Source organism: Saccostrea cucullata, unplaced genomic scaffold (genome assembly GCF_032062105.1).
Source record: "Saccostrea cucullata isolate Sc308-1 unplaced genomic scaffold, CSIRO_AGI_Scuc_v1 ctg1172, whole genome shotgun sequence".
Taxonomy (NCBI): domain Eukaryota; kingdom Metazoa; phylum Mollusca; class Bivalvia; order Ostreida; family Ostreidae; genus Saccostrea; species Saccostrea cuccullata.
This window is the reverse complement of record NW_026920210.1, coordinates 237-113,151: the sequence shown is the minus strand read 5'-3', so window position 1 is coordinate 113,151 and position 112,915 is coordinate 237. Positions and strand designations below refer to the sequence as shown.

The following is a 112,915-nucleotide window of genomic DNA, read 5'->3' as shown; positions in this document are numbered from 1 at the left end:
TTTTTAAAAATAAAATACTGTATACTAGAAAGTACTACTTAATATTTATTTTGACATATACTTATCTGAAATCATGTCTAACGTCTTAAAAAATATGCAACCAATACATGGTTTACAATTATAATCTAATCTTAACTAAATTATTAAAGTAAAGCTATTATAAGTTGTTCCACTTTGAACCAATAATATTGTCAGGGAGAAATAATTTAAACGCAACCAGGTTTTCAATATATGTACCGCTTTAATATATAAGTAGAAATAATTATGTCAGGATATCATAAACTAGTAATGAAAAATCCTCTATGGCAATATATGTGTTGTTGCAGTGTGTTTAAATGTATGCACACAAAGACCTTTAAAAGTATAAATCAATCATTCAATGTAAACACAGTCTGATTTGTTAAATGCAAATTTAAAGTGCGCACTGAATAATCTGGATTTCGATACGCTGTTTTTAAAAATAGTTTTTTTTAAGGATAAGGATAATGTAATTGAGGATTATCATTACAATATTTGTTTATCCCTTTTCATCCCAAATTTTATACATAAAAGTCGAAGACTCTTTTTTTCATTACAAAAAATGACGTATTAAGGTCTTCTTTACAAGTGTGAACAATCAGTTCCTCCTTCAAAATATGTCGATGAATTCTCTAGCATAAAATTGTATATAATAGCGAAGAAGAAAGTTGACTAAAACTTATCTCTGTTATTATAGTATACCGATTAACCTGCTTTTAATGAGTAATGAGATAAAAATTCTTACCCTGTAAAATAAAGTGACATGGAAGTAAAGTAACAGCAAAGATTGGCATGTTCCCAATTTTCAATACAGTGGAGGTTAAATTGATCAAAAACAAAACTAGTCAAAACATGCCTGCATTTATTATTATACTTTAAAAATCTATCACAAATATATTGAAATTAATTGCATTGAGTCTAGCAGAGTTTCACAAGGTTTTCTTAAAGTAAATGGATTGTTTTACACATTATCTGATTGATTCATTCATTGTATGTTGTTTCTACGTGCTATTTGAGAATCTAATCATTGAAATAGAGACGTAATCACGGTTTGCGAATAAGACCAATAAGTAATCGACGAAACGTCAGTCAGCATTAACTTTAGAAGAACTTTTTTCTGCGCAGTATGAATGTACGCTATGTACGTGGTTTCCGCAGAATTTTATACAATGGAACACTTTGCATACATGGAGGATATGGAGATAACGAAAAGTATTCAAAGTAAAAGTCCATAAAAGAATACAAAATAGGAGCAGAGCAAACACGGACCTCCGAAGCATCAGAGGTGGGATCAGGTGGCATGAAAGAGTGAGCATCCCCTGCTGACCAGTCACACCCGCCGCTGTTCCTTGTCATGATCAGGAAAAAACCGCTGTCAATTCAGTGTATAAATAATGGACTTACAAGGGTATGAAAAACGTAAGTCAGCATTTGACTCAATGATAAGTTGTATTTGCTGACAAGGTCATTGTATCGACCATAGAACTTACGAAATTATGACTTTAAACGAGACTGCTGATATTCTTGTTTCATCAACTTGCTTGTTAATAATTTACCTCGTTTTAGAAATTGTTCACACGTAGAGAATGCTTTTTCGTATCGAATCAACTGAGATACATATACTCCGTATGCAGATGATGAAGATACATTGCTGCATTAGTAAGGGAAGTTGACGATTGAAAAGTGAAAGTCATCACGTTTATCATATAGCTTGGTTGTTAGATTACTATTAGTGTCTTTTTAAAGTAATATATCCAAGTATGAAACATAAGTGTCGGACTCTGTGGTATCTTTTATCTCAAGCTCACCAGGATATATCGCATCGACGTAGGAATGGAAATTACTATTATTACATTGTAATTGACAATACGTCGTCGATATATCTAAATGTTGAGTTGAAGGCCACAGTGTTTTCTTCTTTTCACGCATAAGATTTTGCATAAATTCTGCTTCATATGAATATAAAGTCTGCTAATAACGGCGCAATTTGTACCCATGGGAATTCCAATAGATTGTTGGAACACCTGGTCTCCAAAAACCACAAACTGACTGACGTTTTTCATACCAATTGATAGTTTATTATTTATACACTGAATTGACGACGGATTTTTTCTGTTATGTCCTGATCATGACAAGTGACCGGTCGGCAGGGGATGCTCACTCCTCCATGGCACCTGATCCCACCTCTGATGTTTCGAGGGTCCGTGTTTGCTCTACTCTTATTTTGTATTGTTTTATGGACTTTGAGACTGGATACTGTTCGTTTTCTCCATATCCATCTCATACCACTTCTTGAATATATTGTTGCACAGTACTCTTGAAGTTTTTCCTTCACTACTGTCAATATCTTAGTGAGTAGTAACGAAAGAGGGTTGGTTGAACATTTACTGGAACCCGCAATATACCCGCGTAATTTTCTAGCAGTGCATTAAAAACAATGATAGATTCCACGGAACTGTGAACCTGTGGAAAATACACGTAGTATGTGTACAGTAAATTGTATTTCCTTACAATATCATTGTATCGACCATAGAACGTACGAAATGATGACTTTAAAGGAGATATTCTTGCTGATATTCTTGTCCATCAACTTGTTTGTCAATAAATCATCTGGTTTTGAAAATTGTCGTACATGTACATAGAGCATGCTATTACGTATCGAATCCATGAGAGATATAAACCCCATATGTATATCATTAAGGTTCATTCTTTCATACGTAGGGGGAGTTGACAATTGAAAGTCGAGTTATTTTGTTCGCCTTATACCTTGGTTGTAAGATTACCATTAATGTACAGTAAAGTATAACCATAAAGTAAAATATCTTAATATAAATAGATGTGTTAGACACTGTGGTATATTGTAGTTCAATCTCACCGGGATATATCATATCGACATATAAATCGGAATAAACATTGTGAATTGACAATACGTTGTCGATATATCTAAATGTTGAAGGCCACAGCAAATGTTTTCTTCTTTTCACGTATACGATTTTGGACAAATTCTGTTTAATATGAATACAAAAATGGGTCAGCTAAAACGGGTGCAATTGATACCCATGGAAATTCCAAAAGAAAGCCTGGTCTCCAAAAATCACAAAGACATTGTCGATCAGAAACTCGAGCATCTTTTTCATATGAACTTCAGAGTACTCGTGTGAGCACAATCAGAATTTTTTCTTCATGCTATTCTTCAAAGGTAAATTAGCAATTTCATTGAGGAATGAAGTTTATTTTAACCTATGCTGTACGATGCAACATAACTAGGGGCAGTTTACGCTTAATTGTTTATATTATGTTATGTTCTTTTGTATGACATAAGTTCAAATAAATCTCATTCCTTTAAAATTTAATTTCAGTGTAAACAATAAAAGAATATTTCCTTCATAAATTGCTTCAGGTTGAGCATAGTTTGATAATAACGTCAAGCGGATTAATACGTTTTTCTACGTAATTAATTCTGACGTAGGCAACTTATATTACACGATATTAAATAATTTTGTACCCGATCAAATGGCGTGTTTCCACTAAAATTTATTATCGAATGTTTAAAAATGTGCAGAATGAAACATAAAAATGTTTTAAAATACAAACCATATATATTGACCATTATCAAGTGCAATGAAACACCTACCATTGCATCACGTGCTCGGTCCTCAGGCCCTTAAATCCAAGCGTTATCAATGCATGTATGTATCTTCAATATATTTCACATAGATATAATATTGTAGATAACGAAAAGTATTCAGGTTCAAAAGTCCATTAGAAAAACAAAACAAGAGAAGGGCAAACACTATCCTCTTAAACATCAGAGGTTAATGCCATGGGGAATGAGCATCCCCTGCCAAACGGTCACACCCGCCGTGTCCTCCACGTCATAGAAACTAACGGAAAAATCTGTTTCAATCGTTCAATACAATTCACTGCCTATAAATGATAGTCCAAAAATTAATATGTAAAACATTAGTCAGCATTTGACTTAATGATACATTTTATCTGTTGTCAAAGTAAGTGTATCGACCGTAAATAGGTTTCTTAACAATTTCTATATACAAAACAGAACTTTCCTTTTCATGTTAGTGCAAATTAAGGGAGCTAACTGGGGTTTATTTGGTGAAAACAACCAAAAAATGTTTTCCTACCCTATGTGACTTACATTGACTTTGGTTTAAATGCCAAATTTAAGAAATGTCCTCTATATTAGAATTTTTAGAAAAATAAGTGGAGAAAATGAAGAGTATTTGAGCTCAAGGGTCATTATTAAAATTTAAAAATAGGAACAGAGCAAACACGCACCTCTAAAACGTCAGAGGTGAAATCAGGTGCAACGGAGGAGTGAGCATCCCCTGCCGACCTGTCACACCCGCCGTGTGCTCCATGTAATGATGGGAAATAACAGAAAAATCCGTCGTCAATTTAGTGTATAAATAATGAACTAACAACATGAACAATAAGTATGAAAACTTCATCCAGCATTTGATTCAATGATAAATTGTATTAACTGACGGTCATTGTATCGACCATAAAACGTACGAAATGATGGCTTTAAACGAGACCGCTTAAATTCGTATTTCATCAACCTGTTTGTCAATAATTTAGCACATTTTAGAAATTATCCATTCGTAGAGCATGATCTTGCGTATCGAATGAACTAAGAGATATAAACCCGTTATGCTTGTGATGAAGGTGGGTATATTACTGCATAAGTAAGGGAAGCTGACGATAGAAAAGTTGAAGTCATCACGTTTATCATAGAACGTGGATTATCATTAACGTCTTTTCAAGTAAAATATCAAAATATGAAAGAGATGTTTCAGACACTCTGGTATCAATTTTTTTTCAGACAGCGAATTGAAAGTGATAATTTTGAAAGTTATATAATGTCATGTGTTCGTATCAGATTTGAAACTTTCCAGACACTACAGTACTTTATCAAACAAAAAACCTTCGCTTTCAGTCGTTGTTGATAAAAAAAAATATTTCCCCGACTGAAATAAGATATTTGATCACAGATTGTTTAAATATTTCCTGTTAAATTAAATTGATAGTGTATCTTTATTCTAGTTAAAAAATCTAATAATGCGTTTTGCAATAGGCCTAAATCCGTGTAAAAAAAAATCTTAACTTAAGTCAAAATTGTGCATGTCCATATTAATAATCTACAAATAAAGAAAACAAGCAAATTCAAAGAATTGTGGTCCCCCACTTTCGGTGTCTTTGTGAGTGAGATGTTATTTTTTATGACATATTGTGTGCAATATGAACATCTTATCATATGTCATTTATTTAGAAAGTAATATTGAAGTTGATTTTTTTTGAAGGATGAAAACCCTAATCCAGACCGATAAAAAGTTATGGAAATTTTTTAAGTAAATTTTTTTTTAAAGTAGGTCAAATCCAAGGTCAAGATTAAAGGGTCAAAGTTGTTGATATCCAATCAAAGGTCTTCTCACAAGGATTACATATGTGAAGTATGAAAGCCCTAGCCTTTACTGTTCAAAAGTTACGGTCAAGGTTAAAGTTTTTTCATAAGTACGTAAATCTTTAAGGTCAAGGTCAAAAGGTCAAAGTTGTTGATATCCAATGAAAGGACTTGCCAAAAAGAATACATATGTGAAATATAAAAGTCCTAGTTTCTACCGTTGAAAAGTTGTGACCAAAGTTAAAGTTTTTTTTAAAAAGTAGTTAAAACTCCAATGTCAAGGTCAAAGGGTAAAAGTTGTTGGTATCCAATCAAAGGTCTTCTCAAAATGATTACATATGTGAAGTACAGAAGCCCTAGCCCTCACCGTTCAAATATTATGGTCAAGGTTAAAGTTTTTTCATAAGTACGTAAATCTCCAAGGTCAAGGTCAAAAGGTCAAGGTTTTTGGTATCCAATGAAATGTCTTGAAACAAGGAATACATATGTGGAATATAAAAGTCCTAGTATCCACTGTTTAAAAGTTGTGACCAAAGTTAAAGTTTTTAAAATGTAGTTAAAACTCCAAGGTCAAGGTCAAAGGGTAAAAATTGTTGGTATCCTATCAAAGGTCTTCTCACAAGGATTATATATGTGAAGTATGAAATCCTTAGTCCTCACCGTTCAAAAGTTATGGTCAAGGTTAAAGTTTTTTCATAAGTACGTAAATCTCCTAGGTCAAGGTCAAAAGGTAAAGGTTGTTGTTATCCAATGAAAGGTCTTGCCAAAAACAATATATATGTGAAATATAAAAGTCCTAGTACCTACTATTCAAAAGTTATGGCTAAAGTAAAAGTTTTGAATTTTTGTTTAAAAGTGGGTCAAATTCCAAGGTCAAGGTCAAAAGGTCAAATTTGCAGGTACCCAAAGAAAGGTCTTGTCACAAGGAATACACATGTAAAATATGAAAGTCATAGCTCCACTAAATCAAAAGTTATGGGCAAGGTTAAAGTTTTTGTGACGGACAGACTGACAGACTGACAGACTGACCGACTGACGGACAGACGGACAGACAGACAGACGAATGAGATTTAATGTCCCCTCGCTTTCGCGAAAGCGGGGGACAATAAAAGGTTTTCAACGTGGTTTTCAATTTTTGTAAAATGTTTTATTAATATTCATTCTCAATTTCATACTTCAAAAGAACAAAGCAAGTAATGTCTACATCAGTTGTTTAATTTCACTATTCTTCTTAAAGATTTATTTAAGGAAACACTGTCTAGTTAGGAGACAATGCCAGGGCATCAACAACAAGCATTCTGAGAGTATTGCATAAGCAATACATGTCCCCTACCGGGTTCCCCTTTTCTCTTTCGGGTGTCATTTTATTAGAGCCTGTGTATGAAACATTTCAGTTATTACTTGAATATGAATGAAAATACTAGTTCTGCCTTACAAAGAAAGACCCGTGACGTATTTTAATGCCATTTGACACACACACAAATGCTTTGATCAGAACAGCTTATTTTACATGGTTGAACAACAATTTTATACCAGAAAAAATCAAACTTGATCTATATTTGTCACTATAAATGTATCCAGCAAGTTTCAAATCATGATACATTAATCCAGTAGCACTCGGAGTTCCTCGGATGACTCGTACCTCGCACATAATAAATTGAATGGAGCGTAGCGGAGTCAGCCTACGATTGCCGATTGATCCAGTAGTGCATCACGACATTAATTTAGTGCATCACGATCCCTATTGGAGTTTTATGAAGAGACTTACTTTTACAATCGACGATTGACTTCTACAATTTAAACAGAGCCATACTCAAATTACTAAAATGTAAAAGTCAGCTGTCGAATGTAAAAGTAAACCTTTTCATAAAAACTCCACAGTGAACCCAATTATTAAAAAAAATAATAAAAAAATACCACAATTCCTTCAGAATTCAATGAAGTAGAACGAAATGCAAACTTGATCTATAATTAATCAATTTAAAAAAGCTATCCAGCAAGTTTCAATTCATGACAATCTCGTTTAGAACATAAATTAAGTGCATCACGATATTAATGTAATGCATCACGAACCCTATATTTAACCCAATTATAAAACAAGTTTAGCTTTTAAAAAAAGCTTAGAGAGTCAGCCAGTGGATTTTTCTTATCTGTGATAATGTTTTGAAGAATACATGTACTACGGTACTGAAAAAAATGCATTATACCGGTATTGCATGTTTTGTCTCTTAATCAAAAGACAGATATAATGTAATAAAAATTTAAGTTCAATTTCACAAAACATAATTCCATGAAATTATAAACCAATCTCATCGGATCTAAAGGAGTTTAATTTATGAGGATAGGGGACATAGCAGTTTTAACAATCCCGCGGCCACCAAACCTCGTAAGCTTTACTATTACCCTGTTAGAGTTGTCATGTTGCAGGTTGAATCACTCAGTGCAACTGTGTTTAGACAACAAAGACACCTTTGCCCCTGCGATAAAGTAACAGCCATACTGAACCCTTTAATTGAGAATATCAATAAAGGGCTACTTAAATATAATGTAAGCAGTACGTACATTTTCTAGTACTTTTAGGTTAGAAAAATTTCATTCAAACAGGTAACATATGAGCTTTGTTTAGCCTAATCTTTGCATAATTTAAGACACGGGTATTTTTAATTTAAGTTTGTTAACTATCACCACTTTAATTTGACCTAGCTAGCTGAATTTAAACTTGAAACTTAAAAAAGTAGAATTGAAACAAAATAAACACCACGATGACTGGTAAACAAATTCATTTATCAAACCTCGATAACGTAAGAAAACTATAAATCCATTAATCTGATTGCCACAACATAAATAGTTTCATTCACCATGTTCACTAAACAAACTAATTCAGAGAATCTGCGTCTCCCACTTAGGAAAACATAGGTAATCAGAGATTACAGAGCTCACCTCAACGTGTGTTGTCTTTAAGTAAGGCAAATTAAGTCACAAAATTAACCAACAAAAAGTATACATCCAAAAATGCAAAATTTATGCAATTTTAATACTTTGAAATAGACCTATATAAAAACTAAAAACCAGTTCTTCATCATGAAAATGTAACTAAAATCCAGCATCTGAAGAAAGATTGAGAGTTTTCATCCCTTGATGCATCATTTGTGCAACTGGTTTATATAAGCCTTAGTTTCTTGGTGATAGACTTGCACCCATAACTTTTACGAGGTCTTTTATCTGGAAAATGTATGTCGAATTCAGCATCTGAAGCAAGTCCATTAGTGTGCATCCTAAGATGTATCATCCATGCAAGTTTGGTCAACATAGGGCTTAAAGTTACTTGCAAATGAAACCTGTATAAAAAAATTAACCTTTCCACTAATCCAGAAAATGTAGGTCAGATTCAGCATCCGAAGCCAGCCTAGTAGAATGCATCCTTAGATGTACCATCCATGCAAGTTTGGTCATTATAGGGCTCAAAGTTACTTGGAAATGAATCCTGCACCATAAACTTTAACCTGTTTACTCGTCCAGAAAATGTAGGTCAGATTCTGCATCCGAAGCAAGTCTGGTAGTTTGCATCCTAAGATGTACCATCCATGCAATTTAGTCATTATAGGGTTCATAGTACACTGTACCTTGAAAATGAAACTTGCACCAAAAACTTTAACCTGTTCACTCAACCGGAAAATGTAGGTCAGATTCAGCATCCAAAGCAAGTCTAGTAGAATACATCCTAAGATGTACCATCCATGCAAGTTTGGTCATTATAGGGCTCAAAATATCTGCGAAATGAAACCTTCACCAAAAAACTTTAACCTGTTCACTCAACCGGAAAATGTAGGTCAGATTCAGCATCCGAAGCAAGGCTGGTAGTATGCATCCTAAGATGTATCATCCGTGTAAGTTTGGTCATTATATGTCTCATAGTAACTTGAAAATGAAACCTGCATCAAAAACTTTAACCTGTTCACTCAACCGGAAAATGTAGATCAGATTCAGCATCCGAAGCAAGTCTAGTAGAATACATCCTTAGATGTACCATCCATGCAAGTTTGGTCATTATAGGGCTCAAAGTATCTTCGAAATGAAACCTTCACCAAAAACTTTAACCTGTTCACTCAACCGGAAAATGTAGGTCAGATTCAGCATCCGAAGCAAGGCTGGTAGTATGCATACTAAGATGTATCATCCATGTAAGTTTGGTAAACATAGGGCTTATAGTTACTCGGAAATGAGACCTACACCAAAAACTGCACCAAAAATGTTAACCTGCACCAAAAACATTAACCTGGTCATTCCTTTGCTGAAATTGCAGCATCTGAAACTTTGACTGGTACAATGAAACACACTAGCAACATCTTCCATGCATGTCTAATCAATATAGGACACAGAAGTACTTAAAAAGAAAACTGCTCCAAAAAACTTAACCTTAACCCGGGACGCCGACGCCGACACCGACGCCGACGCCGACGCCGACGCCGAGGGTATCACATAAGCTCCCCCCAACTTCGTTGAGGTGAGCTAAAAAAGCATGGATTGCGCAGATCTAAAAAAAAAAAAGAGGGGGGTGGGTGGGTTGGTCACGGGGGCCATATGGTGGATCGAGTTATGGTATAAAATTTGATTGTAAAACGCAAAAATATTTCTTTTGATATTGACTGGAAATGAAAGTTTTACACACACTCACACAGAGATGTGAATTTATTACCTTGACCTTTGAACGTCAAAATAATCTATAGGTGTCTTCCTTTCAGCATAGGTTGTTGTGCTAGAAAATTTCATTTCTAAAGCTCAAGGGCTTATCGAGATATTGCACGGACACAAAAGTGTTCAAACAGACATAATTTTGACATTTTTACCTCAAAATCAAGAGGGGTTTTCCATAGTAAGTTGTGTAAAATTTCACAACAAAAGCTCAAGGGCTTCTCGAAATATTTCAAGGAATTGAAAGTGTTACAGACAGAACTACAGACAGGGGCACGGAAGGACAGGCAGACCGAAATAAAATAATATCCTCCACTTCCAGCGGGGGACATTACAAACGAGCAAGCTCAGCCAGTTGTGTCTCTTCTCGAAGTATCCGTTGTATGCGCTAACAAGTCAGTTCACTAAATTGCATCGGGATCGAAATGATGTTATTAATGAAAACGAAAGTAAAATTAATAAAAACTGAAAAACTTCAAAATCTCTATTAAACCAATGTTTATGTCGTAAATTTAAATACATAAATAAAATAACTTCAACATACTTTACAAAAGACCTTCAATTAACGCGTCAAACACAGTGCGATATGAATTCATACAACTGTATGCTTAACTGCGTAGAACACATTTCACGATCAGATGCGAACCAGTTTAATTACTGCGAACGAGGTTTTAAAAACAGTGAAGTAGGATTGTACAGAAAGGTTCTAGAAATAAATAAGCATAAATGACTTTCTTATATTTAAGTTGAATTTAAATCTACAGATTACCGTGGTGTTGTGGTGTTAAATAGGGATTTCTTTGTTTAATCTGTATATACTGATTTTACTGAAATGAAATTAGCTAGAGTTATTTGCTGCAGAACTACCTCCCAGAATTCCAAAACGCACAAGCGCATTTGAAGTTCTTCGTACCATAACTAGTCAGCCCGCGGGCTGACTAATTAAAAAAGATAAAAATACCGTAATTCTTTCAAAATTCAATTAAGCAGAACGAAATGCAAACTTGTTCTATAACTAATTAAGGTAAAGTCTTATACTTAAAACCAGCTCAATATCTGCAAGCGTTTAGGAGAAAAGTGCGGAAAACCCTGAAAAATTGAAAAGGCCGTAATTCCGTAAAAAATCATTGAATCGGGACGATATTCAAACTTGATCTGTAACTCATCAAGATACACCCACGTACCAAAAATCAGCTCAATATCTGCCAGCGTTTAGAAAAAAAAGTGTGGAAAACCGGTGTGGTTTCACCGGTAGGGGACTAATAATATGCTAAAATTATCCCAGGTTCCCCACTATTGTTGATGTCTCTGACATGGTCTCCTAACTAGATAGTGATTCTAAAAACAATCTTAAAATAATTCAAAATACCGTCTAAATTAGTATATTTAAAATGCACGTGGCGTTCTATGTTATTTTCTATTGCCCCGCCCCATGACGTCAAATTTTACTACTAAAAAAATAGTCGCATAAAACACGAAACAAATTAAATGATTGTTCAATTCCTATAGTCACATATCAACATTTATGAAAAAAGCAAGAAACGAATTTTAAATTATGATCATGGGAATCTTGTTAACGTAAATTAAAATACGTAACCTAGATTTAGGTTGTCGGAAGCACAAACACGTGTAAAGGTCCTATGCCAATTCTCCGCCGCCATATTGAATGCAATGTTGCAGCTGATGAAACGGGAGTTAATCAGGAAACCGATCTGTGTGGATGTTAAAATAGCATAGGAAGTTGATTTGCTTACGAATGTTAAAGTCCTACACGCTATATGAACGCCGAAATTTGTGTGAAACAAGATGATTAATGATTTGAAACACATGAAGTGCACTGAAAAAATAATATTTTCCACAAAATTTTACTATAGACGTCATTGTAATAACATGACAGTTAAAGTCAGACGAGACGTTTCTCAAAATCTGTTTTGTATATCTTTGTTATGTATGGGAAATATTCAAAATGTTGATTACATTCTGATTTCTAAACCAGTTTCTAAACGTATTTAAAAAATCAAAACACTTAAACGTTTGAAATTGAAAAATTATTTTACTTCCCAAAAGGATAATATAAGAAAAACTACCCCTGGTATCTTTCAGAAATGCCTGGTAAGGTACCTCAAATTTTTGTGAGTAAACATGTTTAAGTAGCAATATTTTAATTACAAAATCTTGGAAAATTTTATCTATTATTAAGGAACGTCTCGTCTGTCCTTAAGCAATATCTGGCAATTGAATATTGTTGAAGGACGTGTGTAAACAGTAGGCCTCTATATAGACATGCATGTCCATGGGAAATCACAGACAACGAGGTGTGTTGCATTTTGACAACAATTAAAATAAAAGGTTAGTATGCGTCATAAAAGAGTAGATGGTTGATACTGATTACATTAAAAGATAAGTATCATTAAGAGTAAGTCGCTTGCCATCCACGTCAAAATTGAGTACTATTTCAAACGGTCTACCTTGTTTCTTCACGACATGTTTCTTTATCAATCTAAAAGTTGCGACGGCGTCACGTGATGGATTTATTTAAAAATAGCCATTTCTCTCCTAGCAGGGTTAATTATAATTATAATAATTATAATTTGATAACTTTATAACGCGTTTAATTGTAATGGTGAAATTTATATTATTTTCGTCACTTTTTTTGATAAACAAAATGTATAAATTTCCAATCTTATTTTAACTGGCGCAAGTTTTAGCGTGTATACTTTTCAAATAGCAGAGGAGTTCCCTGCGAACTCGGATTGTAATGATGGAATGTGGCTGTGCCGATTTCTCCACGTGCTCCAGATAGGCTATAAACTGAAGTGGAAATATCGGCTCTCATATACATGCAGGTTGACATTTGACCTTTCAGTAGTATTTCAGGTTTATCAACATTTATTCAAATGGTATGTATAGATAAAAGATAAACACGAGAAACAATGCAAAAAGAATACCTAATTTTTAAGGATTTTTTAAGGACAATACATATATAAAACCTTACCTTTAAGAAGTAGGATAAACGGGATGACCAACTTTCCTGATAAGAAATACTTCACTATTATCTGCATATGAAAGTACCCCTTCCAATTTATTTGATACTAGATATAAAACTTGAGAAATTATAATATTAAACGAGACTGTTGACGACATTCTTATTTCATTAACATATTTCACAAATTACTTACTTCGTTTTAGAGATTGTACATATGAAGAGCATGCTTCTGCATATCGAATCAAGTGAGTGATATAAACCCACTATACAGGTGGAATTTATATACATGTATTACTAAGTAAGGGAAATTAACGATTGAAAAGTAAAAGTTATCACGTTTATCATAAAGCTTTGCCATTAGATAACCATTAACGTCTTTTTCTGGTAAAAGATCCAAATATTGAAACAGATTTATCAGACTTTAAAGTGTCTTTTATCTGAAGTTCACATGTGTATGTCGTTCAGCATATGAATGAAAAAAATATTATTTATTGATAATTCCCTGTTGTCGATATATCTTAATGTCGAGTTGATTGCCACAGCAAGTATTTTGTTTTCTCATTTAGAGATTTCTGAATGTACTCTGATTGATTGGGATGTAAAAACAGGTTGTTAATATTGAAGCACAATTATTGTCCATCAGATTTTCATCAGTTTTTTGAAAGTCGGTATCTCAGACTGTAAGTTTGTCAATCAGATATTTCATCATTTTTAAATTTTAACTTCAGATAATTTGTATGAAGCATGAGCAATATTTCTTTTTTTTTGTTTATGTAAAATCACAAGATATGAAAGAACTACCCACGCTGAATCTCAATTCAAGACTACATTTTACACTCACTTGATTCAATACTAAGGCAATTTGTTGAATGCAAATAAAAAGTTCAATGCTTATTAATTAACAATTCACAATTCAACAAGTATCACTAATCCATCCCTTTAAATAATAAGGGGAGAGGGGGGGGGGGCGATATTTTCCCCTGAAACTGGGTTTCAAATATTGTTGGATATAAATCAAATTCGTTAAATCTTTTACATAAAACAATACAAAAATATAGGAGCAGGCAAACACGGACCTCCGAAACATCAAAGGTGGGATCAGGTGCCATGGAGAAGTGAGCATCCCCTGCCGACCGGTCATATCCGCCGTGTGCTCCTTGTAATGATCAGGAAATAACGGAAAAAATCCGTCGTCAATTCAGAGTATAAATAATGGACTTACAATTCGTATGGAAAACGACAGTCAGCATTTGACTTAATGATAAATTGTATTAAGTTTGCTGACAAGGTCATTGTATCGACCATAGAACTTACGAAATTATGACTTTAAACGAGACTGCTGATATTCTTGTTTCATCATCTTGCTTGTCAATATATTACCTCGTTTTAGAAATTGTTCATACGTAGAGCATGTCTTGCGTATCGTATATACTCCGTATGCAGATGATGAAGGTATATTGCTGCATACGAGGGATTATCAAGAAATTCTTGGACTGAGGCTATAAAATTACATGTAGTACTAAGTGGTCTGTGCTTTCAAAATTTATATAGAACATAAAACAACAAAAAATAAAGAAATGTTGAAAAATTTAGCCTGATACGTTCAGTATTTGCCAAATTATTTTAAAATGAAAACATTATATGATCAGCCGGTGCTGTCGTCGTTTATTTTCATGACGTCCGATAACGTCATTGTTTTTTCAATGTCCGCTTCTTCTACCTCATACACTTTTTGATGAGATTCCCTGGAGCTGAGTAAGAATTTGAACCCGCCTTGTTTATATCACTTAACAATGTCATGAACAGCGGCCTTCAATGAATATAATATTCCAAATGGATTAATATATTGGGAGAGATCAGCGCTTGATTGTGCCGGCATATTTTGCTTTTGGGAGTAAAATATCTACAACACATGATCAACGTCATTTTTTGACGTGATTGATTTTTCACACCTTGACTGCAAATCCGCTTTAATTGTGTATCCCTTTTCTCTTTGAATCCATTTTGACATTAAAAGACAAGTACTCTGGATGCATATTATTTCTCTCTAGCCAGTTTCAACATATTTTAGGTCTATACAAGTTTTTTCAGGGGCAAAACTTTAAAGAATGTTGGAAACGGAAACCCCTCCCCCCTTTTGACGCCATTTTCAAGGCCTCATTTGTTTGGACATTCCGTCTAAAATTTACGAAAATTTTTTATAAAACTTCCAGAATGAAGTGAAAATTTCATATTTTATGGAACAATTCTGTCCCAACACATACCTGAATTAACGGGAATTTCGGGTGTCAAATGATCATATCAAGAGAGTTTTCCTCAGTTACTCATAGGTAGCAAAAACGTCGTTTTCGAGGTTGCGCCGCCTGGACATACCATTGCTTACAAAAACATAACTAATTTATTATAAAATAAAATTCATGATTTATGATTTATTCTTTAGATATAAAAGATGATGCTAATTAGATATTTTAAAATTCATTGATGTACCTAAAGCAGTTTTAATTTTATGACGCTAGTCCACGAACTTTTTGATAACCCCTCGTAAGTAAGGGAAGTTGACGATAGAAAAGTTAAAGTCATCACGTTTATCATATAGCTTTATATATAAATGTCTTTTTTAAGTCAAATATCAAAGTATGACACAGAAGTGTCGCACTCTGTGGTATCTTTTATCTCAAGCTCACCAGGATATATCGTATCGACGTAGGAATGGAAAATTACCATTATTAATTGACAATACGTCGTCGATATATCTAAATGTCGAGTTGAAGATCACAGCAAGTGTTTTCTTCTTTTCACGCAAAAGATTTTGCATAAATTTTGCTTCATATGAATATAAAAATAAGTCTACTAATAACAGAACGCAATTTGTACCCATGGGAATTCCAATAGATTGTTGGAACACCTGGTCTCCAAAAACCACATAGATATTTTCAATCAAAAAACTCTAGCATCTTCTTGATGTCAACTTCAAAGTACTTATGTGTGCAATCAGAATCTGTTTTAACAAAATAATTTTGCAAATGACCAATGACGAGGTAATCTTTTTATGTCTTTTTAAAAAGTAGAAATAATGTCTAAACAATCTTTGTCACAACATTTTCAAACTTCAAATTGATGAACTAGCACTCACTTTTCAATTAGTTAAAGCTCATGACATGTTTCCTGATTATTAAATGTAGTGCAGCTTGTGAAACTTGGAATGGATATGAAACACTGCGACTACACTCTTTCAAACAATTTTAGGGGTATTTATAATGAAGATAATATGATAAATCACAACAATACTTCTTAAAATATCGTCGTTTACAGACCTCATTAACTGAACAGTGTTAAGCAATATTACATATCGGGTAATTTTCAAACATGAATGAATAAATACGACGCCTTTTGAATAGTTTCAATAGTTCAGACACATTTCGACTCTAAGGAATACTGTATTATCTTTGATTTTTTAGACCCAATCACAGCTAAATTTGGCCGGGTTTGTGAGAATTTGTTCTTTTATGGCAAGAGAATGGGCGGGTCTTAGTACAATAGAAGGATATGCGTGTCCTAGAAGAGCTTATATGGCTATTGTTATTATTTCGCACATAGTCATTGTCCAGTCCGATGAAGAACAACAAAACATGCTGGTTTTCTACGTTTACATTTTATAACAGACACGTGGTTTAGGTCAATTTACCTGTTATCCTTTTCTACATTTCAAACTTTTATAATGATCAGCCAGGGCTGTTTGTATACTTATAAAGCGCATGAATTTTCAACATTTCCGGTTTTTAGGACAAGAAATGCACATGAAACTTGTATTCACTGATACTCGGGAATACGTGTAGACCTATAGTGAATTGCTCACCAAACACGATACAAAACTTTAAAATAATATTTATTTATATAGAGGAAAATAAAACAAACATGATTTTATACACGTTTAATTTGTTATTGGCGTTTGTTGATCGTGGCATATTTAAAAGCAGCAGGGGGTCACCAAGCGTAAAAGGGCGACCCCAAATAACAACAAGCAGCAGCAGCAAGCAACATGAAAGCATAATATCACATGTACATATAATAAGCATAATAATGGCCGTTCCGGGTATACCGCGAACAGTAATTAACCTTACAATTTAATTTTATGTACATTTACTTTAAATTAACTTTACAAGTTTATATGTATGTTGTAGTTATCGTTCCGGGTTATCAAACCGCGAACGTTACAAAAGACATTTTAGCAAGCAAAACACTGTGCATGAAATTTGTTGAAAGCAGTACACATTTTGCACAGCAACTGAGTTTGTTTCAAGTAAGCAAAGCAGACCAATTCATGAATTTGTTAAAAGCAGCACACATTTTCACAGTAAATGAGACTGTTTTCAGCAGCAGCAGCACAATGAAATATAGCATCAGTTGAATGGCTCGGCGCAAACTGAATCTTGGGACGACAAGGGGAAAAACCAATCGTAATTCTATGGAATGTCATCAAGGACTCTTCAAGCGAGGCTAAATACGCAATCGAAATTACAGCATACAAGGTCAGGCCAATGGGATGCCACGACGAAAATCTTCCAAGTGAAGTCAATTCTCAAGTCAAACCTGAAATGAAATGATAGAGAGAACCCCAACAGCAGACAAAAACTTCTTAAAATTGTTTAGTGTTAAGACACTGACTTTTACAGTTGACGGCTTACTTGGACATTTTAACTTGAGTTATGTACGGAGGTACGGAATTGAAAATAGATAAGAAAACATTCATAGAGGTGAAAGTTATTGTATTCGGGGCTTTGAAATAATTTATCAAACAAAACTCTGATTGGGGGTAGAATAAAATTTATTTAGATACTCTTTTCGCGAAAATTAATATATCCTTTTAATTTCAATAACTTAAGAAACGAATAAAAAGAGGAAGACACAATTCGGAAGGAAAACTCGACAGGAGTTAGTCAAGACTGGAATGGGGGGTGTTGAGGGAAGGAATGATGCCGTTTCCTTCCTAGAAAACATAAAATGATTTTTGAAATAGCCCGTTATTACCGGTTTGTTAAAAGTTAAGATCAATATTTTTTTCACAAAAGAGCTCCCGTATATTTTCCATGTGTAAAAGTAAGCCGTCAACAGTAAAAGTCAGTGTCTTCGCAAAAGTCCAGCTAGATTTTAATTTTTTTTCAAAAATAGCATGTGAGCGCAGTTAGGTACAATTTTCTCCTTTCACCTATAGGTAAGTTTCAATAAAATACAGTGACCAGCCAAAGGAGAAAATTGTACCTCTCTGCGCTCGTATATTTTAAGGGCTTCAAAGAGTGGGGCGGGGTTAAAATGCAATTGGAATTGGATGTAAATATGATACCCCTACCCCAATAAAAGATCTATATCTTTAAAATCACGTTTATATTTTTGTTAAAAATAGTGTTACATAAAGGTACATATATCAGTGATTAGTTACATACAAAAATTAGAGTGAAGTTACAAGTCACCTCATCCTTTATATGTACTCACTGGCTGTAAATGACATGAAATATAATGCTATTTTTACAATCTAACCAAAAAAAGCAAAAATATGCCTTTTCTTAATGTTTTTTCTTATTGGAAACATAGATCGTAGTGTAGAACATACATATCTTTTTCTTTCACTAATGAGTATTGGATAGATACATCTTTGGTAAAAATAAAAAGGTTGTTCAAGTCTGCTCTCAATAATTTCTTGAAAATAAGCAGTTTTATACAAAATATGTTAAAATGGCGGGAAAACGTGAATTTTATGATGTTTAATTTCTAGCGTAACAGCATTTTGATCAAATTGAAAATGACCAATAATAGTCGCATGAATATTGGTGTACAAATTAAAGCTATAAATAAAGTAAAATTAAGATGTTCATTTTAAAGGGCCATTTGAGACACTTATTATATATTGCTCCAAAAGAAAGATGACAAGCACAAGACTACACCTGTGAAAAATGAAAGTCATAGTCCCATCCAGTCAAAAGTTATAGGCAAGGTCCTGTAACAAGACCTCACATTGAATACAAAAAACTTTTACCCTTTGACCTTGAACTTTGCGTTTGACCTATTTAAAAAAATTGACCTTGTCAATAACTTTTGAACGGATGGTGCTAGGACTTCCATACTTTACAGATGTAATCCTAGTGACGAGACCTTTTATTGGATACCAACAGCTTTGACCCTTAAAGTTTCAATTTTGACATACTTTTAATAAACATTACCCTTGGCAATAACTTTTGAACAAATAGGGCTATAGCTTTTATACTTCCAATATGTAATTTTTGTGACATGGCCTTTCTTTAGAAACCAACAACATTGACTTTTTGACCTTGACCCCGGGTTTTGAAATACCTTTAAAAAACTTTAACCTTGGCCATAACCTTTGAACAGGTGGTCCTAATATTTTTTATTTTACCTTTGTATTTTAAACGTATACATACTTTTAAAAATGACATGTATCATACCTTTCCTTTGTAATGCATTTGTTTTTATCAATCTACCGTGAACGGTTGGCTAGATATTGTAAGATTTGTTTAAAAAAGCGATAATTCAATCTTTTACCATGTATATGTATATACAATATCAAAATTAGAAACACATTTAATCGAATGATGCATGTAAGAAGACTATCAATTCTCTGATTTAACTTTTTTTTTAAATACCGTAGCACCAAAAAGGCATAGTAAGCCACAAAAGCAAGGAGCTTATTCAGATTACTTGCGTTTATTTGTTTTTTAATTTAAAGAATTAAATACATTTTACCTTGAAAATTTAAACGTTGAATTTTCTTTCAGAATCAAATTGAAACTAATATCATCAGATTTTATGGCAAAATTATAACATTATAGAAATGTCGATGTACAAGCAGGCTGTGCGCAAGTTTAATCATGCGGATTTCTTCTCTTCATATTCTCTATTTCCTTCACTAACTCCTCAACAAAAGCTGTGTTTTCATAACCAGTCTTTAAATTGTTGACACATTTTATCCTGCCATGGCATTGTTCCTTTAATGCTAGCATAGAATCAGGGAACGTATTGATAAAATCATGTAGAGAAATGCAGTTTCGTTGTAGTTCATCCTCCCTTGTGAAAACTATAAACATATTATCGAAAATATTATCACCAAAAATATAAGGAACATTTTGCAAGTCCTTCTCCAGGTCAACCGAAAATCTGGATAGGTCCAAAACTAGAAGGACGGCGTCGGATCTAAAATCAGGAATCAAACTAGTTCTTCGGACTCCTTTTGTCAAATTAGAAAATCCAGGAGTGTCCAAGACAACGATGTTTCTTCCAAATCTGTTCGAAGCTCCTTCCTTACAATGAAATGTTATTCCACTGCTTGATATTCCTGTTTTAAAGCATAGTTTATTCAAAATAGTATTTCCTGTGCTGCTTTTACCACTGCTTGTTGGTCCAATAATTAAAAGTTTTATTTTGTTGAGCTCTACAAACAACAAATTGGCTATACCATTGTGATTCAATACATTAGAAAATTAGTGATGTTTCGATGCTGAGAAAACAAATACAAATTAAAATTAACTAAAGAAGTTGCATATTTACCTTTTTGATTTGAGCATATCATTTATAAATTATTATTTGACCAGTTCCGAATAAGAAAAAGATTCGGCGGTGCTAAAGATAGGCATTATTTCAAAATATATTTTTTGTAAAGGTAGATCATTGACTTGTGGAATTAAATATTCTTTCATGAAATTTCAGCCTTTCCTCCCAAAAATTATACCGCAATTTAACATATGTGTCCATTTAACCAGTTACAAATAAACCGACGAGTTCCGAATACCCTAGCGGTACCCATTCAATTCAACCCTAAATTAAAAAAAAAATTATACGCCCCACACATAATCTTTTGGCATGTCTAAGTTAAATTAATTGCTTACCAATAAGTTATGGATGGTTAATATTTTTTACCTAATCTCATTACAAATGTTATAAATGATGTAATAAGAAATATCTGGAATATAAAGAAATTGCAAACCTTCTGTGATGTTCAAAATTCTACTCTTCTGAAACCATCCTTATTATTCGTTAAAAATATTTTCACATCAAACAATCCTTTAAAAAGCATTTATCTGCATTTAACAAGAGGCCCATGGGCCACATCGCTCACCTGAGTAACTTGGGTGATGAAGTTCTTTACCAGATTTCCCCTCTTGCTATACTTATCGTGCCCCCATACCCCCTCCCCTTTCATGATTTTAGTACTTTAGTATCTACACTACCCCAGGATGCTTCCACATAAGTTTCAGCTTTCCTGGCCCAGTGGTTTTTGAGAAAAAGATTCTTAAAAGACTTCCTAAATATATCTATGTAAAACCTGGATTCCCTATTGTGGCCATGTCCTACCCCCGGGGGTCATGATTTTAACAATTTAATAACTACTCAACCCCAGGATGCTTCAACATAAGTTTAAGCTTACCTGGCCCAGTGGTTCTTGAGAAGAAGATTTTTAAAGATTTGTTCTATATATTTCTATGTAAAACTTATATTCCCTATTGTGGCCCCGCCCTTCCCCCAGGGGTCATGATTTTAACAATTTAATATGTACTCTACCCCAGGATGCTTTCACATAAGCTTAAGCTTTCCTGGCCCAGTGGTTTTTGAGAAAAAGATTCTTAAAAGACTTCCTAAATATATTTATGTAAAACCTGGATTCCCTATTGTGGCCCTGCCCTACCCCCGGGCGTCATGATTTTAACAATTTAATAACTACTCAACCCCAGGATGCTTCAACATAAGTTTAAGCTTTCCTGGCCCAGTGGTTCTTGAGAAGAAGATTTTTAAAGATTTGTTCTATATATTTCTATGTAAAACTTATATTCCCTATTGTGGCCCCGCCCTACCCCCAGGGGTCATGATTTTAACAATTTAATATGTACTCTACCCCAGGATGCTTTCACATAAGCTTAAGCTTTCCTGGCCCAGTGGTTTTTGAGAAAAAGATTCTTAAAAGACTTCCTAAATATATTTATGTAAAACCTGGATTCCCTATTGTGGCCCTGCCCTACCCCCGGGCGTCATGATTTTAACAATTTAATAACTACTCAACCCCAGGATGCTTCAACATAAGTTTAAGCTTACCTGGCCCAGTGGTTCTTGAGAAGAAGATTTTTAAAGATTTGTTCTATATATTTCTATGTAAAACTTATATTCCCTATTGTGGCCCCGCCCTACCCCCAGGGGTCATGATTTTAACAATTTAATATGTACTCTACCCCAGGATGCTTTCACATAAGCTTAAGCTTTCCTGGCCCAGTGGTTTTTGAGAAAAAGATTCTTAAAAGACTTCCTAAATATATTTATGTAAAACCTGGATTCCCTATTGTGGCCCTGCCCTACCCCCGGGCGTCATGATTTTAACAATTTAATAACTACTCAACCCCAGGATGCTTCAACATAAGTTTAAGCTTTCCTGGCCCAGTGGTTCTTGAGAAGAAGATTTTTAAAGATTTGTTCTATATATTTCTATGTAAAACTTATATTCCCTATTGTGGCCCCGCCCTACCCCCAGGGGTCATGATTTTAACAATTTAATAACTACACTACCCCAGGATGCTTTCACATAAGTTTAAGCTTTCCTGGCCCAGTGGTTTTTGAGAAAAAGATTCTTAAAAGATTTTTCCTAAATATATCTATGTAAAACTTGTATTCCCTATTGTGGCCCTGCCCTACCCCCGGGGGTCATGATTTTTACAATTTAATATGTACTCTACCCCAGGATGCTTCCACATAAGTTTCAGCATTCCTGGCCCAGTGGTTCTTAAGAAGAAGATTTTCTAAAGATTTGTTCTATACATTTCTATGTAAAACTTGGATTCCCTATAGTGGCCCCGCCCTACCCCTGTGGGTCATGATTTTAACAATTTAATAACTACACTACCCCAGGATGCTTCCACATAAGTTTCAGCTTTCCAGGCCAATTGGTTCTTGAGAAGAAGATTTTTTAATGACCCCACCCTATTTTTGTCTTTTCTTGATTATCTCCCCTTGTAAGGGGACTTGGCCCTTCATTTTAACAATTTAAACTCCCCTTCACCTAAGAATGCTTTGTACCAAGTTTGGTTAAAATTGGCCCATTGGTTCTTGAGAAGAAGTCGAAAATGTGAAAAGTTTACGGACGGACAGACGTACGGACGGACGGACGACGGACAAAATGTGATCAGAAAAGCTCACTTGAGCCTTCGGCTCAGCTGAGCTAAAAAGATTGTTTTATGTGAAAAATTGGTGTCTCTGCAGAGATTTTTCTGCACACTTACGCGTCGGGGTGATTAAGATGTGATGCATTGTTAAAGTATGTTGACTCTTTCAAGTACGCTAACGAAACCGAATCGAACTAACGGCAAAGAATCAAAACTTCGCATAATTCAAACACAAACAAATAAGCCTTCTTACCATAGGTATCAATTTATTTTTACACCTTTGAATTTATTAATCATCAGCTCTTAAATTAATAATTATTCGGAACTGGTCAAAATTCGGAACTGGCCAAACCACTGTATATGTATTTCGCAAATTATCAGAACATTTTTTTTTTTAAAAATCCTATATTGAAGGTAAGCTGTTTACTTAACAGACATTTTCCTTATCCAAACATGCATTGCACTCATAATAGTCCAGTCAATATAAAAAGGTAAATATGCAATATCTGGCCATGAGTTTAAAAAAATTTAACACTCTGATTACCAACTTAAGTTTTTTAAGTATAGGAAAGAACTGTAGTTGATAGTACTGATAGGTGCATAAACTGGAAATTCAGTTCATTGAAACTTGAAGCAAAGAAACATCGGGTGTGTTATGGAATAGAATATTTCCTCTGTCACACATGCTATATGCTGATTATTCAGCAAACGGAAAATCTGAAGGCAATTCAGTGTGAAAAATGACCAAAAATTTGTAGGTCAACAATTCTCATCAACAACCGACTTGACAATGGATTGTATTTTTTATATAATTTATGTGTCATAGAATTTGCAAAATGGTGACTTTAAGCGATTTCCTTGTTTCATCAAATATTTGTAAATATGTTATGGTTGCAGCAGATATACCAAGCTTACAACAATATCGCCGTTTTTTAGAGCTCATAACGACAACAGTATCTACTACAATATTCAATTATAATACCTGAAGGTAGCGTAGCATTCATCTCTTGTCTATAGATACATCGGCGTAATCTGTTTATTCTTTTTCTTCTTTTTTTGATGAACCACATCAACAAAGCTGAATTAAACAAGAATAAACATAAAAAAGAACTACTTAAAAAGTTAAGAGTTTAAATGTATCGACCTCATAAGTCACATGGGTAATCACACCAGACCTAGGGGCCTTGAAAACAATTTTGGAAGAGGCACCCCTCCTTTTTCATAACTATGTACTTTGTTAATTAATTTAATGCCCAAAAGCACAAGAAAAGACTATAATATATTATAATCATTGAAGCCTCAAAATCCCTCATCCAGTGGTTATGAAATTCATAATTTTGGAAGAGGCATCCTTCCTCATTATAAGTTCTAGTATGCACATTGTTTAAGTACCCTAGAGCAGAGATTTTAAAAGAATGCATCTTCACTATATTATCATATTAGAGTCCCACTCTAACATCAGAACTCCTACACATGTAATCCAGGGGCCCTGATATTCATAGTTTTGGGTGGGGCACCTTTCTTTACAAAACTATGTATATAGTGCATTGGCTATATCCAGGAGCAGAGGAGAAGCTCTTCAAAGAAGTAATGCACTTTCACTATATGATCTATTTAGTTCCACCCAAACCTCACAGCCGCTGACCCAGGGAGAAGACTCAATGCCTATTACAATCATGCCAACATTTTGACTGCTTGATATCCAGGAGAAACGATTTTTAAAGATTGCATTAATTAGTGGTTTTGGCCCCACCCCTCAGGCCCAAAGGGGGCAGGGACCATGAAAATCACAAATTTTGTGTCCCTTCACTTCACTCTTAGATGTCATATGCTGAAATGGCTCAGCAGTTTTAGAGAAGAAGTATTCAAATGTTAACACACGACGGACGTCAGACGACAAACGAAAACAGATGGCAATAGATCACCTGAATGACTCAGGTGACCTAATGATCGAGTATGTTTTAGTATATTTTCCTTCTTACAAGCACAATTGTGTGTGTAGATCACTGAAGACCTTCTAGATCTTCTGTAATTATAACAACGGGATATTTGCTTGAAAATTTGTTGATTCAAAAGTATGACGGCTTTATCAAGTTTGAAAATTTTTACTTTAAACCGTTTACTGAGTGCTTATTATATCATACTCTTTAAGCAAAAGGTTTATCCATTTTTCATAGCTTCATAATGCTGAACCATTTCATAAAGATGTTTGCGTATTTATTAAGAAAATGAATATGTACTTCTGTTGTTCTAAAAAAATATTTCACGTATTGTTTGAATTTGGGTACTATCTTTATTAAATTTGGAAATGCTACATCAACTGTATTGTCATTGTAAATTATTTTGTATTGTATGGTATATATCCGTAAATTATTTATCTTATCAATTGGTACAACGTGTATATATTACTTTATATTTAGATTTGAATTCCATTTGTATTTTCTTATAAAAGTTTTGAAAAGCTACTGCATCAAAAACATCAAAACAGCAATTGGAGGTAATAATTATTTAAAAGTGTTATCCCATTAATTAGAGATATCACTTTCTGAGGAATTTGTTCCAGGCAGTTTAATGATATGGTCAATAAACTTTTGTCAGATTTTATTAACAAGGGCTATTTTTTAGTGTACGTATTAAAATCTTATCTATTGTACAGATGTCAATCTCCTGTATTTTCATTAATTACTTATAGTAGTTAACCTGACATATTTATACCCAGGTCTTTAAAACTATGAAAATTGTTATATTTTTATTACATAACATACGTCTTTTAAATGTTTTAGATATGTAAAATGCAGAATTTTTATAATCAATTAATAGATATTTTGTTTCATTACAAATATTGTCAAGAACAACAATAGAAAGACAACTCTAGAAGACGGATGACTTTTATTTTTTAAGCACAGAGAGCAATTCAATATTCCGATTTTAAGTGGACTTAATGTTTCTAATTAAAATTAGATAGGTATGATAGTAACTATGATTTTCTAGATATCTCACATTTTCAATTTTATTGTAAGATAAAAAAATCACTGATCTTTCTACTTATTACCTATATCAAATTTTCTTCACAACTTGATTAAAGATAATATAAATATCTAAAAGAAGTAATGAGCGCTTCTACTTCAAACTATTGAATCCAACACTATTGTAAATTTGGAGCAGAGAGATATTTCACCTTAAAGCAATAGTTTGTATTTGTTTGAATTTTTTTTATAACTACTAATTAATTTATTAACGCAGCTGTTAGTGTTCTAGCAGAGTGTACGTCCTTAATTTGCATTCAATACTTTTAAAATACTGATACATACAGATTAAAGCTTACATTACATCATAACCTAACAAAGTTTGATTTATACTCCAATTAGTCAATGTATCTGGGATCATATTAGACCCTTAATGAATCCATGACAAAACCCAATGGAGTCCAAAAGTTGAGTCATTAAGGAAAACTTTCTGGGTTCTGGAAATTTGAAAAAACAGAATTTCAACTCCAAAACGTTTGAGAATATAGATTGCATTACAGATTAATAAGATAAATACATTGCAATTTATGTGACCACCCTCTTCTTTCGAAGATGGTTAGAATTTAGAAGAACAATTAAGTTCCTTCCAAAGTCATACTAGTCAGTATAATTTGGATAGCCTTTAAATATAGTATTTATAATATAATTCTCAATCATTTTGAAATGAAATTAAACACTTTCTCCTTTAAAAAAACCTTCAAATTGAGCATTTTTGAAAGTATTATCGAGTGGATTATTACTATTCTGACGTAAGAACTACAACGATATGAACTGTATCATCTATAACCAAATGACAAGTTTCGACCAAAATCAATGATTAGTATTAATAAGGAGTATTAATTACTCACCAACTAGAAGTACTATGCAAATCAGAGGTGTTATAATCAGATAAATTGGAAAATATTCATCTTTTGTTGCTCGCACTTCGGGATAAATTTTCCTGGTAAAGAAAAAGAATAGAAAATAAAACAAGGACACCGCAAAGCGGAGCATCCCCTTGCAAAGAGTATATCCTTTAATCAAAACAGATTTAACGTCGATTTAGAATGCAAATAACGCCACATTCCCTTTGCACAGCCTCCTTTCTAATAGCATTAGCTAACTGAGCCACACACATGAATAATTTACAATATCCACCCCAACTCCTTTGCAAGGGGATAAAAAGCAACCAATCAAAACAGGCAAATGCCATTCAATGTAATCCAAAATTTTCACCAAATATTATAGCGAAAGGTGAAATATCAGGAATATTTATGCACTACCAAAGTGTATCTTTCGATTTAGCAAAATATATATATAATGTGAATGTGTGCAGAACAGAAAGAAGTAACATGCTCCGTGAAGCTTGAATTATCTGAAATGCATTATTCTCTCTTTCTCAAAAGGAATACATGTGTAAAGATTCAAAGCCCTAGTGTCTACCATTCAAAAGTTATGGCCAAAGTTAAAGCTCGCAATTTTTGTGTAAAAAGTCCAAGGTAAAGGTCAAAAGGTCAAATTTTGTTGGTACAAAGAGAAAGGTCTTGTCACAAAAAATACACATATGAAATATGAAAGTCTAGCTCCACTTAATCAAATAAATGGGCAAAGTTAAAGTTTTTTTCGCACTAACAGACATAAAGATACAGACAGGTAGCCAGACAGATGCACGACAAAAAATACCCCTGAATCTGCGATGTCGGGGTATTTAAACAATCTATCAATATGTTTGTATTTTTGCTGTCGTCCTTCGTACCATCAGTACGCCGTTGATAGTGTACATGATTTGACTACGGAATGCTCTATCTAACTGATCAGTACAGAGGGTTGACGGCGGGTGTGAACGACAATAGGGGGATACTTATCCCTCTTATATACCTGATTCCAGGTTTGGAATTTCCGGAGGTCCTTCTTTTAGGCCTTACTTATAATTTGCTTGATTGTGAATTTTGAAATCGATCAATCTTTGATATATAAAAATGTTTATGCCTCCGGCTCAAACGATCTCAGGCGTATATTGTTTTTGTATTGTCTGTCTGTTTGTCTGTCTGTTGTTAACTTTAACCTAGCCCATAACGTTTGAGTAGGAAAGGCTCTGGCCTTCACTTTTACAAGTGTATTCCTTGTGACACGACCATTTTTGAGTTCTACAAAATTTTACCTGGTGAACTTGACCTTGGAGTTTGACCCACTTTTACCAAATGTTTTTAACATGAACAATGGCAATAACTTCTGAATAGGTGGTGCTAGGTCTCTCCTACTTTAAATGTATAATCAGCGTGACGAAAATAGCGGAAAATCCGTCGTCAATTCAGAGTATAAATAATGGACTAACAATTTGTATGAAAAACGTCAGTCATCATTTTACTCAATGATAAGTTGTATATGCTGACATTGTCATTGTATCGACTATAGCACTTACAAAATGATGACATTTAACGAGACTGCTGATAATCTTGCTTCATCAACTTGCTTGACAATAATTTAACTCGTTTTAGAAATTGTTTATACTTAGAGCATGCTCTAGCGTATCGAATCAACTGAGATATATACATTCCGTATGCAAGTGATGAAGGTATATTGCTGCATAAATAAGGGAAGTTGACGACCAACTCTTAAACCATAAATATGGTGTGCAAAGTTACATGTATAATGAAAGTGCACTTTTAAAACTTTGTGAAAAAGAATTTAAAAAAAGACAAAATTACACCCCCTGAAAATGTCCAAATAACGATTTCAATTGAAATTCTGGTTGGATAATTTAAATGTAGTTTTTTCCCCATTGATAATAAATTCTCAAAGTAAAAATGGAACTCGAGTCTTTAAGACAAGGACTGTAGAAGTAGCACAGTCTATATTAAATATGTTTTCGCAGGAGGTTCATACATTTTTTATTTTTACATCTCATATTTCGTGACAGTGACAAAGTACAGCAAAATAAACACTTACCTTTTTTCATTTAAGCACTCTGGATCTGTTGAACATGAAACAAAGCAAGTGGAATTAGTGAAAAATTAAATCATGATATTTGGATTAAAGACATTTTTCTAAAACAAAACACACTTACATAAGTAAACATCATTAGATTGGTATGATGAGTTAGGACAGAGGGAATTCGAGAGGCACGATTTGAAGCTGATTTCCTTTTCCTTTCCAAACACAGGACAATTCCCTATAAAACAAAATTGATACTAAAAGGAAAAAAAAAACAAAAGGTTACACTATTTATGAACTATTACATTTTGTGCAAAATGCAACAACGCAGAATGTTATAACACACTTTTTGATCAGTCAGGTTGAAAATAATTTTCAACTGAGTAGTGGATGAAGAAAATAAAATGAAAAAGAACTTCCCAAAGCGTTTAGCACTTTGAAATGAAAGTTTTTGAATTTAACATATTTTATTTTGTAAACAAATACATAAATGGATTGAGCAGCAGGCATAGCCTATAAGTTCTCTCCAGAAAAAATGAAATTTGGGGGTCTTAAAAGGGAGGTCACGTCTCACGGCAGGTGTTGGTACGATAAACATTTCACTGCCAAATGAACCTGCATGCATGCTGAGTAAAGGTCTAAATTTGAAGCCCTTCACCGGTATATGGTGACGTCTCTGTGAGAGTGTAAATTCCCGAACATGACGAAATACACATGCTGTTAACTTTCAACAGCGGTTTCTTATTGAAAGGGTTGAATAATATTCCTGTTTTATGAATAAACACTATGACAAACCCTTCATGTAGGAAAAGGAAGATAAAGGCTGTGACTGATGCGCTATGGAGACATTGAAGATCATGAGATTTTTTTAAAATTAACTTTTTTTTGGGGGGGGGATTGTACTGTCATATGAGTTTCAATAAGGCATGAATTACAGGGCAAAAATCAAATGGAATTATTTCGATTACATTTCTTTGTTCTTTGATTTAAAATTTCAAAATTAAGTGAATGGTAATACAAGAAGACAGCAAATAAAAGGTGTACTGTAGAGTGTTTACCAATACCCCACACAGAGGTCAACTTAAATAAAGTAGGCTTAGTGGAAGAGAGTCCTAAAACAGTGGAAAGACACGATAACATTTTGTAGATAAGGTGCCTACAGGCATTCAAAAGCTAGCTGAAGAAGTTAGGGGTTTAATTAAAAAATAAAAAGAAGTATGTTGACGTTATATTGCTGCATAAGTAAGAGAGGTCGACAATAGAAAAGTTAAAGTCATACATTTATCATAGAGTTTGGTCGTTAGATTACCATTAACTTCTTTTTCAAGTAAAATATCCAAGTATGAAACAGATGTGTCACACTCTGTGGTATATTTTATCTCAAGCTCATCTGGATATATCGTATCGACATTAGAATGGAAATAACCAGTGTTAATTGACAGCACGTCGTCGTTGATGTATCTAAATGTCGAGTTGAAGGACGAAGCAAGTATTTTCTTCTTTTCACGCATAAAAGTTTGCACCAATTCTGATTCATATGATTATTAAATTATGTACGCTAATGACGTGACGCAATTGGTACCCATGGGAATTCAAATAGATTGTTGGAAGACCTGATCTCCAAAAACGGCATAAATATTGAAAATCAGAAACTCAATCATCTTATTGAGTATTTGTGTGCACAATTATAATAATTTTGCAAATGACCAATGACAAGGTAAGTACATTTACGAATTTCATTTTAATTTAAATAAAGCAGGTATCACTGATATAAAAAATTTATTGTAGGGAACGTATGTGTAAAAAATTTAAAAGTCGTAAGTTTTTAAGCTGTTAATTATGGTAAAATCTTGCAATTTCAAATTGCCCAAAAATTCTTTGGAATTTTTAAATATCCACATCTGATTTACACCACTTCTTGAATATATTGTTGCATAGTAGTCTTGATGTTTCATACGTAGCTAAGAATGCGATTTATAAAATAAAATACTTAATAACATTCACAGAATCAATGGTTTTTCATCGGCATCATATGAGTGAAAAATTCTCGAGAGGGACATCAAACAACATAAACAAGCAAACATAAATCTAATGAAAAATATCTGAATAAATGAAAGAATTACGCATGAATTATAATCAAAGTAATTTACTTATACCCTGCATAATAAGTGTCGATTTCGAGCAGCCTTCCGTGAGATTTTTCCCATCCTCTGTTGCAAGGCAGTGATACGTCAACATGTTCCCGCTGCAGTTGCACGAAAATTGGCCTACTGATATTTCCCAGCTTGTACGATTTAATGGGCATTTACTCACATGATTAAATGAACAGTTCAAGTCTCGATTCCAACCGACGACTTGCATTCTTAGAGGAAAATCTGAAAGCGATAAATACATTTAAAAACTCTCTAGAATACATTAAACATATTTAAGGAAAAAAGCTATAAACAAGGAGAAGAGCGAAAGTATTGGAATAAAGTTACTTTGATTTAAAAATGTATTAAGAAAAGAAAAGTCATCTGAAAAACTTTGGACACATTAGATATACGTAGGTCCTTTTAGAATTAAAGAGAATTAGCTGTCCAAATGATAAACCTCTTCCTTTTATGATTCTTGTTCAGTGATATCTTTCTTTATGTTTGTGTCCATACATTGTATATCGTTTTAACGAAAGAATAAACTATTGAATAGCTTTGTTGATGTTTCTTTACCTTAGTTATCGTTCTTGTGCTAAGTCATCTGAGTAAAAAAGTTCCTTATATTGAACTTAGATTTGTTTCCAAGAGATACCGGTATTTTAGAAATGCCAAATCAGAAAAAAGACACACAATTTTCTGTGTTTATAGAATACATATTTTTGTAGATCTTTTCAGTGTCTTAAGATAAGTCGTAGGACTCCAATTGTCATAATAAAATGTCACAATAATGATATTGTATCTACAATTCCGAAATGCCTCTGTCTATATATATATATATTTTTTTTTTATAAAAAAATAAACAAAAATACAACATTAAAAATTAAAAATGAAATACTATGTACTCACCAATATTCAAAACGAAAGGATATTTCAGTGGAAAACCCGAATCCAGTATGATCCCACATTTAAAGTGCGTATTTGCTTTAGCTTTGTTCAACCCAGCGCCTCAATTGATTGATAAATTTGTATAAGGGAAAAGGGTTTTGGAAAATCAAACTCATCCTGGTAAAAATAAAACGTGCTTACATGTATTCCATTACATTGTTAATGCAAGGATTAATAAGAAAAGGTTTGTTGTTTAGGCAATGGTACTTTTTTTAAAATTAATATTTTGAATTCTCTTAAAATAATGGTCTAAATAAAAGCTTTCGCTATAATGTATTTGTGATTTATTCACATTTGCGTTCGGGATAACAGGGGTGCAAATAGTTGGAAATATCTGGCGTTCTTTCTGTATTTTTTTTACAAGTTTGATATTAATATCTTAAGTGGCAAGAACACATCAAAACCGGTGTAACGACGAAAAGTTGCCCCCATAGAATATTGACCCAGGGGCATTTTCTACGTAAAAAAATGACACTGGGACAATATTCTAAGACAAATGGGGTCATTTATCAACCGTAATAAATTCTTTCAGACATGTTGAGAAATGACATCAATAGAAAATTGACCCTCTACTTTTTAAAACCTTATGAAAAGAGATGTGCTAATCATTAACTCCGGGTTTTGATCGGCGAAAGCATGGGGAGCGATAATGTTCTATTATACTCCTTCCAAAAATATATTTAATTCAATCAATCAATTAAATGAAATTTGAGAAAAAAAGTAAAGCACTAGTACATTCCCCTTAGGCCTCCCTAAATATCACTCCTTAATAATAGCATCATGATCAATTTTTTTTGTATTTTCTATCATTTATTTATTTATCATTTTTTGCTTGCAGCATCTCAATGAATAGATATTATTCAGGAGTATATGTCTATATAATATATGTTTTTACGTTGTTTCCACAAAGTAGCAATTGATTTCAATATGTCTTATTTGCTGGTTTTGCAAGGTCCTAAGGATGCATATTTGCCGGTCTTGAATGTTCATGCTTTTCCTCAAGAAAGGAACATTAATTAACCCTTATTTACCAATTGAGTTGTACTACTATAGTAACCATAAAAGTAATTTATAGAACAAAATTGAAATTACACCTATGCACTTAAGGTCAAACATATTCTTTGTTTTTCTTAAATTGTTGAATGAGTTTGATCATGTAACACCTACAATAAGGGAATAAGCGTTATTCAACATATTTCAGCATTCTAATTGTATTCCAAATATACCCTTGGTTGCCATTTAAAGACATATTCCAAACAATTTCTTTACAGCATAAGTGGCAACAAAGTATCATGTTTTTGTCAAAATGGATTGTTTGCTTTTTCCATTTTTTTTTAAAATTAAGTTTCAAGGAAGATTTAAAGTAGCTGAAAATCTCAATTTTCAAACTTTCTCGGTTGTTACCATTGCAACCAAGACACATTGCAAAACATTTTTTGAAATATATTTCTGATGTCAAGTGCTAAGAATGGGTATAGATTAATCCAAAATCGGTGACCATGCATGGCAGAATTTTAAGTGCTTACAGATGATGGCTATGAAATAATTTGCTTACTTGACAAAACGACTTTGGGGGAAGCTAAATTAAATATTTCATAATGTTAATCATTGTTTTCAGAAAACGAGTATGGCTTCTGAATGTCCTGAATCTGCGAAAACTTGGGAATACGTAAACGAGTGTCCATTGGATATATCTGGGTGGAATAAGAGAGCCCATATAAAACAGTGCTCTAAAATAACAAACGGGACTTGTAATTATGGAAGACAACTTGTGTACCATTGCTTGCCAAACGGGTTCAGAAACAAACTTATAGAAGTTTGTGCTCCTGCAACGTTCATACCAAGAGGTAAAAATTGTACATATTTACACTTGATTATACTTTTTTAGATCAAAATCTATCTAAGGTTTCAAAAATGTTCCTCTTTTTTATAATTATCTTTATATAGTAATTTTGATGCCATTTTGATACAAAAATCACCTTTTTCAGTGTAATTAAAAAAAATAACTGATACTTTTGACCTAAGTCAACTCTGCAGATTTATATGCAACTTTTTCACAATAACTCAATTTCCACTTGTTTTAGTTTTTTTATTATTAAATCGTAGAAATGAATTAAATATAAAAAGAGAAGGGATAAAGAAAACCATGACACAATGACAAATTAGAAAGCTCACTCCTCTCGGAAGGTAATGCAATAAAGCATTATTAACACAGTTCCAACTTGACCCAATCCTATTCAGGAAGTCAAAATTGCTTTTGAAAAGGAATTGTATAATATCCTTTGAAATAAAGAGAATAATTTAAAAAATTGAAATATTTCAAGAATTCCAATATAGAGGTCTTAATATGATAGATTATAATAAAGATTTTGCTAATATAATTGAAGGCATGTTGGATAAGACGACTTTAATACCTTCAAAAGTTAAATGGGTCGGTTTATTTGAAGCAGATTGAATTGAAAACAAGTATAAATCATCTTTGGGTGTTTGGAATAGATTATATTAAGAATTTAGGCAATACCTTAATTGTGAAATTTTTTTCTAGCTAGTAAAAAGAGTATCAGAATGAAGCAATGAATGGTTCAAAACTTCAGCGAGAGCATGCTTGGTACAAACCAAAGGTCACCACTGGTTACCGGTCAATTCTTATTTAAAGTTATTTTAGTTCTGGTTTTGTCTTTATTAATGATTTACTTAATCCAAATGGTAATATCTATCATTTTAGTCTGACACATCTGTTTCATATCTGCATATTTTACTTAAAAAGACATTATAGGTAATCTATCAACCAAGCTCTATGATAAACATGATAACTTTAACTTTAATTTTCTATTTTCAAATTCCCTTACTTAATATACCTTCATCTCCTGCCTACAGATTTTATGCATCTCAATTGATTTGATACGCAAGAGCGTGTTCCATTTATAAACAATATATAAAATGATGTAAATTATTGACAATTCTACCACGGTTATTGCCGAGATCAAAGAAATGACGACGACATTATTCTCCGATAAATCAGAACGTTAATAAAAAAATCAGCAGATCAGATACACATATCAAATTGAACAATTCAAATACATGTTTGGCTGTAGAATGAAAAACGTGATTAGACCACATCGATATATCGTCTTTTGCAGTAAAACACTGTAAATTGCATAAACGGGGCTATTCCACGGACCTTCCTTCACACTCAAACAACATGATTTTATTTACAATAAAGCAGTAAAATAGGAACATGATTTTGTTATTGTATATTCATTCGAATTAATCAATGCATATTACGAACAAATTTGTAATTTCAAAAGGCCATTTTTAATGCAACGAAAGATCAAATCACCTGCGTTCCATACACAGGTAAGCAAACAAGTTTTCCATCTGGTGTTAAATAGAACAGCGTAATCGAGACATGGTGACCTAATTCGTTTCTCTATAGTAGAAACGATCAGCCGTATTTTATCGATCTTTGTAGAATAGAAATAAAGTCCTTATTCAGGTCTGGACGATTTCTAAATAAGGAAGTCAAGAACGATAACCGGGAATTGCTATTAATACACAGAATAAACAAGGCACCAATCCTTCTGACCAATCAGATAACAGCATTTAGACAAACCCATGAGAGAATAAATAAAACACGTGGTTTCTAAGTTTTTTGCCCAAAAGATTTTTTTAAAACAAACTTTTTGTAAACTTTATGTGCATTTGGGAATAATATAATATTTATGAGAATTCTACCGTGAACAAACACGACTTGAAAGCTTGGAATACGTTTTAAGTGGGATAAAAAAATCTGTCTCTAGGAGTTAACAATCCCAAAAGTTTACTTACGTTAAAAAATTGATATAAATACGGTAAATTTTCAGTTTTTAGAGCCTGACATAAAAATCTTCTCGAAAAGATAACATTCTTTATTATTTTGAGTGTTTGTTACAGAATACTAGTAGTCTGATATGCGAGGTAAGATAATGGGATAAAACCCATTCATGTATAATTACAGAATTCCCTTTTCTCCACGTTATACGCCTTTCCTTATGCCCATTTAAAGTCTGCATAGCTAAGTATTCGGCGCTCATGAAACCCGTGATAATGCAAAACTATATGTGTATACTCCATACGATAAACACTTACAGTGTGAGTTGATCTATACGCATGGAATTTAAGCATCATCGATGAAAATCGGACGGCTAAGCAAAATTATATTTACAATCATATAATATATTCTGGTAAATGTTATATCTGAACTCGATAAAAACTTGCTGGTGCGATCTTTTCCTCTGTAAACGATTACATTCTATTGTGCATTATTTTTTTTTCTTTACCGAGATAAAAATGTCAAGGTTGTTCACGGTAAAAATGTGGGGAATACCTTATTCTTCAAAAGTTTTCATCTTACTTCTACAGATTTTTTGTTAAAAAAATCTTTTTGAGGAAAAAAACAAAAGCACGTGTTATCTTTTTGTTCTTTTAAAATATGTTTTGGGGTGTGTAAAAATGCTGTTGTCTGATTGGACAGAAAAATAATTACGTGTACTTGATGTACATTTATAGCAACTTTCGGTTATCGTTCTTGACTTCCATATTTAGAAATCGTCCAGACCTGTTATTGTCGTGAATGGTGCAGGATAATCCTCTCGGTCTCGAAAAGTTGTTTGAAATATAAAAACATCGGCTAACGTGTCGGCTTTTATCTTTCAAACAATATTTCTCGACCTCGGAGGTTATCCTGCAACATTCACGAAAACGCGGACTTTATTTCTTAAGCATGTTAATGAAACAAGAATATCAGCCGTCTTGTTTAAAGTCATCATTTTGTAAGTTCTATGGTCAATACAATGATATTGTCATAAAATACAATTTATCATTGAGTCTAAGGCTGAATGACGTTTTTCATACTAATTGTTGGTCCATTATTTATACACTGAATTGATGACAGATTGTCCCGTCATTTCCCAATTTTGACAAGGAGCACACGACTGGTGTAACCAATCGGCAGGGGATGCTCACGCCTCCATGGCACCTAATACCATCTCAGAGGTTCTAAATTCCTCATTTGCTATGCTCCTTTTTGAATTGTTTTATGGACTTTTGATATTGGATTCTGATCTTTATCTCCAATTGTTTCATTCAAAATTCCATCAAAATAAAAACAAACTATATTAAATACACAGGACTATGAACTACTATTAAAAAAAGACTAACAACTGGTATAATAGATCACAGAACAACTCCAATTTTCCGACCATTTATTCCTGCTAGTATTTTGATTTTTCTTAATAGTACAAAAGGGTTTAAATATATGTATAATCTTTCTTTTAAAAATAAAAATTCGTGAAATAACTTATAAAAAGGAAAAAATAAAGAGAGAAATTTTGTTACAATTTCAATTGTTACATAGAATAATTTCTACTAAATGTTATCTAAATAAATCAAAATTAATTGATTCGCCGGTATGTTCCTTCTGATACTGATATTAAAACTGAAATAATCTTGTTGTTAAATCTTTCTATGATCAAAAAGCTTTGGTTAGTATTTGAAAATGATTTCTGAATAAACAAAACCAGTTAGTTTCATTGTTAATAAATCAATCTTATTTGATAAATAAATAATAATTAACAAATATGTATAAAAAAATATTTAATAAACAGGGACCAAAAAATTATGAAAATCTTATAATTATAATTATCAATGTGTTGTTTCAAGTAAGTTAAAACATCCAATAAAAATGATCATCGAGGAATTAAAACATGTAATTATCGACAGAATGATAATTAAAAAAGTTTTTACGAATAACAACTGTAAATTTTTCAGAATTTAAAAGATACTGGAAGGAAATCGCTGAAAAATTGAAATAATTGTTTTTAAAAGTAAAAGTATTTTTTATTTTAAGTACCCTTTTCTCATCCCTCTTTCTCTCTCCCCCTTTCTTCTCTAAATTTCTTTTAAACAAATTCACACATTTTCTTCCTTGTCTTGTATGTAACTGTAATCTGTGATTGTTTGTATTTGGAATTTGTGTGATTGAAGATTAAAAAACAATTGTTCGTGTCGACCATCATTTTAAGGCTTTATATATAACATTTAATCCTCTACGTGATAAAGCAATATAATATTGAAATATATATACGGCGGTGATCAAAAAATTCGCGAACTATATCTATCACAATTTAGATTGAGATTTGGCCCACAAATATCCGTACACAAGTTCTATAAATAGCATATGTTGATTTTGTTTTATTCCTTGTTTGTGACGTCACTACATGAAGATGACATCAATATGTAGATCACTTGTGACAAAAAATGGTTGACTAATTTGCACTCGAGTAACGAACGGATGTAAAGTTGAAGGTATTGCTTGGAAGTTTCTTTCGCAGTTACTTATAATAATTTGAATACACAATTGACTTTTGAAACATAATCCGGTTGAGAAAGCTTTACACTGTGTTTTTTATATAGATACTTGCCCAGAATATAGTATCAAGGGGAAAAGGATCAATGGGATATTCAACTGCTCAATAAATAAGCGACATTCATGTCCCATACAGCAGTATTCTTCCATCAATTTAACAAATTGTAAGTACATGTTTTATGACATGAAGAAATAAAAAAATTCTCCGGTTATTATTTATGACAGATTTATATAGTCCAATATTTTATCTATTTCAGATCCAGATTGTTTAAAAATCAATGTGTAAGTCAATGTGATATTTAAACATCAATTTTAAATGCTTCTTTAATTGACCATTTTCATATATGTATATCAATTTTATAAATTTAGAGAAACTGAATTAATTATTTCCAAATCAACTGAAATTATCTGTGAAAAAGTTATAGCTGAACAACATTCCAACGTTATGTTTTTTTTTTTTTTTTAAAAATTGCATTTTGAATTTCAAAGAAATTAACGCGTATAGTTATTCTTTAAGACTAAAAGTTTAGAGCTTTTCAATCCAATTGCGATCATACCAATTGCGAGTAATCGGTTAAGCCTTTACAAATTGGCATCCCTGATATATTTAATCTTAATGTATTGTATTTATTTCAAAGAAATGAAGAACAATCTGCTTCCACTACTGACATAGGGATAATATTCGGACTTGTATTATTAGTTATCCTCCCTCTGATTATTGTCGGTATATTTTTGTACTGCTGTAAATACAGAAGGTCAAGGGTGCACACCATCCGAAACTGTAAGTAACATTTTCTCTATCTTGATAGAAGAAATAGTGTGATATATTTTAAATATATACACGTTTAATCATTGACAATGGAAGAATGTATAAATAAATACATCTTTTATTTCAGTTTGCATCAAAATTTTATCAGCTTTAAATTTAACATCTGCCCATTGTTTTAATCTAATGAAAGGAAATTTTTCAATTTAAAAAACTTCGAATGGACAGACAAATTTTGAGATGATTGCTTCTTTCTTTCACTTATAGAACACATGGGTTTATTTTAATTATACAAAGTTGTTACCATCTGAAGGAGAAAAACATATTTAATAGAGTTTATTTATGAGGGACCTTCGTAATTGGGAAAGTGCTTAATTTCAATGAAAAGACAATGTAATTAGATTGTTTATAGCTTTTTCAATAATGATAAATATCTTTCATGGAATGATTTGAAGAGGAGATATCATTGTCAATAAAAGTTCTATGATGGTGCACTTACATTGTTTCGAAGATTAAATAAATACAAAAATTATGGAAAAATTCAAATACTAAGTATTAAATTATTGTCAATAGTTCGTGTAGTACACTCGACTGTGACTATGGAATGATACGTTTTATACTGATGACTTATGACGTTTATGACGAGTGGTTGTTACATGACCTAGGCACTTTCCAGATGTCCATGTATTACTCTAGTATACCTGTTCATAATTTGATTTTTTGAAGGATTTGTAGATCGAGCATGTTTATTTTAATCTTTTTTATTTTCTTTTTAAACACACATGTGCAATGAATCAACTGACTTTAAGATTTTTCTTTAGTTAATTTTATTATTGTATTTTGACATTACTCTTACACGTTTTATATTTGTTTTAAATTTCAGTTTTAAGCCAATGTATTCCATGTGGAAATTGCTGTAATCCAGATATCGGTGGTGATTATAATCTTTGTCAGTTACGTAATGGATAGATAACACTATCGAGCTATTTATCTTACTTAAAAAACTTACCACTCTGGACCTCAAAGAAGCATTCATATAAGCAACTTTGCTGTAACTTTGCTGAAAGACAATATGGGATCCTGCCAATTTAGATATCCAATCAATACAATAGACTAATTATATAAAAGTTTTCTTGAAATGATAGATAGAGTCTGACATGTCTGTATCATACTTTGATATTTTACAAGATAAAAGAGATTCATGGAAATCTAACAATAAAGCTTTATGATTAACCTGATAACGTTATCTTTTCCTTCGTCGAATTTCCTTCTTTATACAGAAATATACCCCTATTTCCTTCATATTGATTATATATCTCTAAATTGATTCAATGCGATGTCAGTTATTGAGAAACAGGTTGATGAAACAAGAATACCAACAGCCGTGTTTAAATTCACAATTTCGTAACGTTTATGGTCAATGCATTGACCTTTTCAGCAAGGACAATCTATTATTAAATCAAATATTGTTTAACGTTTTTTAAACTAAGTGTAAGACCATTGTTTGCACACAGAATTGTCCATGGAATTTTTTCGTTTTGTTTTAAACCGATCATGACGTGGAACACCGGTCGGACGGGAATACTCACTCCTTTATGGCACCAGATGGTTAAGAGGTTCGTGCTTGCTGTGCTCCGGCATTGTATCTTTTGAATGGACGTTTGAGCTTAAGCATGCTGTTTCTGTTTCTTGTAGCACATCATCCTGCTGAAGGAAATTGTATTGTACGAAGTAGAAAAGACTTAATCATAGCCCACGAAGATGTGGTGTCTGAAAATGAAATACAAAAGAGTATGCCATTTATACAAAGAGAGCATGAAAAACAGGAGGATAGAGGTTCAGAATCGGGAAAAATATTCGAAGATTTACCTGGTAAGATTCTAAAGGTTTCTACACTTGATAAATGAATATTAATAAAAAGTTCAGTAACAATACCTATTATAATTGATATATTTAAGATTAAATGTTATTCTCATCACAGTGTCTCTACAAGCTTAAAAACAAAAAAACTTCAATGCAAACATTTCAATCAAATCATGTAATCCTTTTGCAAAGTGTTATTTGTAATACGTACATTACTGTTTTATTTTTCCAAAAATAACAATTTGTACACTGTATTCAATTTAGATCCTGTCTTGCTATCATTATTTTATTGGTTTCTTGATAGAGTATTGATATTGTTCATTACTACTTTGGTTAGGAAATATGACTCGTCCTCCTATCAACACAATTTTTTTATAAACAATAAATTAATCAAGTGATTTTTGTTTAATGATGAAACATAAAAAAGAATTAAAACTTTTTTTCAGACTTTGTCGGTGAATCGCTAGATTTTGAATCATTGCAGAATTGCAATGGTATGGACGGGACAGGCGAATCAGTTGGTACAACGACAATTAAATCCGATATTCCAGAAGGTATTGAATAAGAAGACACAATTTTATGTACTGAGTTTTGCATGTCTATGTTTCTTTTTTATCAAAATTATTTAAGTATTTGTTGATATGTAAAAAAAGGAAATATCCACATTTTCATGTTTTATGGAGAGTCTCTCTTGCAACTGGTGCAAGTTGTATGGGAAACAAATTTGTGTGAAAAATGTTATTTGAAATGCTGCTTTTTCATGGCATTATAAGCACTGCATTACGGTTTTTGAAGAAATGTCTTTACTCCATTTAATCATGTTTTTTTTTAAAGTAGAAAGTAAGATAGGAAACAACTCATTGAAATGATAGTTTTATCTTTAACAATTTAGGTTTTTACTACTTAAACATGAATTCTAAAATGTTTTAGTCTGTAAAATCCCCGAGAATGAAGATCTAGAGAAAAACCAAATGACACCTGAAAACACCGAACTGCGCATTTTACTGGTGGGTAAAACTGGAACCGGAAAAAGTTCTACAGGAAATTCTATTTTAGGAAGATATGCATTTGTATCTGAACTATCTTCATCCTCTGTGACGAATGTATGCAAGAAAGAAGAATGCTTCTTAAAAAACAATATACTACAAATCATAGACACCCCCGGTCTCTTTGATACGAAGAAGAAGGATATTACCGACGATCTCGCTGAAATGAAAATATTGTGTAGTCCCGGTCCGCATGCGATAGTCATAGTTTTGAAAGCAACAGCAATTGAAAAATCTGATATCAGGACTCTGAAGTTGATACAGAAACATTTCGGAGACATGCTCTTGAAGTTTGCAATAGTTCTTTTTACATACAAAGATGAACTAGACAGAAATAATAAGTCGTTAGATTCCTTTCTCTCCGGTCCAGGAGATTATACCAAAGAAGTTAAAAGATTCATTTCAAGATGCAGTAATAGATATCTTGCATTCGATAATACAGTCGGTGGAATTCAGAAGAAATTCGATGAATTGAGTACTGATTTCTCAAGAAATGAAGAACAAGTGATGAAACTTTTAAATTTAATTCCAAATTATAAAACTACAAACACTCCTGACTTTCTCAAACTGAGATAAGTTGCTAGAATCTCAATCTGATATCAGAATATGATATCAGAAATCATTTTCAAGTCAGAATTTTTTCTACATGAGGCTGTAAAATAGTGATGCTTATATGTTTTTAAACACGTGCATTAAATACATTTTTCTTCATTCGGCTACTATTTTGCTTAAACAATGTTTCCAATTCATTTGTAAATAATGAATATTTCATTCAATTTCATTTGCAAAATTTGAATTAACTCACAGAATATAATTTCTTAACAAAACGTCACTTAGTAACATCGTAATTTCATGTTCGGAGATTGACGCCCCCTTATTAGCAGACCTATTTTTATATTCATATGAAGCAGAATTTTTCAAAATGTTTTATGTGAAAAGAAAAAAAACTCGTGCTGCGGCCTTCAACTCCACATTTAGATATATCTACGTCGTATTGTCAATTAATAATAATACCTTCCATACTTATGTTGACACGATATATCCCATGGGCTTGAAATAAAAGACCTTGTCAGCAAATACTTTACAATATATCGTTGTGTCAAATGCTGACTAATGTTTTACTTACTAATTGTTAGTCCATTGTTATCACACTGAATTAATGATGGATTTCTACGTTATTTTCCGAACATGAAAAGGAGCACACGGCGTGTATGACCGGTCGACATAGGATGCACACTCCTCCATTGCACTTGATCCCACCTCTGATGTTTTAGAGGTCCGTCTTTGCTCTGTTTAATTTTTTATTGGTTAATGGACTTTTGAGCCTGATACTATTCGTTATCTCCATACATTTACCATAGAGTCCGTCACATCTGTTTCATATTTGGATATTGTACTAGAAAAGGTAATGGTTATTTAACAGCAAAGCTTTATGATAAACGTGACAACTTTAACTTTTCTATCGTCAACTTCCCCGCAAAATATACCCTTGTCACTTGCATACAGAGTTTTTTTTTTATCTAGATCTCTCAGTTGATTTGGTACGAAAGAGCATATTATGTTCAATGTATGAACAATGTTTAAAACGAAGCAAGTTTCTGAAAACCAGGTTGATGAGAAAAGAATATCAGCAGTCTCATTTAAAGTCATCATATCGTAAGTTCTATGCTCGATTTGTGTATTTGTGCAAGATAGCAGAGGGTAATATCTTAAAAATAATTGTTTCTGGAAAAACTTAATTTCCAAAATCAAATGTTTAGGGTTTTATTTTTTAAGGACGATTAGAAACTAGTTAAGAAATCAGAATGTAATTAAATTCTAAATATTTTTTATACATTAAAAAAATATACAAATATGTATTTGAGGAATGTATCGTCTGACTTTAAGTCAAATGCTGACTGCCTTTTTGATATTTATTGTTAGGCCATTATCTACACATTGATTTGTCGACGGAGTTTTCATTTTTCCCGACCATGACAAGAGGTACATGGCGGGTTTGACCGGTCGACAGAGGTGTTTAATCCTCCGGGGCACCTGATCCCAGTGTTTGCTCCGCACTTTTTTGTAAGGTTTAACCCCTTCCCCGCAGTTATGCTTTTCACGCATTTACCATTTCCTATTTCCAATACAAAATCACGCATTTACCGTTTCTCCGCAACCACGCATTTTTACTCACTTTCAAAAGTAAATATAATCTTCAACATACTGCCAATTCCCTTCTATTTTATACATGCTAAAATTTCAGGAAAAAAGATAATTAATGATCTCATAAAAAAAAAACTACCGTCATAGTTATTTGCGCATAATTTTTGAGAAAATTTGTATCGCTCTAAAAAGTGCATGCGGGGAAAAGGTAACGTCACATTTCTATGACGTATATATTTAATGTATGTTGCGTTACAGATCAGTAAGTTGAAAAAAGTTAATAGAATTTTGAGCTCTTAACCCTTAGCATAACTCTGTTCGTTATCTCCACATATTTCATCAAAAGTTACGTATTAAATCAAATCTTATCAACAAATTAGTAATTTCATGATCATTTGAGGAGCATTATCCAGTGTTTCTCTCTGGAAAACGAACAGAAAAAGACAAAGCTGCATTTTTCAATTAGAAATGTAATCCACTATAGTGTTCATGTTCTTCATCATAAAAAACTATAGTCCTGCTGGACACGTTATTACAGGTGACATAAATATATTTAATAATGAGGACTTCAAATCACTAATTTTAAAAGATCCTTAATAAAGGGAACCCCGATCCTTTAACTGGCGTTGGATTTCATAAATATTTTGGATTCTGTTGAGGATTACGCCAGACGATGGGCCACATATGAAAAAGGAGATGTTGACACTTTGTCATAATGGATTAAATGTATCATGCAGATCAATGTTAAAATCACATATTAAAAGATTGAGTGAAAAAATGAAAACTATCAATCATTCTGTATTCAATAATCCAGAATTGAAAAAGAAATTGAAATAGATTACATGATCAGTACATACTGATCCCTGATGACAAAGCAGGTAACAACATTGTCTTCGTTTGCTAGGCTTATTATATAAATTGTATTTTAGATGTACTTGGATTTAATTCTGTAAGTGATTATCCAACTAATACTCATAGTTCCCTTTCTAAGGAGGAAATTCTTCAAAAACCACATGTCAGTTTTGATTGTTTTTAATATCCCAAAGAATTAAAATAAATTTGAACTACCATATATATTTTGTGTTTCAAAACTTCATAGGACTTCAAAGATACATAGTAGGTTCCAGTAAATATTCAACGAAGCCTCTTTCTTTACTCCCTACTAAGATATTAAGAGAAGTGAAGGAGAAACTTCAAAAGTAGTGTGCAACAATATATTCAAGAAGTGTTTTAAATCAAATGTGGATACGTAAAAATTCCAGGGAACCTTTTTTTTAGACATTTTGAAATCACACGATTTTACCAAAATCAACAGTTTAACAAATAACGACTTTTCAATTTTATACACAACCATTCCCCACGATAGAATCAAGTCCAGTTTTTTTTTATATCATTGACAGTTGCTTTTCAGTAAAAATGGAACTCATAAATTTACTAACTTTGTCATTGGTCATTTGCAAAATTATTTCGTTAAAAATATTCTGATCGTACACTCAAGTACTCTGAGGTCAAAATCAAAAAGATGCTCGAGTTTCTGATTGACATTATCTTTGTGGTTTTTGAAGAGAAGGTCTTCCAACAATCTATTTGAATTCCCATGTGTACCAATTACACCCCGTTATTAGCAGACCTAGTTTTGTATTCACATGAAGCAGAATTTATACAAAAGAAGAAAACACTTGCTGTGGCTTCAACTCAACATTTAGATATATCGACTATATATTGTGAATTAACAATTGTAATTTGCATTTCTCACATCGTAACGATATATCCTGGTAAGCCTGAGATGAAAGATACCACAGAATCTGACATAGTTGGTTCACATTTGGATATTTTACTTGAAAAAGACGTTAATGGTAATCTAACAACCAAGCTCTATGATAAACGTAATGACTTTAACTTTTCTATCGTCAACTTCCCTTACTTATACAGCAATATACCTTCATCACCTGCATACGGAGTATATATATCTCAGTTGATTCGATACGCAAGAGCATGCTCTATGATAAACATGATTACTTTTACTTTGCTTCCCTTACTTAAGCAGCAATATACCTTCATCACGGAGTTAATATATCTCAGTTGATTCCATACGCAGGAGCATGCTCTACGTATGAACATTTTCTAAAACGAGGTAAATTTTTTTTTTAAAACAAGTTGATGAAACAAGAATATCAGCTGTTTCGTTTAAAGTCATAATTTCGTAAGTTCTATGGTCGATATAATGTCGATATAATGACAAATGCTAACGGACGTTTTTCATACTCATTATTAGTCCATTATTTATACACTGAATTGGCGACGGATTTTCCCTTTTTTTCGCTATCACGACAAGGAGCACACGGTAGGTGTGACCGGTCAGCAGGGGATGCTCACTCCTACTCCTCTATGGCACCTGATCCCACCTCTGATGTTTTAGAGGCCCGTGTTTGCTCTGCTCCTATTTTGCATTGTTTTATGTACTTTGATATTGAATACTGTTTGTTATCTCCATACCCTTCATATCTGGTATACTAGTACCTACCACAGACACAAATGATAGCCAAAAAACGGCATCTAATGGAAGCAAATGTGTGTGAAAAAAACTGTATAGGAATATTCTCCAACTTTAAAATGGAGAGCTTTGGTCAGCAGTTGCAGAGTCTGGGTATGCAATTGTCTTTGGCAAATAATGTTAATCCATTTTGTCCAATGCTGCTCAACTGAGTTTAAATCTGGCGATTTAGATGTCTATGGAAGAAACAAGTTGCTGTTATTTAGTAAGAGTAAGATTGTCAAACTAGCCGTATGTGACTGTATATTGTCAGATTGAAACACGGCTCCAGGATACTGCAAACTTATAAAGGCATGACTGTATAGGTTGAACATTGTAAGAGTGCCCTTTTCCGTCAAAGTCGTCCTTTTAATATGAACAAATACAGTCTCACTTTTACGTAAAACCGATTTCCGTATTATTACACTACCAAACCATATCTGACAACGTCCTGAATGCAGTTTTCTTTCTAACGGTTCTTACTAGGCCTTAGCACTTTTAAGCTTTTAAACTTAACATAAGCTTACAGATAAACATTCTGGACTAGTAGCAAAACCAAAATATTCAACGGTGCTGCTGTGGCCATACTCTGTTTATCTGATATCCTTGAAGTCGATATTTGCGGTGTTTTGGTATCAGAACAATGGGATAAATAATCCCCATGCAATAATTCGAGCACTTCATCGTAAGCTGCAAACAGTCTTGTTGGATGTTTTGTGCAGTTCAGGAAATGCTAATGCTGTAGACGACGTCATAGTGACACATTCATGAAATTTACGTAATCCTCTGAAGCTGTCTTGTGCTTCTGATGCCACATGTGGTCTGCCATATTTTTTGTGACGACTATGTCTACCTTATAAATAGTATATGTTTTATAGGTTATATATGGTGCTGTGCTTGATATTAAAACCTCTTGCAATAGAACTGTGGTACACCTGCTTCCAGTCGCCCATTTTCCTTTTTGTGATATGCAACATTTAGATGCACAGCATTTTTAGATAGCGTCAATTTTCAAATAAAACCAGAATAAAATTTTCGAGAACCCCTGCTTTTGATAGCCCCTTTGTGTCTAAAGAATTGCATCAGAAACCAACAACTGAAAATTGAGATCTAAATTTTCTTGAGCATTTTACTAAATCAGATCTTTTTGTATTTGAGATTTGTAGAATAACTGTGCAGTTAACAACTGCATTTAAAAATTCTCATATTACTATAATGAATCAAATCCATCTAAAATAAGGAATGACAAAGCAATCTTACATTTGTCTTTGGGGCGAACTCTCTATCATTCTCGCGCATGTGTAGTATGATGTTTTTCCAAGGAATCCGGTTAACCTCGCTTACAATTATATATCTTCTGCGCTTTCTTTCTTCAAACGATTTTTAGAAACAAATTTAAACTTTTGAGGTTATAATAAAACAATACAATGACGTAACAATACCGATAGAGCATTGTAGTTGCTTATAAATGTCTGCGTTATACAAAAAATATAGAAGTGTCAAAGTCGAACTATTTAAGGACATTCGATCCTGAGCTTTTGAGTGGATTTTGGTCCTGTCCTTCATCTATAAAATTGTGCATCATTTATAAGTTCTAACATTAAATTTAAATTCTGCAATGCAAATTGAGATATATTCAATGAAAAACCACGAGTAAATTCCATTCAAGTAGAATTAAGCTAGGAACGATATTTTGTGGCGGAAGAATCTTCTATAAGAAAATGATCGTTTTTTTTTTAACTACAGTCCCTGAAACGATCTACTTTCCCACCTGAACGGTGAGCGAACGCTGAACGAACGGTGAACGCGAACGCAGAGCGAACGGTGAGTGAACGATGTGTGAACGCTGAACGCAACTTGGTGAACGATGTGTAAACGTAGAACGGTGAGTGAACGCAGAACGCGAACGGAACGCAAACGGTGAACGGTGAACGAACGGTGAACGCAAGATGAACGATTTATTCGGAATGCCTCTGATTTTTTCCCTGCATTTGTAGACAAGTGCAAATTATATATTTTCCAATTTTATCGGAACGTCAGTTTTAGTTTTTGTTGGAGCCGAGGCTGACGTCATTACTCGTCACGCTGCGGCCAGAACCACATGTCTGTGTGAACGTCGCAGGCCTTAGAATTTTATATTTCAACAATATTTCAGTATCCAGGTGTGTATTATGTATTTTTGCTACTTTTTACCTAGTGTGCATTTATGTAAATCATTATAGTATGCATTCCTTAGAATTCCATGATTTGTACATGAGTTGTGTATTCGGTGAACTTATTTCCCGCCAGACGCTACATGTGCGCTAGTTTAGGAGATCATACAGATCAATAGAATTTATAGAATTATTAAGTAGGTAATAATGTCATATGTTTCTTGATCATAGTTATGCATAATAACGAGGTTGTTGCAACTTTATTTCTCATTTAAGTGTAATAAACATGACCTTGTGAAATTTGTATGTAGTATTCCGGAATTACGGATTCCTCAGTTCGGAACTAGGTCTAGGTTTTACTTTTAGTAAGCGATAAATGTTTCCTGTTTGTTTGTTTACCGATAAGTTGTTTTCATTTGTATACATTGAATAGTGATTCAAGGTAAACTAAACATGTAGAATAGATTGTATGAATAAGATTTCATGATGTAGCAAATGTTCAATGATTTCTATACATTTTAATGTCATTTTTGTTCATATTGATAAGGGAATAACTTGTCTCTGTAAACTTTGACTTGTGACCCTGATGTATGAAATATCAGTTTCATGGAATAGATGTTGATGGTTAAGTCTATTACTTTTCTTGACTGTATACATGTAGAAGTCTGTTATTGGGTAACGGCTATGTATATTATTCTTTAATAAGAGTCAAGCTAGGTATTAGGACAGTTGTTTATTATAGAAGTCAGTATCTGTGTCATATTAAGTTGACCAGTTTAATCATATTAGTGTTAACTTACACTTTATCGTGAGTACATAATAGTACCATGTGTTATAGTTAGTGTAGTTCTCACTATATATGCTTGTATATGACTTTAGTGTTCAGTAGTTTGATAGTTATAGATGAACTACTAAGTTTATTAAAGATAACATGAACCATCATTCAGTATATACACTTTGTAAATACTTTATTATTGTACTTTGTTCTTTGCAGATATCATTGCTGCCTTATGGTTTTACTAAATAAATTGGTGAACCTAAACAAAAGTCTTATCGCTTGGCTACACATTTAAACTATTCCGTTGTATTTTAATATTAGATGCTAAAATATAAATAAACAGTGAATAAATAATTCAAACAATTTTTTCTGCACATACATGTGTACGTATGAAATTTTAAATCAATATTTTAATAACACTATTTTTATTGCCGTAAAACACGAGTAATTGTTAACGAACACGTGTAGTATAAAAGATAAAATTAATATACTAGTTCTGCTTAGTCTTTTAACTAATAAAAAATGTGGACTTCAGAAGAGAAAACTACTACTTATAGAATGAATTTATTACATTGTACCACAGTTGTAAAAACTATATACATGTACTATATAGTTCGATGTCACGGCGATTCAGTGTAAAATAATGATTTTTTATTAATTTACAAAGGTCTGATGACGTATTACATAAAAACACTCGTATTTTTAAAATTTAAATGCAATAATATTAGATATTTATTTGCTATTTTTATTTTGTATAATTATTTTTTTAGCAGAGTTTTACATGTAAATGTATATCTGAAGACATTTCCCGACTGTGATTATACTCGGAGAAGATAATGAAAAGAGGCATTATAATCATTTGTAGTAGATTAGATTTTCAGAACTAAATAAATAATATATTGTTGTCATAGTTTTATTTAACAGGACAAATGTAAGAACAAGACAGACTTTAGAGAGAGAGAAAGAGAGAGAGAGAGAGAGTTAAGCCCCCTTGATTCTCAGATATCTGTTGCATCGAATAAAAATTCATATCATTTTTTTCTTCTAATATTCCAGGCAATCAGAGTAATCATTTTTTGGGAAGAATAACAAATCCATTTGACAGTAGCCTAAGCATCGGCTTTTATTTTCCGTCATTAATTGACACGGTTCACCCGAAGTGCACGTGCTTGTCCTGGCTGTCAATCAAAATAATTTGACACAATGGAGGTGTGGAAATCTCGCTTCACCGAACATGCCGAAGTCAAAGAGTCGATTATTATTTCCAAGAAGTTTTAACATTTTTTACATAATTTCTACATTTGATTTTCGCTTTTCTACGAAAAAAAAAATAAATAATGAAAATACATGTATATACCTGGAAGGAAGATTGGAATTGAATTTGAAACATAATTCCTGCCAAATTAAAATACCAATGTCGGCACATGTATGTATATAATGACTGTGTTGAAGTTTGTTTTCAGAATGATTTTTTTGTGTTACAATACACATTCGATATTAATTGATATATACTGAAAATACTAACTAAGGATTTGATTTTGGGAAAAAAGGGCGCCGGGAGGGGGGGGGTGTCTTTATCATACTGAATGGCAAACATATATTTTGTTACGGTGAAGGAAGGGTTTTTCCTTTCTAATAATACACTTTATATATGTGAAGTAGAAAAAATTCTAATGTTTTACATTTTAAACAGTTGTTTTTTTCTAAAATTTTAAATCACACTATCAATTAAATTCGCTCTATTAATATTTAATTAACTGAATATCTGCAGTACTGTTCATAATTCCCAGACCAATATGTAGTTCTACCATGTTTTTGTGCATATTTTCTTTAAAATAAGTGTTAGAAATAATTTTTTTGTTCATTCTTGTCTTGTAAAAGACTTGGATTATTATCCATCCATATACGATTTGTCGTCTTTTACATTACAACAAAATGCCGCGCTTGAAGTATTTGTACATTGTCCTTATTTAAATTTTATATTTTAGCATCGTTCTACTTACATGTAGGTTATTAATGTATTATTTTCCAGGGAAAGTGTATGGATAAAGTAACAGCTAAGTTATAATAATAGAAATTTAAATATCGTAGATACTTTTTTTGCATTGAAATAATTATTCTTCAAACACGATATCTTAGATATTTAATTAAGAAACATGTAAATCCTTACCATCAAAAAGATACGTCCTTTCACTTCGGAGTTCCGAATGACAATAAAGACTGAACGGTGAACGCAAGGTGAACGCAAAGTAAACGGAACGAAGAGCGAACGGCGAACGTTTTGTGAACGGTGAACGCGAGCGCACGGTAAACAGTGAACGCAAAACTGTGAACGGAGAGCGAACGGTGAACGCACGCTGAACGAACAATGAACGAACGGTGAGCGAACGGAAAAATGGGAAAGTAGAACGTTTCGGGGACTGTATAACAGTATTGTTTATTTTAGATTACTATTTTTCCATGCTGGTTACAGACAAAGCGGGTTTTTTTTTTACAGTGAAATGTATTATGGTGGATCTTATATATCCATTAAATTATTTCTTATGAATTCTTTCAACGAAGTCAGACAAATAAATATATTCTGAAAATCCAGGAAAAAATTGAGCCAATTTCAACGTAAAATTGACACTTATTTTTATCATATCTGAAAATTTACATCATATACCCCCACTTTTGATGTTCTTTTCGAAATATTTAAGATAACCTTGACCTATTTGCTTAAATTCAGAAAAAAAGTTTAAGACTTTAAAAAAATTATCTTGCTTATTAAATTTTCAATGCCAGAAAAATTACATTTTATTAGTGCAGAAAGGTCAAATAATTGATTATGAGAAACAATTTGAAACTTTTTCTTAGCCACAATCTTAAAGTGTCTTTCTTTTAAATGGACTTAGAGTTTATTTTGTTTCATGCTTTAATTCGATAAAAATATTAGAGAGAAACGGAGAAGATGTAATTTTTAATTAAGACACAATTTTCAGTGCAAAAGGTCATATTAAATGTACTGTAGCGCCAAAAGAAGAATATTGAGCCTCATTTTTTGATTTCAATTTTAATTAAGCTATGTATGAAGAAACTAAAAATATTCTTGACAAAAAAAGTTTAAGACTTTAAATATTAGGATCCAACGGGTTGCTGCTGGTTTTATCAGTTGTATAAAGTATTTCTCCTTGTTTCATCTTTTCACTAAATTGTCAGTATAACGTTTAAAAAACGGAAAAATAATCTGAATCCGGCCACAAATATCCAGATGTCCGCTTATTTTTTATTTTTTGTATTCAGGCTGGTTAATGTGTAGTTTGTGTATGCGAGCACGTATACGTATGTGGTTCCAGTTTCCCAAATATAAAATAGTCCATATCCTGCACATGTAATACAGTAAATTACGTTTTTAAACTTGCATGTCATGTCTGCTTAAACAATTAAATCTTTATTCCCGAAATTAAAGTTTGTTCCACAAATGAAATCGGAATGCTTTTTGACTTTTATTGATTTTTGTTAATGAAATGAAGATTTGCGTAATATCCGTCGTAGATTCCTGAATTGTCTTTTGTTGTTAAGAAACATTTTCTAAAACTTTTGACATTTTCCTCATCGGTTTTAGAACGTTAACAGTTTGTGCGTTGGATTGTGCATAGCAACAATATGTAGGCCTAATACCTTTCAATCTGAGTTTTGGCTTCTGGTAGCATTGATAACTAACGGATATTTTCTGTCAAGTTTTACCGCCTCAAGTTTCTAATCCCGCCTTCAATAATACCTATAGGAAAACGCTTTTCAAGAAGAAACGTTTTGAATTCACTTAGACATTTATCTCTTATTTGTTTGTCACTTAGACATTTATCTCTTATTTGTTTGTCACTAACTATAGTACACATTATTCTTGCTATGCAATAAGAAATTGGACGTATTGAACGGCTTGGACGGCAAGAACTAAAGTGAAGGTATTGATAGGTATCTGCTGGTTTATAGTAAATATCCGTAGATAACCGTTCCTTACGTTTGGTTATTAGCAAAAATAGAATGCTTCGAGAACTTTTGTCCCTTGTAAAATTGATGTCTATAAAACGATAAAGTGTTTCCGTTTTAACAAGTGTTGCCTTAATATTTTATTCACATATTGAAAAATATATATATAAAATCATGTAATACAAAGAAATAACATATAGTATTCAAGCTCAAAAGTCCATTAAACAAATCCAAAATAAGAGCGGAGTAAACACATCCCTCCAAAACATCAGGTACCATGGAGTAGTGAGCATCCCTTTTCGATCGATCACATCCACCGTGTGCACCTTGAATGATAATTGGGAAAAAACGGAAAATCTGTCGAAATGCAGTCTGCCTTACAATGTTAATGAAAAACGTCAGTCAGCATTTGACTTAATGATGATTTATATTTGCTATCAAGGTAATTAAAACGTGACTGCTGATATTCTTGCTTGTTCGTCAATAACTTTCCATGTGTGAAAATTTTTTCACAAGTAGAGCATACTTTTGCGTATCAAATTAATTTGCCTAATGGGAAAAGGGAATGCTGTATAGGTGAGGGAAGTTAACGATTGAAAAGTTATCATCTCGTTTGTCATAAAGTTTGGTTGTTAGATTACCATTAATGTCCTTTTCATGTTAAATATCTAAATATGAAACATACGTGTCAGGCTCTTTTTTAAGCTCACCGGGATATATCGTATCGACATAAGAATGGAAATAACCATTGTTAATTGGCAATATGTCGTCGATAAACGTATCTAAATGTCGACACATTTTCAGGAAAGTCTTAATTATCCCTTAATATGATTAAAGAGATAATGTGGTAAAATTCAAATTTTATTTAATATTCTGTACATGTATTTCAATTAAAAAAAATATTAAAGTAAAATTTACGGGATTAGGGATAAGCATTTGAAAATTCACAGTATTTTCTTCTTTCCCAATCTTTATTTCCCAGATCCCATTCATTAAAAATTATTATATAAACTACTTAACTGGCAGCTACCAGGGATGGAGCCCTGGTGAAGCTCCATTACATGTAAAACATTTTAAATACGTGTTGCATTTCGCAGAATGCTTCTAAAGATTATATATATTTTTAAAAAAGACAGAAAGATAATACATTTTTAGACTTACAAATTTAACACCAAAAAAACTTCATAGTCAAGCAAGAACAAGTTTATGAACCCATATCTTAAAATACAATTAAAATGTCTAAATATGCGTGAGAGGAAATTAAAAGTTTAAGATTAATCCTGTTTGCAATAAATTTTAAACAATTTAATCATGTCTTTGTTACCATTTTCCTCAGCAGTTTTTAGAAGATCTACGTTTGGTATGTCCAACAGTGAGCGATGATTTTCTATCATATATTTGCACAATTCGTATTTGTGATTCTTGCAAGCAAGTTTCAGAATTGAACTCCCTTTTTTTGTAATTTGATGAATGTCCACATAATAATTGACCAACAGTTTGAATACATCTATTTCGTCATCCTCAAACTTTGACGGTCCTGCGGCCAGCATGTGCAATGCGTTCCAATGTTTGCTTGTCAACTGATTAGCCATTTTAGGGTATTTGCCTAAAAGATATTTACAAATGTCATGGCGAGCAAATTCACTTGCTACATGCAGCAGAGTATGATTATCTGCAACTGCCTCTTCGTTAGCGCCATTGTTTTTTAGAAGTTTTATTATTTCAAGATCACCTCCCTCTGCTGCAGAAAATATAGGAGTTCGATTCATATTGTTTTCTTCTTGTATTAGATATGGCCAGGATTGTATTATTCGTTTGCACATATTCAACCGCCCTTTATGACATGCGATATGAAGAATAGTGTCACCTTTTTTTGTTTTGGTGATTAAATTTTGGCTAAATTCGACAAGTATATCAAACATCTCAAGATATCCTTTAGCAGTCGCAAAATGAAGTGCATTCCATTTCTGATTATCAACAGAATCAAGTAATTCTGGATATTTCTCAACAATGTATCTGGACATATCTTGTTGATTGTTCGAACTGGCGATGTGCAAGATATTTCTTCCTGTTTTAGTTAATTGCTTGGGGTCGATGTTGTTATTTACTAACAATTTCAAAACTTCAATATTCCCGCCTTCAGACGCAAAATGGACTGCATGTCCCCCACGCCTGTCGATCATAGCAAGCAGATCATGGCTTTTTGAGAGAAGATACTTGCAGATTGGTACATGACCAAATTGCGAGGCAATGTGAAGTACTGTTTTACCCTTGTATGTAACCGAATGCAGTTGAAACCCCTCATCAAGCAATTTACGTAAAATATCAATGTTACCACCTTCACAAGCAAAATGCAAAAGAGAGTTCCCTTCATTGTCTTTTGCAAAAAGAATTTCTTTTTCGGCCTTGATCTTCTTGAACTCATGATCAAATTGGTCCTTGTTTCCTCTTGAACAAGCCCTTTGTAACGATTCGATATGCTTAACATCTTCAACCCCGAATTCCATGTCCTGGTTATCTCTCTCAGTATCGAGTCTTCTTCTTTCTAAAATGTAAGCAAATTTATGTGATTTAACTTTTTGAAATACAAAGATATTCTAAAACTAAAATTTATGCATTTACATGTCCACTTTTCTTCAAGAAAATTTAAAACAAAGTTTTGAAAATTATCATACCAGGAGAGAATACCCTTTCAACCTTTTCGTAATCACGGTGAACAGAATCCTAGAAAAAATTAAACAAACTCTTAGTTTGCTTTTTCAATCGTAATCCAGAAAGTTTCTCATATATTTGAGATCAAAAAATATATTGAATGCCGTAAAGGGAAGAAAAATCTTATAATGCGTATTTTTAAACAACACTTTAAAAAGGAAGCTTAAGCTACTATAAATAATTACAATACCTCTTCCAAAATCTTGCACAAATCAATCACTGGGACTTGATGCTTTTCTGTTTCACAAAGAAGACATTGATTACTTTGAGACTTTTTCATTTGATAAAGTTCTTCTTTGGACAAGAAATTTGCATCTTTGGGCTCAGAGATATTTGTTTCTTTACATCTACATCCCATGGCAAATGGAATATCTGTGTGGAAAGTTTGTGTCAGATTTTGGAGAATGTTGTTAATTTTCTTCAAGATATCAAATTTCGCAGCTTCGGGAAAACTCCGAGTTTCTAAAAATTGGATATCAACGATATTTTCGTTGGTTTTAATTGCAACATCAACATTATCGAAGCTCAAAATGCAGGCGTTTTTGAAAAGATATTTAAATCCATGCTCTTCGAGTATCACCCAACCATTGCTGCTTACACAAGAAACAATGAACCTCCAAAATAAAAAGTTAGGGAAAAATTCAAACCTGAAGCTGACTAAATAGCTTTGAGGACATTTTCTTGTAAATTCTTCTGATACTGACTTTTTGTTCATGCATGGTATAAGATGGATATTATCGGTTTTTTCTGATCCTTCCGATAATAATCCTAAATGTTGCATGTAACTTAAAAGTTCTTTTTTATACTCAAAGAAAGATTCACCAAAGTCTTCGCTTTCTTTCCAAATGTTTTCAAGTAAATGATCATGTAATTCCCCTTTTTCATAGAAAATTTCCCAGAGCTGGTCAATCTTCAATCGTGTTTGCTTCTTGTGTTGATCATCTGTTATTATATTTTTGAAGGCATCTACAAACCACTGAACATCAAGAATGACCGTTTCATCTAAGCCAGTACTATCAAAATATAGAATCGTTCTAATTTCATGAAAAAATCGCAAAGCATCTTTCAACTGTTTCATCCCCAATTCTATGTGGCAACTCAAATTCTTGCACAGTTCCTCTAATTTCTGTATCTTTATTACTTTTGACTTTTCTTTTTTTCTCCTTGATATTTCTTTTTCAACGACTACCCATGAGCTTGGAAGTTTTTCACCCCAGTAAGGTTGTTTTTCTACCGTGTCAACAATACACTGCTTGATATCATCTACACTCTCGAGTTCACATGTCTCATCCATAGGTAGAAATAGTGTAAACATTTTCTTTTCTTTATATGTTACCAAGTGCTGGCTGAGAAGTTGATGATCCAAAGCTTCAAATAGTTCTTCTTGGAACTTGTCAATATCCTCGAAAAATAAAATAAAATAAATCTCACATATCATTTGATTTACATGTATCTAGCTGATTTAAAGTTGAACACGATTCCCAATAGGGATATTTTCTGCTTAATTGTCTCGGTAATTGGCTCTCTATATATAGTAACCTTAAGATACAAAGAGAACGATCGAATATGGCGGATAATTTTTTGTGAATAATGTTCAGCCTTAAGATTTTATAAATTACAAAACCCTTGTGTTTACTTTCGATGAGATACTTTTAAATGCATACAAAATTTCATATTAATCTACACAGGAAAACATATAAAGTCATTTCTGTAAGCCTTTGTAATTATAAAAGCTACATGAATTAGAGTGTTCTGAAAAATGCATGTGTTGCCTGCTTTATAACATCATAAACGAGGTACATAACTTTAATTGTGATAAGAATAATTTTTCTTAATAGTATAATTGCTTTATGTGTTTTGCTTGTAGGGGAAAAAAAATTCAGGACAGCAAATATAAAATGAGAATTAAATCAAATCAAGTCTCAATAAAGAGAGTAATGAGACTGAATTTCAGAAATTAGAATGATTTTATGTGTTTTATTTATCCTTAGAGAGATTTCAGTGTGATCTACTGAACTATTAGACTACATTTTAATGATTTAAAACGGAATCCGTTTTAGTAAAACAATTCATTATTGTACGATCATATCATGTGTGACAACTCTTAAATAATGTACCGAAAATAAGGTGTATATCAGTTCTATATATTCTGTTAAAAAGTAAGTCAAACGTCAATCAAAAGGGTCAAAAGGCCAAGTGTCAGTAATTATGTTAATCATGTTAATTGCCAATATCTAAATGTGGAGTTGAAGGTTAGAGCAAGTATTTTCTTCTTATCATGCATGAGACTTTGCACAAAGTCTGCTTCATATGAATAAAAATTTGGTTGGCTCATAGCGGGGCGCAATTGGTACCAATGGAATTCCAATCAATTGTTTGAAGACCTGGTCACCAAAATACAACATACATGTAGAAATTGTCAATCAGAAACTGAAGAATCTTTTTGATGTCAAGTTCAGAGTACTTGTATGAACAATCAAAAAATTTCCAACAAAATAATTTTATGAATTACCAAGGACAAGGTAAGTAAAATTACAAGTTCCACTTTATTAAAAAAAGCAGCTGTCAGTGATATCAAAAAGACTAAACTTTAATTTGTCGTGGGAAATGGTTTTGTGCAAAAGTTCTTTGGAATTCTTAAGTATCTACATCATAAGTATCAATTTCATAAATCGACAATTTTAATACACAAAAATAAATGTATTTTTTCACTGCGCAAGAAGATTGGCATATTCAGTAAGAGATATGATTACATTGTTTGTATAATGAAAAATGCTCATTTTGATTCTTTAAACAGCTATCTTTGTTTAAAAAGTTTTGGCTATGCTGTCTAAAATTAAAGCTTAAAAAATAAATAAATGCTTTGATTTTTTTTACCGTTTTTTGTTTATTCTCTGCATGCGTGGCAATAATTATCACGGGTGCATTTGGACTGCTGTACGTGTGTATGGATTTCATCCAAAATTCATAGAAATCTAAATGCATTGAGAATTATAAGAAAACTTTTGTACAATGTACATATATATATATACTATAATATAATTGGTGAAACAAAAATTAAAATTACCCCATAATTATCTTTTTATCAAATACTAGTTGTGTCTGAATAAAACAATACCTCTGTATTTCCAAGAATCGAAAACAGCGCCGCTATGATCACACACATCTTTGCCCACTTCATCATTTAAATCTTTTGACATATCTACAACTAATATGTAGAAGGCCCGTGCACTTAAATAAATCTGATGGCAGGCATAGTAAGCGGACTGACCAGCAAAATCCAGCAGCGTAAGTAGCTGTATGCATCTTTCACTATCCCCAAAAATAACGTTTTTAAAAGTTTTAAGAAGAGGCTTTAAGGTATGTTCATTTGATAACAAGGTATGTGATCCGTCCTCTCTGTTCCATTTGCGTGAGTTTTCTTGTGGGGTTAACTCGGGTATTGGAATTTCTTGTGTTGACGCAGGAGTTGTAATTGGATTACTCTCTTTTTTTATGACAGGAGTATCGGATTGATTATCCTGTTTTTTCTTTTTAAATTTGGTAATCGTTTTTGTGAATTTGAAACCAGAATCTATATTTCTTTGATGTGAACTAAAGTTAGCTTGATCTCTTTCTTTGTTAATTGGAAATTGGTAAGCAAGAACGCTATCCTGGGGAATGCGAAAATAATCCACTTCTTGGTATTCATTTACTAAAAAAGGATCATAACATATTATTAGAAGGATATCAAGGAAAATCATGTTTTGCGACGAAAATAATGAAAATAACGTATTGTTACATTTTTCTTATACTACCTAAGAGTCGCCGATTCTCTACTCGAAATACATCGGGGTACACTTTGACTCCTTCGGTCCGTTCAACATTTAATATTTCTGGTCTAGGACAGTCTTTTAATCGTTTAAGAAGAGTTGTTTTTCCTGCTCCAGCACATCCAACAATCATTCCTTGGGTATGATATACGGGCTGTTTCCCATTATTTAGGTATCCAATATACCTCTGAATGAAGTCTTTACCCCAAGTCAATACTTCAACGGGAATGTCATCTGGTTAAGAAAATCATTAAATGAAATATGTCAATGACATATTGAAAGTAAAATTATACCCTCAGAAATATATCTTTAGAAATTATTTGTCTGTTCATCTCTGGACATTTTTACTAGGAATGACAATCGAATACAGTATTGCTAATCGGTATACTGCACGTGTCTTGTTTCCATGAAAAAGAACTTCTGTAAGTTCTGTATCTCGTTTTTTAATCAACAAATGAGGTTCAAATCTTTGCTGGTCATTAGATGATGCCTTAGTTAGGAATTGAAAACATTAGAATTGATTCTAAAAATTCAGTTGAAACTGTATCCATGTCACTTTAATAGATTATTTTAAATTGCATATTTGAAAAAAATTTAAATATGAGAGAGAGAGAGAGAGAGAGAGAGAGAGAGAGAGAGAGAGAGAGAGAGAGAGAGAGAGAGAGAGAGATTAAACATACATTTCCTTGAGATTTCTTCGTGAATAGAATGGTCCTGTAAAGTTTGATGGATTAATATTTTCTGTCCAAGTTTGTCAATGAATTTTTTGTCATATTCATGAGGTAGAATAATACATCGTTCATTGGGAACCTTCTGGTATCCACTTGTTCTACAAAATTCTGCAACGGTTTCTTTTTGTGAGTGTTTCAAGAAAAAATCAAAGCGATCCTCTGTGAATGAATTCTGTCGGAAAAAACTCCAGAATATTTCATAAAATAAATCATCTGGAACTTCAAGTATGGCATCAATGTTAGATATAGACCGAAACAAATCACACAATAAGTTCACATTCCTTTTTCCTTCTTCGTCAGACGTGTCCTTCAACCCAAACACTCTTCTAACTCTATTCATCACCTCCAACCAATGATTGTCAGTGTTTAAATCGAATTGTTTGTTTCTCGTAAATAAAAGAGAATAAAATATTACCAAAAGATTGAGAGGTAAGTCATCCAATTTTTCTACAAAAAAGAGAAAAAAGAATAATCATTTTTAATTTTAATCCAAGCCTTCTTTTTTATATTTAGAACAATAGAATAATTAAGGTAAAAATGATAGCATATCAAATCAATTTAACACAATATCCCCTTCAACTGATATGAAAATCTCTAGATCGAATAGCATATTTCATTGTATTGAAAACATTAAATGTTCAATGATACATGGATATAGCGAACATTATTCAAGATAAAAAATCAATAAAACAATACACAATAGAAGAAGAGCTAAAAAGGACATCTGAAACATCAGAGGTGGGGTCAGGTGCCATGGAGGACTTAGCCTTCCTTGCCGACAAGTTACCCACTCTGTTTGCACATTGTCGTGATGGGGAAATAACGGAAAAATCGGTCGTCAATTCAGTGTATAAATAATGGACTTAACAATAAGTATAAACAAGAGACCCGGGGGCCAAATCACTCACCTGAGCAACTAGCTACCGGTAGGTAAATGCAAAAAATATTTTAGTATTGAAAAGTTTTAAAAATACATGAAATTGGGTTGGGAGAGGAGGGGGTTTATTTGAAAAAAAATTAAAGCTCCACTTCCTAAGGATGATTTTGAATTAATATGACACATAATGGCATTGGTATCTATGACCAACCATGGCTTTGCTGTTCTTGAGAAGAAGATTTTTCCTATGTATTCCTATTTCCTATGTAAAATTTTGAACGCCTAATGTGCCCTAATCCTACCCAAGGGGGTCAGTTGAACAAACATAAATCTACATTTATTTATCAGAAGATTGCTTCCACATAATTATGACTAATCATGGGTTTCCTGTTTTTGAGAAAAAAAAATGTTCTCATGTACTCCTATCTAAACTTTTATACCCCATTGCGACCTATTCCTAACCTTGGTTCCTGATATTAACAAATTTGAAACATCACTACATGAGGATGCTTTCACATGAGTTTCATCTTTCCTGGCCCAGTGGTTCTTAAGCAGACGATTTTTAAAGATTTTTCCTATGTATTCCTATGTTAAATTTTTATACCCCATTGTGGTCCCATCCTATCCCTATGAATCATGATTTGAACAAACTTGAATGTCCACTACATGAGGATTCCTCTACATGAGTTTCAGATTTCCTTACTCAGTGATTCTTGAGAAAAAGATTTTTAAAGATTATTACCTATGTATTCCTATGTTAAACATTGATACCTCATTGTGGCCCAACCCTACCCTCGGGGTTCATGATTTGAACAAATTTGAATCTTCACTACATGAGGATGTTCCTACATGAGTTTTAGTTTTCCTGGCGAAGTTATTCTTTAGAAGACAATTTCAAAATATTTTTACTATGTATTCCTACGTTAAACATTGATAACCCATTGTGGTCCTATCCTACCCCCCCCCCCCCCCCGGAGAATGAGAATGCTTCAACATGAGTTTTACATATCCTGGTCAAGTGGTTCTTGAGAAGGAAAATTTTAAATATTTTTTCCTATGTATTCCTTATTATTGTTAAACATTGATACCCCATTGTGGCCCAACCCCACCCTCGGAGGTCATGATTTGACAATTTCAATCTACACAACATGAGGATTCTTCCACGTGAGTTTCAGCTTTCCTGACCAAGTGGTTCTTGAGAAGATTTTCAAAAGATGCTTTTAATTTTTCATTAATTCACAATTATCTCCCCTTGGAGGAGGGTGTAACCCTTCATTTGAACAAACTTGAATTTGTTTTTTTCATGGATACGTTGTGCCAAATTTGTTTGAAATTGGCACAACGGTTCTTGAAAAGAAGATGAAAATGTGAGAAGTTTACAACGACGACGCCAACAACGACGACGACGACAACGACCGACAATAGACAAATTTTGATCAGAAAAGCTCACTCGAGCCTTCAGCTTAGGTGAGCTGAAAACGTCTTTCAGCACTTGACCAAATGATAAATTGTATTTGCTGACAAGTTAATTGCATCGGCCATCGAACTTTCAAAACGATGACTTTAAACGACACAGCTGATATTCATGTTTCATCACCTTGTTCGTATTAGAAATTAATCTAACTTAGAACATGCTCTTGCGTATCGAATCAACTGAGATATATATACAATGTATGCACATGATGAAGGTTGAATGCTGCATAAATAAGGGAAGTTGACGATTAAAACATTGACCGCTGATGTTCTTGGTTCATCAATTTGTTTGTCAATAACTTCTTGTCTTAGCAATTTTCAAACGTAGAACATGCTCTTGCGTTTTGACTCAACTGAGAGATATAATCCGTATGTAGATGACAATTAAAGGCAAATTATTGCATAAGTAAGGGAATTTGACGATTGAAAAGTACTCTTTTGTAAAAGATCCAAATATGAAACATACTCTGTAGTATCATATATTTCATGCTCACCGGGATATATCGTGCCAACATAAAAATGGAAATAATTATATCATTGGTCAATATGTTGTCTAGATGTCAAGTTGTCTAGATGTCGAGTTGAAGGCCACAGGAAGTGTTTTCTTTTCAGGTAAAAGATATTGAAGAATTTTTTCTTATTTCAACAGATTGTTGAATGATCTTTAAAAACCCAGAGAGATATTGTCAATCAAATACTCTAGCATCTCTATTATCTCTAAAGATCACCATAGCTGCTGGAGAAAATCTGTCATTTAGGAACTCTTGCCCTATCCGATTCTTTTTTAAAAAGAGCATTTTTTAGCACTTGAAATACAAGACTTCTAATGCCTGTCTAACTACAGAGCATCCTTTCAGTTTTTGAGGATTAAATTTCTCACAAAAATATGTTGCTATATTGATCATTTGAAACTTTCAGTGATATTGAAATATTCAGCGACAAAGTAGTTATTCGAACATTATCAAGGAACCCGAAACTACCTTTCTAGAGTGAAAAAACGAGCTTTTAAAAGAAATTCTGAAAGGAGGACAAAATTTACACTGCACAGTAATAAACTTGAATTTTCTAAAAAAAAAAAAAATAAATAAATAAAAAACCTTGAGAGTGTATTTTTTTTTCTATCATTTGAATTTCTTTAAGATAAAATGGTGTTAAATAAGGATAACCTACTTCGGAAAGGTGTTCTCCATGCACGTTTCTCCTCTGCGTTTTCTGAAATGAAAAGGAAAGTTGTTAAATTTTAATAATTATTTAAAAAATGCAGATTTGTTCTAATGTAATTTCTTCATTTGTTTACTGATTCAAGTAACCGAACAAAACAATTTTAAATCTCCAACAAAATTTGAGAATGCGTATGAATGTTTAATTCAAAATAGTAAATAAAGAAAACTTCAAAACTATATTTTTTACTTTTATCATAAAAATAAACAATTTACCTAATGTGTACTCTAGCTTTCTTTCACCATCTGAATTAAAAAATAAAAAATATAAATTTTTAATACTGCCCTTTCAACTTTCATTTATTTTAAAGTTATTCTGTAAACGCTTTGAATGTTAATTTGTTACACAAGAGCATTCTACGTATGTACAATTTCTAAAACGGGGTAAATTTTGACAAACAAGTTAATGAAACAAGGATGTCAGCAATTTCGTTTACAGTCATCATTTCGTAAGTTCTATGGTCGATACAATTACCTTGTAATTAAAAACAATTTATCATTGAGTCAAATGATGGCTGATGGTTTTTTAACATACTGATTGGTTGTACATTATTTACACACTAAAATGACGATGGATTTTCCGTTATTTTTCGATCATGACAAGGAGCACACGACAGGTTTGGCCGGTCGACAGGGGATGCTCACTCCTCCATGGTACCTTATCCCACCTTGATGTTTCAGAGGTTCGTGTTTGCTCCACTCCTATATTGTATTGTTTAATGTACTTTTGAGCTTGAATACTGCTCATAATTTCCATATATTTCATGTATTTTGGTAAAGATAAAATACGAGGGCTGTTCAATAAATAATGTCCTGAACTATATAACATACAATACATTTATCATATGACATTAAACTCGACTTTCTCTCATTATTAAATCTTAAATGAATTTATAACAGTTTTTTTTATACCTCTATTGATAATACTCGAATTTGATTGGTTGGTAAGAAAACTTTAAAACATAACAATGACTCCAAATGGTACTGTTTACAACAATAATGACCTAGGAATCATTTCGCGTGGGATATAATGACCATGTCATTATAATTAATGACCGCTAAATAATGACCTCTTAATCAAAAATTCCTTTTTGACTCAAGTTAATGCATCAAATAATATTTGTTCGAGAAAAACATGTTTTTGAAATTGTGCATGGTCTGCTTTACATTTTACCATACAGAATACGGTAAAATTTTATCGTTAACTTAAACGGTTTACTCATTTAAAAATAGGCTATCGTTACAAATAAGTTCAATGGAATGTAGAAGAGGCTCTTTAAAGATTTAAATTCTGTGTTTGATTTTGACAGTGTAGAGGAAAAGTATTCGCTAGTTATAACAATGTGTGTCGCTATCGACCAAATATGGTTTTAATCAGTAAATCATGATGCAAAAACTTACACGACTTGCAGACGTCAATGTAAATAACTTCATTATACAGAGAGTAGCGAATCCCGATCCCGATCGAAGAAAGAATTGATAACGGTAAGGGATTCATATTTTTCAATATATATGGGTATAATACAAACAATTTATTCAACATGGTGAAATAAGGACCCAAGACCTGGAAAACGAGGTGACCTGTCCTGACCGAGACCGCGTCGATGTTGAACTCAAAAGGGGTTAATCAATTGTACAATGTGACCACTTTTCATCACATAGTTTCATCGTGAGAATCTGGGAAACAAGGGCTATTCGAGACACTGCATTATAAATGAATGGTAAAGAATCAGTAAACTAGAGTGAAAATAAAAGCTTCATTAAAGCTGTCGTAAAACTTGTTAAAAATTCCAAAGAAAGTTTCACTGAAATATGTGACATTTACATCAACCAATGCCTATTTTAAAGACAAATAAGCAAGTGGATTTCAATGAAAAATTATTTTATAATGGGCATCAAAAAGGGGTACCATCCTTACCAACAAAAATTATAACAACTGATGTACTATTTGCCAAATTTCAACAAATGATATTTGATGAAGTGTGATTGACTTTAAGACACATAGCAAATTTAATACACATGTTTTCGTGAGTAGTTTAAACTGTTTTAAAGAAAAGTTTGACGGTAAAAAAGCTTAGTACTCAAAGGTCACCATATATTTTGAAAAATGAGTGAAAACGACAGCGTGTAGTAATGACTCAACAATTATTTTAAAATATCAGTAATTGTAGTTATCCGCGTTTGTTTCATATTCAAACAGATAATGGAACATGAATCTATTGGTCAAAACCCGCAAAACAACATTTACCATAAGATGTACTTGATAAGAACAGCAAAAGTCTGACAAGAGCAAAGATATGCAAGAGCAAAAAGACAAATTTATATGCAATTTTCTTAAATATTAGTGGTATTGTTGTTCAAATTCGTATTTGGGAAGACAGTTTAATTTCTGGAGGAGTCTAGAAAGCAATTTTTTGCAAAAAGGTTTATTAGAAGAAGGACCTACAATCAGGAATCCACTACATTAAATTTCTTGATGACAGCGTCCAAACCCGCAACCCCTGAAAAGTAAAGGGGTTTCGGGATAAACAGAAAGTTACTGTTTTTTTTCACATTAACAATATTCGCCAGATCTTTGACCTTTTGACATGATTCTATTTCCAAACTTGAAAAAAAAAACACCTTTCAGAAGGAAGAAATAAGTCCAGGAAATCATTGGATCTGCCATTTTCCAGTATACTAAAGGTAAACTCCAGCATGCTAGAGGTTCACGGCGAGATACTTTTGACTTGGCGCCGCGTAACCTCTAGCATCCATTGTAAAAATTCTCGCCGCTGAAACCCCAAGTGGAAAAAAATTATTTTATTAAGAAATAAGGCTTTGTTTATTAACGAATGGTACGAAATAATAAAATACTCAATATTTACGATAAAACTTACGCATTAAACACTGTTAACTTCTCGTATTAGCAATAAATCCATTATTTTTTAAATCGAAGCAGAAATTGAAACAAGTCGTCTGTTAACAATTCGGAAATGGAATTCAGACAATCTGACGAAACGAAACCAGTGTAATGCAACGAAAATTTCGTTTTCTGACAAGCAATCCGCAAAATTAATGTGAAGTCAAATCGAAAGTACTTCTGGTGACAAATTGGAATAATGACAATTTTCATTAATTTACAATAATGCACACTAAGTAAAATGGATTTTATTATTTCTTGTGACTTTCATACCCCATGCAAACACGTAGGTACCTGAAAATTACTTGTTAACAGTTTATTTCACGCATAATACGTTCCGCCCAAAATCTCAGGCGGAACGCGCTCGTTAGAAAATGGCCTTCGGATGTAAGAGTCCGAGGTATATAAGGAGCGAAGGGACGTTAACCGAGGCTCTTACTTGTAGGAGTAACTAAAGGTCATACCCAAAAATTAGTTCTAAAAACAATAAGAAATTGGATAAAAAATGTTACGGACATGTGTATTAATCAAAAGAGATTAATAAGTAAAATCATGAAGACTAAATCATTGAAAAGATTCTTTTGCTTCTTTCCGAGCACCGAGGACATTATTTATTGAACAGCCCTCGTACACTTTGTATTTTGGTTAAATGTATTTATTTTGTGATTATTTCAAAATACCAAAATACCAAAATTTATAAGGTTACTCTTTGAAATCTAGGATGAAAAAATACACTATGTACGCATGCTCTAAGTAAGATTAATTTATAACACGAACAAGGTGATGAAACAAGGACATCAGACCTAATTTTAAAGAATTTTCTCTTCAAAAGTAACGGTTTACTAAAAAAATACTTTATTATCCGATCTTTTGGCACGATTTTAAAAAGAAAATTGTTATTTTGTCGGTGCTACATTTCGACAAAACCAATACAAGTATGGCATATATCTAAAGTGTTTAAAAATATTCATCGTAATGAAGTCAGCTTACAAATATTAAATGAATAATATCAAAGAAAGCTTGATGAATTGAATTTGTAAAATACCTATGGTAAAATCATACAAATGTAAAAGATGTACCATTTATCAGTAGGTTCCTTTTAAAAAATCGACTTTGAAAACTTAAGATAATTATTTGTAAGAATATGTAACTTTGTCATATGATAGATATTTGATGCTATAGGGTTATGGCTCTTTCTGAGTTCGAAAATGTTCAGTTTTATTGCAAGAAGAATGTGACATTAATTTGTGCGAAAGCCCAAGTGAGTTTAAAAAGTGCGCGGAGCTAATAGTGTTTGTATAGGGTAGCATAAATACTGATGATGATAACCATTTTCTTTCCAATCATGACAGAGAACATGACGGACCATATCAAAGAAACTAAATAATGGCAAACCTCGTTCTTGTAAAAGGGCACCACATTCTTCAGAATCTCTTTGTACATCTTAAAGAAAGATTATAAGACATATTGATAATAATTCAACATTATTTCAAGATTATTTAAAATTCACAAGTAAATTTTGTTCGTGGAAAAGAAACCAAATAAACACTTTGCTTAAGGTAGATGTAAAAATCATGTTTAGTCCCTGATACCTTGAAATAATTTTCCATCTTATAAGTAAGAAATGGGAAGATTGGCTTTTACAAGTTTATCTTATATAGTCAAATTCGTGTTTCTTACCTTGTCGAACTCGCCAAAGTCGACACCAAATGATAAATACAATTATGGAAATCAAAGGAATAATTAGAAGACCAAGCATCCATAGGAGTGCAGGGTTCTCATTGGGTTCAGAGGAATGAAGGGAACGGTTATTAGAATCATCATTCGTCACATTTATCAAATTGTGGTACGTGGTGTTTCTACAAAAAAAAAAAGAAAATAGAAAAAAGACGAAAAAATGAACAATAGAAAACCCTTCAGTAAAGTCGCTTAACTGAGCAATTGGAATTAGAAAAACAGTATTCAAAAGCTAAAACATATATGTGATTCCCACAAAACACAAGGGGGGGGGGGCGTTGGCTGAAAAAAAAAACCCTCAATTTACACAACATGTGGATGCTTCCATATTGTTTGACTAACCATTCTCGGCTTCCATATATTTTAATAACCCCTGATTTTTTTTTTTTTGGCTTTTAGATAGTGACGTTTTTCATACCAATTGTTAGTCCATTATTAATACACTGAATTAACGACGGATTTTTTTCTGTTATTTTCTGATCATGACAAGGAGCACACAGCGGGTGTGACCGGTCGGCAGGAGATGCTCACTCCTCCATGGCACCTGATCCCATCTCTGATGTTTCGGGGGTCCATGTTTGCTCTGCATTTATTTTGTATTGTTTTATGGACTTTGAGATTTCATACTGTTCGTTATCTCCATATCATAGTTTAATAACCCCCTGTAACTTCCATCGTTTATTGTGCTTTTCGTGCCAAATTTGAAACAACTCACATAACAAATCTTCCATAAAGATCTGATCAATCGATGATTTAGTGATCGTGAAGACAAAATTTTTAAATATTTCTCTTATGATTGCAATAATAAACTTAATACACCCACAGTATCTACTCCTCTTTTTTTTTCTTTTGAAAAAATAAGAATCTACACTACCTGTTGGTCAAATTATGTGCGGTTTTACTTTTATGGTCCTATGGTTCTTGAGAAGAAAACAAATGCTTTAATTATTCACCTTTCAAAAAAAATCATGACTCTCAATAAAAGAAATCCCTTTTTAATGAGGTTGGATACTGTCATCAAAAGAAATGAGAATTTTTTATCAAGTATATTTTTGAATATTTTTATAGAATTTATACACATTTATTATTAAACAAACAATACTCAAAATTGGGGTCATTGTGCTTCTTTTGGCGCCACAGAGCATTTAGTTTGACCTTCCAGGAGACCATTTTACGAAAGAACTTACGACTAAGACCGAAAACTTCAGTTGAATGTAAAATTTTGCAAAATTAATATTTCTCTTCAAAGCTATTTGTGTAAAAATATTTAACCACATTTCTTTTAAAAATATTAAAATTAATTTCGATATAATATTTATTAAAAAGTTATATAAAAAATTAAATTTGGTCTTAAGTTGCAAGTCCCTTTGTAAAATGGGCCACTGCACTATAAATGCGTCTTACACAAAAATCTTTCTTTAAAGTTTTTTTTTCTCCGATATTTTTTGTTCAATTAAATCATGAGAACAAACACAGTCTTATTACATCATAAATAGCCACATTACAATTTGTGACAACAAAAAAAATTTGAATTACTCCGCATGCTCAATTATTTGACCTTTTGCACTCAATATGTTTCATTTTCCTGGCATTAAAAAAGTTAACAAACAAAAAAAAATCATTTGAAAGTAATGACATTTTACTGAATTTATGAAGAATGGTTAAAAACCGTATAAATTCAGAAAAGAATATTAAAAGTGGAGGTCTGTGATGTTAATTTTTAGATATTTTAGATATTACTGAAAAAGTGCCAATTCTAAGATAAAATCAGGACCATGTTCTCCTTCATTTTCACAATATAATGATTTATCGTTATATCTATAAAACGTGATGATAGAATCCATGACAGTTAATCAAAACATATGTTAGGACCAGAATAAAAAGTCCTTTGCACAAAATAACTCCGTTGGCAGGCTGCATTAAAATAAGAATTCAAAATTAACATACTTTTAATAATTCAAAAGAAAAAAAGTCATTTTCTTCTAAAAAAAAACCTTCTGCCAAAACATATACTGTATAGGGGGAAAATAACTCGCGGTGTTAATATTCGCTATATTCACGGTGTTAACAAATCCGTGAATTCAAGAAACAGTGAATAAATTTTCAATAATCTCTATGTTGTATTTGGAAATTTGAGAATAGACTACGATAGAAATATATAAGTGTACGTGCAGTCCATGGTCATTTCAGTAATTGCGAGTAGCACTGTCATTCAATTAGTTTTAATTATCACGCTTTGCTTTAATTCAAATCGGCAGATAATAATTTGTGTTTGTCCAAAAGCTGTTTTAATAGCCAACGCTACATGTTTCATCAATCAAAACACGTGGCCCAGGGGTTTTGATTACCCCTGCGTAACTAATGTTACCACGTGTATTTGTTACCTGTATTCCCATGCATATAAGTTCATGTAGTTTTTATCGACATTTTGCTTTTAAAAAATCATTCAAAAAAATACCGAACTTACTGACGAAGGAAGTGTGGAAAGATCTTATTTCGTAGAACTACATAAAAAGTTTTATTTCTGTCCAGTGGTTTTTTGCCGCGTTGTATTGAAGATCTCGGGTGCACATGTACTCATCGTAATAGCAAATAGGTATGTCATTTAACGTTTAGGGACTATTAATAACTGCACTTGCGTTAATTAATCATTTATAAAATCTAACAATTTTATAATAACTTACCCCTTTGTTCGTGAAATAAAAACATAACGCTGATAAATTTCGTTGACATGTAGCTATGGTATGGATAAAATGGAGACAAGAGAAGTAACTTTTACTACATACCAAATTCCGCGAATTCAAGAAACCGCGATCGTGTCAGATGAGAGAAAAACGTGAAAATTACAACCCGTGATATTAATCCCTTATACAGTAGTTCCTCACTTAATGCTTTTAGTATGGAATTTAATCATGGAGTTTTAAATGAATATAGTTAATCTGACATCGTAGTATCCAAATGAATTGTAAGAATTAAATCATTATGCAGAATGTTTGAAATATAAATCAACTCAATATAAAAATCCTCGTTAACAAATTATGCTTTGTATCAAGATTAATTTGAATTAGTCCAGGAATCTTGATAGTACAATGAAGCGCATTGAAGTGGTAAAATTTTCCGTTTGAATGAAACGTTCTGAGTCATGTTTTGAAGGTCAGTTATAACACAATGACACGCCCATATTTTTAGAAACGAGAAAGAAATATTCGTCGTAATGTTTTAGGGCACCCCACTCTTCGCCGTAAACAACATGAGTTACACTGAAATGGGGCTATAAAAAAAGGAAGAAAGGATTAGAGACTTCCTGCTTCTGTAAAACTCAAATTGCAACGAATATGAACATATTTTTTAACTTATCATGTCTATTGAAGTTACTACAACACATGTTTCGGTCGAACACGTGTTTACTCGGTGTTTATTTACACCGTCAAGTTGATTGGCTATTATATTTATGGAAAACCTGTTCTACAGGTATTCGAAGAAACAAATTGACCGTTTTATCCATTTCTAAAGAAATGGGCGTGTCATAAGATGACAATCAACATTCTAAAGATAGCTCAAAACGTTCCATTCGAACGGGAAATTTTACCACTTCAATGCGCTTCATTGTGGTAGAAAATGTGAAATGTTAAGGACATTGGCAACGTTTCTGGATTTTGTATAGAATTTTTTAAGAACTTTTGAACAGATTTAATGGTACCAAACATGTTCAATTCAGGTCCTTTTTACCCATCAAGCCAGCCTTCCTTTAAAGATTTTGTCAAATCAATGTTTTTACGATTCTCAATGCATTACCTATGTAAAATGTTGATAAAATGGTCCTACATTATTTTTAACCATAAGTTTTTTCTAAACCCATTAATTTCATAAAGTTTATACATAAAATACATTGTTGAATCTTCATTTCTGATGACAAACATATACTTTGGCTCAAATTGCAAATATAGAAACAAAACACAGAAATACCAGCACTATTCTTCGATTGTGAGTTACTTCCCTTAACATCTAATTATTATTCATAATGATCAAGACACTGGTTGTTTGTTTCTATGCTATAATTTACTTTATTTGAAAGGAACTGTCATTTAACATTTTGGCAAGGATTTATTATAACTTTTAATGATGCCTCCTTCACAAAACCTATAGAATCGTTCTCATCTGGTCTACCTAGCTATCACCATTTTCAGCATAATTATGTCACTTCTTTGCACTTCCCAGCATATATGTACTTATTCTAAATGACAACCTGTTGACTGTCTGCCCCCTCAGCACAATGTAAACAAACCCATCTCTGTTATTCTTTTATTACTCTAGAGTTGAATATATCTTATAAAAAACACACACGTGCTTTTGTTTACCTCTCAGTCTGTAACACACGCTTTATTGGTTTTCACCGCCTAGAGAATTCCATACGGGAGATCACTCTCAATGACTATTTTTATAAATAAAAAAAAACTAGGTATAAACCTTTTTTTTCTCCGGAAACCCTGCGTTGCCAATGACCTTAATAGACAAACGAAATTTTAAAGAACATCGGACAAAATGTGATTTTAAAACAGAATGCTATCCATAAATTCGGATGTAAACAAAACCTTTCATGCCTATTTGATCATTTTATCTATTTATTTTTTTTTTAAAAAACGTGATATAAACATTAAATTTAATTATATTAAAAATATAATATGTAAAGTTGGTAACTGTAATCTAAAACAGCCTACTTCAAGAAAATGCATCGAATTGTCAACTTCATACATGTATATTGGTTTTTAATTTAAATTATCAGATAATCAACAGTAATAAAAAATTAAAGCAATAAGTCAATTTCAAAAATATTTTGCATTTTAGGTAATGTTTTTTTTTTTAGATTTTAAATTAATTAAAACAATGATAAAACGAATATATATAAATCTTCCTAATATAATTAAAATTTTTGAAAAAAAAATTATTTTAAAAACTACAAGATTCATAATTTATTAATAAAAGGTATATGCATTTTTTTCTCTTCAGTAACTTAATTAATACAATATTGCACATCGTACAATGATTTAATTTGAACTACATGAAAGACAGTGACCAACTGATAAAAGAAAGAGACAAATAGAGCTCTCTAATGATACTCCAAATTGTATTTATTGCTAAAACACGTGTATGTATTTCAAAGTTTCCATATAAAACAATTATTATTTAAGGAAATATTCCTTTTCATACTTTTTATATACATAACTTAATTCAATTAATATATTCAAATTATTTCACCTGGGATAAAAATTATTATAAAGACATTATTTGTTTTTTTTAGCACCCAATCACTTAAAATTCAATATCCAGAAAAAAAAATTTATAGAGAAGAAAAATCGTTTTTTTTTTTTTTTTCTTTTTTACCTTTCCACGGGTATGCAGTTTCGATCCTCAAGGAAACATTTTTGTATTGTGTTGATCTTTAAACAACTTGGAACTGAAATAAATTTCACGTTATATATTACTTAACACAAATCAATAGTTTACGAAAAAAAAGTTTTATTATCAACATTGCCACCAAAGCAACGAGAATTAATTTTTCAGCAACAGCTTTTGTTAAATATGATTGTGATTCAACATGCAAGTATTGAAAATTCTCTTAAGAGATGACAGAGTACCTCATTGATAATTACCTTCACTCTATTAGAATATATATGGTTACGTATTGTGCTCCTTTATTAACCAGCCTGACTAAATTACATTCCATAAATCTTAAATCATTCATATTTTCTTTTCGACAAAAAAAATTACCGTGGCCTTCAGATTAAAATTTAGATGTAGAATCTAAATTGAATACTTTTATTCACATTTCTTTCATTTTCATATATTAGACATCTCGAAATAATGTTGTACTGACTATATCTGTAGACAATCATGACTTATTCATAAATTAATTTGTAAAACACCCTTGCTTATCAAAACCATGTGAATCGTTTCCTTGCTAGATATACAGGGATTGTTTTACGTTCGATTCGATTTTTATATAGAAACATCAACAATCAACGTTTAAGTAAGGCCTCTAAGTGATCTTTAAAATGAAGGTGCCATCTGGTGTATTATAAAAAATGTATGCATTTTTACCATGTGATTAATAAAGATCCATTCTTACTCCAGAATTTCTAACTCAAGGTTTTAAACAGGTAAGTTGAAACGTTTAAAAGTTAATACACGATGATCGACTTAGTACGAAAAGAGCTAGCAATAGTCATTTAATTGACTCAATAACATTGATCTGACTTGTATGGTCTCAATACTACAACCCTACTAATGTGTTCGGAACTTTTTTTCGGTGCTCTGCAAATAATAAAACCCAAAGAGTTCAAAGTAGCTTTGGCAGTAGCTCTGGCGAGAGTCAGCGAGACTACAGCCAGATGGAGTAAATTATTCACGTAAATGTAGCTAGAAGTGGTAAACAGAGAAGTTATGTTGTTTCAATTTTTACCACCATATAATATCTGTAGAAATGTACTTCATTTTCATTTGAATTCATTCAACTTAATTAAGTATATGTATTCTCTATGATGTTATTTTTCTGCATTCATGCATTAAACTTTCATTGTGGAAAAATATTTATTTTGAACCGAGAGTATTTTTGGTGTCAGCTTAGCAAGGGAGGCACAAACATGGCTTTAACTGACAACTCAGACGAACGAGAATTGCATTATGGGTTACTACGGATACTACAGGGATTTTATATTTAAAAAAACCAATAAAATATAATGACGATGGGAAAGGCACAAAGAACATTTTCCACCCATTTCGTAAAGCAATTTCAATTGTTTCCTTTTCTCTTATCATTCCCTTGCTAACAATGACAATAAATTCATTTATTGAATAAACATAAAATTCAGGAGTTTTCTATGTCATAGTACAAGGAGATTTTAGTCTGTATTGATTCCTTTGTTGTACTATCGGTAAATACAATTGTCAGGTGGATTTCTGGGCCAAAAACACTTGTGATCACGGGTATTGTCCTTCTTAATGATCAGGCAATTCAGTATTCACTATCAAAGTCCATAAAACAATACAAAATAGGAGAAGAGCAAATCCGAACCTCCAAAACATCAGAGGTGGGATCAGGTGCCATGGAGGAGTGAGCATCCCCTGTTGACAGTTTACACCCGCCGTGTGCTCCTTGTCATGATCGAGAATTAACGGAAAAAATCCGTCGTCAAATCAGTGTGTAAATAATGGACTAACAATTAGTATGAAAGACGTCAGTCAGCATCTGACTCAAAGATAAATTGTATTTGCTGACAAAGTCATTGCATCGACCATAGAACTTACGAAATGATTACTTTAAACGAGACTGCTGATATTCTTTTTTCATCAACTTGCTTGTCAATAATTTACCTCGTTTTAAAAATTGTTCATACGTAGAGCATGCTCTTGCGTATCGGATCAACTGAAATATATATATCCCCCATATACTGGTGATGAAGGTATATTGCTGTAAGCGAAGTTGACGATAGAAAAGTTAAAGTCATCATGTTTATCATATAGTTAGGTTGTTAGATTACAACTAACGTCTTTTTCAAGTAAAATATCCAAGTTTGAAACAGATGTGTCAGACTCTGTGGTATCTTTTATCTCAAGCTCCCCAGGATATATCGTATCCACGTAGGAATGGCAATTACCATTGTTAATTGACAATACGTCGTCGATATATCTGAAAGTCGAGTTGAAGGCCACAGCAAATGTTTTCGTCTTTTCACGCACAAGATTTTGCACAAATTCTGCTATATTTTCTAATAAACAACAAATTTAAAAGGCAATTTCATAGTTTCTAATTTTTGTATTTTTTCATATGAACATTTTTGAAACCCATTTAATATCGATCATAGATTGACCTGAACCACATGCTCGAAGTAATATAACAAGAGGTCCAGGGGCCATATCGCTCACCTGAGCAAATCGGCTAGGAAAAAAGCACAACTCAGATCATAACTGAAAAGTTTACCAAAAGGGGGGCTTGAATTTTTATACTATTTGAGAATGCCTTCATATTAATACAGCATATAGCTTTGCTGCTCTTGATAAAAAGATTTTTTAAAAACTTATTTGAATTTGATTCCCCATTGTTTCCCTCCCTACCCCCAAAGGACCATGATTTGAATAAAAAATCTTCAATACATGAGGATACTTACATGTCAATATGACTTAACATAGCTTTTCTGTTCTTGGGATATTTCCCTTTATTTTTCTACACTACCCGAAAATGCTTCCACATAAATACTAGTATCACTAAACATGGCTTTTCATTTCTAAGTGAAAGATTTTTAAAAAATATATTTTTATGTAAAACTTAGATCCCTCATTGCGGCCCCACCCTATCCCTGGGGTTATGATTTGAACAAACTAGAATCTACACTACCTTAGGATGATTCCATATAAATATCACTAATCATGTCTTTGAAGTAAAAAGATTTCAACATCTAGTCCTATTAAAAACTTTGATCGGCCATTATGGCTCCATCCTATCCCCTGGGGTCATGATTTGAACAAACTTGAATCTACACTACCTGAGGATGATTTCACATGAGTTTCATCTTTCCTGGTCCAGTGGTTCTTGAGAAGACGATTTTTCCTTTATATTCCTATGTAAAAACTTTGATCAGCCATTGTGGCCCCATCCCACCCCCGGGGGTGAAGATTTGAACAAATTTGAATTATACTACATGCAGATGATTCCACATGAATTTCATCTTTCCTGGCCCAGTGGCTCTTGAGAAGAATATTTTAAAGATTTTCCCTATATACTCCTATGTAAAACTTTGATCGGCCATTTTGGCCACACCATACCCCGGGGGTCTTGATTTGAACAAACTTGAATCTGCACTACCTGAGGATGCTTCCATGTGAGTTTCATCTTTCTTGGCCCAGTGGTTCTTGGGAAGAAGATTTTTTTTAAATGCCATTAATTTTTCACTAATTCATAATCATCTCCCTTAGAAGAGGGTGTGGCCCATCATTTGAACAAACTTGACTCCCCTTTACCTAAAAATACTTTGTGGCAAGTTTGGTTGAAATTGGCCTAGAGGTTCTTGAGAAGAAAATGAAAATATAAAAAGTTTACGACGACGACAACAACGACAGACGACGGACAAATTTTGATCAGAAAAGCTCACTTGAGCCTTCGGCCCAGGTGAGTTAAAACATGTTTAATTTAGATAGCGTAAACGTTGCTATTTATTTTACGATTGGTCAGTTGGTAAGTTGTAAGATATGTGTATTTTTCTACCATGGTATCGGCTACTTGGGGGATATTGTCTCTAGAAAGCTTCAATTTCTGCAGTAAATAATCACAAAAGCTAAGATAAAGTATATTGTTTTGACCCCCTCCTTTATCTACCGAAACATAAAAGTCTTTCAGAAAGATCTAAACACACATTTTATACAGGACTTGTTTTCAAAAGAAAAAGACTATGCCATTTCCCTGTTTATTGCCATTTTTATTTATAAAATCGGTTCAACCCTGTAACCTTTGAATAGCTCAACCTATATCAAATGGCTTGAATTAAAATCACAATTACATTAGTAGGGATGTACCAGATACAGTATATGAAGAATAATGGCTATGTAAATAAGGCTGTAAGTTACTTTTTGTTATTAAATCATTATTCTTATTAATTTTCGGCATCCACAGAGTTTCATCTTTTATAATATCCCGTTAATGGAATATAAATATTGTGCTATGTCCGTGTGCCTGTCCGTCTGTTTTTTCCGCAAAACTTAAACCTTATCCTTAACTTTTGAATGGGTGGAACTTTGGATTCAATATTTTACAGATGTATTTCTTTTGAAAAGTCCCTTTTTTGGTATCACCTTTTTTGGTTCTACCTAATGCTCTTGTCTTTGGAGTTTGACCCACTTTTGCCATGCATGAATTTCCTTACCTTAAAGTCATATACGCTATATGAACGCCGAATTTTGTATGAAACAAAATGATTAATGATTTAAAACACATGAAGTGTAATGAAAAATAATTCTTTCCACAAAATTGTACTAAAGATGTCGTTGTAATTACAAAAACAATTAAACATTATCTAGGAAGTAAGAATTCAGTCTTTTCATGAATATTGATGAAGGAAGTGCGTAAACAGTAGGCCTATATATAGAAACACGGGAAATCACAGACAACGAGATATTTTGCATTTTGACAACAATTATTAATATAAGGTTAATATGCGTCACAACAGAGAAGATGGTTGATACTGAATACATTAAAAGATAAGTACCATTAAGTAAGACGCTTGCCATCCACGTCAAAAGTGAGTAGTATCTCAAACGGCCTACCTTGTTTTCTTTACGCCACGTGTGTTTATCAATCTAAAAATAGCGACGTCGTCACGTGATGGATTTATTTAAAAATAGCTATTTTTCTTTCCTTGCAAGGCTAATAAAGAATTATAATTTGATAACTTTGTAACGCGTTTAATTTTAATGGTGTAGTTTACAGCATTTTCGTAACTTTTATTGATAAACAAATTATATCAATTTCCAATCGTATTTTAACTGGCGCAAGTTATAGCGTGTATACTTTTAAACAAAGTCATAACTATTGAATAGTTAATGTTAAGGCTTTCATACTTCAGTACTTGTGTATTCACTATGACAATTATTTTTATTGATCTTCACCTGAAAGTTTGGTCCACTTAAAAAAAATTAACCTTGATCATAATTTTGAAACGTTAGTACTAAGGCTTTCATCTTGCCCATATATGTTCCTTGTTTCAAGACCTTTAGAATACTTAAAACTTTACCATTTGACCTTGGCTTTAATGACCAACTTAAAAAAACTTTAATATTGACAATAATTTTGGAACCGTTGTCACCAGCGTTTTCATTTTTAGGTGACGTAAAAATAGTTCGTAATGAGGACCTTAGATCACTTATTTTAAAAGGTCCTAAATATAGGGAACCCCGATCCTTCAACTGGCGTCGGAATTTCATAAATATTATGGATTCTGTTGAAAATAACGCCAGACGATGGGCCAGATATGAAAAAGAAGACATTGACACCTTGTCAGAATGAATTTAATGTATCAGATCCATGTTAAAGTCACGTATTAAAAGATTGAGGGGCAAAATGAAAACCATCTATCCTTCTGTGTTCAATAAACCAGAAGTGAAAAAAGAATTAGATAGATTACACGATCAGTACGTACTGGTTCCTGCCGACAAAGCAGGTAACAACATTGTCTTCGTTTGTAAGGTTCATTATATAAATTGCATTCTAGAAGAACTTGGATTTAATTCTACAAGTGGTAATCCTACTTATACTCATATTTCTCTTTCTAAGGAAGAAATTCTTCAAAATCATCTGTCAGTTTTGAATACTTTTAATATTCCACAGAGCCAAAATGAATTTGAAATACCTTATATATATTGGATTCCGAAACTTCATAAGAATCCTTACAAACAAAGATACATTGCAGGTTCCAGTAAATGTTCAACCAAGCCTCTTTCGTTACTTCTCACTAAAATATTGACAGTAGTGAAGGAAAACGTCAAGAGTACTGTACAACTATATATTCAAGAAGTGGTGTAAATCAGATGTGGATACTTAAAAATTCTAAAGAAATTTTGGACAATTTGAAATCACAAACCTTTACAAAAATCAACAGCTTAAAAACTTACGATTTTTCAACTTTATACACAACAATTCCCCGCGACAAATTAAAATCCAGGCTTTTTGATATCATTGACAGCTGCTTCTTCAACAAAAATGGAACTCGTAAATTTACTTACCTCGTCATTGGTCATTTGAAAAATTATTTTGTTAAAACAGATTCTGATTGCACACATAATTATAAGTACTCTGAAGTTGACATCAAGAAGATGCTTAAGCTTCTGATTGACAATATCTATGTGGTTTTTGGAGACCAGGTATTCCAACAATCTATTGGAATTCCCATGGGTACAAATTGCGCTCCGTTATTAGCAGACTTATTTTTATATTCATATGAAGCAGAATTAATGCAAAATCTCATGCGTGAAAAGAAGAAAACACTTGCTGTGGCCTTCAACTCGACATTTAGATATATCGACGACGTATTGTCAATTAATAATGATAATTTCCATTCCTACGTCAACACGATATAGAGTCCGACACTTCTGCTTCATACTTGGATATTTTACTTGAAAAAGACACTAATGGTTATCTAACAACCAAGCTATATGATAAACGTGATGACTTTAATTTTTCTATCGTCAACTTCCCTGACTTATGCAGCAATATACCTTTATCACCTGCATACGGAGTATATGTATCTCAGTTGATTCGATACGCAAGAGCATGCTCTACGTATGAACAATTTCTTAAACGAGGTAAATTATTGACAAGCAAGTTGATGAAACAAGAATATCAACAGTCTCGTTTAAAGTCATCATTTCGTAAATTCTATTGTCGATACAATGACCTTGTCAGCAAATACAATTTATCATTGAATGAAATGCTGACTGACGTTTTTCATACCAATTGTTAGTCCATTATTTATACACTGAATTGACGACGGATTTTTTCCGTTATTTCCTGATTATGACAACGAGCACACGGCGGGTGTGACCGGTCGGCAGGGGATGCTCACTCCTCCATGGCACCTGATCCCACCTCTGATGTTTCGGACGTCCGTGTTTGCTCTGCTCTTATTTTGTAAATTGTTAAATGGACGTTGAGATTGAATACTGTTCGTTATTTCCATATCCTTTTTTTCAAAGTTTTATTTCTAGTGAGAACGTCCTTTGGGTTTCAACAATTTTGACCTTCTGATCTTTGAGTTTACTTGCATTTGAGAAATTGCAATCCTTGCCATAAGATTTCAAACTGACCTTAAAAACCCAATTTTATGTTAAACCCCCCCCCCCCAATCTACCTATATGGCACGCCAGATTCACAAAAATGAGCTAATCATAGTTTCACAGTCGATAAATTAGGTTTATCGGTTGTAAATTATAGTTTACGGACTGTAAACTATAGTTAACAACGTTAATCTATATTTTACATTTGTAAACCATAATTAACGCGATAATCTATGTTTCACAACCATATATTATACTTAACACCAAAAACAATCATTTGCGATAGCAAAACATAGATTATCTGATTAATACAGTTTCACGATTTTTAAACTATAGTTTACAAACCGTTAACTATAGTTAACAATCTGATAAAAATAGTTTCACGATTTGTAAACTATGGTTTACAACTCTTTACTATAGTTAACGATCGTAAATTATAGTTTACAGACTTGAATCTATGTTTATCAACAAATTCTATTGTTAACGTCTTATTACAGACAGACAAACATATATTAGCATTCGTAAACTATAGTTAACAACCGTTAAATATAGTTTTACAGCTGAAAACTATACTTAACGACTCTTTAACTATAGTTTACGATTTGTCAACTATAGTTTACAGTCGATAAACCTAGTTTATCAATTGTGGAACTAGATTTAGCTCATTTTTGTGAATTTGGCATGCCATATACCTGATTCAAGATCAATTTACCGCCTGTCAGCCATAAAAAAATAGCTTCTGATTTGATTGACAGTCCAGCTACCTGTAGTACCTGATATTGAGATTGTGCATGTTTTGATAACAATTTACCTGGTCGTGCGTCAAACACTTTCATGTACCCGCCTTGTATACACGCAGGGTAAAAAAAAAAAGAACTTTCTTAGTAATTTTATTTAAAAAACAATTGAGAGTAGATAATTAAAACATTACTTCATAAAATATTTGTTTTCAGTTTCAACGGCTGTATGATAATCGTATTTTAGGCGTCCAAGATATCTGCTCTCGAATTTAGACCGTCCATGCACAGTACAGAAACTATTTGCCGATTAAAAATTTAACAAATGGAATATAATTTAAAAAAAAGATATTTAGCACAAACGGCATATGGATAAAATACCTTTTGTCCCATGTTTTATCTTAAGTTTGTATATATGAATACAATCTTCACCATGTTGTAAAGAAATGTCAGAAACATGAGTTTTGAGATTATAACTTTTAGTTCGAATTTCCTAACGTCTGTCAATATTCGAAATGAAAAAGTGAACAAAGTGCACAAAGATCAATTCTTAACTAAAAGAAATCTTGCAAACAATAAAATATTTTAACACACGAACACTCGGAAACGGTGAATATTTTCGACACTTTTAATTGTTGTTCAGAACGTAAACAATATTCCTTGTAAACACATGGTAAAGGTTTATACGACAGATAGGCCTATAAATGGAATATCTTAGGCCTATTATTTTTTTTTTAAACTTTAATATTCACATAAATAAAAAAAAGAATATATAATTACTTTTTTAGTTTTAATATGTTCTTTTCTTTAATTTAATTTTTTTTTTGGAAATATAAAACCGATTTTTTCCTTATATTTTTTTTTTCTTCAATAGATATCGATGAAAGTGTTTATAAATAAATTTCATATTGAAATATTTCAAGTAGTTTCACTCAAAGTTAGACACGGAACATAGAATGTTGACCCTGATTACCAAATACAGACTTTCTGTGTCCTGCTACGTGTATATAATTTTTTTGACATCTTGAGTATTGGGGTCTCCAGGTAAATAACACCACTGTTACTGAGACCACTCCCCCATCTCAGGTAACCGTAAGGTAAAAATAATGGGTCTTTCATTCAATTTTAAGTAAAACAGTTATTTTTTAGTTAGTTAAATTAAACTTTCATTAGTTGGATTGTTTGACCATGCAATTTCGAAACAATTTTTAAAAAGATACGGCAGATTTGTTTACTAGTATTTTTGTCTTTGTTCCTTAAAAAAAAAAAACACGAAAAATAGGTAGCATATATAATTGACAATCCTTAAATCATGGAGAAAGGACATGAAATATCTTTTAATTTTGAATTTGTTTATTATATTCAAGGAAACTAAACATTATTTTACTCACATTTGTAGATTTCATCATCAAAATATAATTCATTTGGACATCCGCCTCTAAACGTTGATTTACAGTATACATGAGTAAGATACCCATTACTCTGATGTTTTACACAATTGTCTGAAATAGAATATTAGGCTTAAACAACAATTAGATTTTCACCCTGAATTCAGGGCAACATCTTTTATTTAGATTTTTTAAAAAAATGTATATGCATTTTACGTGTGTCCCATGTCCAAAATAGATTATACATATTATTCATATTGAGAGATTATTGGGGGTAGTATGACCCAAAGTTTATTCAATGTTTATTTGTATGATCGTTCTCCTCGGGGTTAAGCCTTATTTATGTTCGTTTAATATAACATGAAGCTTTGAATATATCAAAAACAGCCAGCTGCAGAATTTCATCAACTTTAATTTTTAGACCTCTTATTTATTTATAATTACTCAAAAATGTTCAAATCTTAATTGCATGGTAATCTCTTTTTGCCTTTAATTGTCAGTCCATTCTTGATTAACTTCCGAAAGGTAAAGATGTATTGCTTTGTACAAATCTCATGTACTAGTTGCAATGTTTTCACAGAGCTCTGTCATATATACATATTTTATTCGTTTTCATCCTGTACAGTAGAATCAAGATGAGATGTAATGGCTTTCTTTACGAATCACATCTTAATTTCTAAACTAAGACATACATATAACCTTTTCGTCCTGAAAAGGGGTGCCTCAGACGCCATGACATGCAGGAGACAGCAGAGTAGCACCAAAACCGTTAAGAATGAAACATTGACGTAGTCGATACTGGAGGGACACAAACAACCACAAATATTTTGTTGAATTATTTTTTTTATTTTTCATCTTTTTTTTACAAGGAAAAGCAAAATTTGAGGAAAAGAAAATGTGTAGACTTTGACAAGTGATTTTGTGTTATGTATCAAGGGGAGTTTGGATCACTATTTTCAATGCAATGTCGACGTCGTTGTTAGTGACCTGTGCGACTGTGCTACACTTTATGTTTTATTCATACTTACCTGGTCCCCATGGCTTTCGTTTTACTTTAGTGCAAAATTCAATCAAAGAGGAGAGATCTTTGTTCGGAGTACACAAATATCGAGCATCTCCACTGCAATTCATTCTCACAGAAGCAGCAATAAATGCTGTTCTGTTCAATGGACATTCTGCAGTTGAATCCATGACCAATGATTTGACGTTCATCTAAAATAAAAAAAAATATATAATTATCTGCTATGCAAACGCGTCAAAACGTACCTAAGATATGATTCTTCTTTGTTTTCTGAGTAGATGAAATATTCAAAGTATATTTGCTTATATGTCTTATATATTTAGGTGTAAGAGATTTTAAAATACCATTTTTTTCCTCATCATTATTGCACTACTTTAAATAGAAATGATAAACTGCGTTTGAAAACTAGCATGGAATGTATTTTTGGCGGACCGGTGGCGTATGAAAATATCTTTTTTTTCTGCCTCTTAAAATTTTTTAAAGAATAATGAATTTAGTTATAATTTATACACAATCTCCAAGAAATTTTCAAATGTAAATTAAATTAATAAAGAGGAACTAAAGTTTCAAAATAAAAGTACAGAATTGAGTAAAAAATCCTTAAAAAAAGTGCATGTAAACGATCAAAATTTTTCTCCTCATAACATTTTTTTTATCTTAATTTAACATCTTTACCATATGTGAAGATGAGAGAAAAAAAAGGAAGAATGTAAAAAAAAACTGATATATCCTAAAAATTTAAGAAAAGTAGATAAAATTCGGATTATATAATTATTCACTTTAGCTAAATAATATTTATCAATTTAGTAATATTATCTTATAGGACCTATATGTTTATATCTTTTATGGGAAAAGAAAAAAACATTCAATCGTTTGAAATACAGGGATCGCCTGATTGACAACAGTAACCTTTTATTCTTCATATCCAGGGAAAATGTAATGATCTTGACCTGACATTGCCTCTAATATAAAACGGTCAAACTGAATCTCACTGATACCATCACTTAGTGATATTGTAATTCTTGATTCTGTGAAAATTGCATTAAGAAAGAGGGCGTATAAGGCGTTTACAATCCCCCGCTCTGAGATAAAATGTTTCTCAATTTTCAAAATTCACAGAAAAGCTAATTTTTCTAAATTCATGTTCTCAGTAATGTCCTGTTTAAAACATTTTATTATTTCAGTTTACTGAACAACTTACCATTTGATAATCTTTATTTCAAAGTTGACAGTTCAGCATATTAAATAGAAAATGGGTTTAACAGAGCTATAAAAAACTAATTTTGAACACGGGTGGGTCAAGTCTCTATTTTTCGTGAACGCTTAAATGTTGGAAACGTAAATGTAAAATCTATTTCATATGTCCAAAAAATGGAATCTGAACCCATTCTATATGAAAATCGAACTTTCTCTGAAAAAATTTACGCTTCAACAAACCCGTTCATTTAAATCACACTGAAAGACGTCAATAATGCATATACTTCGTAGCGTAGTGCTTAGAGTGGTTGGTCTTGGACCATACCTGCGCTATGGAGAGAGTTCGAATCATACGTGAAGCTTCTTCTTTTTTGTTTTCAGATGTCTTAAAATCATGAGGGAAATATAAATTATTAATAAATTATTTAAACAATGAAATACAGAATTTGATGTGTAAAAGATGATATACGAGGGCTGTTCAATAAATAATGTCCTGAACTATATGACATACAATACAGATATCATATGACATTAAACTTGACCTTCTCTCATTATTGAATCTTTCATGAATTTAAAACAGTTTATGTGACCACTTTTCATCACATAGTTTCATCGTGAGAAGCTGGGAAACAAGGGCTTTTCGAGACACTGCATTATAAATGAATGGTAAAGAATCCGTAAACTAGAGTGAAAATAAAAGCTTCATTAAAGCTGCCGTAAAACTTGTTAAAAATCCAAAAGAAATATTTACTGAAATATGTAACATTTACATTAACCAATGCCTGTTTTATAGACAAAAGAGCAGGTGGATTTCAATAATAAAAGATTATATAATGGGCATCAAAAATGGGTACCCTCCTTGCCAACAAAAATTAAAACAACTTATGTACTGTTCGCCAAATTTCAACAAATAATATTTGATGATGTATGATTGACTTCAAGACACATAACAAATTTGATAGACATCACATCGGGGGTAGTTTACACTGTATTTAAGAAACGTTTGACGGTAAAAAAGCTTGATACTCAAAGGTCACCCTATATTTTGAAAAATGAGTGAAAATGAAAGCATGTACGAAATTCTTCACAATTATTTTAAAATATCAGTAATTGTAGTTATCCACGTTTGTTTTATTTTCAAACAGATATTGGAACATGAATCTATTGCTTAAAACCCTAAAAACAAAATTTACCATAAGATGTACTTGATAAAAACGGCGAATGTCTGACAAGTGCACAGGTATGCAAGAGCACAAAGACAGATTTATCTGCAATTTTCTTAAACATTAGTGGTATCGTTGTTCAAAATCGTATTCGGAGAGACAGTTTAATTTCTGGAGGAGTCTAGAAAGCACTTTTTTGACCAAAAAATCAAAAGGTTTATTAGAGGAAGGACCCAGAATCAGGAATCCACTACATTGAATTTCTTCAAGACAGCGTCCAAAACCCGCATGCCCTGAAGAGTAAAGGGGTTTTCGGGATAAACAGAAAGTTAATGTTTTTTCACATTAACAATATTCGACAGATCTTTAACCTTTTGACTTGTTTCTATTTCCAAACTTGGAAAAAACGCCTTTCAGAAGGAAGAAACAAGTCCGAGAAATCATTGGATCTGCCATTTTCCAGTATACTAAGGGTCATACCCAAAAATGAGTTCTACAAACGATCAGAAATTGGATAAAAAATGTTACGGACATGTACTTTAGTTAAAAGAGATTAATTAGTAAAATCATGAAGAATAAATCATTGAAAAGCGTCTTTTGCTTCTTTCTGAGCACCGAGGACATTATTTATTGAACAGCCCTCGTAAACCATAAAATTTTGATAAAATACTACTTTTAGAATTGAGAAATGTCTTTTTTCAGAGCGGGGGATTGTCCTCGCCCTGTACGCCTCCATTCTTTCCAAATAAAAGAAATAAGAGAAGAATCCTACCATAACAATTAATTTTATTCCCCATTCGTTTCTTAAACTTACCAACAATATTGTTGTAAAGATATCAGTACAGAATATGATGAAGAAAAGTTGGCACAATTTGAAATGGCAAGACATTCTGGTAATTTTCTGGATTTACGAATTCTCAATCTCTTCTCCCTAACATACAAAGAGAAATTTTTAAGAATTTGAAATTATATTCCATGCAGAAAGTCGACCTTCTGACTAAAATAAACTAATAAATTAAGAGCAGATAGCTACGTATACATATCTTAGTTATAATATCCCAATGTGTTGTTTGAAGATCTGAAGTGATAATTAATCAAATAGATTAGTTACTTCAATTGAGGAGAAAATGTCTCATTTCTGCACCCTCTTGTGGCCTCAGCCTAAGTTTGAATCAAAATAAGCGCTGGTTTTAAAACAAGCATAATTTGAAGTGCTGAAATACAAAATATCACATTTTAACCAGATTCGGGCATTACCATACGTTTTTCAAATCAGATCTGAGGATATAAGTATTTTGTAATACAATAGTTTTGCTATTCTGATCTCAAACAGAAAACATAACTCAAATAATGCCATTTATATAAAGAACATGCAGCTTTTTGTTTATTTCCTTTTGATAATGAATATAGTTAATATATCGGTAAATGATAAAGTTATTAACGACAGAATATTGAAAGTAAACTAGAGCCATCCTATGTGATCTTCAACAACAGAATGGTGTTTGAAATTCAACAAGAAAACTGTTTTGTTAAATAAGCGTGCACTCTCCTACATTACATTTACATGTATCTTTGTTGATAGGAACAAAATCCAGTTTTAAGGTTGCATGTACACATTTATTTGTTATTATTATAACTAGACATTTCTTAAGATTGCCCTTGTCATCTTCGTGAACTTCTGTGCTACAATTAATTAGGATTATTACAAGTCATACCATCGACTTCCATCGTAGTAACACATTTGCATCACTGTTTATCTTATATAGGAAAGATGAGTTTACTGTTTTAGCAATACCAATACAGTAGGTAAGTGTCTAGCATACAGTGATTCCAGTCATTTTTTTACCCTCTGAGTGCTATTGAATGGAACCTATCGCTTTAAAAAAGCTTCTACCAGACCAAACAATATTTATCAACAAAATCAACTGTAATCTCGTCTATTTTCATTCATGGCTTTTTGTAATTAACAAAGTGGCTTCTTCATGGTCTATTTCAAAAACACTTTAGATCGGTTACATGTCTCCATATCTGTTTATCAAATAAAGATAAGGCATTGCTGTATTGTTCAGCCATATTAAAAACCATTTTAAGATCACAATCGATAAGCTGTTGCCCATAATATTAAGAGAAGCAGTAAAAAATAATATATTCAATACCCCACTTTAGAAATAATGGACATTAAAAATATTACCAATATTTTTCCTTCTAAATTAAAATTATCATAGGCGTCGGAAGCAAATGTCAAGGGTGTGTGTGTGGGGGGGGGGGGGGGGGGGCTAAACCAACAAAATACAAAAATTCCTTTTTTTTTGCCTATAGATGTATCGGATCAAAAAGATGAATAAGGGGTGTACAAAAGCAATATGTAATAAAGATTCTGTGAAAGTTTCATTAAATTTCATTCAGTGGTATAAGAGGAGTTGCGGATAAGAGATAAGTATCCCAAGGCGTAACAGACAGACGGGAGGACAGACGGACAGACGGAAGGACATACTGATTACTATAAAACCTCCCACTTTTCAAGCAGGGGGGGTATGAAAAAGTAAATATATACATTGTATACATAAATGCCCTGTTTATGAAATACAATATAATAATATCAATATACGAGTAAGATAAAGTAAGATGCGAGAAAATTTAGTCGCCAGACGATTTGTAATTTTCTTGATAAAGCATTAATTTATACATATATCATTTCATACTGATGAACAAAGTAATAATGTAGCACATATGCCATATTTGATTACAAATTGGACAATTATACAAGACACTCGATTTATTAAACTCACTAAAGATTTAATACACAACATCTTCAAAGATATATAATGATAAGAAATAAAAACTAAAGGTACTGAAAGCAATGAGCTCACTAAATGATAACCCCGCCTCCCCTTTTGTTATAATGGCAAAGTTCATGTTTTGCTGTGGCCTAGAAACCCAAAATATATATCGGATCAAAAAGTTGAATAGGAGGTCACAATAGCAATACATACGTAGTGAAGATTCTGTGAAAGTTTCATTAACTTTCACTCAGTGGTATAAGAGGTATATCTTTTATTTTATGATGAAGAATAAGAAAAGTAATGTTAAAATATTATTTTTTTTAAAAACGTACTAGAATATTTGTCCTAAACTAATAAAGCTATTTTTTTGTCTTTTAAAATACTTGTAGTGAAACAAAATTTTATTTAATCTTGCAGTATACAATATGATTGTTTTTCAGCATAGATAATAAAATTGGATGATATGATTTCGTGCGTTTGAATAATATGTATTTAATCAATTGAATATTTATAAAAGAATAGCTCAGCACAAATCCTTCTATCTTGCATTTTTCTGCCGACTGTTTGCATAACAATAATTTTTAGATAAATTTTATTTTTTGATTAAAATTTGATTAAAGAAAGAATAACTGAATCCATTTTCAGAATATATATTTTACATATGTAGCTTTGAAATTTTCTTCATAAAATATTATTAACTGTTATTTTAAACTTTTGAAAAAATACCATGATTATATACACATGTCATTTTAAGTGCAGTGACATTAATAATATTCAATTACTGACATGTAACTAATGATATTATAGAAACTAAGAAAAGGACAACTTGTACCTTTCACGCTTTCTAATTTCAAAGGAATTGGATTTTAATCATAAACAACATCTGATGTTGTATGGTAACGCAGAACATGTGCATATCAGTTATATGTTGTTAGTTATATCTTATAGGTTAACATAAGAAATACTTGCTGATAGGGGCTTCAACCAATTTGCTTAACATGTTTAACAAAATGATCTACTTCTGAAGAGATCTTGGGTACTAAAAAACAGCAGTTATTTTGTGGAAATATCTCTAAATCACCAGGCAATGCTAAAGAAAACACTTTTTTTACTTACTTACTGTTTTCTTTCACATCTAAATAGAATATAGTTATATATTATATATATAGTTATCATATACTTACTGAAGGATATACATGTATGCTCAGAATATAAAGAAAAGTACTAAACCAAGGTTGTCCCCCTGACACAAAATGTATGAGTTGTAAGTTATATTCGGGCCGCGTATTAAAGATTTAAATTTTTTTCACAAAGCATAACCATAAATCAAGCTGCTTGACTTTTAAAAATAATAATTTGCCCCGGATTTGCCTCTGGGATAGAAGACAAAGCCATCTCAAATAAGAGTTAAGAATAAATTACTCTTATTCAAAGACCCAGTATCCTTACGTCATGTATGGCGTATCTTTGATAAGTTCAGATTAACTAAAATTTTAAATATATTTCTTTCTGTTTTGTTACTTTTTATAAAAATAGGACTTTCTTGTAAATTACACAATTTTAATCAATCGCGTTTCACAGATATCAAAGATTTAAAACAATAACCACAGTTTAAAGTCTATTCAAGAATAGAAATGAGTTATTTTAGTTCAAATTTGGTGAAAATTTTAATTCGAATGTTACTATTAAATATCTTGTAAATCTTCACTTTATCTCGTTTTTTTTTTTTTAGCTCAGAAACACCACCTTAAGCATTTCAAGAATGAAGATTATTTCAACTTTTGTTATGCGATAAAACAAAACTTGGGGCAATTTACACTTTTTATAAACCGCTTCGAAATAGGTTTTATTCCTTATAATTCCACCCCATTGTAGACAGTAACACAATTTTTCCCCTGGAAAAAGGCTTCGAATTTAGCATGCACTCTCTTACATTACATTTACATGTATCTTTGTTGATAGGAACAAAATCCAGTTTTAAGGTTGCATGTACACATTTATTTGTTATTATTATAACTAGACATTTCTTAAGATTGCCCTTGTCATCTGCGTGAACTTCTGTGCTACAATTAATTAGGATAATTACAAGTCATACCATCGACTTCCATCGTAGTAACACATTTGCATCACTGTTAATCTTAAATAGGAAAGATGAGTTTACTGTTTTAGCAATACCAATACAGTAGGTAAGTGTCTAGCATACAGTGATTCCAGTCATTTTTTTACCCTCTGAGTGCTATTGAATGGAACCTATCGCTTTAAAAAAGCTTCTACCAGACCAAACAATATTTATCAACAAAATCAACTGTAATCTCGTCTATTTTCATTCATGGCTTTTTGTAATTAACAAAGTAGCTTCTTCATGGTCTATTTCAAAAACACTTTAGATCGGTTACATGTCTCCATATCTGTTTATCAAATAAAGATAAGGCATTGCTATATTGTTCAGCCATATTAAAAACCATTTTAAGATCACAATCGGTAAGCTGTTGCCCATAATAATAAGAGAAGCAGTAAAAAATAATATATTCAATACCCCACTTTAGAAGTAATGGACATTAAAAATATTACCAATATTTTTCCTTCTAAATTAAAATTATCATAGGCGTCGAAAGCAAATTTCAAAGGTGTGTGTGTGGGGGGGGGGGGGGGGGGCTAAACCAACAAAAAAAGAAAATTCCTATTTTTTTTGTCTATATATGTATTGGATCAAAATGTTGAATAGGGGATGTACAAAAGCAATATGTAATAAAGATTCTGTGAAAGTTTCATTAAATTTCACTCAGTGGTATAAGAGGAGTTGCGGATAAGAGATAAGTATCCCAAGGCGTAACAGACAGACGGGAGGACAGACGGACAGACGGAAGGACATACTGATTACTATAAAACCTCCCACTTTTCAAGCGGGGGGTATGAAAAAGTAAATATATACATTGTATACATAAATGACCTGTTTATGAAATACAATATAATAATATCAATATACGAGTAAGATAAAGTAAGATGCGAGAAAATTTAGTCACCAGACGATTTATAATTAAATATTTTCTTGATAAAGCATTAATTTATACATATATCATTTTATACTGATGAACAAAGTAATAATGTAGCACATATGCCATATTTGATTACAAATTGGACAATTATACAAGACACTTGATTTATTAAACTCACTAAAGATTTAATACACAACATCTTCAAAGATATATAATGATAAGAAATAAAAACTAGAGGTACTGAAAGCAATGAGCTCACTAAATGATACCCCCGCCTCCCCTATTGTTATAATGGCAAAATTCATGTTTTGCTGTGGCCTGGAAACCCAAAATACATATCGGATCAAAAAGTTAAATAGGAGGTCACAATAGCAATACATACGTAATGAAGATTCTGTGAAAGTTTCATTAATTTTCACTCAGTGGTATAAGAGGTATACCTTTTATTTTATGATGAAGAATAAGAATAAGAAAAGTAATGTAAAAATATTATTTTTTTAAAAGACGTACTAGAATATTTGTCCTAAACTAATAAAAGTTTTTTGTAGTGAAACAAAATTTTATTTAATCTTGCAGTATACCATTGTTTTTCAGCATAGATAATAAATTGGATGATATGATTTCGTGCGTTTGAATAATATGTATTTAATCAATTGAATATTGATAAAAGAATAGCTCAGCACAAATCCTTCTATCTTGCATTTTTCTGCCGACTGTTTGCATAACTATAATTTTTAAACGAAATTTTATTTTTTGATTAAAATTTGATTAAAGAAAGAATAACTGAATCCATTTTCAGAATATATATTTTACATATGTAGCTTTGAAATTTTCTTCATAAAATATTATTAACTGTTATTTTAAACTTTTGAAAAAATACCATGATTATATACACATGTCATTTTAAGTGCAGTGACATTAATAATATTCAACTACTGACATGTAACTAATGATATTATAGAAACTAAGAAAAAAAACAACTTGTACCTTTCACGCTTTCTAATTTCAAAGGAATTGGATTTTAATCATAAACAACATCTGATGTTGTATGATTACGCAGAACATGTGCATATCAGTTATATGTTGTTAGTTATATCTTATAGGTTAACATAAGAAATACTTGCTGATAGGGGCTTCAACCAATTTGCTTAACATGTTTAACAATATGATCTACTTCTGAAGAGATCTTGGGTACTAAAAAACAGCAGTTATTTTGTGGAAATATCTCTAAATCACCAGGAAAGGCTAAAGAAAACACTTTTTCTTTACTTACTTACTGTTTTCTTTCACATCTAAATAGAATATAGTTATATATTATATATATAGTTATCATATACTTACTGAAGGATATACATGTATGCTCAGAATATAAAGAAAAGTACTAAACCACGGTTGTCCCCCTGACACAAAATGTATGAGTTGTAAGTTATATTCGGGCCGCGTATTTAAGATTTAAATTTGAGATATTTTTTTCACAAAGCATAACCAGAAATTAAGCTGCTTGACTTTTAAAAATAATAATTTGCCCCGGATTTGCCTCTGGGATAGAAGACAAAGCCATCTCAAATAAGAGTTAAGAATAAATTACTCTTATTCAAAGACCCAGTATCCTTACGTCATGTATGGCGTATCTTTGATAAGTTCAGATTAACTAAAATTTTAAATATATTTCTTTCTGTTTTGTTACTTTTTATAAAAATAGGACTTTCTTGTAAATTACACAATTTTAATCAATCGCGTTTCACAGATATCAAAGATTTAAAACAATAAGCACAGTTTAAAGTCTATTCAAGAATAGAAATGAGTTATCTTAGTTCAAATTTGGTGAAAATTTTAATTCGAATGTTACTATTAAATATCTTGTAAATCTTCACTTTATCTCGTTTTTTTTTTAGCTCAGATATACCACCTTAAGTATATCAAGAATGAAGATTATTTCAACTTTTGTTATGCGATAAAACATAACTTGGGGCAATTTACACTTTTAATAAACCGCTTCGAAATAGGTTTTATTCCTTATAATTCCACCTCATTGTAGACAGTAACACAATTTTTCCCCTGGAAAAAGGCTTCGAATTTAGCCTATTTTTTAGATCAAGATCTAGTAAATATCTTTATACTTTTTTTGGTGCCAGATCAATTATGGCGCCATAATCACTTTCAACTTTATTTTCCCCTTTTTTATAACTCTAATAGAGTAAATAAGAAATTAAGTATTTTCATGGAATTTCTTTGCCAAATATGGAAAAAATTTCATATTCATGTCTGGTTTTCTTAATTTTTCTTTGAAAATGACAGTTTGAAATGGTTTTTTCATCTTGTTTTCCGAGTTCAGATTTTGAATATCTCTTGTGGATTGACTTTTATTTAGATTGATTTTATTCGAAAATATTTTATTCGATACCGGTATATTTAATTAGAGTTGTGCTGAAGATTTATAAATGCATGCATATGTGCAAAAATAAGCAATTCTCTGAAAGTAGGAATGCAAATTAATTATTACATCATAGGTTTATAAATGTGTTATAGGCTTTTTTTTATCACATATACCTCATTTCAACCCCCTGCGTACCCTACAAAGAATGACAAAATCCACAAAGTGATTACAGACTCAAATAAGCTGCCTGATATCAAAGCACTCAATACTTTTACTAGTTTTGTATCCTGGAATGTCAGTGACATTCAGATTTAAGTTTTGTTAGTATCACACCTAGTGTTTGTTTCAAAATAAATTCTAGATGCTTCTTTTTGTGACATTTAAGATGAACATTATTTAGGTTTTTGAGAAGTCTGTGAGTGAGGTTGCTTTATGCTTGTTTCCTTTTTCACGCAAACTAAAAAACGACAATGCAAATGAGAGACTGCATGAAATAGGAATCCACTTGCTTTTAAAATAACATGACCTACTTCCACTACACTCAGTAATTCAGGAGCTGCTGACAAATAAAATTACGTAAACATTAAAAATCCTTGAAACCGGATATTAAAAACAACATGACCATGATGATGTGGTGTGATTTCAACCATTGAGTGCGAGTTGTAAAGGAATGGTTACTCTTAAACATGTTAAATATTTGTAGATAAAAACTGTGTTAATAATATCAACTTTATGTATGTAAAAAAAATCACAATGTTAATTAAAAAGATGAGGATTACAGTTGTCAAATTTATATACATTACATGTGATAAACTTTACATGTAATGTATTAGTTTTACCTTTATCTTCGTGTTTTTTAAAATAATTTAAAACTTTTCCTTTTCTTGGTGTAAAATGCGGAGGATGAAGTCTCCAAAATGGAGAGTTAGGATTGATTGATTGAATGTTGTTTAACGTCCCTCTCGAGAATTTTTCACTCATATGGAGACACCACCACTTGCCGGTGGGGGGGGGGGGGGGGGCTACAAATTGTGTTCTATGCTCGGCACTCAGGGCCTTTGAGCAGTGAGGAATCCAGCACCTACTGCGACACGGGGTCTCGGTTTATACGGTCTCATCCGAAGGACCGGTCTCCACGTCCCACAGTGGGATTCGAACCCGCGACGTAAGGATTGACTCCTTACTTCGCGACTGTAGAGCAGACGCTCTTAAACCACTGCGCCACGCGGGCGACTGGAGAGTTAGGAAGTGCGATTGGAGCTTCCTCTGAGCTACTCCTACAAGTAAGAGCCTCGGTTAACGTCCCTACGCTCCTTATATACCTCGGACTCTTACATCCGAAGGCCATTTTCTAACGAGCTCGTTCCGCCTTAATCCGAGATTCCTCTGACTCTAACCCCCGCTTTTATATTATGACTTGTGCGGGGGAGAGTCAGAGCGGACTCCATATTGAAAACTGGGAATTTGGCGAAACTAACTGGTGTCGCGACTCTGCCTACCTTTTACAACTTTATTTCGCGGAGCTAACTCCCGAGACGCGAGAAATCAGTAAAATGATTTTTATTCTACTTGTTAATCGTCATTACAATGATGCTACCGCCGTTTAAAACGTCCTACCACCGACAAATGAAGCATCACTTGAATTAGGTCGCCTCCTCGCCATTCGACTTCTTTGCGCATGACGTCAGCACAGAAATACACAAAATTCCAAAGTAACACGTGCTCAAAACACGTGTGGACCTTTCGGAAAAATGTGAAAGTTTTGTGAAAAAATACATAAAACAATATAATGATGTTTTACTTATTTATTTATAAGGAAAGCAACTGTCAAAAACGACTTCTATGCTAAAATTAGGTTAAAAACTGCATTAACACCAATCAGATGTTTTCACGTGATAGTTTTGTTTGTGTATTTGTGTGTGACGTCATGCGCAAAGAAGTCGAATGGCGAGGAGGCGACCTAATTCAAGTGATGCTTCATTTGTCGGTGATAGGACCTTTTAAACGGCGGTAGCATCATTGTAATGACGATTAACAAGTAGAATAATAATCATTTTACTGATTTCTCGCATCTCGGGAGTTAGCTCCGCGAAATAAAGTTGTAAAAGGTAGGCAGAGTCGCGACACCAGTTAGTTTCGCCAAATTCCCAGTTTTCAATATGGAGTCCGCTCTGACTCTCCCCCGCACAAGTCATAATATAAAAGCGGGGGTTAGAGTCAGAGGAATCTCGGATTAGTTCCGCCTGAGATTTTGGGCGGAACATATTAAGCGTGAAATAAACGGTTAACAAGTAATTTTCAGGTACCTACGTGTTTGCATGGGGTATGAAAGTTACAAGAAATAATAAAATCCATTTTATTCAGTGTTCAATATTGTTAATTAATGAAAATTGTCATTATTCCAATTTGTCACCAGAAGTACTTTCGATTTGACTTCACATTAATTCTGCGGATTGCTTGTCAGAAAACGAAATTTTCGTTGCATTACACTGGTTTCGTTTCGTCAGATTTTCTGAATTCCATTTCCGAATTTTAAACAGACGACTTGTTTCAATTTCTGCTTCGATTTAAAAAATAATGGATTTATTGCTAATACGAGAGGTTAACAGTGTTTTATGCGTAAGTTTTATCGTAAATATTGAATATATTATTATTTTGTACCATTCGTTAATATACAAAGCCTTATATTTCTTAATAAAATAATTTTTCCACTTGGGGTTTCAGCGGCGAGAATTTTTACAATGGATGCTAGAGGTTACGCGGCGCCAAGTCAAAAGTATCTCGCCGTGAACCTCTAGCATGCTGGAGTACCTCTGAGCTAGATCATGCAAGAGACACCCTTTTCCAGTGCAATATATATGCATACACGTTCTTGTGTGAGATTAAAATGAAAAATAAACATGAGTGATGCATTGCCCGTTTTTATTGTCTTTTTTCAAACCTCACGTTTTTTCTTCATCATATGCATCTATAAATACAGGCAATAAAGGAATTAAAAAAAAACTTTATCTTATACTTACATGTATCAGATGAGTACGAGTTATCCAATTAAATAAACAAATAATGACATTGCATACGCGCATGCATGTAGCTGCCGCAATTTAAGTCAATCGACCAACTTTCAAAATAGATAAATGTATGACTAAGTATTGGTGAATCGTCGATAATACCGTTTCAAATCATACAGATGAGCCTAAGAAATAGGAATCATTTAGAAGAAAAAAAAAACTTGTCTAAAAGTGTACCAGTCTGTACAAAATGTCCGACCTAGCCAATTTTCAGGTTGTTCAGTGTTTAACTTTTAGCCTACAAAACAAAACATCTAAAAAATATTTCCCTTTCCTTTTTCACAGGAGCCAGGTTCGTCATAAGAATGCTAAAACTTCATGTGACATGTCGATGAAATTTTCATTTGCAAGTGCGCTCAGACTTCCACCGAATGCTTGTCTAATGTGACCTTGCTCTTGAGCATGGGCCATTTTATGAGAGTTTTTTTAAATACAGATTTAAACAAAAACAAAACAAAAAACCCAGACAATCAATGTACTGAGTATATACAGAAATGAAGAAAGAAACGCATGAGTACAAAATATGTAAACAATTTTTGACTGTGTGGCCGAAAATCTCAATAGGCATTGTTTCAATTGTCTTAGCTTGATTCTTAATTTGGTTTAGGTATAAGTCTTTGAATATTACGTTCACATGTAGTGACAACTTGACTTAATTTAAACAATATTTTATTCTCAGATGTTATTGTGAATAGGATTGGGCAGCAGGCGCAGCCTATTCTAGCCCTCTCCCTACATTTAGGTCAAGGTACAAAACAAATAGTGATAATAAATGAATGTACAACAGAAGAGAAAAAAAACACAAACAAAATTGAACAAAGTAACAGAGAAAAAAACAGAAAAAGTCATATATAGGAAATTAAACAAAAGAGAAAAATTGAATGAACAAAATAACAAAAAGGGCAAATTACAGGGGGAGACAACTTGACTTGACAATAGGCTCTGAAAATCTTACTTTAAAAAAGTGTATAGCATCTTTAATTAAGTAACAAATGAATTTGATTATATGTTTTTTTGTTCCAGTTTCATATTTGAAATGTGTAATTATAGTACCTTTAATATCTTATGGATAATCCCATCCGATTCCACGATTAGTAAACTTGATTGAAAACAATACATGAAATCATACTCCGCAAGATTTTTTTTTTATCTGCATAAATGTTTTGATAGACAATGTTATGACACATTAGTTTCATTCAGGCAATGTGTGTCAGGGGTTACTTTTGATGTTAATTTGAGCTCAGTTGTAATTAATATGTAAGAATAATGGAAGTTAACTGAGACCCACCCATGCAGCTAGTCGATAAAAAAAAAAGATGCACTGTTCACCTAATTGTTTGTAGAAAAGGCTTGAACAGTGTCAGTTTTCTTTCACGATAAACCATCTACAAGACTTATAACATTAAAGCAAATATGCATTAACCAAAGCAGTTTTTAAAGTTATATCTTATTCTTTTTAGAGACAATTAATAAGTTAATAGTTAATAAAATATTACGTACCTTTCGTTTGCTCAAGTTGCATCAAAATACATTATGTAAGAATTTGTTGTTAAATGCCTGACCTACTTTTAAAAGAAAAAAAATCAAAATACGCATCACGGCGGTATAAAGCTGTTTTTTTTTTTTTAATCGGTTATGCAGACGACAGGACAGCAAAAGGACAAATTTTGATTAAATTAGCAATGGAATTATACTTGTTATTGTGGATATACAGGGATGAAAAAATATATTAGAAAATTGATTGATTAATTATGTGTTGGTGATTGTGGCAGCAATTAATATTTCATCCATATTCCTTCGAAATACAAATGGACAAGAAATAAAACTTCCATTCTTTTCTAACACCTGGGGTCATGAAAAAATCCAGGGAATTCTCAGGAAGCTTCCACATACATATACACATTTTCAGATGTGCATCATATGTAAATTGCTTCATATGGTTTACGTATGTATATTCATATGACACATATATGATTTGCCACCGTGACATATGATACTCATGTGATCCTATATACATATGATCAGTATACGCATCCACATATATTATCCATGAGCCTCATACGACAGTTTATGCATATGCGGATCATATGTAGAAAAATTGCCTATGGTACATGTACAATAACTGTATTTTTGGTCGATTTTTGAGATCGATCAATGTTCACCTATGCTATGGCATGACTGCGCAGGGGTAGACTCAAGAACTTAAAAGTTGGAGGAAAAGTTTTTTTTTTTCTGAGAAGCATGCAGAGGTCTAGGAAACCATGAGGTTTAAGGCGAACATGAAGAAAGCCTAGGGCTCAAGCTTAACTTCAGTGAGATATAGTCTTATATATGTAAAAAAAAAAAAAAAAAGCCTCATGAGGTGTTTTACTTACACTTTCTAGAGTTGTATTTTTTTTCGTTCCGGTATCTATTCTCTTTTTCATTTCGCAAGAGATATTTGTTTTACCTTTACAGTGGAATTTGTTTTAATAAATTCCTTGATCTGTCCAGACCATCTCAACCCCTCCCGTACCCAATCTGCGGACAGACAACTTTCCATTGATGATTTTTTTTCTCTCAAAAGAGTGATAAGGTCGATACTGTTTGTTCTGTGAAAGTGCATATAGAGAGAGTTGATAAAATCACTTGCAGTCTGTCAACGGTTATCCCTCTTTAGACACGGATAAGACACATACCAGTAACGCATAATGATCACTATACATGTAAACAAGAAGTAATCGTAAAATCAAACATCTTGTTACTGGTACCTGTAAAATATGCATGATGTCCTACTCACAGGGGGGCCAGTTACACATGTTTGAGTTTAAATGACCCCTTTATATACTTTTTTTTGAATATGCAGTTCTGTACGTTACCCCACCCCCCCCCCCCCATATGACAAATTTTAATAAAAAAAAAAACCAAACAATTTTTGTAGAGAACAGAGGCCCCATACCATCACCAAAAACACCAGGAAGCATGAATTTGCACCCCATTATAAGCAGACGTATTTAGTATACATATGAAGCAGAATTTATTCAGGAATCACTGCCAGTTAGTTTAGTAGGCCAGGGCATCAACAATAGTGGGAATCATGGGATAATTTTCATAACGGGCGAAGCTCACTCCTCCATGGCATCTTATATTCCACCTCTGATATTTTGGAGGTTTCTGTTTGCTCTGCTACAGATTCGTGTTGTTTGAATGTTTATTGAGCTAGAAAACAATTCGTTATCTCTCTTTTTAATCCAAACCTTGTTTGCTTGAGACCCATGATAAATAGAAAACATGTTTTCAAAGAAATTGTAGATCTACTTAACTTTATAAACAAAAGAATTGAGCCTTAACTCCAGAAAAACCTAGAAACCATGAATTGATTTTTAATCCATGCATTCTTATGAAACGTTTAAAACTATCTTCGATGAATGTAACCAAAATCTCATTTCATTTTGCCTCATAATTTATGAATTATTGAAAACTTATATGACAATACCCCGTTAAGGTAGGAATCTTCTCTAGTTTCTGAATAGATGGAGTATTCAAAGTACACTTGTTGATATGTCTTATATATTTAGATGTAAGAGATTTTAAGGACCATATTTTTCTTTCCTCATCACAATTATACAACATTAAATAGAAATGGTAAACTGCGTTTGAAAACTAGAAGGGACTATATTTTTGGCGGAATGGTGACGTATGAAAATATCTTCTTTTCTGCCTCTCAATATTATTTTAGAACATTGAATTTAGTTATAATTTTACGTAATCAAATACTAGAAGAAATTTTCCGATGTAAGGAAGAAGGATATAGAGATAACGAACAGTATTCAATCTCAACGTCCATTAAACAATATACAAAATATATATAAAAATTGGAAAAAGTTAAATATAGGAAGCATATGAAAATAACTGATAAATCCTAAAAATTTAAGAAAAATAGAGGAAATTCGAATTAGAAAATATCCATTTTATTTGAATTATCCATGTCAATTTGGTAATATCATCTTATAGGCCCTATATGGTAGTATCTTTTTATGCAAAAAGAAAAACATTCAATTTTTTAATAACAAGTAGGGGTTGCATGATTAGAAACAGTATTTTTTTTATTCTTAATGTCCAGGGAAAAGGTAATGACCTTGACCTGACCTTGTCTCTAATATTAAACGGTCAAATTTAATCTCACTGATATCATCACTTAGTGATATTGTCCTCTTGATTCTGTGAAAATTTCGTAAATTTTTAAATACAAGAAATGTGAGAAGAATCCTACCTTAAGGTAAAAATTGAAAATTCTAGTTATCTACAATGTTAGTATACTATATTGGGCTGAAGGAAATAACACAGCGCGAGCAAGCGCTGGTGGATGCAACACCAACCAATAATTCAGCAGCTCTTTCAGTTTTAGGGTGAATGTTATAATTATGATTTCCTATTATATTAATAGCATTTTTGTGTTAGTAAAGTGGCGAGTAATATGGAGACCTATTTTTGTATTTATATGAAGCAGAAGCTGTTCAAAGTGTTAAACGCGAAAAGAAGAAAACGCTTGTTGTGACCTTCAATTCGACATTATACATTTATAGCATGATAGGGAGGGAAATATGAAGACATTCAGCCAAGAAAAATCATATTCCCCGAGTATGAACAAGGTATAAAACAAATTTAACTTTTGACAAACAATTTGATAAAACAAGGATATTAACAGTCTTGTTTGAAGTCAACATTTTATGGTCGATAAAAAGGACCTTATGAGCAAATACAACCTATCATTATGTGAATGCTGAATGACGTTTTTAATTGTTAGGCCATTGTTTACAATGAATAGCTTAGGAATTGATCCGTATTCCTGATCATGACAGAGAGCACACATTGGAAATGTCCGATCGGCAGGGAATGCTTACTCCTACATGACACCTGATACCATCTCAGTTGGTATCTGAAATCTTATATTTTTGTTTTTCAGACAATTATTTGTACTGAAAGTTGGTTGCATCCCCCAAACACACACACTCATTGTTGCAGTATAGTCAAATAAGGGGAATGTAAAGGTGTGTGAGTAAAATTTGGTACTGATAAAAAGTTTAAAACTTATGTACTTGTAAATTTTTGTTCAATTGTTGCTATGTTTTACTAAAACTGAATAATTCATGTCATGTTTAAAATATAACTGACCATGTGATAATACTTGAATGGTCTTTTAAACCATTACCAACAGAAGACTCTAAAAGTCCTTATTACCGGTATATCAATTATGATTGATTCCGTAGATTTTGTAGTGGTTTTATACAAACAGGGTACCTGCTGCTTTACTGGTACCTAGTACATTATGTTAATCATTTGGATTGTTTGCTCCTTCAAATTCAAGACTTAAAAAGACACACTCTGGTCAAACAAATGAGACGAATTCAGTAAAAGTAAAAGATTTTTCTTCAAAATAATCACAATTATATAAAAAAGTAATGTAAGGAAATTCAGATAAACATGTGCCTGTATATCAATTGCTTTTTCGAGTTCATTTTACAACAGGTACATGTACTAGCTCAGATAACAAAATGTCCAATAATTGAAGTATTTGATGTACATCATATTTTGTTCTAATGAAAGAAATTATTTGGAATACTATCATTAATACGTGACTAAAAAAAAACAAAAAGAAAAAAATCTTTAGATTCTTAATGTCTTGAGAATAAACCCATTGCACTGGGGAAAAAAAAATCACATTTGGTGCAAATACTAACAGAAACAGGTAACAATGACTAGCTTACAAAAATCACACTCGCTTTGATGAGCTCTAAATCTTAATGCACAAAATAAATGGACGGGACTTTTCAAATATTAAACATAATATAAATTAATATTCATTTGATACGATTTGTTATGTAAAAAGAAAGACTATAAAAATTTCTCTATCAAGATCACTATATTTTAAGTCTTCATTAATAAAGTTTCCTCTTAATAAATGTATCAGATCTTGAAAACCATCTTCAAACTAAGGGGGAAAAAAGGAATAGAGTTTACTCCTGAGCACCTCTGATGCATAATAAATTAATGTAACAGTCTACAGAATGACGCATGACTTAGATGGCTGGTTCCCTCCTTCACCTGGTGCCCGTGCCTCTCTTTTCTGTAGCTCTGTCCTGGTTTGCTGTAGCTCTTTGTTGAGGGATGTGATTTGTTTATCTTTATCCTCGTCCTCTTTTGCCAGGCGGATGAGCTTTTTCTCCAAGTCGGATATCTTCTGAGCGGAGGCTTCTCCCCCCGTTCCATTGGATGCCTGAGCTTTCAGTTTCTCCAAGTCTGCCTCAAGTTTCTTGATTTTGTCTGATTTCTCCTGGTTTTCTTTCTCCACTTCAGAAATTTTGGCTTCTTTATCCTTGATTTTCTCATAATCTTCTTTCATTTTTTCCATGTCTCCTTTTAGTCGGACATTCTCCTCTATCAAGGATTTCATGGTTTCCTTATCTGCATTCTGATTGGCCAGTGTGGACTCTAACTTCTCCTTTTAAAAAGAAGTATATATTCAAAAAAATGTTTTTCAGGCATCTTAAAAAGTGAATTAAATGAGAAAAGTTTAATTAAAATGATAAAAAAAATTGTGATAAAAAAAATCCTGGAGGTCAGAACAGGGTTGGAGGTGGACTGTATTTAGATATTACCCGTACGAAAGTTCGAGGCGGAATAGGCACGGCTTGGGCATGGCTAAGACACGGAATCCGTACGGGTTTTTAAAAAGCCGCACGGGTTCTGCATGTCCAAGACACGGACACGGCTTCCGTGTCTGAAAGTGAGGAATCCTCACTCACAGAAACCCGTGTGGAGACACGGACTCCGTGTCCCAGGGAGACGGTTTTTAACTGAGGCGGGTTTTGCTTCAAACTATTTATTTATATCTCACGGCTTTTTACTGAGCATGCTCAATCATAACTTCCTTTATTTGAATATTAAATTGGAGGGATTCTTGGTCATGAGCTAAGTCAATGTGTCTTTTTGCTCTATATAAAGGATATTTAACCAATAGATGTCAGTTGGAATTGTATTTATGTCAGTCTGGGATAAGTTCTTCACTTTTAAACTAAATGCAGTAAGTGTAATCTAGAATAAATTAGTCAATTTTTCAATTTTCATGATCTTCCTGTATTGCAATGTTGACAATGAACATGATGAAATAGTTTAGGCTTATTTGAATGACTTTAGTTGGACTTTCACTAATGTGACATCACTGTGCTATAGAGTGAAAGTTTTATTTATACTAAATTCTTTCTCAGATTGTGCAAACTTATAGCTACTAGATTAAATTACAATTGAATTGAATATTGTACATTATCATTAAAATCTTAATTAAAAACTAGCATGAATTGTAACTGATAAAGTTAATCTTTAACAGAAAGTAAATGTACACATTCATATAAGATTTTGAACTTTTGAAATTCTAAAACTAAGCATAAATGTAAAGCAATGTGAAGTTAGTTTGGTTTCAGTCACCATTTTGGCATTCACAGTTACATCAGGACATTCTCTAAAGGCCATGACCTAGATCTAGACGAATGCACAGATCCCGTGACTCCTTATATGGTATAAGGCACGGTTTTTTTGACACGGGTTTCAAAAAAACCGTGTCTCCATATATGGAAAAGGACACGGGTTTCAGACACGGGTTTACAGAATCCATGAGTCCATATATGGAAACAAGCACGGCTTTCTGACACGGGTTTTGTAAAACCGTGTGATCTCATTTAAATAATTCGGCCAATATCCCGTGCCGTGTCCGTGCCTCGACCACTTTTAGGCACGGCTTTCCATACATGCTTTACATAGGAGCACGGAATGCTAAAGCACGGGTTTCAGGAGACGGAATCCGTGCCTGAGCCGTGTCTAAGACGCCCGGACTGTTTCGTACGGGCTGGTTCGTAGAGAGCAAACAAACAGTTTTTCAACAATGGTCTCAGATTCTTATGGCTATAAAGTCAGGACTAAGATTTATAGAAATGCATTAATTCATAATTGCAAAATTACATATATACCCTTTCTCTGGCCATGTGAAGATAAATCTAGTTAATGCCGAAAATACATTAGATAATACCAAAGATGTTAAAGAGATCAATAATGGATAATAAACTAACAAGCAAAAATACTTTACCTTTGATCTGCTTATTAATTTTAAGATATAAAGATGTCTGACAGTTTTCATTCAAACCATATAAAGGAAGGAGGATCAAGGCAGAGTAAATTTTCAGTTATAAAGGAAACAGGGACACAGACTTTGACCTTCAAATGCAGGTTGTTTTTTTTAATATTAGCTCTTTCAGAGTACATGTATAACTATAGTGCTATTCTTTAACACCTGGGCATATTAACATTGTTTTGTTTCAGACTTTTCTTGACAAAAATTAAATAATGTTTATTTAGATCAACACTTGGATTTACAAATACGTAATCAAACTACATCATTTTGCCCTATAAAAAAGCAGTACTACAGTTATCTTGAAAAGGAGTTTAACTGAGAGTAAACCAGGACTGAGTACTAGAAAGTTAGAAAAGATTTTATTGCTATGAAAGGTTCAAATCTGAGGCTACAGCTTTTTTGCCATAATATGCTGTGATTATAATGAATTCAATCAAAAGTCTGTAAATATGTAAGAGCAGCAATTCAAGTCATTGTTTTCTGTGTAAAGCTAAATACATTTGTAATTTGTTGATCTTCTGAATCATTAATTTGTTTTTTACTAGTTGTACATGCACAACATTTTGCAAAACTAAATGCAATTCCTTGAATGAACTTAGCTTTGCTGCCTGTTACTTCATCTGAATGAGTTTTAATTAAATTTGACATTTCAGTAATTTCAATGTATCTGTTAAAGTAACAATTTTGAAATTTACAGAAATAGAAATATTAGACCTCTAAAAGATCAACAACAGCACCACATTGTCATTGCATGTACCTTTTTTGGATTTTCTTCTTTCCCCTTCTAACCCTTAGCCCACATTTTTAATTAACAATTTTGCCTTCAAGATGACCCCATTTTCATTTAATCATTACAGTTTATATCCTTAATGAATGGGTATGTATGCACATGTAATATAATGTGGCTAAACTAAATAAAGAATGAAGGCTGATATGACGTATTAACAGAAATGCAATTACTTTTGTAGAATATTGGCCAGAGTCTGAACAATATTGTGGATGCTCTGGACATAATGATTATAAGCTTTACTCTGTAATCCTTGATGGACAGCTGTAGTATAATTAAATATATTTAATTAACTGCCCAAGTGATACATGATGAAAGTAAATAATATTAACTTGGAGAAACATGGAGAATAAATGAACTGTATCTAATTTTGGAGCTAAAAGCCTGATGTATTTTTAATATTTAGAACCGCACCTCAATTTTCCATTAACATGTACTCTTGCAAAACAATATATCAATATTTTGGTTGGTCAAAAATAAATCATGTAAATTTTACCCTTGTTACATAATCTGGAACCTGTAAATCAGAGTTTCATAGCTTACTCAATACTGGGGATTATTAAAAAAAACTGCAGCTATTAAGAGCTCATTGATCAGACAACAATTGACTGAATACTAAATATTTAACATATCTGCATTCTCTGTCAGCACTTAAAGATTTACTATTTAGAGCTTGGAAATTAAAAACACAATGTCTTCCAACTTCCAAGTTCTAAGATATACCTCTAATTCCTTTTTCTTCCTTTCCTCCTCCTCAGCCTCTTTCTGCTTCCTCTCTTCCTCCTCTCTCTGTCTCATTTCTTCCTCCTCTTTTTTCTTTCTCTCTTCCTCCTCTTTTAATCTTTGTTCTTCCTCAGTTTTCTTTTTCTCTTCTTCTTCTTCTCTCTGCTTCCTTTCTTCTTCTTCTTCTTCTTCCTTCAATCGTTGTTCTTCCTCCTGCTTCTTCTTCTCTTCTTCTGCTTCCTTCTGTTTCCTCTCCTCTTCTTCTTTTCTCTTTGTTTCCTCCTCCTCTTCCTTTTGTTTATTTTCTTCCTCTAGCTTTGTTTCCTCTGATGTTTTTGCCTCTTCCTTTGCCTCATCATTCCCCTCTTTCTTTTCATTGCTTTTCTCTTCTTTCACCTCGGCCACAGCCTGCTCTCCTTCTGTGGCAACAGCAACTGCTTCTTTTTCACCTTCCATTTCAGAAGAGTTAAGTTTTTCAGTGTTTTCTATATTGCTCTCTTGAGTGCTTTCACTTTCCGCTGATTTTTCAGCCTCTTTTGTTTCAACCTTTTCCGTAGCACTCTCTGAATTATCTTGCTTTTCAGTTTCAGTCACTTCCTTAGAATCTGTCACATCCTTGGTTTCTTCAGATTTAGTATTTTCTCCTTTTGGAGGGTCCTGCTGGGCTTCACTACTCTCCTTTGTTGGACCGTTAGGATCTAGTTTTTCCTCTGTAAAGATGAAATTCAATAGGATTAGTCTGATCTATGCAAAGGGTTGCCTACCAGGTAAACAACATACCCTCACTCACAATTGATTTTAATGGCACATCACTCAAGCCGTGTTTAGTAAACACTTAATAATATATAAACCCTTGAGAAATCAGTCTATCAGTTATGGTGATGACAGAGATGAAGAATGTTCACATGCACTACTTATTTTAAAGTTTGCAGACCAATGTCAACAATCTTTGACTGAAGGGTCCCTGGTCGTAAAGTCAATTAAATGTCAATTTCTACTACAGATCAATATCACCACAATCTGCTAATCTCAAAGATAAACTGTCTTTAAAAGTATTGAGACAATATTTTATTAAAATAGGCCTACCTTAAAGAATAAATTAATAAATCATTTTCAGATTCATATTTTATTATATTGGTGTACCAAGTTTGACACCCTTAATGTCTTTGAGTAAGTAAATACACTACACATTATCATGAATTTTGTCTCATTTTGCTGTGACAATATTTTGCTTTAATCTTTATATGAATAAAATAAATATAGTCTGTCTAATTTTGAATTATAGGGATTATTGAGAGAGAGAGAGAGAGAGAGAGAGAGAGAGAGATGAGAGTTATTTTTATGGTTTACTATAAAAGAATTAAGAATTGCTGGAAAGTTTTCATATGCCAAAGCCTAATAACATTGTAATCTGACTTAGAGCAAATGTAGCCATGATTTCCAACAATTAATCATTTTTCTGCATCAGATGAATTCCATGTGGTCTTTTGTTAATATTAAAGAACAAATAACCCTATTTAACTCTCTGAGACTCTCCAGATCTGCCTCTTGGTGCTTTCACTGTCTCTGTTATGGATACAGGGTCCTGCATAGCAACAATCTAATTCTTCAAAATTTCTCAGAACTCTAATCAATTTGTAATGGAACTGACTAAAATTATTAGTTTGGTTAGGATTATTTTGATAAAATGCCTCAGTAATGTGTATAACCTATGATTATTTAATATTTAGGTTTTTGACAGTTACTCAATAAAAGAAAATTACAAAATGCTTAGTGTCCATCCAATTCTAAAATTCTGTAAATTATAATCAATTCTGATCATTTTTGGAAAAATAAAATTTCACAACTTTACAAGAAGTGGGATAGTTCCATGATTTTTTTTTTTGAGGGGGGGGGGGGGGGGCTGACAATGTAAGACAATTAGTGGGATATTGTTGATATCATCACAGAAGCTTTGAAATATTCTCCTTAAAGTAGCACAAAAAGAATTATATTTAACTTGATTTTAAACAGAAAGAAAAGATTCAGTCATTAAATTATTTCAAGAATTATATTTTTTTTCAAGAATGTGCCATGATTGATTTTAATGCATACAATTTTACAATGGGAAAAACCCAAGCAAAATCAGAAGGACTGAGAGTCCTCAATATTCAAGTCTTTTCCCTCAGGAGCAAGAGCAATATCTCCAGACATACTAGTACTTTGATATTCAAACTTTATTTAGAATAATAAATTTTATTCCCCTACCTAACCAAACAACTCAAGAAATGTTTTAACTTAATGGATTACATCTATATTTAAAAATGAAGGGACATTGAGCTTTTTATTCCCTAAATGCATCAATGTTATAATTTTTCATGGAATGCTGACAGTTTCATTTTACATGTTAGTCTGCCGCAGGACCATACACAGTTGAACCTCAGTATCTCTTACACAGCTTTCTCAAATATCATAATATCATGCATAAATCCAAGTGATTCAGAAATCACAACCATTTATTAATTTCTTCTATTATTTAACCCACAATTTATAATTATATCTCAAAGTTTTCCTGTGCATGCCACCATTAAGGTTGAAGTAACTAGGTCATTTCTGAGAGCCTCTTATAAAAGTTCTTAAATCAGCTGAGGCCAAATAAAAAGAATTAGAATGACTTTTTTAAATTACTATTCCTTAATAATTTGATAAAATGTTACCATTTTTGCTTCCTCATTCAACCTATGACAGTAAATGAATATTTTAAGTGGAGAGAAATACTGTAAGTCAAAGACACAATTATATTTGCTCTGGAATGGGGCCAAGAAAAAACACCAGTTCTTAAGAATGATGTCAAAAACACTGGTCATACTTCCATTTTTTTGCACGTGATATCAAATAAAGTAAATTGAAACTTTTCTTAAAGTTAGTTATTAGAAGCATTCTTTTCAAAATTGAATTTTACAGTTTAATTAATATTAATGAAATAAATAAACTTAAAACTTCTAATCCTTAAGAGTGGTATGAATAAAAAGAGAAATTGATCAACACAATTAATATATATTACAATGTATGAAGTACATGTACAATGGCATTTTTTTAAATTGTACTTGGATATTTCATTGTGTTTATGATTTTCAGATTTGTAATTTATTTAGGTACATGTATTACCCATCTCAAATTCTTTTTCTTTTAATAAAATAGTTTACAATAAAAATAGAAAAGTAAAAAGGAAACAAAAATATTGGTAACACTAACACTGGTTGAAGTAGGAGTTGTTCCCCTTTAACACACTCGATTTTGATCCTACACTGATGTTTTATACGTCCATGTTTGCTCTAGTACATGCATGCTCTTGAGTTTTGAGCTTGAATGCTATTCATTATCTCCACATATTTCATTTACATACACACTGAATAATATAATAAAATAATTTTAGATTCGGAACACCTATCCAAAAGCTGGTTTAAAAGAGAGTGATGTTGAATTGTGAGCAATATTACACGTTGAATTAGGAGTTGTTCCCCTTTAACACATTCTTTAATAAATTTGACACATTCTAATCATTAAAATTTAGAAATATTTTGCAATTCCTTTATGAAAAGGGTAACTTTATAATATTAATTTTTAAGAAATATATGAGTTAGGTGTTATTTAAAATCGCAATTACCTGCAATACATCAAAACAGAGTGGCTTTATTTATGCCAACTTATTAACAATTAAAAAAAGATTTACATAATTTGTACTATAAAAACACATACCTTGATATTTGTAAACTCAATTGAACTACAGACTCCCAGCTTTACTATGTATTGATGTCATTTAAAAGGACTCTACATTGCTTTATAAAATTCCTCATCTCATTATAAACATAAATCATTTCCTCTTTGTCCAACAAACATGGTCGTAATGAAACACCTTCCTGAAGGATTGCAGTGCAGTATTCACTAACCCTATCTTGTGAATACCAGAGAAATCTGTGTAGGCCCAACAGTTATCACAAATTAGGGGAAAAATCCACTGGATCAATATTTGTAACAAAGTCGATCACGGACTGAAAGTACTGGTATCTGAAGCAGTCGAGGATTCATTTCAAGATATATCTAACCATATCAGGTATAAAAAATAGCTTTTAATGACTTGAACTGAAATACCTGGAGCCGTATATCATAAAGTGTGCTAAATCTCATCATATTTTATACTCTCTTAATCCAGTTTGTAAAATATACCTGTATAAATAACTGAATAGGTACAATAACAGTCCTTATATACAGGTAACTTATTTTCTGTTAGATTAAGCT

The 112,915-nt window shown here is 32.4% G+C and overlaps 4 protein-coding genes across 6 annotated transcripts; 1 reads left to right on the top strand and 3 right to left on the bottom strand.

Moving 5' to 3' along the window:
• Nucleotides 1–19,937: 19,937 nt before the first annotated feature.
• On the bottom strand, nucleotides 19,938–32,335 carry LOC134245013 (GTPase IMAP family member 8-like). The gene is made up of 7 exons (XM_062727266.1): nucleotides 32,253–32,335; nucleotides 31,368–31,586; nucleotides 29,345–29,449; nucleotides 29,227–29,251; nucleotides 27,147–27,238; nucleotides 24,255–24,350; nucleotides 19,938–20,559 (listed from the first exon to the last, which is right to left on the bottom strand). Exons 2-7 carry the CDS (start codon nucleotides 31,570–31,572, stop codon nucleotides 19,994–19,996), a joined length of 1,089 nt encoding a protein of 362 aa, XP_062583250.1. The 5' UTR covers nucleotides 31,573–31,586; nucleotides 32,253–32,335; the 3' UTR covers nucleotides 19,938–19,993.
• LOC134244993 (uncharacterized) lies at nucleotides 32,336–43,126 on the top strand. Of its 3 annotated transcripts, XM_062727241.1 has the most exons (9): nucleotides 32,336–32,475; nucleotides 33,910–34,138; nucleotides 38,745–38,861; nucleotides 38,955–38,979; nucleotides 39,336–39,478; nucleotides 40,347–40,397; nucleotides 41,159–41,335; nucleotides 41,773–41,880; nucleotides 42,257–43,125. In XM_062727241.1, exons 2-9 carry the CDS (start codon nucleotides 33,919–33,921, stop codon nucleotides 42,946–42,948), a joined length of 1,533 nt encoding a protein of 510 aa, XP_062583225.1. In that variant the 5' UTR covers nucleotides 32,336–32,475; nucleotides 33,910–33,918; the 3' UTR covers nucleotides 42,949–43,125. The 3 variants fall into 3 exon arrangements, with proteins under 3 accessions (XP_062583225.1, XP_062583239.1, XP_062583231.1); XM_062727255.1 differs by lacking the exon at nucleotides 41,773–41,880 and having other exon boundaries at nucleotides 42,257–43,126; XM_062727247.1 differs by lacking the exon at nucleotides 40,347–40,397 and having other exon boundaries at nucleotides 42,257–43,124.
• An 11,776-nt stretch (nucleotides 43,127–54,902) lies between these two features.
• On the bottom strand, nucleotides 54,903–88,672 carry LOC134245034 (uncharacterized). The gene is made up of 15 exons (XM_062727284.1): nucleotides 88,554–88,672; nucleotides 85,387–85,570; nucleotides 84,362–84,472; nucleotides 74,797–74,869; nucleotides 69,358–69,536; nucleotides 69,073–69,120; nucleotides 64,992–65,021; nucleotides 64,726–64,767; nucleotides 61,155–61,652; nucleotides 60,460–60,708; nucleotides 59,781–60,356; nucleotides 59,540–59,637; nucleotides 56,853–58,064; nucleotides 56,626–56,674; nucleotides 54,903–56,495 (listed from the first exon to the last, which is right to left on the bottom strand). Exons 1-15 carry the CDS (start codon nucleotides 88,626–88,628, stop codon nucleotides 55,225–55,227), a joined length of 4,695 nt encoding a protein of 1,564 aa, XP_062583268.1. The 5' UTR covers nucleotides 88,629–88,672; the 3' UTR covers nucleotides 54,903–55,224.
• Nucleotides 88,673–104,354: 15,682 nt separating this feature from the next.
• LOC134244981 (golgin subfamily A member 6-like protein 22) lies at nucleotides 104,355–110,228 on the bottom strand. Its single transcript, XM_062727232.1, has 3 exons — nucleotides 110,160–110,228; nucleotides 108,638–109,381; nucleotides 104,355–105,444 (listed from the first exon to the last, which is right to left on the bottom strand). Exons 1-3 carry the CDS (start codon nucleotides 110,226–110,228, stop codon nucleotides 105,004–105,006), a joined length of 1,254 nt encoding a protein of 417 aa, XP_062583216.1. The 3' UTR covers nucleotides 104,355–105,003.
• Nucleotides 110,229–112,915: the final 2,687 nt, after the last annotated feature.

What these genes read in the sequence shown, in the direction of transcription:
- LOC134245034 (XM_062727284.1), bottom strand. Translation starts at nt 88,628, where the DNA reads ATGTCTTGCCATTTCAAATTGTGCCAACTTTTCTTCATCATATTCTGT. An exon ending in TGCCCTTTTACAAGAACGAG is followed by an intron (nt 65,022 to 69,072) that starts GTTTGCCATTAT and finishes TTTTTAATTCAG; the next exon opens with ATGGTGAAAGAAAGCTAGAG. An exon ending in CGATTCTTGGAAATACAGAG is followed by an intron (nt 59,638 to 59,780) that starts GTATTGTTTTAT and finishes CAATGCATTTAG; the next exon opens with ATTTCTATGAATTTTGGATG.
- LOC134244981 (XM_062727232.1), bottom strand. Translation starts at nt 110,228, where the DNA reads ATGCAGGACCCTGTATCCATAACAGAGACAGTGAAAGCACCAAGAGGC. An exon ending in GATCTGGAGAGTCTCAGAGA is followed by an intron (nt 109,382 to 110,159) that starts GTTAAATAGGGT and finishes CCCTTTGCATAG; the next exon opens with ATCAGACTAATCCTATTGAA. An exon ending in GGAAGAAAAAGGAATTAGAG is followed by an intron (nt 105,445 to 108,637) that starts GTATATCTTAGA and finishes TCTTTTTAAAAG; the next exon opens with GAGAAGTTAGAGTCCACACT.
- LOC134244993 (XM_062727241.1), top strand. Translation starts at nt 33,919, where the DNA reads ATGGCTTCTGAATGTCCTGAATCTGCGAAAACTTGGGAATACGTAAAC. An exon ending in TGCAACGTTCATACCAAGAG is followed by an intron (nt 34,139 to 38,744) that starts GTAAAAATTGTA and finishes TTTTTTATATAG; the next exon opens with ATACTTGCCCAGAATATAGT. An exon ending in GATTGTTTAAAAATCAATGT is followed by an intron (nt 38,980 to 39,335) that starts GTAAGTCAATGT and finishes TTTATTTCAAAG; the next exon opens with AAATGAAGAACAATCTGCTT.
- LOC134245013 (XM_062727266.1), bottom strand. Translation starts at nt 31,572, where the DNA reads ATGCAAGTCGTCGGTTGGAATCGAGACTTGAACTGTTCATTTAATCAT. An exon ending in TTGCATAGTACTTCTAGTTG is followed by an intron (nt 24,351 to 27,146) that starts GTGAGTAATTAA and finishes TGTTTAATTCAG; the next exon opens with CTTTGTTGATGTGGTTCATC. An exon ending in GAATGCTACGCTACCTTCAG is followed by an intron (nt 20,560 to 24,254) that starts GTATTATAATTG and finishes TGTTGTTTGTAG; the next exon opens with AGCTCAACAAAATAAAACTT.